This window comes from Acomys minous, assembly GCF_964271855.1.
Source record: "Acomys minous genome assembly, chromosome: 2".
NCBI lineage: Eukaryota > Metazoa > Chordata > Mammalia > Rodentia > Muridae > Acomys > Acomys minous.
Genome location: NC_140484.1, coordinates 122,435,266 through 122,557,161, shown reverse-complemented (window position 1 = coordinate 122,557,161; position 121,896 = coordinate 122,435,266). Strand labels below are relative to the sequence as shown.

Below are 121,896 nucleotides of genomic sequence, written 5' to 3'. Positions count from 1 at the left end.
GACTGAGTCTGCTCCAGCTCCTGGCTGCTGCACACCACCCTGCTGACTCTACTAGGCAACAACAATTTCTCCATGGACCGCAGCTCTCTCTCACACCTGTCACAGTTCTCTGTCTTTAGATCTGCCTTTCTCCACCGTGTATGCACGATCTGTTCTTCCATCTTTGCCATATCTACATCACATCATCCTTTGTCCTGGTGACATTGTATGCCGAGAGTACATTTCTACTATATAGGCAATGTCTGTAAATTCAGGATTTTTTTTTTCATATAATTGTTCACCAGACCCTGAATTCCAATTGCGGGAAAGACCAGACACACACAGGATCCTGAAACACAGTGTCTGTACCATAGCACACTCTGGTTTCCATCACTTGGGGAGCTATGAAATCAGCTCTTCACAGGAGCTTTATAAAAAACAAACAAACAAACAAACAAACAAACAAAAAGAAACTTGCCACATGCCATGTTAGTTTTGAGGCTGGAGGAATTTCCCCCTTGGAATTTTTCCAGCTCAGTAGAATGAAAAGAACAAGTCAATAATTCACTGCCTGGGGCAAAACTGAAGTGGAATAACATTTTTGACACTACATCACAACCCCACTCTCTCAGCACCAGTCTTTCCTGCCCTTGTTCTCTTCACTTGGGTTACCTGTCCCCCTCTGTCACTACCGGTGTCCGGCTCCCGATTTGGCATCTGCTTTCTGGTCTCTCCACATCCTCCATTTCTAACCCTTTAAAATGACCTTTATTTATTTGGTGGTGAGCCTCACACACGTGGGAGGGTAAAGGGCAACTTGCATGAGTCTGTTCTCTCTTTCCATCTGCGGGTTGTCAGGCTTGGTGACAAGCTCTTTTCCTCACTGAGCCATCTCCCCACATCGCTCAGTCAATGTCTCTTCCAGGCTTCCTGAACCCAGGGCTCATCAATCATCAAAGCCACTAAGAAATGAAGTGCTGCCCAGCTGAGCGATGCCATGATGAGTGGAGGATCTTCCTTATCATTCTTGGTTTTGTTAATAAAAAGAAAAAAAGAAAAAGGAAGAGCTGGTCACAGAAGGGAACTCTAAGACAATTTAGAGAGGGGGAAAAAAAAAGCAGGATAGCTTGGCGTCTTGGCAGCTTCCCGGGGAAGGGAGATGAAAAGAAAAGCAAAAAGAATGCTTGAGATTTGTAGGACGTAAGTAAAAAGATACACCTTTTGAGGACAAAGTGGGCACGCAAGATGAAAGAGTCCTGTGATGCCCGTGACCTGTTTTTATTGATGGGTTCAAAAGTGCCCGCCTCCTCCTGTGTTGTGGGCTTCAGGACTACATGCGGTGCTCTGTTCTTTCAGATCAAAGGAGGAAATATTTAACCATAATGTTATTTGGTTTAGCTTTGTACTCAGCTCGAACTCCGCTTATAGCTAAGACAGAAACAATCAGCTGATTTACTGTTCTTTACCTTTGTGGTCAGTTTAAAGCCCCTATACCAGCTCATGTTTAACCTTTCTGTTGGTCCCCAGACATCTGGTGGATCTTTGTCATTTATTGAAAGGATGGCACTGGTTTGTTTTTTTCTCTATTATTGAAAATGGATTTTTCTATCACATAATATATCCTGACTATGATTTCCCCTCCCCTCTACTTCCACCTCCCCTCCCATCCAGATCCATCCCTTTCTATCTCTCAGTAGAAAACAAAGAGGCTTCTGTGAAATAATAATAAAATATAACAAAATATAATATAATAAGATTATAAACAAGATTATAATAAGATTATAAAACAAAAACTATCACATCAGAGTTGGAGGAAACAAACAGAAGGAAAGGCAAATAGAGTAGACGGTTATGGATGGATAGGAGTCTGGAATGGGGGGATAAAATTGGGAGGGTGATGGGAGAAGGAGGTGAGGGAGGGAATATGAGACAGCTAAAGTTAAGGGTCATTTGAGGGTTAGTGTGGAAACCTAATACAGTAGAAGCTTCCTAAAATGTATACATCTATGAAGGTGATCTAAATAAAATTGCCAAGTAAATGGGCAGACAGAGTCCCAATCAGCATTTCTCGTCACCAAATGAAACTTCCAGTACTGAGATTAAGTTCCATCTAATTGAGTTGTTGGCCAAAAAGATCCCATGGGAACCCACAAACAACCCAGGCTGTTGGCAAGGCTATCGGCAATTAAAAATATGGTTTATTTTTAAGCTGTTAATGAAAGGGTAGCACTTGACAATGTGTTAGGAAGCAGCTTGGAGATTTTCCATTACAGTGCTTGATGTATAGCCCCCTTTCCATTGTTTGATTCCCCACCTACCATGGGATGGCTGATCATGGACTACACACTTGTCACATCTGATATTCATGGTGCCTGGGAAATAAATAGCTATGGAGGTATTTCATTTCTTATTATCCTGTTGAATGTTCTCTATCAACAAGGTTATGCCCTGTGAAGACATAGACACAAAAGAACCCAAGTAATTGACTTCCCATGTGAGAGTGTCAGGATTCCAGGATAAGGAAGGGTGAATAGGTTCGGATGAAACCCTACAGGAGTCAGGATACAACAAGAGAGATGTCCTTGCGAGCACACTGGAGACTGACAGAGTTGGAGTGGGGGGAAACTCCTCAGTAACTTAACATTCTCTTTTGTACTAAAATAAAACAAACAAACAAAACATTTGCAGTAAATAGCTTTAACTTATCACATTTTCTATTTGTCATATAATAAACATTCTCTCCACATGAAATTAATCCAGAGAACTTCTTTTGGTTTCCTGCTGGTTTGTGTTCACTTAAGCACACTCAGTGCAGTTTACACTTTCACCCTGTGTGTGTGTGTGTGCTTTTGTGTGCATGTACATGAGTGTATGTGCACAGATGTGTTTGTATAGGGCCAGAGGATGAAGTCAATTATCTTCCCCAGCCACTTTGCAACTTGACCAGTTAGCCAGTGAGTCTCAGACACCCTCCAATCTACACCTCCAAATGCTGATATTATAATGTGTGCCACCGTGTCCAGATTTTTTTTATGTGTGTTCTAGGGATGCTTGCATGACAAGCACTTCACCAACTGAGTCACCTCCCCGGATTTCAACTCCCTTATTGAAACAATTAGTAATTCTGTAGTGATCGGAAAGAGAATGGATGAGACCTCAAGCCATGTCACATTCGTTATGCTGTGTGGTCATTTGAATATTTATCTGTCCAAAGCCTAAAACCAGGGAGACAGTGTTACAAGAGTGATTATTTGAAAATGACGTCCAATTAAGTATGACCCAGAGAAGCCTCACTAGTTTATAACGTGTGTCAGAGGCCACTGTGGTTTATTTATATGTTTTAAACATATTATTGAAACTCAACAGTAACTGTGCAGCATTGCTTTGAAATGCTTAGACCAAACAAAGATACTTGAAAGAGGAGTATTTGAAATTGTTTTCAATTCTCTAGGCTTAACAATAATAAAAAGTAGGCCAACATTTATTTAGCTTTATTGTAATTTTATTTTATTTTTTTAACTGTATATACCTTTCTTGCCAGCACCCAGAACCAATCATTTTGTCACCAGGTCCCCAATATGGTATTTTTCTGTGTTCCTAGAACAAAACTGAATAGTTTTTTTTAAAAAGTGTGTGTGTGCGTGTGTGTGTGCATGTGTGTGTGTATGTGTGTGTGTGTGTGTGTGTGTGTGTGTGTGTGTGTGTGTAAGTACACATCAGTACAGTTGCCTTTGGAGGGGATAAATAGCATCAGGCCCCTTGGGTGGGTGGTTGTGAGCCACCCGACTTGAGTACTGGTAATTGAAGTTGAGGTCTTGGTACTCTAACTGCTGAGTCATCCCCTAGCCCTCAAATTATGAAGATTTACAAGTAAAGTTCTACCCTCATTGATATCTATCAATCACAAGTACTTATGACATACCGTGCCCATGTTGAAGCTTTGCACACACACCTTGTCTAATCCTCATGAGTCTATTCTCTTTAGGCTGGTTGCAGGCAAGTGAACGGGACTCCAAGAACTTATGTGACCTGTCCCCTCAACAGCTTACAGACCTCAGTCTAGAGCTCCCTATTTTGAGTGGTAGGTACTCAGTCTCACCTCTTCAATCCTCACCTCCTCCACCCCTGCATGGGTTAAGAATGTCTGCCTCCCACACGCCTCTGTTACGTGCCTCCTTTCCTCTCTTCAGTTTTATTTTGAGATCATCCCCAGCTCTGGGGTGACCGTTCTGCTACCGTGCCTTTAATTCCCCAGACTCATTGGACTCTCCTGCTTACTCTTTAAGAACACTATAGGCATTCCCAGGAAGTGTTTTAACTCATTTCTTCACCCAAACCCACGCTACCACTAAGCAACTCCTCCACTGTGATCCCATAATGCCCTGATTTAATTTTTATCTAGAATCTAATATGCTCAATTGAAGAGGTCTTTCTATGTGTGTGTTTCCGCCCCCTCTCCCTACCCAGACCATCCTGGGTGTATTTGGAGGGATATTGTTTTCATTCTTATGCCCATAATAGCCAACACCCTGCCTGAAACACAGACTGGAGGCTCATAATATATTTCGGAACAATGTTGAGAAACCGAATCTCCGAGCTGGCATGATACCTGAGACTTTAAGAAGCTCACTGCCTCATTCATCATAGGCGTGGCTCCCTCTACCCTGAGTTCCCAGCCCTTTCCTGAGGTGGGTTTCTCCTCTAGGCAGACTACTGGTCAGCAGTAGAAAGCGCAGCAGGTGTGATCTTCACCTTGCTTCTCTGCTTCCTAGCCGTTTGTATTCATGACCCCACTGGTGTGATGGTCGTTGTCAACATCTCCAGCCTTGCCCACAAATGTATTTTATAAATTCATGGACAATGCCATTTTATACACCAACAAACAAAAATATCAGGCTGCTCGAGGGTCCTGTCTCAGTGAATAGCCAACTGCACTCAATATTTTAGTCCTAATTAACAATCTGTGAAGATGCCATCTGCACATGGTGACAGTACTTAGTTTGGTTGAGTGCAAAGGTCTTGGAGGAGGTGTGTGTGAGTGGGTGGGTGGGTTTCCCCATGCCCTTGGAGCCCCTGACTTGAGGTAGTCTATCTAGAGAGCCACCTTTAACAAGTGGCACTGTGAAAAATGTCATGAGCAAAGGATACCTGAGTTTTTATTAGTCCAGATTTTATCTGAGTTTTGTGGGTTCATAGCCAGCCACTCTGATACTTGCTTTTTTGTTTTTAATTCATCTGGGACAAGTGCCTACATCCAAGAAGTTCTCCCCCCCCCCCCAAATGTGGTATAGCCAAGTAAGGCACCCTCCAAAAGCTTTTGCTGCTCAAATTGTTAGGTGAAGTGGGTTTGGCAACTACCTGAAGGCAGCATCTCTGGGCCAATTGGGTTCCTCTCTGTCCCTAAGCCTGTAATAGATTGTGATCGACTCGTGGGAATTTGCAGACTTCCTGTAGCCATGGCTCTTCCTTGCACTAATTGTCATGTTCGCTCTGTTGTGCTTGCTATTGGAACTCTGTGCACCGAGCAAAGTCTAGCTTGGGTGCGCATGTGGATGTGTTCGCCTTCTTCTGTTTCAGGGAGAAGGGCTATTTATAGTCTAGCCTTCATCATGTCTGGGGGACTAGAAATAGACGTGAGCCCCGGGGACTCTGGGCAGCACAGGCTGCTGCTTCCTGTGTTGAAAATATAGAAATTCTTACAGTTTGAGCCAGAAAGAGAGGTCTCAGAACCCATATATTTGTAGTATGCTCCCCTCCCAGACAGTGAGGAGTCCTGTGACACGGGCAGGGAACAGTTTTCCAGATAAACGTAATGACTGGCCTCCATGAATCCAAAGCAAAATCTGTTTGTCACCCTGTCGTCAACCCAAGCTTCTGCTTCTGCCACTTGCTTGCTGTGGTTCCTAGGAAGTTTCTGTGCTCCAATTTTTCCATCTCTAATGAGGCCAATAATACACTGGGGGTCAATGCAACTGGTAAATAAGCAGGTAAAGATAAATACTCAGCAGGATGCTGGCACATAGTGAGAGTACTTAGCAAAATATAGTCTGTTGCTGGTTATTTCTGGTGTCAAATTTCTCTTTTGCAGCTATTTTCTCTCTTTCCAATGTTTTTGACATGATATTAATGAGCTGGCTATTATTAGTTATAAAAAATAACGCTCATATATTGACCATGAGTTAGTACTTTTAGACAAAAACAAAAACCCGTCATATACCAAATTGTCGGAAATCATATTCATATTGTAATATGTGGAAAATGCAAGCTTAATAATTTTAACATTCCCCCCTTGCATCAAAAATATTTGTGCTTGACCTATAGTCTTGCACTTTTATTTAGGTTCAGCTGTATGTATTGACCCTGATCTTTCTATTTAAGAAGGGAGAATGTAAAGTGATGTTGTCTCAGCTTTTATACATGCAATAGATGTCTAAGTTTTTACCCATAGGTGAATTTTAAGGAAAACAAAATGCTTATCAAGTTGCTGGCATCAAGCATACATCATTATTAATGATTTTTTCCCTTTGGCCAGTTGACTAGACTTGGTTTTACTTCTTAGGTTTACACTATTGATGTATTGGAAATGTTCTTGAGTTTTTCTGGGTCCTCTTTATGTACTTCCTTGTTAATTCATTAGGACTGAGCTTATGGTTTGTGTGGGAATCAGACAAGGGAGAATAAACCTTCAAAATCAAAAGGTTGAAGCAAACTGCAGAAGGGAGAGTGACAGAAGGAAATGGACTTGACTGTTCAGGAATCTACTTCCTTCCAGGGATGCATACTTCGTATCCGATCCGCCACTAATCTCTGCTTATAGCATCCTAGGCTTCTAGTCTACTTCAAACTTCTCCACATTCTTTTTCCAAACAACTTCCAAAGGTGCAAGCACCGTAGTGTTAGGTATAGGTACAGTGGCAACCTCATACTGTGGTGCACGTTTTTTTCACGTCAAGCCATCTTCCATCATGTTGACAAAAATCTGACAGAAATAACTTAAAGGAAGGAAAGCTTTGTGTTGCCTCTTGGGTTCCCATGTTGCAGTGGTGGAGGGTACAGTAAAGCGCGGCAGTTCACATGGCGATTATCAGGAAACAGATACAAAAATGCCTATGCTACTGGGCCTCCAATGTGCGGGATAGTGTAGCTTCTTTTCAGAACAGTTCTTCCCTTAGTCTACCCTTCTAGAAATATCAGAGATGTGCTTTAGTTATCTTTTGGTACTTCTCTATCTACTCATGTTGACAGTCAAGATTCAACAACACAAATTTGATGAAGAATGGATAGTCTAAAATGCTAAGAGCTGCTAATGACAGGGGGTGCAGAAAGTCCTATTCATTTAGTCTATTCTTAGCCTCCCTACAACAGTCTTTTCCTCAGGTATAAACCAAGATATCTATTACGTGAAGGTATTCAGAGAAAAATGAGTCTGTAGTGAATGGCGTTTCTAAATTTATGACTTGCTTGGAAGGTAAGGAATTCCAGTTTCTGTTTCCTATTTCTGGGAGGGAAATGCCAGAGGGAAAGTGGAGAGCAGGAGGGAAGACCATACCAGAGATATTTCCTAGCTTCTGAACCCCTGGGTCTCCTTTAGTTCAAAGTACTCAAAATGCCAAAGCATCACACTTTAGGATATCATATACTGAACTCACACACTGAATAAGGGAATCTGATTAAATATTGATTCCCTGGTGAGCTTGTAAATCATTTAACTGGTTTGATTCCTCATTTTCCATTTGTGTATAAATAAGAGACAGGATAAGCTGAAAGTGAACAGTATATAGTTGAGTGAAATATAGTAACTGGTAAGGCATTTATATGCCAGCTTTCCTCATTCTAAAAGTATCATTGAAAGACGTAAATAAGATGATTAAAATTCACAACAGAATCACTAAAATATTATGGGAACATTTAACACTTTCTGTAACCCAAATGCCCCCTAGTCACATCAACCTAAGGGAATGAATACAGTCTCGCTAATGCTCACAATCTTGTCTCTGAAGGCCTCACCTACAGGAATGTCTTCTCAAAGGTCTTCTCAGTCGTTTGGCAGAACTCTTGTCTCATTATCACTCAGACACAAGTCTGACGTCTCCTACTCCTCTGCCTGCTTGTTAATCTCCACTGCCGCAGGCACATTCTGTTCCTCCACTCCTAATGCCTTCATGCCAAGTCTGTTTTACTGTCTGATTCTCTGTCTCTAAGCCCCAAATCCATGCAGCCTCAATGTCTTCCTGTACCAGGACCACATCCATCATTGTGACTCACATGATCAGAGAGAGAACCTTCGTAATCACACTTCTTCATCCTGTGTTCATTCTGTGGAAGACATTAAAGATAGACATTTAAAAAGAGCTTCACACAAGACTAAATAGATCACTGAATCCTGAACTAACCTTTGTTCTACCTGCTGCCACTCTATCTCTGCTTATACACCCATCCCCCACCCACCCACCCACCCATCCATCCATCCATCCATCCATCCATCCATCTTCATAGTCTCCCAAGACTACATCCTGGTTTTCAACCACATACACAAAAATTCCTTCTCCCCTTGCCCCCATTTCCATGTGTTTCTTTAGCCCTTGTAAATCCTCTACAACTCAAAAAGCTCTTAATATTAAACATGTTTAAGGTGTTTTCCCCATATTTTAGATATGTTTTTCTCTTATAACTTTATAACCATCTAAGGCAAGTGCTATGTTAAGAATCATGGGACGACTGGGAAGTAGACACTTTGATGGGCGAGCATTTGCTCATGTCAGAATTGGTGATTGATGACAGAGCCAAGATTTGGACCTGGATTTCATGTGTATCTCTGTAAGTCTAGAGCCCTTAATTTCTACATAAACTTGCTTCTTTAAGAAAAGGAATCTATTGAATTGTAGAATAACTACAGTTCTGTGATATCTATTTCATAGGCATTTATTAAGTACTCTTGCGCTCTCATCTTCTCTTTTTAAGGCAGCATCTGATTGTTAGCCTTCTTCACAGCCCCAGATCCCACCAGTGCCTAAAACTTATAATGTCTTGTCTATGGAAAAGTCATTAGATACATTAACACCGATCAGAAATCAAGGAAGAGGAAAGAAATTAAAGAGATGTGAAAATACTAAGTAAATCACTATCCCCCTGACAATTGTCCCCTGCCAGCCATCCTCAGTTCTTTTTCATAAGAGTCCATGCTGTGTTCTTAAGTAGGGGAGAGAAACATGCTTTTTGCTTATCATTTTTGTGTTGTCGTTTTAAATTCAGCAGGGTGTTGGATTCCAAGCTGCCTGCAAGCACCAACAGCACCGGCTGGTTCCCATGAATCACTGCTTTTAATCCTGAACTCGAGTTGATCAATGCACCAGTGCTTGTGGGGACATGCTTGACATCCTGAGCAAAACAGCTTACTCTGTACAGAAGAGTGACCTCAGAGACTGCCCTTCTAATTCACAGGACTCACGGGCTGCGGAAGCAATGGCAATACTTGTTCGTCTGAAGACCTGTAGCCATCTCCAAGAAGAGACTCCCTCCCAAGGTCCCTGCCATGCTCCACAGACACACCCTCCCTTGTTACTTGCATAAATTCAGGATCTAATTTAACTCTCAACGGAGTTGAATAGAAGTGAATGTTAAAGGATGTAACATGAAGGTCCTTGGGGGGGCTGTAAGCACATGTAGTGTTTTTTATGGCAAACACAGAACTTAGGGAGAGGCCTATGTTTCTCTCTGTCCCCCAAAGAAGCTATGGCCATAGAATAACCAGGAAGCTCCTGACAGTTTTAAAGCCTCTTAATTCTGTGGTTCCCTTCCAAGGCTCTGTTGTTACTTTTACCCTTGTAATTCTATATTCATTTTTCCTAAGGAGCTCTTTCCTCCTAAATTGTCTAGCCAATGGGATGCAAAGAACGTGGATCCTTTCCAGCTCTAGGCAGATTTCTCTGCAATATTTGGCCTAACTGTTCCGGATGACTCAGGAGTTAATGATTTGACTTATGCCCTTGTCTCTGGCTCTTTCACCCTTTTTAGTGCTTCTGACACAGATTTCAGGAGCTCTCCACCAGGATCCCTTGGGGAGGGGGCAGGGGGAGGGAGAACTCTTTCCCACACTGAAGGGTCAACTAAGGAATACATTTCCTGCAATTTCCGTAGCAGAATCTTTGCCGAACTCTGTGTCATCAAGTAGTACCCCAAAGCCATCCCAGGCACGCTAGAAATGAGCCACAGAGGTGAGAAAGGATTCTACACATTCCTTTTACTGAGCCCAGGTTTTTTGCTCCCGAATTCCTATGGTTCATACTTTTAAAAACAGCTCTTATGAGTAGCTAGGAGAAAAAGAAATAATTGCACTCATCCCCAAACCAGTATAGGCCATTCATCGATTTTAACCACATAAATGGGCAAATAAATTCATCTTTGAAATATAAAACATTAGGAGAGGAAAAGGAGACAGTTGTAAGTAGAGAAGAAAAGGAGGGGCCAGGCATACAAATATGGCTTTGAGCTGTGTGACCAAATTTAATGCAAATAGCAAGTAGCTGTGATTCCTGACTTTTTTTTTTTTTTTTTTTTTGAGTTACAAGAAATTAGAGATTTCTCAGAAGGGTTCATGGAACTCTGGGGGGACGTCCCCACCTTATCTTGCAGTTTTCAACAGTTCAGGGGGCTCCAGTGCACAAAGGAAAATTGCCAAGTAAGGAAAGGTCAATATTGACCTAGAAATATGTCTGTTTTTTCTTCTGCCTGGCCATTGGTCCAATCGCATTTCATTTGTGGGTTAGCATAAAGCTTTGAGAATTAGTTCAAACAAACTGTGTAAATAGAACCATGCCTACCTTAGTGCAAATACCAGCAGGTTTATAAAAGTAGCTTTGTTTCTTTCTGTCTTTAACTCCTCTACTCCTGCAGCACCAGGGACAGCAGATCAAGTCCATCTTCATTTTGTATTTTACAAGCACCGTCTCTAAAATTAGTACCGACACGATCACATTTCTTAGGCTCTACACAGAGAACTGAGTGCTATGCTGTTCTTCAAGCTTCTGATTCCTTCCTCCGCAGTGTTCTAATGTGCCCTGAATTAACTCCTAAAATCTCTTCTTGCTCATACACTGTTCAGCACAACTCTAGACAGTACAGGTGGAGCTGTGTATTGTGAGGTGTGAATCCAGCGAGGATGGGAGACCAGATGCTGGGTTTTTATGACACCGAAAGTGGCTGGATGCTACCACAAGTACCACGGGGCTTGGAGGGCCGTGGCATAGCTGAGGATGTGTTCATGGAACAATGAGACATGTGATGAAGGTCAGGTAATGAGACCAGAAAGGCAGCAGGAGCTTCGGTAAACAGATGAGGTCCACGTACTCCGTCATGAATTCCTGTTCCCCTAACTTTGCTCCGTCGTCATTTTGGTTGCCTCTGTCATGTTGTTTTAAGCATGGTGTCACTACACTACAGCTGGGAGCACAGATTTATGTTTCAGCTTGGTTACTGTTTAGCAACATGAACAGGAAGAAACTAACTGCCTTTTTGCCTCTGCCCATTCACCCAATGCAGCCATGGATCATAGAATAAGTGTAAGGATTCAATGGATTCTTCTATGTCAAATTCTTACAGTGCTACCTGGCATCTGGAAAGAAAAAGCTGTTAACTAGCTGTATGTCTGTGAGCTACCAGGAGTGACATGTGGACATACGTCTTAAAGAGTTACATACATGTAAATTAAGGATGTGTAGAATCAGTCATCCTGGCTATCTACCCCAAGGCTTCCAAACTGTAGGAGTAGAGCTTCTGTTACCAATAGTCTGTCTGTGTTTGTCTCTTTTGTTTATATATGCTTGTGTGTGTGCCCACATGTGTGTGGAGGCCAGATATTAACATTAGGTAACTTTATTAATCACTTCTCTATCTTATTTTTGAGACAAGTTCACTCCTAGAACTTGGCCTCACTGATTCTTCTTCGCTGGCTACAGGGTTCCTTGTGTCGTTGTTGTCCCCCCAGCACTGTAGCTACTGATGTGGCCATCTTTTCTATGGGTATTGGAGATCTGAACTCATGTCCTCATTTATGTGTGCCAAGCATTTCATTTTCTGAGTCATGCCTTCAGACCCAGTGGCTTATATGTTAAGAGATAGCTGGACGTAGTTAGAAAATGAATCTGTAATTTATATCAGCTTTGTAAGGTGCATATACACAGTCAAAAATGCTTAAGCATCACACTAAGAAATAGTGTGTGTGAAATCCCAGCATGATGGCTCATACCTATGATTCCAGAATGAGGAAGAAGGCTGAGATGGAAGGATTTCCCTAAGTTCTAGCCCAGCCTCAAGGCTTTGTCTCATGCCTCCCCAGTTTAAAAAAAAAAAAAAAGACAAAAACCAGACAATGGGAAATCCCATTACTGTGGCATGATTTCTATTGCACACAAGAAAATGTACATTTAAATTTTAAATAATTCCACTCTTAGCTTCCTAAAAGAAGATATTCATGGAGAAAAGCCTTGTAAACAATGAAGAGACAGAGAAATCTTTGAGGACTGACATGCACAAACATATCTTTAAAGGTTCATGGTAAGATCATTAGGAGGTACCTGCTAAGTAAAAAGATGGAGAAACCAGGCCTGGAAGAACCTGGCTTCACTGGCCTTCTCACCCACTGCTGCTTGCTTCCTGCCCAACTGTGTGATATGCCATACTGTTCTTGACTGCAATATTTTTAATAGTGTTAAGGCCACCACAAGACATTTTCTATCTGGATATTCATTAATCACTCTTCTCTAAAGGTCTGTTTTACTTTAGACTACAGTGGAGCAGTGTTTGCTGAAGAGATTGCCTTATTGTTAACACATCATGATATGGGTGTGCCTTTCACAAGTTATCATAATTGTCATTTTACATTTATTTTTGTGACCACTTAGTTGATATTTATCACCCTAAACTGTAAGAAATGTGAGAAAAGGGACTATGCCTAATTTTTTCCCCTGTTGCCATCAATACCTTATGCAATACTTGTCACATGAGAGGCTCTGGAAATGTTACTTGAATGCATGAGTGAATAATTGAAACATTTTACATTATTAATGTTTTCTCATTGTATGTGTAGGGTGTTTTCCTTACATCTTTGTCTAGGCATTATATGTGTGCTTGTTACTGACAGCCAATGCTCTTAACTACTGAGCCATCTCTCCAGCTGCAGATTGAAACATTTTCTAAATTAAAAAAAAAAATTTATTCTCACAGTTGGCTGTGGCAGTGCTCACCTGTAATCTCAGCACTCAGGGAAGCAGAGGAAGGCTGATCGATGTGAGTTCGAGGCCAGCCTGGTCTACAAAATGAATCCAGGACAGCCAAGGCAACATAGAGAAATCCTGTCTTGAAAATAAAATAAAATGAAAATTCCTCTTTTATATATTACACCCCAGTTGCAGTTCCCCTCCTGCCTGTTCCTCCCCTCCCTCTTTTCCCCCAGCCTCCCCTCTGTGTCTCCTCTCTAGCCCAGATACATCCCCACCTCACCCTCTCCTTTCCTCAGGGAAGAACAGGCCTCCCAGGGACATGAACCAAGCACTGCATAACAAGCTACAGTAAGACCAGGCACACACTATCACATGAAGGCTGGACAAAGCAGCCCAGTAGGAGGAAAAGGGTCCCCACAAGTAGGCAAAAGAGTCAGGGGGAGTCCCTGCTCCCACTTGTAGGATTTCCACAAGAACACCAAGCTACACAGCCATAACATATATGCAGAGGACCTGGTTAGACCACTACAGTCTCTCTGCAAGCCCCCAGGAGTCCTGGCCAGTTGATTCTGTGGGCAGAGTGATACATTTGAAGTACTCTGTCTCCTCTGCACTGTGGCTGTAACTAGGCAGAAGAGAAAGCCTGTCATTTAGAGCTGGGCATTATGTTTTGTGTTTATTATGTTTCTCTTAGTAACACTGACTTGGGCATACACTAACACTGGGGTCCATAGCTATCACTAATCTATAGGATTTTGGTGATAACAAAATAACACGACAGATGATAAAAGGCAGCTGGCAAACTCTATGACAGTCACCAATGTTAAACCATTTACTGTTTGTTGTGAGTTCAGCAGACAACGTCACAGAAAACTTTCCTCAAGAAATAAGTTTTTCTTTGAGCCTTTGAAGCGCATACATACAGATCACATCCATGCACACGTTAGTTGCAATGACTACAACAGTGTGGTTTTTGAAATGTGGGTTTTACAGTTCTCTCAGAGTGTAGCTTAGTATTTGTAAGCAATGTGGCAGTAACAAAATGTGACGGGTTTGAACTCCATCCACTCGTTTTCCACTTACAGGGTTGATAATAAAATTCCAACCTTACAATTGGCTGGCTCAATGACCTTAGATAAACCGTTTATTCTCCACAATTTCTATGTTGAAAAAAGAAGTGATTCTATCCTCCTACAATGTTGTTGCAAAAATTCATGAAGGTTGTAAATTCCTACATTAAAACAGGAGTGTAAAGGCATGAGATCAACAGCCTGAGAAAATAAAGACCTCGAGGTCAAGAGCAAATTAAAGCCAAAGCAGACACGAGGAAGGAAATAATAAAGAACAGCATGGAAACAAATTAAGGACAGAATATAAAATCAGTAGAGAAAAGTAAAAAAAAAAAAAAAAAAAAAAAAGAATAGCTTCTCTGAAATGGTCAACAAAATTAAGAAGCCTGTTACTGTGAAATGAAGAGGAGAAGGAGGATGTGGTGAGGGAGGAAGAGGAGGAGGGGAAGAAAAGAAGGAGGGGAGTGGTGAGGAAGAGGAAGAAGAAGAGGGGGGAAGAAGGTGCGAGAGACCCTAAATTAAAACCATTAGGGATGAAAGGCAGGAGAAAATCTGAGTAGCTAAACAAGTAAAGAGATTATTAGTGTGTCCTTCAAAGAAAGTTCCTAAGCTAAGCGGATTCTCTTGCTACCTAGGCATCTTTGAAGGAGAAATTACACAAACTCTTTACAAGTTTTTCCCAAAAAGTAGAGAATATTTTCCAACTGATTTTTGAGACTGTCATACCCTGTTAGTGAAGCCAGGAAAAAGGTAACATAAAAAGACAACAATTAAAATACCTACATAATTTAGTCCAGCAACACGTAAGGAGAGCCATATACCAGGACAACTTGAGATTTATCCAGGAAATGCAAATTTTGTTTAACATACAAAACCAAAACAATATAATATGTCATATTGATAGATTTATGGTCAAAAGCCACAGGACCATTTAATAGATGCAGAAAACCTGTTTAGCAAAATCTGACATTTCTCATGAAATGATTAAAATAAACTGGGAACAGACGGGAACTTCCCTGACTCTGCGAAGGTCATCCATGGAAAGCTGTAGGTATCGTCACGTTTAGTTCCTTCTAAGGTCAGGGACAAGGCAAGGGTGACCTCTCTTGCCACCTCCAGTTAACAGTCTGCTGGAGGGTCTAGCCATGAGAATCAGGGGAGAAAGGCATCTAGATAATAAAGATAGAAGGGAAGTCATCTTATTCTCAGATTAAATGAAAGTATGTATACAGAACCCCAGGAAATGTCAAAAATCAAGTACTAGGGCCAAAAAACAAGTACAAAAAAAAAGGTTTCAGAATTCCATATAAGCATAAAATCAGCCATATTCTTGTATGCTGAAACGAACTACTTTAAAATTAAGACGACAACTTCATGTATAAGAGCACTAAAAAGAGTGAAACAAATAGAAATGGATTCGACCCAGAAGAGTGAGAACCATGTGTTAAACATTTATAAAAGCTTTGTTGAAAGGATTTACTGAATATCCAAGTGGATCGGGGAGCATTTTATACTCATTGACTGGAATGTTTAATGTTAAGATAGCAATATTCTCCAGGAATTCTACACAGTGCAGACAATCTGAACAAAAACCTGGCTGCCTTTGTTCAGCACAGCGTAAAAAGCTGATCCTCAATTTCAACGGTAATTGCATAGACCCAGAAAACAAAGCTGAGGAGACAAGGAGAACATGGTCCCCAGGATCAATCAAGCATCGCTCATGGGGACCACAGAGGCTGAGTCGGCAGCCATAGAGCCTCACGGGTCTGTGGTAGGTCCTCTGCACACATGTTGTGGTGGTTGGCTTGGTGTTTTGGGAGAACCTCCTGACAGTGGGAGTGTGGGCGTCCCTGACTCTGTTACCTCCTCTTGGGGATCCTTTTCTTCCTATTGTGTTTCCTCCCCAAGCCTTGATGAGAGGGTTTGTTCCTAGTTCCATTGTATTTTGTTGTACTACGTTTGGTCGATGTCCCTGGGAGGCCTGCTGTATTCTGAGGGGAGATGGTGATCTGAGGGAGAGGGAATACGGTGAGGAAGAGAAGCTGTGGTCGGGATGTAGTGTATGAGAGAAGAATAAGTTAAAATTTTTTGTTAAGAGAATAAAATAAAATATCTTCTGATTTTGAAACTATTTACTAAAAAGGAAAAAAAAATCATCACAAGGCAACTGAAATCAAGACATGTAATGTGGTAGGCCCATAATGATAGACATTAAGCAAATAGAATAGATTTAGGAGCCCAGAAATAAACCTTGCTCAAATGATTTGAGTAGGATGCTAGATTAGTAAATAAAGAACAGTTACTACAAAAAAATGTTGTAGAGACATTGACTATCCACATTCAAACTTGATGTGGGCTCTTATTATATACTACATGTAAAGTTAACCCCAAATGACTTGAAGGACAAAATGTGAGCTCTAGAGCTATGGAACTTTTAGAACAAAACACAGTTGTAAATCCTTAGGACCTTGAATTTGCCAATGGCATTGATAGACACAATGCCAACAACACAACCAATAAGGGAAAAAGCGAGAAAATTGGATTTCATACATTAAGAAGGTTTGTGTTTCCAGAGAACACTGTCGAGTAGGCAAGCAACAGCCAACAAAATTGGAGAAGATATATGCAAAGCACACACGTGGAATGGGATTGGTAACCAGAGTAAATACAGAAGGAAACCCCAAAATAAATGTGCGAAGAAACAGAATTAGCATTTCTTAAAAGAAGGCACCACACATCATTTTCACTTACATCCTGAGAGTCCATGGCCATTCCTGGACCACGCATCATTTCTACTTGAATCCTGAGGGTCCATGCCCATTCCTGGACATAATTTCCACTTACATCCTGAGGGTTCATGCCCATTCCTAGACCACCTTCATTTTTACTTGCATCCTAAAAGTCCATGGCCATTTCTTTTTTTAATTTATTTTATTTTTTTATTAATTTATTCTTGTTACATCTCAATGGTTATCCCATCCCTTGTATCCTCCCATTCTTCCCTCCCTCCCATTTTCCCCTTATTCCCCTCTCCTATGACTGTTCCTGAGGGGGATTACCTCCCCCTCTATATGCTCATAGGGTATCAAGTCTCTTCTTGGTAACCTGCTGTCCTTCCTCTGAGTGCCACCAGGCCTCCCCCTCCAGGGGACATGGTCAAATATGAGGCACCAGAGACCACACATCATTTCCACTTGTATCCTGAGGGTCCATACATGTGCCTGGACGTAGTCCTGGAAGATTGACTGGGAAACATAACTCAGTGCAACAGGAGAAGCACAGAGTTTGGTTGGTGACTAGCAGAGTCTGCCTCCAGGTGACTATCAGCCCTATCATATGACCATCTTCAAAGCAGAAAACCTGCACTGCGAAGCCTGAAGAATCCGGCCAACCTCAGGGTCTCTTCTGTTTGCTTAGGCTTGCTTTGGGGTTCTCTGCAGCCACAGTTATTCCACCGTGGAAGAGCAGAAATCTCATGCGGAGCACTTGGCATACTGGTGGTGTTTCTTCCTTTTATCCCATATGGAATATTCAAACTTAGATTAAAAAAATATGTGTGTGTGTGTGTGTGTGTTTTATGTCATGTGTACATAAGTCATTTCCTCTCTTGGCATCTCTGGGGCTAATGAATGGCACTGTTTTTCTCCTTAAGTACTTTCCATGCTTCTTCTCGTGCTGCAGGGAAAAGAACCATCTTGTCTTGTCACTAATTATGCTTCTTGATTCGTGGTAACATGTGGTGACAGTATTTCTCCTTTATGCTCAGAAGCGAAGCCTGGGTGGCTGAGGGAAGGAATACAAATGCCAAGCCCAGTTTGGTTACACTGGGATTAGTTAGCTATGTGAAGATAACAGGAACAAAGGATTGACCCAAATTCCCGAACGGTCAACTGCTCGGAATGTTATTGTATTTTTAGGATGAGGGACCCCAAGCACATTTAACCCCTAGTCTCCCCAGGCAATAAATATGCTTTTTTTAGGTCATCAACAACAATAAAAAGATTATTGTAGTTGCAAACCTATTTGCAGCCTTGAAAATATCTTTCTCATCCCTGGCTACAGAGTGGCAAGACGCAGCTTCATTCACTCAGTTAATGTGTACAAGGCACTTGCTTAGGCAATGTGTTTATTTCTGTTTCTCATGCGGAATTTGAGGTTGAGGGATGTAATTTGCCCATGATCAAGGGTGGTAAGATTGAGAGGTGAGTGTGCATGCATGCGTGTGTGTGTGTGTGTGTGTGTGTGTGTGTGTGTGTGTGTGTGTGTATGTGTGTGTGTGCATGTGTGTGTTTACATGTACATTGTGCATTCATTTGCATGTATGTACATGTGTGTGCATGCAAGGATTTGCACAGATGTGTTTAGATCAGAGGACAATCTTGTGTGTTGCTGTTTAGGTACCTTTCTCTTATTGGCCAGTGCCCTCAAAGTTGGCTAGGTTGGCTTGCCAATAAGCCCAGAAATGCACTTGCCCCACCCCTCCACTGTGAGGATTATGGGCTGTGTCTCAATGCTTGGCTTTTTATATGGGGGCTCTAGGGCTCCAACTCAGGTTCTCATGCTTTCATGGCAAGCAGTGAGCTATTGCCACACCCCCAGTGCATACTCCTCTTAACTCTAGTTCTCTTAAATCAATAAGAGTCACAAGAGAAATGTAAGTATTCGTATGCATCAGGCAACGTGGTAGGAACTGTGTGTACTAGTCCTCATTTAAACATCAGCCTTGTGAATAGATGTTTCCCTCTTTCATAGATGGAGCTAAGGCTCAGAGAAGTCAGGATTCTTAACTCCTAGCACCTGTGTATGGCGGCGCTAAAACCGATGCTCAGTTCTATGTAGGGTCACCTCCCCATCTTCACTGCATGGTGACTATTCTTTGGGCAGTGCTGTTTGGCTGTGTCTAGAAGACTCTGCCTCCCCTTGAGGTCCCAGAAGATTCAATCATTGACACGTGTTACAAGAGCCCCCTCTCCAACAGGGCTCTACCCCATGGAGCGCATCACCCTGAGTGCCCTTCAGCCCACAGCCCTCCCAGTGAGTTATTTACCCACTCCTTGCCCATTAGCAATGGGTCACTGACCTCTGTCTGATTCTTTTTGGTTCTAATGTCTCTGGGTGGCTTCTCCCACTTTTCTTTTTTCATTACCAGGAGGGATCTGTTCACCTTCATCTCTTCAATCTTCCTTCTGGCTTTAATTAAGTCTTTGGTTAAATTCTCCTCAGTCATTACCACTAATATGATTTCTAAAACCCAGTGAAAAATCAAAATGTAGTTTCTTACTGAAAAAGTGGTTAAGCATTCCGAAGTGGCAAGAGTAAAACATTATAAGAGCATGAGAGTTTTTCTGATTGTGTGATCCTAGAGAACAATCCCCCAAAACCAGACTTACGCCTGGCATTATTTTGGCTGAAATTTTGGAATGAGCATATTTTTCCTGATGAATTTTCCTGTTTCATGCAGTGCCTCCCTACTCTACCCTGGAGCAGGCTAGTCTTCACCATAGTTCTCTTAGGACTTGGGCTCTGTTTGTTGATGCCTGGCCCCTTTGCAGCTGTTTCTTGACACCCAGAGGCTGAAACAGTCTCCTTCCCCCAGATCAGTGCTTGTAGACTGTCAGACATCCTATCCACTACGTTCTCCACCCAGAGACCTTGCAATGAACGCAGATGGGTGTGTTTGGCAAGGCATTCATTTATAACAATTTCTGGCATCTGGAGTGATTTTTGCTTTTTATTAAATATGTATCTGCATTTTTTTTAGTTGGCTTTCAACTTATCCTGTGCTTCTTAAGGGAAATTTCAGGATTCCTCCCACCTGCCAAATAATACCACAGAAGTCTATATTGATGGTATAAAAGCATCATCATCATAGCCCACTTCCTTTGCTGGAGCAATTTTACAAAGCACACATCACAGGACTGATCAGTGTAGTTCGCCACACCCTCCTCTTTCCTCCTTTCGTGTAATTGATAACAGCAGAGTGAAGCATGTAAGTCACTTGCAAATGGAAAACAGTGACTGTAATGGATGTTATTGTGAAATCTTGGGGCATGGTCATGGGGTTACAGTGATAATAGCAAGAAAGAAATTAAGAAATACCAAGAGGAGAGGAAAGTTTTTCCCAGTGAAGACATCAGAGAGAAGTTCAAAGGGTCAAAGGTCAGAAGAGATTATAAATGCCTGACATTTGGATTCTCCTGAAAGGATACTAGTTGATGATAATACTAATTTGTTAGGCCTTTGCCATCAATTCGCCTGCTATGTACTTACCATGAGATTTCATCCATCTCATGAAGTTGGTATCACTGTCTCATTTTACAGACAAGGGATACAGTGCACAGAGGTGTAAGAAACAGAAACCAAATCCTAAGTCTTGTAAGTCAAAGTGGTGTCTCCTCCCTCCAGACTGGCTGTGGCCTAGACTTTGTATGCCTGTGGTCACAGAGGATAAGTCTTGGGCACCTGTTACAGAGAGGCTAACCCATTGGGTGGGTAGCAGAGTAATTTACGTGGAAAGGCTCTCAAATGTTATTTGAGCCAAATTTGGTCCTTTCTCATAGTTAATCTATCTGGGACATTTGTGCTCTGTCAGCTTCCTTCAGAAGCTGAGCTGAGGTTGGGTAAGATAAACTTGATACGGAACAATCACTGAGTCACGTGTAAAAGAAAATAAGAAAGAATGAAGGTAGGAATACTGGAACTTAGAATATAGGGAGGTCAAGAGAAAGTAGGTGAGGAATTAAAAAGACACAGAGAAACACGAGAGATGTAGAAGGAGGGCAAGGTCCGTGACAAAGAGTGACAAAGACACAGACCTCAAGAGAACAGGGTGGAGAGCCAGCAGCCACTGCCTCTTCTACCAGGATTCAGGGTACATCGTGGCACATACCCTTGGATAATATCTCTGTCTCTCACAACAAGCCTTTCCACTCAGAAGTGAATGGGCCTCCATGCAACCCCTTACATTTTGACCGTTGAATGCCAAGTTCATCTTTCCTCCTGACCATATGACACCCCTTCATTTGTAACAGTGATGGCACTTCCTATGTGTACCAAAGATGACTGATAGGCCACAGTGTGCAGGGCCAAGTGCCTCATCTGTCACTTTGATACTCTGCTGCTGCCACATCGTCACATCTCCAACACAGACAGCATGCCCATCTACAGCCTTTCCCTACCGTCTGTGCCCTACCCTCTCTCTCATGCTGCCTTCTGCCTTCGTAGCTCCAGTAGCCACGTTCTAACACCACAGGCCTTGAGTTCAAGGGATACCAAGATACAGGTATCCCGATCATATATGTGTAGGTGAAATATGACCATAGACATCCCCTGTCGCTCATTCCTGCTCTCCAACTTTCCCCACATCTTTCCCAACATCCCTTGAACACGATTTCCTGAACACTGCCTGCATTTCCATTCTACACGTTCCCAAACAATGGCTTCCATTTTCTAAGATTCAGATGTAATTTTGATAGATGGTTGAGATTAATACAGACATATAATAAGTAATGATAGAGGCAGTTTAGTCAAGATTAAGATGTGAGAAGGAAAAAAATTAAATTAAATTTAAAAAAAAAGATGTGAAAAGATCCTGACTTCCTGGTCTACTTTTTCTTCTTGATTTTGCCATGTTGCCTTTTAAAAGTTGGTTGCTGTCTCTGAGTCTTGGGTTTCTTATCTATATGGTGATAGGGATGGTTGGGAACATGAATTAAGATACTTTCGGCTCTTACACGCCATTTTCTTTCATTGACATTTAGAAAAGAGAACCTTGGATGCCTTCTCAAATGTGTGCTTTATTATCGTCATATCTGTTCTGGCTGCACATGTGGAAAAAAAAACCCCTTCCAACGGAGCATATTGCATGCGGGGAAGGAGCTAAACAACAGAAAGGATATGGCAAATCAAAGTGCCTTCTAAATATTTCTATTATTTCTCTCCGTAGACCCTGGCCTCTCTCCATCTTGGTCAGGGCAGCTTCTTTCTGAAGTGGACAAGAGTCGACATAGAGACTCGTAATCAGTGGTCAGCATGCAGAGAAGATGGAAGCTGAACACCATGTCAAGGCTTGGAGAACATCACAGAAGAGGAAGTGGAGCCATCATAGGCTGCATGACGGGGACGAGTGCTGTGAAATGCTGTCTTCTGTACACGCCATGGCTAACTGAATTCATGAGCTCATACGAGCTGCGCCTACCTGCACAAGACCTGTGCAAGACTGAACTAGTCAAAATTCCCAAATAGGTAGTAGAGAAGATATCGAGGTCTCACTCCTTTCTGAGAAGCTACTGGCAGTTGATGACTTCTGGGAAAGGGGGAAATTATTCTTCTTGGGCCATTCAATGTGACCACTAGTTGGTATCCAATACTCCAGTGGATGCCTCTGACCCATACACATATGAACACACTAATTGGACTCAGTGTATTATTTTTTTTTTATAAGACAGGAAATCATGTTCAAGGGATGTTGGGAAAGAGGTGGGGAAAGTTGGAGAGAAGGAATGAGGGACAGGGGATGTCTATGACCATATTTCACTTACACATATATGATAGTCCCAAAGAATAAAAGACAAATAAAAATGAGAAAATGATGGTTTAAAAAAAAACCCAACAAACTGAAGGTTTGGAGGAAAAAAAAAAAACCAGACAGGGGACTCACATCTAAGAGAAGACTTGTCCCACAGCCCCAAGAACTTGTGGAATGGGTGCAGACAACAGAGGTGCAAGGGCGTGGGCTCTGCTGAATTAGCGAATTCTAATGCGTGTCCCACAGCAGGCTGGGCTTGTCGGCTCTATTTAGGTAATGCTCCCATCGAGCTCTGGCTCCCAGGGCCCTGCGTTATTCAGAGCTTCAGAATGTTGGCCTGCAGTCCTGTGAGTCATGCTGAAGAAATTTCGAGAGACAAGGACATTCTTAAAATTAGCTTGGAGACAGCAACTGGCTCTCCCTTGGCCCAGCAGGCACCTTTTTTGAGGTTATTTGCGTCGGACTTCTCCTTTAAGGGAACCAGGAATGGCTGAGTCTTGCTAGTCCTCTGGCCAGTGACCCCCTTCAGACTCCCACAGATCCAGAGCCTCTCTGAACTTGCAGGAAGCAATCAAATATTGGGGCACTCAACTTCAGGCCTGATTGGACTGCAATTCTTCTACAGTCCTTGTGATTCCAGGAGGAGATGGGGGGTGCTCTAAGCAGCCCCAAGGCTAGGCATGCACTGGGTTGGGTTGACCACTAGACAAAGATGAAGTGTGACCAACTTAGTTCTCTGACTGCACAGACCCGATGTGTGCCTTTTGACCAAGCCTCCTCTGGGGCAGGAAATCAAAGCTGACACTGACTTTGCAGTCAGAAGATTTCCATCAAAATGAGATTTCGTGTAGATGAACAATTTCCCCACTGTTCTCTATATAACAGTGGGGTCTGTTAAAATCTGCAGATATGGCTCAGCTCTCCCTTTTTTTTTTTTAATTTCTCTGATGGAAAGCTTGTTGCCATCAGTGTCTCCATTCCGTCTCCATAAGGACATGCTGTGTCTTGGTATATTTGGGATTCCCTTGAACAAAGCTAAATGAGCTACCAAGGGCCAGGGAGGATGACTGATGGTTTAAGTAGGATTGTAAGCACACAGCAGATGAGATGCAAGATGCCCCAAAGGATCGAAACACCCCTTGTTGACTTCCCAATATGGCTATATTCATTGCTAGTCATTTACGATTTGGTGACATGCAAATCAAATGCCTCACTATGACGGGTGCAGAGAATATTACTATGACTAGTAGGTGTTGTCACTGAGAATCCATCTTTTTGTAATGGAACAGTGATAGACCACCAGTTATAAATAGGTAGTGTGATATTAGAATCAAAGGCAAAGTATGAATCACAGAACAGAGGCATGGTAATACAGGGATGTGGTCAGGAGGCTCCAAGCAGAAGGTAATGGTGTCTGTTAGTAACTAGGAAAGTAAAGCAAACTCTAGCCTGGCTTCTGTAAATAGTAACTTACAGTAACTTTGAAAAAGTGTAACTTATGTCGAGGCAGAAATGCAATTTGCCACTGACTCCACCTCTCTCTCTCTCTCTCTCTCTCTCTCTCTCTCTCTCTCTCTCTCTCTCTCCCTCCCTCCTTCCCTCCCTCCCTCCCTCTGTCTCTCTCTCTCTCTCTCTCTATGCTACTTCAGATGCATTGTGATTAAATCCATGGGTAACCAGAGAGGTAAGGGAGCTGTCTGGACAGCTTTAACTTGTTCTTAGCCTTTGGCTAAAGAAAGCATCCCCTAGAGGCCCAGAGTAGCCCAGAGCAGGACCCTCCTCTTGGGGACGTGCCTGGGTTACCTCCAACATCCCTTTTTAGGACCTTGGTCGCATAGTTCCCTTCACGCTGACAGATGTGTTCCTATTCCTGGTGCCACTTGTAGCACTGAGAAGCAGCTCCTCTCCAGCCTTCCTGTCAGAATTGTCCACCCCTTACACAGGCACTTGCAGACAAGATCTAAGATAACCCTGGCAAGTTTTTTTCCTGCTGTTTTGTAGTTCTAGTGCATGGTAAATGACTGCATCCCTGCTGGTGACAAGTTCTAAGATGTGCTGTCGTCCAAACCCACCCAGCACACTACCCTGGCTCTTTCATCTTCTCATTGTCTCTTAGGAACAGGAGCCAGAACTCAGTGCTGCTCTACATTCAAAGGTGAGAGTCAAGCACCTGTTGTTGGTGCTCTCAGCTATAGGGTACCTCACCTCTCCTCTCTAGGGAAAGAGCAGTAACAGCTCCAATCCGTATTTTCTATTCTTGATCTGGCTGAAGGCCAGAGCTGAAGATGTATAAGGCCCTTTCCAGCATCTGAGGGTATGCTGTTGCATCTAATTTTGAATCTTAATATTGGTTATGTTGGAGTCTGAGATTAAACCAGGGACAAAAATAATCCCATTTTAAACATCTTACTATTCGCTATTGAGGTGGGACCTCAGACTGAGAACAGGGTGTCCCAGGAGATGGTCAAATGAACTGTGTCCTGCAAGCAAGCCTGAAACTGGGGATGCCTTAAAAACCAAATTAGTCTCTAGATAACATCTACAGTACTTATTAAGTAAGCTTCTGGGCTTAGTGCTCACATTCCTGGTGGACTCTGTACCCCATAGCTTACTGTAGTGCGATCAACACTTGAACTAGGAATGTGAAGTTGTTTTCATTTTCTTAGTATGGCTGAGAACTAACAGGTTCAGGGAGGAGCCATGTTTCTTCACGCAGGATTTTTTCACCTATGTACACTAACACAGAGACTATGCACACTGGATTCGGGCTGCATCACTTGAAATGATGAGGATGTTGGTGAGTCTAATGCAGTTTTTTCTTTTTAAACCCTGGACCACAGGTGGACCTGATTGGCAAGCTGAAAGATGCTTTAACAAGTCAAAGAAGAAAAGTGTAATTCAGGGTTCCTAGCCCTGCAGGACATCATTGGTCATTTGTTACCACCATATAAAGCCATGCCCAGGATCCCAGCAGTCGGGTTCTGAGCCCTGCGTGGGAGGTAAAAGCTGAGTCACATGCTGGTGACTCACTAGCTCGAGACCACACAATGAGTCAGACAAGAAAAGCCCAGGGACACTCTTTTTAAAGTCTAAGTTGCCCAGACTGTCTCTAGGAGAACCACCTTTGAAGGAGAGAAAGCCCCACGATGAATAGGTGGGAAGACTTGTCAAGACTCCTGTCTCACGTCCTAGAGTGATGACATGCATGTGAAATCTTGGCGTTCCCTGCAATAGATTCTAATGTTGTTTTGTAATCCTTGATCCTGCTTACTGATAACAAATTCATTATTCCCTCATATCCACTGGTGGTGGTCCCTACTGACTGACTGAGTCCTGCTCGTTGCCGTTCACCATTTAATTGTGCTTCACTGCAAGCAGAGTCTGGCTCGGGGGTACAGCAGAGGCAACACAGCAAGGACAGGATACAGCCTTGGTTATTAGAGTTGCATTTGATAAGGTCTTAAGCATATTTCTCCCAAATAAAACCAGAAATAACAGCATACCTAAAAGATTGCATGGAACATAAGTAAGCCATTATCTATAAAGCTTATGGCATTGTGGGATTGTTGAATACATGCAGCATCCATTAAAGACTATGTGATGCTTGGAAAGAGAACACTCACCCACTAGAGACATGCTGAGGATCATGTGTCTTCATCAGCTACAGCCTGGGGGAAGAGGAGTATGGGCTTTGAGGACCTCTAGGTACGAAAAAGATGAGACAGGAGAAAGCTGAGCTTCTGTTGCTAATGTATTTTATGGCCTGGGTCTAATCCCTTCTACCCCTGAACTCGATTCCCTCCCCCAATGAGTGCCAGGTAGAGATCCCCTAGTTCTGAATGCATTTTACAACCTTTCCTGAAGTGCAGAGTTAAAGTTTTGCAAATTTTATGAATATGATGGTGCATTTTTTTTGGTCCACTAATTTTAAGACACCTCTACGTGAATGTTGATGCACTTTATGTTGTTTGAAAAATCGATCGAACTGAAAACTACTGATGAATGAGGTAAAAATTGAAATGCATTTATGACTTACCAATTTCACCATACACAGTACTAAACCCTATCTGACCGTGTCCATACTCCATTAATTTCAGAAAAGTATAGGTTTGAGAAATGGTGTTACAGATTAGGTAGGGCACCTTAGTGTTTATTAACCACCTAGCCAGTGGTTGACATCCCTTGCATTTATGCGTCACAACACACCGCTCCTGGATATGTAGCTCACAATGTGTCTGTAAATTCCTACCTCATGACTAATAACTTGTCATTCTAGTTGGAGATTTCCTAGCCAGTTGGCTAGACACTGGGCCCTTTGCTTGTACTTTAAATCTAAAAGGGAGTCTAGGCTGGGCTTCAGGAAACTCTGGCTCTGCTTCTGCCCCTCAAAGGGGACATTGCATCCACTGCTTTGTAGGAAGGAATTTAAACATAATATACACAGACTGTGGGTAAGAGGCAACGTTGTGAAAGGGTTTTGGATTCTTCTATGACCCAATTACACACCGGAGGAAAAGAATCCTACCAGCTGCCAGGCACACACAGGTCAGGGCTACAGGGCAGGTGACATGCCCAGGTCTACTTCAGTACAAGACAAGAGGCCATAGCCTGTGCCAGATGCAATACACAGCTGGGAGGGAAATGTGTGTCAACCTAAATAGGTTTTTAAAGCATACCAACACTAAGATTGAAAACTGTGGGCCTGTGGCTGAGGGTGGCATGCAGGAAAACACACACAGTCTCTCCCTCTTTCCTTTTTCTCCATCTCTCTGTCTCTGTCTCTGTCTCTGCCTCTCTCTCTCTCTCTCTCTCTCTCTCTCTCTCTCTCTCTCTCTCTGTGTGTGTGTGTGTGTGTGTGTGTGTGTGTGTGTTTATCTGTCTGTCTGTCTGTCTCTCCCTCCATTAACATACGCATAAGGAATCACCCAGCCTTCAGCAGCAGCTACACCGTCCTGACTGTTGAATGTGGGATGTGGGTAAGCATTCCTGGGACTTCCATTAAATGGCTGGCACGGGGTTCTATTGGCTGTGTTCTCTACCTTCCAATCAGAGCAGATTCAGTCCCACAGAGATTTGGGTTATGCATGTTAACAAGGTTGCCTTTGCAATGCCTGTGATGTTAAGAGAGCAGAATATAAGCCAGAGAACAAAAGTGACTGGACAGCTCATCATCAGGTGTGGTTTTGATTTTAGACTTCTTCGGGTTCACACTTGTTGACTCTGGTGGTAGCTGACCGGAAAACAAGAGCACCCATGAAGCTCTCACAACTGCCAGCTCTTTACGTCATTCAATCGCATCTCGTGGTAGTGGAGCACATCTCATGGAGCCTTCCTTCCACAGTGTCCCTCGCTTCCACAGAAGCCTCTTCGTGCTTCCTGGGCAACAGCTGAAGTTTACCTTAGAGTTGAGGGAAGACTCTGGGGGATCCTGGGATTGGCTCCAGGGAACTCCTCTCAGGGAATTCCTCCACGCTCAGAGGCGTTCTTTTATTATTCTGTCAACCGGGCCCCAGCCAGGTTTGTGGAGAGGTCAGCTGCAAAGTGGGTAGCATGGCTACAGAGTGTTCTTAGCCTGTCATGGTAGCAGTGCAGAATTGCAATAATGGGCATTATGGAACACAAAGAGTGGGTTTGCATCCTAACTCTGTATCTGACCAGCCATGTAGCTCTGCGCAAATCACTTGACCCCTCTGAGCTTCTCATGTGTGAAGAAGACTTGAAATCCCTACAGTCATAGGAGAGGGGAATAAGGGGAAAATGGGAGGGAGGGAAGAATGGGAGGATACAAGGGATGGAATAGCCATTGAGATGTAACAAGAAAAAATTAATAAAAAAATAGAAATACATACTTATGTATATATATATGTATATATACATAAAACTAATAAAAAAAAGAAAAGAAGAAAAAAGAAATCCCTACATCATGGGGTTGTTAAAGGAGTAGCGCTAGGGTATGCAAGGTGCCTGGAAGTTGTTGCTCAGGGGAGCCAGTGCTGCTACAAGAAGGGAAGTGAATTTCAGGCCTGCTTCACAGGTCTGCCCATACTCCTCCATGCTGGCCTGCCAAGCACTGCCCTCGTCACTTGATTACAAAGATGACCAAAAGGCGTCCACTTCTACTAGCACATAAGACCTCAGCCCAGGGACCACTTGGTTTCCTTCTCGGTGGCACAGATGGTATGGATTTCTTACTGTCTCTGTGCAGAGGCCCATTCTGGGTGTTCAGACTTAGATTATGATGGGAACAAAGGAAGCCGGAAATCTGTCAGTGGGAACGTGAAAATGCAATGTTGCCTGAATCTCTCTGGCAAATATTCCCAGAACATTCCTCCTCTGCTCTTGGGGTGAGGAGGAAGAGCATTCACCCTAGATTGTGGGGGTGGGAAATCTGCTCTTCATTAGGGGGTATTGTGTGCAGTGGGATCAGCCCTTCCAAGCAGCAGTGTTCATAGCTTGGGTGCTAACTAGCTGAGGCCAGCCCTTCCCAGCATTCAGACCCAGGCTCCAGAGCCCAGGACGGTGAATTGTAATAGCAACTCTTAGATCTTTCTGCCATTCTTTCCTACTGAAAAGCATGTTTCCTATTACAGTATTTATGATGAATACTGTAAGAGGAACAATCCTCTCTGTCAGGGACATGAGTTATTGAAAATTCGTTCACCAGCTATTAAGTTGAGAAACCCAGTAACCCTAATGGGCCTTGCTAGCCAGTCTTTGCTGCAAGCTGCTGATCATGACCCATTTTCTTTTGCTTCATTATTCACTGATAATAAAAAATATATTGGGAAAAAAAGAAAAATATATTGCGTAAGGCAGCAGCACTTCACTCACTGACATTCAAGGTGAGACAGTAAAAGAATCTTTAAGGATTTAAAAAAGAGAGAGAACATTATACTAGAAAAATGAGCTCCCACCCCCCCCCAAAAGATAGAAGTTAGGAGAAACCAAACAGCCCAAATTTAACCTCAGCAAGATGCTCCAGGACCTGAGGCTGAAGAGAGAAAGAGAGGACTGGTGTTCTCCAACTGAGGTACTGGGCTCCTTTGCTGAAACCAGACTGTGGACGATGTGATTGCAGGCGCCAAGGCCCACAGAGGAGAAATGGCACCTGCTTGGAGCAGGAAACTACAGGAGCATCCCTGTTCTTCCTTCTTCCCATCCTACCCTCTCCTCCTGCACCTCCCACTGATTAGCCCAGATGGAAGCCAGGTGACACAGGAAATACAGCCTGTAGTGTGCTCCACCCCTTCCCCACCATTCAGAATATAGCAGCAGAGCATGGGGGGTGTTTCTAAGGCAAGCCCATTCACACATTTGTCTACCCACAATTCAATTCTTAAATAGAATAGATTTTGCATCTCTTTTTCTTTTAAATGAAGAGACTGGGGCTTGGGAGACAGACAGACAGACAGACAGACAGACAGACAGACAGACACACACACACACACACACACACACACACACACACACACAGACAATTTGATAACCTTCTGGCAGCAGAGTTGGGAAGCTTTGAGTTAAGCAAGATCAGTTTTGGAATAGAATCAAAGGGTTTTAATTTGACTTTTGAAAGCCACCATTAATAGGAAGCATGTTTGATGGAAAGAGCTAAACAGAGCAGCCATCTGGCTTACTGGAGCTTGACAGCCAATCGACTTTGGAAAATGAGCAAGGAGACCCTCTGGGTACCTGCTGCGGCTTGTCAGTATGGACAGGGTGCCTATAGGGTCAGCTCTGTGTCTGGGTAAGGATGCCTGCAGTCCTGTGGAGGCATGCATAGTTTTCCAAGTGTTCCTGTCTGGCAACCCTGCTCTGAAGTTCTTCCAAATATACCAGTGGTCATGCAACCACCAGGAGCTCTTGTGTCAGGGAAGCCTTCTGTGACCTCCCCAGGGGGTTATCTGCAGTCTCACTTTGCCATTCCCACAGAATTCTGTATTGCATTTCTCATAGACTTACTTGTCCATGAGGGAAGGGTTACAGAGGAACTCGGCATATTCTTAACCGTATATCCTGCAGTGGAAAGAGTGTGCGGTCATGTATCTACTGGACTTAGAATTGTACCTAGCGTCCTTCTCACATGATGTGTAAACTGAAACAATCTCCTGAGACCCAAGCTTCCGGTTTTTTGTTTTGTTTTGTTTTCTTCTTGATGAAACAGGAATCAGTTCCCTTCCTGGAAGGGTTATTGTACTTCTGAAAGAAATAGCATTGCTTACCAGCTAGCATTTCCTTTCCCCTGTTTGAAAGGCGATCGCCTAAGATGCTGGAGATAACCGACAGGATTAAACATTATGGTTGGTATACCATGGCTTTGAAGGAAGGTGATAATATGAATTAAAATTCAGTATACAAAGCAGAAGTCAGGTTAGGTGACTGAAGGTTAAAGGAATTTAACACAAGTAAACAGAAAAGGAAAGAAAAACTGCTAAAATGTCTGAACAACTGGCTTTTCAGGGACATCACCAGTCTTTTGAGGCCAAGCATTTTATTTCCCTGCCGCTGCCAGACCATGTGCGGAAGCTGCCACTGCTGCAGCCGTTGTGTTTCCAAATACTACCTCAAAGCCTTCAGCCTCGGTAGTGCTGAGTGTTCAGTCGGCCTCGAGTCTTCGCGTGTAATAGGTGATGTAGCAATAGTGACTACAGCGTAGCACGCCTTCCAAGAAGCTGGCTCTTGTCAAAGCCTGCATCTCATTGCTGCTGTGGCCGAACTTCCAGAGGTATTAGCATATAAGGTCTTCATCTAAATCTACTGCCTTATGTAGTAGTTATTGTTAGCATCCCCATTTTACACACAAGGAAACCAAGTCTCAGAAAAGTTGCACAACTCCTCAGATATTAGTGAAGTTAGTACAGTTGGTCCAGTTCCCTTGGTCCCTAAATGACCAGAATCACTTTTGTTCATCCCAGTGACAGAAATACTAATCTCTTAAGATTATGTGGAACTTTGTTTTAAAGAAGATTTTTCTCATCTGAGCCTCCCAAGAGAATACTATACTGTATGTGTTCTTCAGCATTTGAGACTATCTAACTGTGCCACAGAAGAAAGAAAATTGGATGTACAGCATGTATAAGAATAGATTGGAAACTATGACATATGTTTTAATGTATATATAAAACCATGTAGACGCATTACGAATGGCTAAACGATACATGGTATTCATCAAGTAGTTGCACACCACACTTAAATGGTTTATAAAACACACGAGATATGAGACACTACATGATTAAGAAGCACTAACTGTCTAAACCATGAATAAGCAACATTCAGGAAGCCCGAATCAACCCAAATCAATAACATCCTTGCTGCTTCCATGTCTTCTGCACAGCAAAATAAATGAAGCCCCTGGCTACCCAGTGGGATGACTGACAAGCTATAGCTGTTTCCTCAGCTGTTGTTCAGATGGACTTGGCTTATCAAGCGAGAAAGCATGTGCTCTGGGCCAGCCTCTTCCCTTCTATGTGGTCCCTTTGTTTCAACCTAAACTCTAGTCCCATAACAAAACCATCAATGAGGAAGGCCAGCCCAGCAGATGGGGGCGTATGAGGGCCCCTATCCTAGTATGGCTTTTCCTCTTTAACCACACCTTGGCTCAGTGTGCTAGTGTACCCCATATAGTTCCTCCTTTAATCTCATTACATTTCTTTAAAGTCATCTTTGTGGTACTAATGTGCCAACGCAGACCTTGTGCACATCAAGTAAGTACTCTAATACTGACTCTTTCCCTGTGCTTCTAGAACTCCTACTATACTTTAATAACAATCCATTTGAGGCAGGCTTTGTGCTGTCCACCTACAATTTACACATTTGAGGGGTAGAGGCAGGAGGATCAGGAGTTCCTGGCCATCCTTGGCTAAGTAGGCAGCCTTTTGAAGCCAGCCTACATTACTACTACTGGTGCTGCTGCTACTACTACTACTACTACTACTACTACTACTACTACTACTACTAATAATAATAATAATAATAATAATAATAATTAATAATAATAATAATATGACTTGACCATTTTAATTTGGCTAGTGAATTTTTGTTGTTATTGTTTCATGGCTTTTGTGGGAATTACTAATTGTCTGGTAGTGACTCTAGTGGTTCCAATTGTATCAAAATAATTTTATACTTGACAAATGGATACGGGTGGGTAGAAACCTTGAGCTCATTTTTAAAGGTGAGGAAATTTAAAGATGTAAAGGGTGTCTGCTTTACCACAAGTCACACAGCTCTTAAGTGCAGTAAGTGAGATGAGCATAGTTTCTCCTACTCAAAGCCCAGTTGTCCCCTACCCCCCAACAAGATCCTTATGGCAACTATATCAGGGAGAATTATGCTATGCTAAGTTGGATGTTTATTGTGAGTCTCTGAAGACAGGTTACAAAGGAGGATCCAAAGATGCTCTGAGCAGCCATTCCTTTGTTTTGATGGAACCATAGTCATTTGGCATGCCCATGCTAGGCACATTCCCACTCAGATGACAGCCACCTTTGTCTGTTTCTCACCAGTTATGTGAACACATGCTTCTATGGACAAGGACCCCCACTGGCCAGTAAACTGAAGCTCAGGCAAAAGGAGTTAGGTCCAGGAAAGAATCTGAGCAGAGAAAGGCTAGGTTGTGCCTTTCCCCCTCCCCAGTGCTGGACTCCCCGCCAGACATTAGCCTCACAGATTAGCCTGAATGTTTGCTCTGGCTCTTTCAGCTGTTAACTTTTGGATCAACTATAGATTGGCTTCAGTCTGCAGATTGCTTTCTCCACGTTAATAGTTAACTTACATACGTGCTTCTTACTCTCCCATGCTACCTTTGAAAGCACGAGCAAATAAGTGCTCCTGCCTAGAAAGATTTTCAGGCTATAGGCAGAAAGGCCACTGTAGAGAAAGCAGGTTCTCTGTTGATGGGAAAACTGCAACTCTCCGTTCATTTGTGTCTCTTCAGCTCTTGTGGAAAATATCAGACTTCTCGGAAGAGGAAATGGGTAACACTCAGAGTATCTTGCAAATAGCCTTCATAAATGTTTAGTTTTTCTGCAGATTTTTCACTGAGTTTGCTCTTATTTCCATTTTATCCACCAAGACTACGTTCTTTGACTTCACACCAAGCCACCAGGCTAGAAAACCATCACAATGACCACAACTCATGCTTATGAACCTCAGAGCTGATTAACATGCAAATTGAGCACAGTTCAATCCTATATTTGTCTTTCCTAGTATTGTGGGGTTTTGTTCTACGTGGCTGTTTGTGCATGGATAGATACAAATAGAGCCAAGAAGACTCTCTTTAGTGGCTTCTCTTTAGTACCTTGCATTGTTAAAGTTATTATTTCAACAGCTATTTTATCAACTGTGGGATGATAGAGACTTTAGCTGGCCTTGCCTGGTCTCACAGGGGTAGTTGCAGGCAGAAAGGCTTGAATGAATTTAAGACATCCAAGATGGTTTTACTCAAGAGCTATGTGCTGCTGACTATTGACTAGAGAGCCCCAGTTCTGTTCCCTGTGGCCTCTCGTCTTCCGGGAGAACAGGCTGTACTTATTCACGATGGGTATAAGATCTGAAAAGGTCTAGGCTCCCAAGCTTGCACTATATCACTTTGTCTGTATCCTATTAGGCAAAGAAGTCACAGGAGCAGCACCTTAGATCATGTCTTGATGAGGTCAACGATGATACATTGCAAGGAGTCATGGGAACAGGGAAGTGTGATTCGTGGCCGGTAATTATCACTGTGTTCCTCCATGTTATTTCTGCCTGGAGATGTTTTTAATCTATCAATAAGGAGTTCAGTCTTTGGATTCTGTTGACATCAGATTCTACCACTGACATTTACCAGCCCAGTGGCATTTGGGCCAAGAAGTCAAATCATCCTGTGACTTTTCCAATAGGTAATTTGAAGAGGATATTAATGTGGGTGCAATAATTAAATGTGGTCATGTCTGCAAAGCTCTAAACAACTTCAAATGTGTCCTAAAACTCTGCTTTTACCACAAAGCTAGCTTCCCTGAAGGAGGTGAGAAAGCTGCTTCATTCCTCAACTAAAGGCATCAACCTGTCTCTGTCCTTCCCAACATCAACACCAGTTAAACTAACTAGGCTCTCATAAAGGTTTGAATATGGAGCCTTTTAAAAAATATATCCTGTTGTAAACATTAAGTGTGAAAATTCTATTCTAGAGACTCTTATTTCTCCCCCCCTCTCTCCATCTCTCTCTCTCTCTCTCTCTCTCTCTCTCTCTCTCTCTCTCTCTCTCTCTCTCTCTCACACACACACACACACACACACACACACACACACACACGTACCCATCGAAAGGCTCAGTTTGGAACATTGATCTTACAATGAGGAACGTAACTTGTGGCTTCGGTGACAATAGCGAATGTCCAGCATAAGTGGCTGCTATTGTTGCACGTCAGGACTTGGGTCCTGACTGCCTGGCTGAGTGTAGTTCTGGATGAGAGCAACCTTCTGTCCCATGGGAACCTCAGTCTCATTTGCACACAACAGACCTTAGGGACATGGGTGATTGAGGGTGGAAGGGAACTTCAGATCACTAGTAGGGTCCAATAGGCGGCTAAGTGCCTGATGTAGATTCCCCTCCATTAAGATATATTTATAACTTGCTATCTAGAGTGTGTAACCTAAGCTTTTCTGGGGTCATTAATCTATGCCCTGCTGTCTGATGGAGGGTATCGGGGGTAGGTCAGCATCATGACACAGGGTAATCGGGCAAGCTTGCAGAACTTCAGTTATACTCCCTACAAAACGAGGCTGTCCTGTTTACTTTGCAAGTGTGCTGTAATGGTTAAGAAGTAAGAACAGAAAGTACTCAGGACAGAGCATGAATATCAGGAGAATTAAACTGTAATTTGGGCAAAGTGCCCAAGAGTGTCCTGCACACGATAGGTTTTAAAAATCTCATTCCTAAAATAAAATAAAATAAAATAAAATAAAATAAAAATTTCCTCAAGTTTTGTCTTCATGAAACTTGGCTGGATTCAGATTTACCATCAAACAAACCATCCTCAGAGTGTGTGTGTGTATAAGGCTGATTCCAGGAAGCCTGAACTGAGGGAGGATGAGTTGAGGTTTGAATATGAGTAACAATGAGAAAGCGAAGGGAGCACCCACCGGCGTCCATCTCTCTCTCATCCCCGACTGTTGAAACCATATGACCTGCACCCCACATTCCCCCTGCTGCGGCTTCACTGTTTTGATGAACTGTACCCTCAAACCATGAGGCAAATACATCCTTCCTTCCTGAAATTGTTTTCGACAGATATTTCACCCCTGCAACAATAAAAGGAAATCCTTCCTAGCACCAAGGAGAATGTAAGCTTGGGGCTTTTCGTTTAGGTTTGTACAAACTAAATGTATTTGACTCCACTGGTACAATCAGGCAGAAATTACGTCACGAAATATTTAAGATGATGCCATTTTAAGCATATGAATCAAAGTGGAATCATTTTATGACCATTTTCAGCAGTAATTATGTTTTTATTTCATTTTTATTTGTGTGGGTGCGTGGGCCACAGAGCAGGTGGGGAGGTCAGAGAACCAGCAGCCAGAGTCCGTTCTTTTCTTTCACCATGTGAACCTCAGGGCTGAGCTCAGGCAGCCAGGGTTTGGCTGTGAGCACTACCGTGACCCTCATCAGCTCTCAACAAGAATTATGTCTTATAGTACAGCTACTTTTCATCTAAGAATAATTTTCAAAAGCTGGGGCCTTGGCTCAATGGGTAAAAAGTGTTTGTTGTATATGCCTAATGAGGTGAGTTTAAATCCCCTCCCACTCAAAGAGTGAGTGTGTTGGCATGCACATGTCACCCCAGTTCTAGGGGGGAGGAGTGGAGGGAGTGGAGACACTCCAATCCCAATGGCTTGCTAGGACAAGTGTGACCGAAATGAAAAGTTGAGTGAGTGACTGTCTCAAAATAGGAAGTTAATTAATAAAGCGGAGAACAATGGAAAGGCATTGACATCTGGCCTGCACACACATGCATGGCTAACACGCGCACACTCATGCAAGCATGCACGCACCCACCCAATCACACTGTTTAAAAATATATCTTCCCAGTCAAGTACCCTGGCAAACGACTGTAATCTCATCACTTAGGGAGGCAGAGGAAGGTGGATCTATGTGAGTTCAAGGCCAGCCTGGTCTACAAAGTGAGTCTAGGACAGCCAAGGTGGCACAGAGACACCCTGTCTTGAAAACAAACAAAGACACAAACGAATCTTCCCAAATCTTCTGGCACTTGAATATTTAGACTGATTCTAAATTGAGTTAATGCTCTTCACTGAGTCATTTATATATTTACTTCTGAACTTTACAGCACTCTTGGTTCAGTCCCTAGAAGTTAAAAAAAAAAGTCCCTAGAAGTGAGAAAAAGTCCCTAGAAATAAGAAAAAATATGAGGTATAAACTTTAAATTATACCTGGTAATATCTTTTCACTAGAGACTGAACGAAGGCTAAGCAGGCAATACCACCAAGATATAGTCCCAGTCTCCTGTTTTTGCAAAAGAGTTGCACTACACAGTCCAGCTCGCCCTAGAATCAAAATCCTCCTGGCTCAGCCTCCCAAGAGCTGAGGTTATATGTGTGAGTCATCATACCTGGCTGCTTCATATATGTGTATATGTGTACATACACATATATAGTTCACTAATAAATGTGGGATTTTGCCACTTTGAGAAGTTTTGCTATTTAAAGAAATGTATAGTGGGTATTCAAATTTTAAGTTATTTTGCAGTTCTTTGTAATTATGGGTGATGGATATGCAAACTGCCTTGTCTGATAAATAATTTGACTTATTACTTACTTGAGGAAAAATGTAGTTTGCTTATTTATCTGTGAATTGAGCTAAATCCTGTCATCGTGCCCAAATTATCACTTCTTCCCAACTTTTCAGTTCTTTCAGATTTCTTCAATATTTGACTACAACATGCCAAACTGCTTTTTACAATTTACCGTCCATGTCCAAGGATTGTTTCTGGCGACAGAAAAACCCCAGTAGAAGAGCCTTATAAGGTCTATCTCCTATGCATGTGAGCTAGAGCCAGACCAAGGCTCGTGTGACTAAGCATGCCACAGGCATGGAGTACACTGTCCATGCCTCTCCATGCATCCCTTACCAACTCTTCACCATTCTCCCTTAGGAGGAAAAGATACTGCTGACCAGAATATTAAACCGAGGCCTTAGGTAATAAGAGAGGATGGCTGGGTCTCTAGTCTAGAGAACAGCCACTGGAAGATTAATGCTGGAGAAGGAACCAGGAGATCATGAAAAACGCCCTTGGAGACCCTGACTTCTGCATGGTGACCTGGAGGAGGGAAAGAAGGAAGGGGTGATTTCCTTCACCCAACCTTACAGAAGGACTTAGGCCTACAACAAAATGCTTCATTCAACCACATTAGAGGCCAGTGAAAGGCAAAAAAACAAAAACAAAAACAACCCCTCCCAAACCCAAAACCCTCATCCAGACATCTTGAGATCATTTACTTACTTTCCTACAATCCCAGAAACTCAAACCCCTAATGGCCTTTCCCCAAGCCTCTGATCTTGCCTCTGAAATTTATGTCAGATAACCAAACGGAGTCCAGGCTTGTGAGGAGAGGGTTTCGGGTGGTTATTTGGTATGGAGGCCTTCACGCTGAGGGTCTTCAAGTCTCTCAAGAGGAAATGTTCAGCCTCCACATGGGTAAGAGAGGGGCCAAAAGAGATGGATGGACTTCTGGTCACTAGTCCTAACTCATGTAGAACTATCTAGTTTTATCTAGTTTCGTTGTTGTTTGCTTCCTTACTTTTGCAGATGAAATTCTATTTGCCAAAAAGATTGCAATGCTAGGAAATCTATTCTTAAACATCTGAGCTGGTATCTATCTATCTATCTATCTATCTATCTATCTATCTATCTATCTATGACATATATATCATATATACATTAGTTTCTCTCTCCCTTCTCTGTGCCCAGGTACCTGGTAGATGCTAAAAGTGGATATGAGGCACATCAATTCATGGTTCCTTGCTAACACAAAAGACTGCTTACTAAAAAACCAGAAGCAGGGGAAAGCTTGTACCCATTTAAAACAACAACCATGTTTTTTATGAAGAAATTTACTGTTAACTTGGCCTATATGATGGCCCTCTCAAGGAGTATGGGAGCTAGAAACCCCCTTCCTCTGGGTTCTGAGTGCCTCCCTCCTCTTCTGATTTCCTTGGTTCTTTTTTTTTTCATCCATTGGACAATACCACCTGCGGATCCTGATTCCAGCAGAATGAACTGTTCTCTTGGGCTTTTACCTTAGTATTTTATATGGATCCCACAAGTGACTATGAGCTAAGGATGCAGAGGGCAGGCGTGACTTCCTAGAGCCTTTGCTCCTATCCTCTCAACACAACCGATGCCTAGAACATTTTCTTAAACATTTTGATTCTTTCCATTGCAAGTCTGAAAAACAGTGCCCTCGCTTATTGACCTAAGTTTGCTTTTTGAGACAAATTTCTCCCCAGGGATTAATGAAAATAACCTTATTCTTTAAAATAGAATTATTTTGAGTCTGAATATGACTTTTTTCTTTTATATTTAAAGAGGCTCTTGTTATCATAACCCTTTTATAATGATATGAGGGGTTTATACCAGGATTTCCATAATAAAAATATATTTGACCTCATTTGTAGGAAGAGAAGCCATAACATTTTTACAACTTATTAGAAGATGGGATTTATCTTGATTACTGACCCATAGATGAGTCCTGTTCCTGGGCTGGACAATTAGTGTGATTTTGCCTAATAAAAGAAAGATTTGAAGTTCTAATAACTAGCCTAGGGGACAGGACAGGATCCTTGGGGTGCGCTATGTGCAGGAAGAATTTGGAATCTAAAAGTAGACCACATGACTGTTGCAGATATTTCATCCAACCTCTCCACAAAATCTTGATGACCTATTCGTTGTCCAATCACACTTTCATGCCAGGGAACTCTTTTGGGTGCTGACATTCATATCTGGTTCAATCCTCATTGATGCAGACCCGGAAGAAAACAAAAGCTGGGGTGGGGATGGGCCTGATATTTCTAGTCTTCAGAAATAAAATATCATTGAGAAATGGAATAAGGCTCCTCCGGACTGAGACATTAGAGTTGAGTTAGGTTTATTTGGACCTTGTAGGGCAAACGAACCTTAGCTAACTATAGAATTGCAGCGTGATAAATCTTATTTGCCAAACCTTTGCCTAGACGGCATACTCCTTGGTGAAGGGGCACTGCTTTAGTGAAGATTCTCCTTGAACATCTTTTCATTTTCCTCCTAAAATGGCAACAGAGCCCTTTCACAGACTTGGTAGATTGACTGGATTTTTTTTGAAACAACTAAGCATTAAGGGAATAAAAGGGAAAAGAGGACTGACACTAGTAAAGCACAGAGTTCCATGTCTGCATGCAGATGGAACACCGAGATTTTTAAAGTCTGACCTTTCTGGCTCTCCACTGCACTCCTTGAAAATCCCAGTCCCTCTACCAAGTTTGTGAAAGGGATCTGTTGCCATTTTAGGAGGAAAATGATTACTTTCTATTTGCTGGTAAAGTGCTGTGGGATCTATGTTAGTTATCTCATCTGATCCTCTAGAAAGCCCTGGGAATAGCTACAGAGATTATTCATATTTTACTAGTGAGGACACGGGGTGATATGATATGCCAAGGTGGCAATTTTAGTCAGGGGTAGCTAACATCAAAGGCAATCAGTATATTTCAACAGACAGGAGAGCTTCAGTACTATGCCATGTACAAAAGGATGATGATGATGATGATTGATTGATTGATTGATTGATTGATTAACACACTGCTGCACCTAGTAGTTTGAAAAATCAGAGCTATGCCAATAAAACTCACGGCAACCTTTCTTTTTGTTGAGTACTTATTAGAATGGTGACCCAACATTTATTCAGACAGTGGAGAAAAGATAAGGACCATTTGAGATAGAAGTGGCTGCTAAACTGATCCCAACAGTAGAACTGTTTCACTCCTGTCTCGAGGTACAGCATGCCTTCACCTTCAGCAGTTCAGTCATCATTTTCACAAGGTTACTTCTCCCTGGGACAGCTGAGTTGGCCACTAACAGCAGAGTCTGAGTTGGAAATTGTTCCTACGTGGGAACTAAAATTGTAGCCCCTTTGTAATGTATTCTTAGTTTTCAAAACTGCCTCTTTGCTTTCCAAATTCTAACACCCAGAAAGAACTTAGAGAGCAATGTCCAAACTATTAAATCTTTTCTGAGATTTGCCTGGGGGAAAAAATCTGTATATATCTGGTCTTTGTGGTCTTCACTGCACTTATCCAGGGTCCTTTGGATGGTAATTAAGGCCTGAATATATTCAAAGCTACCTTCAACAGGAGTCATTGCCATCATGGGATGCCCAATGTACATATGAAGGTCAGAGAACAAGCGTGGGTGTCAGTCCTCAAATGCCACCTGGTTGGGGGATCTCTTGTCATTCACTGTTAGCTGAGTTATCTGACCCATGAACTTCTCAGACTCCTCGTGTCTCTGCCACACTTCTTGCTATGAGACCACTGGGACTTACAGATGCCCACAGATTAGTGTGGCTTTGGGGAATCTGAATTTCGGGGAGTCCTCCTGCCAGCACAATGAATGTTTTCCCTTTGCTTTCCCTCCCCCCCCCACCCCCCCGCCACCCTTGTCTTTGATTTTTATCCCCAACCCTTTCAGTGTCACTGGGAAAAGTCACGTAACAGCTGTGACTAGTTTGGCTACAAAAATCCCCTTTATCTAATCTCTGAAGGGTTCCCACTGCCGCCGAGAAATCCTTGCTAATCCTGGTTGCCTTCCATCACATTTCACAGGGCACCTTTCTTAAGCTCTCAACCCACGTCAGCACTGTGGCCTGTTTCTCCTTTCCTGGAGGACTCAGGCTACAGACTTACTTCCTCCACCATGAAAGGCACTTCCTGAGCCTTTTCCCCCTGCATATGCTCCTTCTCCAGAACTTGTGGGGGATGCTTCTCCCACTCGCCCCTGGAAACACACAATTGGGGTGTGATCTCGGGATCTCTGACTTCGAAACCACCTCAGCATTCTTCCCACCACACCTCAATTTGTTCCTATCTGTGTGGACAAATGAGCTGTTGTGTAGCATTGATTTGGTGCGGTTCCTTCCCTCTCTCCCCTAAAATTACTGCCATGTGGTATTTTGAACATCTCTGAGTCAGATGTTTTGTTCTTGATTGTGTGTGCCACACCTCTCAAGGATGGGTCAGCTGCATATTACGTCTGTGCCACGCTGATTTCTTTTTCAGATTACACACCCAGACAGGAAAAAGAAGCAGATCTGAGACCAGCCCCACCACAGATAAGCCAGCTCAACCTCCTCTACTTGTTTAGATATCCTAGTTAATTTCTAATCAGTCTTTTAAAATTTATGGTAAAAAAAATTAAAAAAAAAAAACCTTTATCGTTTTGAATATGCAGCTTAGTAACGATGCTAAAACACACTCATGTTGTACCACGGTCAACCCTATCCAAACCCTGTACAACCCTCACTGTACTTCCCAGCCCCCCCAAATTCGGACCCTCTAAGCACTGAGTGTTAAGTGGGATGCAGTACGAGTCCTTCTATGCTTAGCTCGTTTCACTTGGCTTTCTTCATGGTTCATGCATGCTGTTAAAGGTATCCGAATTTAATTCATTTCTAAAGCTGAATGAAAAGCCTCATATTTGTAGACCACTCATCTGCCCATAGATATGTGGGCTGCCTCTGCCTTCTGGATTTTGTGAATAGTGCTATAAAGTTGAATTTAAAACTATCTATGGGAGTCCCTGCTTGGTTAATTTAGGCATGCTCAGAAGCGGAACTGCTTTACCACATGGCAAGTGCATGTTTAGATTGGGGGCAGGGCCTAGCTACCACACTGTTTTCTGTGCTGGTTTACCTTGCTTCCAGCAATTTATAATGCTTCTAACTTCTTCAGTCCACCCAACAGGTTAGCGTTTGTTCGGCTGACCAGAGCCATCCTGATAACAGAATCTTACCGCGGTCTTGATGTATCTCTCTGACAATTAGTGGTGTTGCTCGCTAGGCACCTGAGTACTCTTTTGGAAATATAACTACCTATGAAAGCAAGCCCTTTGCCCATTCCCCGCCCCCACACCCCAAAACGGGTTTTCTTGGCTGTCCTGGACTCATTTTGCAGACCAGGCTGGCCTCAGACTCACAGAGATCCACCTGCCTCTGCCTTTGCCCATTATTTTAACCAAGACAGTTGAGATCTTTATTGTCATGGTTGGTCTTATTGCCATTGTCACTTTAAGTAAACTTTTATTTCCTTTTTAAAATTTCAAAATTAATATATCAATTATTTTAAGAATTCAAAAATCACCTTTAATCCTACCATCTGGGAAAACAAAAGATGTCACTTTTAAAGTGTTCCTATAAGTAGTTGGAGGATTCTATGTGTAAAAGTGACACCTGTAAGGGCACAGCAATGTTATCTTTGTTGGGTTTAGGGTTCTAGTATGTGAAAAGCAATTTCTTTGGTTTGCTACATTTCTCTTGTAAGTAGCATCATATTGTAGCTGACTCACTATGTTTCTTTTTTCTTTAACATCAACGCAAGCTACTTGCTCACCTTCATGTGCATCTCATTGCTGTTTTTGCCAGATGAAACAGGATCACTATCTCTCCTCCCCTGCTCCCCCCCCCCCCTGCACTCCTTCTCCCCTGCCTAGCCCCATGGATATAAATCAGTGTTGGAAGGACCCTGCTGTGTTTGAGGTTGCAGTCCTCCAAGTTGAGTCAGGATAGTCTTCTTGAGCTCAGCCCTAGGCACAGGACTCCCACTGCCCAACAGGGCCTCCTGCTCTCTTCATCTGTAGAGAGTCTTCAGACACAGATGCCCCTAACAACACTTGACACATAGCCCTTGACACAGCTCCCTGTTAGTTCTTCCCTCCCTGTGCCTATAGGATAATTAGCTACTGTGCTCCCGTCCCTATGATGGGAATGTGCTGCCAAATAATTAACATTTATGATCCAGCTTGGTGACTTATGTATTATTTAGTAAAATATTTCATGAGTATTTCATGTATAATAATGATAATAAAACCCTTCTAGAGTCTCCCAGAGCTAGACCTATAATCAATAAACTGCCTTTCACCCCTATGGCTCTGGTTGTTCCATATCCTGGCCTGGCTGAAACCTGGCTTTCTTCCTGAGGCCATTTTCCCTCTAAAACCTCTTACAGCTGTGTTCTAGCTCACACCGAGCATGTCTCCCAGTTAGGAAGTAGGGTGAATACTTCAAATATCTTTATTACTGTTTGAAACTGTTTGTCCCCTGATCTCAAATACAACTCTTGTCTCCAGTTGTCACAGATGTCTCGTGGCTGCCAGGATCTGTCCCTCCAACCCACACTCATTCATCCTTTCTCTCGTGTTGAAGGCTTTGCTTGGGATCCCTAAGTTGTCTCCCTACTTTCATAATCTGTGGGTAGCTTCACCATACAAGTGAAGAGCAGACTCTCTAAACCCACGGCCTCTCTGCTCTTTATCCTCTTCACCTCTTGCCTCTACAAATGTCAACTCCAAGGGTCACAATGCAGACGCTGTCACTGACAGGGACTCCACCCTCATCTCAAACACTCCACTCCCCGAAGGGCACCTCATTATAACTTCCAGTCCGTGGACCTCATCACTTTTCTACTTACCGTGCCTCACCTCTGGCCTCACATCCTTCCTCAAACATTTTAAACCTTTCACTGCAATTATCTCTGACTCTTATCTCCCTGTTCCATCCCCACCCCCTCCCCCATTGTTAATACCAGAAGGTCAGCATTCCTTGAAGCAACTCGCTGCCCTTTCTGGTCTACGTTCAAGCAGTGGATGACTCCTGGGATGATGGAGGGAGCACAAAGCTAAGAGGAATGGTTTCTCTTTAAATATGTACCCACAAGCCTCAGTCCAACACTGCCTAGGAAACCACCAAACTTCCTCAGAAAATTCATTTCTCACTCAACTACCAATTTTTTTTCCCACCTTAAACATCCCACATCTCACCTTATTTCTTCTTTCCATCCAGGCACATCCTCCTGCATGCTTTAATCCTTCCCCTTCCCCTCCCCCTCCCTCCCTCTCTCCTTCTCTGTCATATTTGTGATAGTTAATATAATAAAAATTCTGTGTAAATTGTTTCTATACTGGTTTTGGGGAAATAACAAGAAAACATCTTTACATTCTTCAGGAAAAATGTAAGTATTAAGATTTTCCCCACCTCTGCCCACTTGGGTTGGATTTGGAATTTGCAGATTTGGAAGGATGATCATTCGGCATGCATGCAGGAGAACCATAGTTTCTAAGGAACATGAAGGTATCAACATGTAGGTGGTGATTACAATATTCGCTTGTTGCTCTTGTATTTAGGCTACTTTCAGCTGTCCATTGATTGATCAGAAGCAGACAAATTCCATTCCTGTGAACGTCCAAACAGAGTGGTGTAGGGATGGCTTCTTGGCCAAGGCTCCTCCTCATCAGCCTATGCTTTTCTCCCCTTCTATGACACTCATGGTCTGCATTGGAACACTGAAGTCAGCAATCTCCTCCAGGGCCAACGAGTTCTTCTAGGGCAGGGCTATTGTCAGGTCAGCTGACCACCCCAGTGTAAGTCAGCTGTCCACTAGAAAGACCACTACTAGGAAAGTCAACTTGAAGAAGGCAGGTCGCTCCTCCTCCTCCTCCTCCTTCTCCTCTTCCTCAGACGTTTCAGCCCATGGCCCTTTAGCTCCATTGGTTGTGGACTTGTGGTAAGTTGGAACACTATAGTACTGAGTACAGTGAAGCAGAGCAGCACCTGCAAGGCACCAGAGGTGACTTTGTGTTTGGCTGGTGGTGACAGAGAAGCAGAGCTTAACTCTCAGCAGCAGTGGGAGAAAGTCTGTGGTGACCTGGGCGGGCCTGTGGGTTATTCAGTTTCTAAAGCAAATGAGTTGCCAGTGCAGATTGGGGACCGCGGTCTTAGTCATTGGGTCACCTGTTTCCTAAAGGAGAAGTCTCCTCCTATAGTTGCTATCTGACCTAGACTGGGTCAAAGCTTTCAGAGATCCCTTCTTTCCCCCTCTCCCTCTCCTTCTCACCATTTCCTTCCCTTCCACTTTCACACACTCCTCACCCAAGATTTCCGTCAGCGTGTCCTTTCTCACACTCTGATTAAAGTCTATGGGTCACACTTCCTTTGATTCTTGAATTGCCTTTGTCCTTTCCTCCTGTTTTTTGTTTTTGTTTTTGTTTTTTTTTTTTCAAGTCAGGGTTTCTCTCTGTATAGCCCTAGCTGTTCTGGAACTTACTTTGTAGACCAGGCTGGCCTCGAACTCACAGACATCCCCCTGCCTCTACCTCCCAAATGCTGAGATTAAAAGCATGTGTCACCATGCCCTGCTTCCTGTTTTCTTTTTAAATGAGTCTTGGTAATCAGAATGAAGGGGTGGGGGTGGGGCAAATAGAAAATTTGAACTTGAGCCTATATAGAAATTAAAATAGAGTAGTGGGGAGAAGAAACCGCGTTGTCCTGATTATCTCTCAGTCCACATAACCATCAAAGCAGTAGAGTGTCAGCCTTGATGCTCCAAGCCACCTCTATATCTGTCCTTTCAAGCCAACTCTGCTGGAACTGAAGATTCTGACAGGCACAGACACGGGAAGGGAGGTGCCGCTTTGGCACCGGACCGTAAGTGCTTTCTATGATTTTTTCTAATGTTAACCATTATCAGTCCATCCAGTTTTCAATTTTTTTTGAGTGCTGCATATTCAACAGAGGATTGGAATTTTTAATGTACTGGGTTTGGCTCCTAAATTCTCTGCCCAGATTTATTTTCTCCTGTGAAAAGAGAGTTGGAAACATTTCAAAGTAAGGTTTGGGGGAATTGTTTGAGCTCTCTAAAGATCTGGAGTGAGTAAATGAGCAACCTTTCTGCATAGCTGCTTCTCTCTCATTCCATCAGTAACCAAATGAATGGTCTCCTCCTGTGGACCTACAGAGAACTCACACATTGCCCATTCCAGAAAAATCACACTGAGGGACCGCCTCACACTCTACCACGCCTTCCTTCCCTCCATTTCTCCCACTTTCCCTCCCTTCCTAACTCGTTCATGCAGTCTCTTGCTCAAAAAAATAAAATTGTTTCTGAGTCTGTCTACCCATCAGGCATGAGAGTGCCCATGGGTCATCACATTCAGGCTCCCCTCCTTGGCCTCCCCTTTTTAATCACTCAACAGAAACAGTGTAATAAAGAAATGGAGAACAGATCTCAAAAGCATCTTTCTCTTGCCCGTGACCCCAGGCTTTCCAGAGCCTAATTAGGGAGCTGCATAATTGAGTGATAAGCGGCTCCCTCTCTACCATTTATCAGGATGGCCACTGATGTCTGTGCTTGTTTTAGGGCTCTTCTGAAGGTAATGAAGGTCATGATGCTTCCAGGCTTTGCAGATCCAGCCACTATATTGCAGCTAGCTGCAGCCTCCTAGGAGATGTGATTATAGGACCTGCTTACTCTAGGGAGACACCCAGCCCTGGCTAAACTGGTGAGAATGAATGCACACCCAGGCAATCAAGAACAAGAGAATGATTTTTTTTTTTAATAACCAAAGAAAATTTCACAGTCTTCTTGGTAACAGGTAGGAGTCCCTGGTATATTTACACACTTTGTGGAGTGCTAATACAGCGCTTAGGTATTCTGTGCAGTGTTTGAAGAGTAGACTGCTCAGATCGGGCAGATGGCTCATGCTATGACTTGAGCCATTACCCCATTTCAAACGGAATCCATTTCAGAAATGATTTAAAGGAGGAAAGGCTTATTTTGGCTCATGGCTTCAAAGGGCTGCAGTCCATTGTAGGAGGAGTGACAGAGAGGAGTGGTCCAAGCCGAGATGGTAGGGACCTGTGGCAGTTCCCATTCATCTGTGACAGTGAAAAGGGGAGCAGGAAGTAGCAGGAACTTAGGGGCAGGGCCAAAACAAAAACTAAACAAGACAAAACTGCCCACACTGCTCCTGGTTCATAATGTGCATGCAGAGGTCAAAAGACAGGTTTGGGTGCTGGTCCTCAGGTGTTTTCCTATAGCTTTTGCTGAGGCAGAGTATCTCACTGGCCTGGAACATTTCTATGTAAGCCAGGCCAGCTGGTCTGTTAGCTTCCAGGGATATTTCAGTCTCTGGTCTCCAATCACTCCGTTGCCTGTGCCTCGCTATTCACATGGGTTCTGCAAGTCTGAAGTCAAGTCCAGGATGCTTTGTGAGGGCGAGTGCTTTGCTGGCTGAACTATGTCCCCACCCCTAAGAATTCCCAGTCTTTAATATGTTGTTTGAATCCTGGCATCCAACAGTTCTGAGGCTATTGTGAAATTACATGAGTAATTGAAGTTACCTCTTTGGGGAGAGCAAGTCTGGATTGAGTTTTTATTCATCCCCACAGCAAGATCTTTGACTTCTTCCTTCTACCAAATGGTTTCAACATCAGTTACCAAAAGCTATGGTTTCTCCCTCCAAGACATCTCAAACCAAACATGTCATCTTCTTCTCAGTCCAGTTAAGGTTCTGCAAAGCACTTGTTTGAGTGTTCAAAATCTAAGTATCGCAGCTTCCTCTTCCTTTGCTCCTAGCTCAGGGAGCAGAGGTATCATAATGAAGCCACTTCTACGTCACCTACAGTGTTTCACAAGCTCACCATTCCCTATGGAATCCCCTTAGCTCCTTGGCCTGACCTTCCACGCCCTCTATAGGCTAGCGGTGCTCTCTCCTTTCTTCTACTTTCTGCTACTGCAGTTTGTTCTTGAGGGTTATGGGTTCTTATCAGGCATTCAAATCCTTGGAGCAAGCTTGATGTACATCTCAAGGGCGCTTCCTGTCACCCAGCCCCAGATCGCCCACTTTCCAGATCAAGTGACATCTTGTCCAGTTGACCTTGAAGTTTTCCCTAACTCGTTACTAGAAGCCGTGTCTGCACGCTGTGGGCACTTCCACAGCTGCCTTGCTTCACGCTGATGACTTGACACTTTGCTTCCTCTTCTCTTCAGATGTTGTGATAGGTTTAGGTGCACGCTGTAGCTAGTCACTTTCTAGAAATCTTCCCTATTAGACAGCCACTCTTCTGCCATAGCTCTATTTTAGATTCACATTGTACGTATTCCTTCTCTTCCTAACGTTTTATACACATTTATCTAGTTAGTATAAATGAAAGAAAAAGTGAAGAGGCTGTTCAATGGTTTTTGTTGTTGTTTTAGTCAAGGTTATTTTATACAACCCAGGCTGACTTTAAGGTTATGGTCCTCTTACTTTTAGACTCCTAAATGTTGGGGTTATAGGCATGTACAACCATACCTAGTTTATTAATTTTTTTAAACTTAAAATTTGAACAACACTGCCAGGTGTGGTGGTGCACACCTTTAATCCCAGAATGTGAGAGGCAGAGGCAGGTGGATCTCTGTGAGTTCAAGGCCAACCTGATCTACAGAGTTAGTCTGGGACAGCCCAGGGCTGTTACACAGAGAAACCCTATCTCAGAAGAACAATGCAAAACAAACAAACAAAAAAGTAAGAACACCAATAACTAAGCAAATAAGTAAATAAACAAACCGTTCCTACTCATCTCCTCTAACTTTAAATAAACCTTCTACTGAAGCTCATGAGGATGCCAGAAAATTGGCATTCTCAGGCACTCTTATAAATCTCATGTTTCCCACACTTTGCAGTTAGGCAACTCTGACAAGTCTCTTACAAATCATAAATTATTGTTGCTAAGCTCAGAAAGCACATATAGGTGTAATTAAAAAGCTGTCTGAGTCGTGTCAGCAGGAGGAAGACCATGCAGTGAAGCAGTGAGCTGTGCGTTAACAACTATTTCCACAGAGATGACTTCACCGCTCTCTCACAACAGCTTTCTGAGATCATCAGAGTAGGCCTCATAAGCCCTGCTCAACCAAGGTGCAAACCACGGAAGAGGGGCTAGGAAGTTTCCATATCTAAATATTGGACAGAACTGGTACTACAACTCAGTACTTCTGGCCCTACTCCAGGGCCTTCCAGCTGCCCTCTACACTTGCTACCTTGGCCTGACACTAGTGACTTCATTTCCTCGCCAGTCATTGATTTACGAAGGGTCTCGTGACTATTGGGTTCCAGCCATTGTAGGGTAAGGAGTGGAATAAAGAATACTTTTCTTATTTCTAACTAGCCTTCCTTTCCATTATGCTTAGATATAATTGTATAAAGTCTTTGTTTTTTGTTTCTGTTCCCATCTCACCCCAGGACTGTGGGTAGAACCAAAAGACATGAGAGACAAGTCCAGCAAAGCAAAACCAAAGACTTGAGTTCCTCTTACCTGGAGTCACCCTGTTCTTGAATTTCTTGATATGAGAGATAATTCATTTCCACATGACTGTTTGGCCTTCACGTCTCTTGTGCGTGGAGCCATAACAACAGAAACAGCATTGAATTGTGGTATGTATATTTGGGGTAGAGATTCTTGAATCTCAATCTTTTTTTAACACTCCAAACTGGCAATCTTACTGTTTGGGGTTTGAAATTCTTCCCAACAAAAAGAAGGGCATGGGTTTGATCATGCTCAGTGTATCTGGCAAATGCAGCAAGGAGCAAGAATCACATGATGCGTGGTGGATTACACGTGCCCATCACTAGTACCCCAACTGTATCAATGCTACAAACACTTTTGCAAAGTACTCTGTAGACTATAACTTTACACAAAACATTCTTTAATTGTTCCCTCACCCTTCCTTCTCTTGTCAGAGAGGAACTGGGTAAATCAAAGGTAAATTCTTAGATCAAAAATACAAACCTTTGAGTGAACTGCATTTCCCTAAAGCTCAGAGATCCTTTGGGCATGGCTGGGCAGGGGATAAAAGGCTTAATAATAAAACTCTGGATTGGAGGTGGGTCTGGCGGGCTCCTACCAAGATGGGAATTTGCCTTGAAGTCAGCAATGAATTCTTCAAAGAATAGTCTAGCAAATCAAAAACTTGTCATTTATTTGTTTTTAATTTTCCTGCAGAAAGGGTTTTAAGGATTTAGTAGTGCAATTTTACTGCATTATAAAGAAGACAGACGGGGAGGAGAGGCTGCCATCTCTTTGTCTTGAAAGACAGGCTAGTTGAGATAATCCAGAGTGCTCTATCCTTAGGGAATGAGTTCCAAGTCACCTACCTAGTAAATGCCAGAAAAACCAGGTACTACCAAATCCCTCATGTATCTCTCTCTCTCTCTCTCTCTCTCTCTCTCTCTCTCTCTCTCTCTCTCTCTCTCTCTCTCTCTCTTCTCCTGTACATACATACCTACAGGAAGATAACAATCAAGATGTAATATAAATGATGATGATGATGATGATGATGATAATAATAATAATAATAATAATAATAATAATAAATTTATTTTATAAATTAGACACAGTAAAAGAATGGTAATGGTTAATAATAATAATAATTTATATGAATAAGGCTCTCATTTTCTTTCAAAATATCTTTTTGTAGGCTCACTTTTTCATTTCAAGAGAGCCTTTTACAGCTTCTCTTCATTATATCTAAATTTACAGCTTACTTTTCTTGCATTTTGGCACCAGAACATTTTTCTTTGTTTGCTTGTTTGTTGAGGACCACCAATGAATTAAGTGAGATTTACTTGAATACAATACTGCTAGGATACCGAAACAGTTGCCTTGATAACTGAGATGGATACTAAGTGATTTGAGGATGGGTAAGATGCATGACATAGATACTCTGGACAAAGGAGCCATGTCTGAGACAAGGTGGAGTGGTCCAGCACAAGCTTTCATCAGGCTACTTTAAAATAGCAAGCAATTTAAAATGTGTGTGTTGCTTATTACTAGTTTTCCAATTAATATTCTCAGACTTTAGTCAGCTATGAATAACTGAAACCCCAGAGAATGATGGCATGTCTAGGTAGAAGCCATTGTACCCAGTGATGTTATCAAAGTAGCCGAGGCAGTTTAGACTTCACAGTCTTCCTGTACTGGAATTGAGTGAATTTCATCTTTACATACAAGAAAAACAACAAAATCATATCACCAAGGGTAGTAGGTACCACATTGCTAGAAAAAAACCATTATATATACATATATATGGATATACATATACCTATTGATAGATAGATAGATGTAGATATAGATAAATCTAGATATTACATCCTGACCATAGCTTCCTCTCCCTTTTCTCCTCCCAGTTCCTCAACTGACCTCCCCTCTTCCTCATCCCCACCCCCATCCACTCCTCCTCCTCTCTCTTCAGAAAGGGGCAGGCCTCCCATGGATGTCAACCAGTCCTGACATAACAAGTTGCAATAAGACTAGGCACCTCCTCTCCTAAAAAGGCTAGAAGAGGCAACCCAGTAAGAGGAAAGTGTCCTAAAGGCAGACAACAGAGTCAGAGACAGCCCTGCTCCCACTGTTCATAGTCCCACAGGAAGACAACGCCACAGAACTGTAACGCATGCGCCTTAGAAGGCTTAGGTTAGTCCCAAGCAGGCTCCCCGGTTGTTCCTTCAGTCTCTGTGAGTTCGAATGAGCCAAGTTAGTTGCTTCTGTGGGTTTTCTTGTGGTGTCCTTGACCTCTCTGGCTCCTACAATCCTTCTTTCTCAAAAACCCATTATTATTATCACTATAAGCCGCAAAACCCCACAGCTGCCTGTGGTAGAGGATGCCTCATTTTGAGCATGCGCAGTTGCTCAACCATAGCTCCTGGCTTGAGTAAAGAAACAAAATGCTTGATTATTGCAGGAAAAGCAAGAAAACCCAGCATCCGGGCCACCAGGAGAGCATGAGGCTTGTGCCCACAGTGACCATGGAGTTACATGTTAACAGGTGTGGTTTTTGCCGTGATTTCCTGACGGGCAAGGACAGTAACGCGAGTAACTGCTTCCAGACCTCACCGATTCTAGGGGATAAATGGCCTCACTAAATTTAGTATGCTGTTAACCCGGATAAGAAAGTTACCCCTCCTTGAAGGAAGTTCCTACCTGCAGCTGCTGGTGTCAGTACTAGAATGTCCTGGCAGTGTGACCTTCAGTGACACGGTTCTCAGAACTATCACCCTCCTGGAGCCCAGGGACAGAGGTGCAGCAGTGCCCAGTCGGCCTTCTTATGGTAAGTCCAGGCTCCATGAAGGGCCTTCCCCTCCCGCGCCCACCCCCCGCACCCACCCCTACCCCCACAGCAGCTCCAGCAGAGCCTCTTTCCTGTTAGCCTGAGAGCTCTTCCAGTGTTCTTCAGGGCTTTGCCACTAAACTATTATGCTGATTTTTCCTGCAATTTCCCTAATCCATGTGTGCAGGGCAGCAGGAACCAGGTAGTGGGGAGTTGAAATAAAGCAGGTTATTTTTTTCTGAGCAAGAAGCACGTTGCTCCTTGGAGATAGGAATCCTCCACCTAGCCTCTGGTAGGCCATCTTTAACACACTTTCAAAGTGGGACCTACTACTCCCCGGCATGCAGCAGACACACTCTAACTACAAAGATACTGGCACAACCATGTTTGTTGTTTGTCTATTCAAAATGACAAAGAAACGGAGCCAGTCCAGGTGTCCATCAACAGACGCAAGGAGAAGAAACTGTGGCACATGTAAACAACACAATTGTATGCATCTGTGAAGAAAAATGAAATTATAAAATTTGCAGAAAAATAGATGGATCCGAAATGATTATATTAAGGTGATTCAGACTCAGAAAATAATGTGTATTCTCTCTCCTATGTAGATCCTAGCTTGTAATGCTTCTTGTATGGCACTATATATTATGTAACATATACATATAAAATATATAAATATATAAGAGTGGTTGTGGTTATTGGTCATGAATCTAGAAAAAAGGCTGCAGGGGGGTGAAATGAGGTTTTGAAGTATGTGAGTGGTAAAGGGACACAAGTGACACAAAAGCAGAAAGGCAGCTGGGGGTTGGGGTGCGGCTGGGGGTTGGGGTGCAGCTGGGGTATTGGGGAAGGAGATATTAAGATGGCGGAGGAAGATCAACAATCAACAGCAGTGTTCACAATGCCACCGAGGAGCCTAATACTTGTTGTGTAAACACACACACAAAGTCCAACACAGGCTTTAGCACAGGTTGAACACAAAACGAAACAGTGACATTTGTAGAATTGGCAGGGAAGCTCAAAAGTGTAACTCATGGCTGCCACTTCCCTTCATGGCTCTGGGTGCTCAGAGCAAGCCAGCTTTTCAGCAACTTTCACCTCTACAGAAACAAAGGAAAACCCAAGGCCTTGGATTATCTAAAAAAAAGGGCAGGGATAGTTTGTCCAAGCAAGAGCTGCCTCAAGTTCAGTTTGTTGCTGTCTATGCCAAGGTCAGATTGACTAAAAACTTCAGACAAAATAGCCAAACATTCCCTGCCGCCTCTCCTTAAAATGTCTCCCTGTCCCCTGCTCTATGACCTCCATCACCAGTGACACCAATTATTTGTCTCTATGCTGGGTGTACAAGTGTAAACACTAAGACACGATGTCTTCTCTGTTAGCTCTTAGGTAATAATTATTCATAGAGGTTTTTTTGTGATAATAAGAATAATGAGTAGTTAAAATGGAGAATCAGTCGTTCAATACGTTAATGTTTTATGTGTTGCCTAATTTAATCAATACGGTTCTATGAGGTAGGTACCGGCCATAACCTTGTTTGGCTCTTAGCGTGCTGGTTACTCAGTTGGCGTCTCTCTCGTGTGTTATCCACCATTCACTGCCCCTGCTCCATGTCCAGGATGTAGAAACTTAGAGACAGCTGGCCTGGCTGCCTTGCAAGCTCATGCTGGTAGATCCAGGATATCAGAGAACAACGAAGGAGCTCTCTGCTGGGGCACTCCTCCCATGCTCCTCCCTTCTTTCCTGGGGACCAGTTTCTCTGAGCAGCCGCATCTTTCTGTGGACTTGGCAATAACTCCAGGCAGGCTTGGTAAGCCTGCTCACCTGGGGTTTTGTCCCTTCTCCCCCTCCCCCAGCCTACTGATGACATAGCACCACTGCTGTATTCCGGGGGTGGGGGTGGGGGTAGGGTTTCCTGTTTCACTCCTCAACCCTCTCCTCGCCTCTACCAGTAGGCACTTTGTTAGAATCTCTTCATTTGAACCCATCTCGGATGAACTGTGTTCCTGCCAAGTCGCTTACTGATATGCCTAGTGTAAAGTAGTGTGTGGGAGAGATTGAAATCTTAGGCGAAAACCCACTATTTAACATCCGGGGAATGGGAAACTAAAATGATAATAAAAGAGAGAAAAAATTTTTTTAAAAATTAGAAAGTTGTAGAAAATCAGTACAGGAAATCACGGGCTGATAAAAATATTTTCTAGAGAATGGACACTGGGTTAGGCCTTTAAAAATGGTTAGAACACAGACACGAGGGGTTGAAATAGTGTTTCAAATACGAGCAGAAACAGTATGGGGGGTGCAGACCACATTTTAGAACAGAAGTGGCTCAGTCTCTGGAGTGGAGTACACTTAGAGGTGGTGTTTCCCAAATTGCCTTCTTTAGAACCTTATTGGCCTGTAAAACATTATTATCATATTGGAAAAAGTTATAAGCTCCTCGTCATGTAAGAGTGGGTACCTCTGTGTAAATGAACTGAACAAGATTAGTTTATTCAGAACTTCTCAGAGCATTTAGGATGCTTATGAACACATTGAATTAACCTTTATTTTCGAAGATAACCTGTTAATACCTACAAGAAGGTGTGGGAGGTGTGATATTTAAAGAATACATATTGTCCAATAGGATTGATTCTATGACACTGTTCATCTTGGTAGAGCAATGCAGAACACAATGGGGCACCCGAATTCAGCTCCTCCTTGGAAAAGAGTCCATTGGGAAGTCTCAAGTCATGGACAAATGCCACTTAGAATTCAACAGTAGAAGAAATGAAGTTGAATTTATCATCTCTATATGACTTGTAAGGAAATAATGGTGACCAGAATTTAAACAGGGGTTTGGACTTATTTACATATTGGACAGTATTAAAACTCCAACATTAAAATTTCACATATGTTATGTCCTGCTCTTTATGGCTAGCTATTCAGATTATTTTAGCTGTAACATTTTTAGCTAATTAAAATGCTATCTATTAATTCATCAATTGTTGTTTGTATACAAATCAATTAAACCTTTACTAGGAGTTCTTGGCTCTACTATAAAGGAGGAGGTTTCAGACTACACAAGGAAACAATACGGAATCCCTGTTCATGAGGTGCTCTGGACCACGTGAACATCAACGTGAAAATACACACGATCAGAAGATGCTATTTTCATACAGTTCCCTGACAGTAAAGAATGATCTTAAACATCCATCCCCCGAGGGCTTGGGAGCCTTCAGAGACAAGCTGATGGCTGAGCTTGAAGGGTGAGTAGAATTTTCCAGACAGAAAAGCAGTCCCATGAAAGACACTGAATCCAAGCATTCAGACTCTGTACTTAACCACATAAAAGCTTGTTTTCTTGTAAGAGAGAAGAGAGAGACGCCAGTATTTGTGGATAAATATAATCATAAATTGGAAACAAAGTAATTTTTTAAAAATGCTTTCTAATTTGAGAGAAACTTTTGTAATGTAAAAAATCTTTGCTTTCTCTTTTGTTCTTAATCATGAGACTCTTTATAGAGTTAGGATACACCAAAGAAACCCAGTGTTGGCCTCTGGAGACTTTTCAAATTTGACCAAAGAAAATGAGAAACATGTATTTATTTTAAAGTGTTTCTAATTTTTGCCCACAGAACACAGGAGATCACCAGCACCCAAATCTGCTCTATTTCTAGGCAGTTTAGCTCAATCTGGTCTTCACAGTAGGGTTAGAATGAAGAAAACTTCATTCCTTAGCCTTGCAGCTTCTTCTTGTCACTGAGTCCCACTTTGAATATTTAATATTTAATAGTACATGTATGTTACATTTATATTTCACACTTTCATGTGTCTGTATTCGGTGAGATATAGCATTTATTTTTAAACACTTGTAATGCATAATCTCTAACAAAACTAGGAATTTTTAAAGTTTTAATATATTTGCTTTGTTTTACTGGATACTTGAAAGATTTTTATATTGTTAGTGGTTCACCTTGTTCATTTTCTTTATTTAATTATGCTCTTTTAAAAAACTGCATAAGGTTTTAAGTATAGCATTGTAAGAAAAATTTCAATTTCTGCCCTTATGACACTAATAAATATAAGGATAAAGACATGTTAGCTTTAGTGGTTTAATAGATATTTGTTGACTAGATAAGTTGATGATGTCATAGAGAATATTAGAAGGGGAGCCACGAATGTAAAACCCAAATCTGTAATTATTTCCTAAATTAAATATTAAAAGAAGCATTCTCACTTGTAGATCACATCAATAAAAGTATCTGAGGATGGACCAGGGACTTGAATTAATTTACTCTTAGACATTTTGGGTGAAATGTTTAGGATTGATAACTTTAGAAACATTTAATGGACACTCATGATAGCAATGATGAGGCTTATTCCCCATAGCCACAGCTGATATAAATGTGGAGCGTGTCTCAGGCTGGGTATTGTGTTGAGCGCTTTGTATCGACGAGCTCCTTAAGCAGTCCTTGGTTAGGACAGGTGAGAGAAGTGAGACATAGGGCGTTGCACCCTTCACTGATGTCACCCAACAGGCAATTGAGTTCTAACTTGTCAGCCTGACTCTAGCACTCCACACTCTTCTATGGTTTAGGTCTCCACACAGCAAACCCTGTGGATGGATAAAGTTGTTTTTTTTTTTAACGGTGTGCTTTCCCCCAACCCGCTTCCGAATGTCTCAGACTCTGAGACTCTGAGACTCTGAGAGGGCATCACTAGGAGCTCTAATTGCAGATGAGAGACCAAGAACAGTGAGCAAGGGAAGTCCAAGCAAGGTGATTTACTTGAGAACACAACTCCTTCGTGGTTTTGAAGACCTCCCTCCCCTCCACCCCCCGCCCCCCCTGTACCCCACCCCCACCCCCCCATCTGCTTATCTCTCATTCTAGCCTTCTTCTCATTCACTATGTGGAGCTCACAACACCCACTTACTGAGCAAACTAACGCTGTGTGCAAGTCACCAAAGTAGTAAGAAAACATGTGGAAGTGATTTTCACTTAAATTATGTTTAAATGTTACATTAATACATAAACATTGTACGGGTTTGTGGGTAGTGTGTGGTGCTTCTATATATACATATACTGTAGAGTGTTTTGGTCATGAAATAGAGCTCCTCTGGTGTGACCTGGTTGATAATTTACAACTGACTGACTTGCTGAGGCTGTGGATGGATCCTGGCCTCCTCATACAAAATAATCCCTAAATTGAGCCTCGAGGTTTAGAGCTAGTGTTGGGTCTCTCGTGGTCCCGTGGCTCTAGTTTCCAATTGTCAATTGGTTCCATTTCATCAGCTAATGCGAGGCCATTTAACAAGATGATGAGCAGCTACACAACTAGGGAAAGGTGCTTGCAAGAGGACACTGAGAGTTGGAGAGGCAGCAGCAGCAGCAGCAGCAGCAGCAGCAGCAGCAGCAGCAGCAGCAGCCACCTCAGCTCCTTATTGGAAGCACTAGAAAAAGAGGGTCGTGGGGGCAGTACAGACTCTCAGCTAAGGTATGAGACAGCCCAGCAGAAGTCTCCGCCATGAGCAGAGCTCAGGCTCCTAACTGAATGCTCTAAACTTCAGTGTCTGTCTTGCCTGCAAAATGGAGAAAACCGTGGTCCCTGAATCTCTGAATTCTCAGTGTAATTAGTGGGACCACTATGAGGTGGATGCCTCAGGAAGTGAACTAATATAATGGAGGAAATAGGATTTTTGTTGTGAGGCTTCATTTGCTATGGGAGCGAGCCAGCCATGTTTGTTCTTATCTCGACACACGATGCCCAGTGCCTCATAGGAGCAGTGACACCTCCATCTTAGATTTCTCAGCCACTAGACGCATAAGCCAAGCGAGTTTCTATTCATTATAAGTTACCCAGTCTATGGTGCTCTTTTGCGAGGTCATATGACAGACTAACATTCCTCTCTTTCTCTGTTTATCTTGAAGATTACAGGTAATAAAATGTACTCCACACCCCAAGCAGATTGTGTGCGTTTAAGGGACACACCCATAATCTTTACAGGCGAGTCCTAGCTCTGCTCCCTCCATCCTCCAGAATTCTCATTTATACTGTGGAGATCCTCTTCTCATCCTATTGCAGTGTGGTTCTCTAGATGCAGTAAGATGATGCATATTAACACTTTGCCTGGAACGTGAGGATGTATCACATTGGTAAAGCTTTAAGCCAGTGTGAGCTGTATCCAATCTCCATCACGTCAAAGTGGGGAAAAAATAAAATAAAATGAAACTCCCAGGTCCCATACCTTTTGAGCTTCAGCTCAAATTCCATAGCTTAGGGGAAGCCTTCGACCTGGCATAAAAGAACCAATGATTCTCTCTGTCACATTTTCTAGCTCATGTTTGTTCCTTGCTCTAGACTATATTTCCCCTTTTCCTTGCGTTGCACTTTGTTTTATGTCCATAGCATTTAATGTCCTACACCAAAAAGGTTGGGGGCATTTGCTTACTGTGCCCCACATCCCCAGAAATTTTAAACAGAATGGACAGACAGTAAACTTTAAGTTTACCCTGAGTGCACTTTTAACTCCTCAATTGCAGTGCACATAAAAAGGTTTGAAAATGCAGTGAGGGGGGTTGGGGTTTTTTCCCCCTGGGGGGAAGATGGACATGTACAGAAAAAGAAAAAAGCAAACATCTATGCTCAGAATAAGAACACCTGCTGTTTACCCAGCACGTTTCTCTCAAAGGTCAAGGTACTCTACAAATCCATCATGTTGCTGTCCATATGGCCATCATAGAGATGATCGAAGAGCCAACTATTTTTCTATAACAAACCTAGGAAACATCTAAAGCCAGTGAGTCATAGGTACGCCCTGGACCCTCTGTATGTCCATCAGAACTGAGAACTCTTGTTTGTTTGTTAGCTGTTTGGGGAGAAGGCAATAGCACCTAGAACTGCCTGAGAGAGGGATGTGTTCTTAGGTCTTCTGTGACTCGGCTTCTCTTTATGATTGATGGGAGTAATATTTGTTCTCTGTGGCTCTACTTTGAAAATTATCACCGTTAAGAAAAATGGATGTCAACATGGGCTGAGGTAGTGCTGGAAGATAATGCTTCAAACCACTGACTTTTTGCACAGTGGAATAGTCACAGCTAATGTTTATTAGCTAGTCTCTGCATGTACAAAACTGTTCTAAAGCACTTTCTGTACACTGATCTGTTCAACCTTTAAAATGACCCCAGAAGCTCTGGTTGTGTAAAAGAGGCTACTACAGTGGAGAAAGGTTATGACAAACGCCACATAGCTAGTAAGTAGCAGGGTCTGGCATCATACCCACACATAGCTGTGGGACCTTGTGACATAGAAACAGCAGCACTGAGTTATTGGGATAACAAAGGAGTTGATCAATCTGCTCCACTCAACAGAGGAAGCAACAAGCTTTTCTTTAATTTTGGGAAAGAATAGGCTAAAGTTTGAAAATTGTGCATTAGTCAAAAGAGCTTTTCTTTCTTTCTTTCTCTCTCTCTCTCTCTCTCTCTCTCTCTCTCTCTCTCTCTCTCTCTCTGTGTGTGTGTGTGTGTGTGTGTGTGTAGCCTTGGCTGTTTTGGAAGTCATTCTGTAGACCAGGCTGGCCTTGAACTCAGAGATCCTCCTGCCTCTGTCTCCAGAAAGCTAAGACTAAAGGTGTATGCCACCACCTCTTGGCTTAAGACTTTGCTTACATTAAGACTGACTGAGTCCCTTCTGTTGGTCCTGTCATCATCTTGCTTGAACACTCTGCTTTCCATGGTTTGATCTGAGCCTCAAGGTGACGAGAAAGGCTTGAGGTTGTGAGAAAGTACAAGGGCGGGGTAAAAGAACCCCTATCAGCTCCACAGGCAAGTAGGTCAAGTTAACCCTGCATTGCAGTGTTGGGCAAAATAGTTCTCAGTGTGTTTACATGTAGAGCTGAGTAGCCCACAATTCCAAGGCTGGGGATACTCCTGATATAAAAACAGAGAGGCCAAGACTTTCATCTCATTATAGTCCTCAGCTTATGCCCAGCGCCTGCATGTTTCTGTAAAGTGCTATAGCCAATAACTCTGTCTGCCTACATATCATAAGAGCTTCGGCATTGAAGCAGGTAGCAAGCAGCTAACAACACGTCATATGGCTATGTGACCTCTAGAGTTAATATTTAAGTTAGCCAAGAGCAAATGAAGCTGGAGGGTTTGTTTGTTTGTTTGTTGTTTTGGTAGTAATTCTCTTGACTTGGTCATTTGTGTGCCCAAATTGAACCCTACTACGTTTTACTTGGTTTAGCCATAAGGAGTTCCAAGTCCATAAATATAGCTCCATTGGGAACTATAAATCCTTGGAGATGCATAATTTAACTTGTTTTATGTTTATGATTGAAAAATTAACATAGGCACATTCTGGATCATTGAGATAACATCAGTATTAAGTTACCTTCCTTTTGCTGTGACAACGCGGCAGAGCCAAGGCAACTTATAGAAAAAAGAGTTTCTTTGGGCTAATGGTTCAAAGAGAGTTAGAGTCCATGATGGCAAAGCAAGTCAACAGGAACAGGAAGCTGAGAGCTCATATCTTAAATCCCAAAGCAGAGAAGGTGAATTGGAAACGGTGCCAGACTTTGAAACCCCAAAGGCCACCCCCGGTGACACACTGGCTCAGGCAAGGCCACACCTCCCAAGCCTACCAAAACACCACCACCACCCTGAGGAGGAGAGGAGCAAGTATTTTAAATGCCAGAGGCTATGGAGGCTTCCCATTCAAACCACCACAAACCTCCAGGAAGGGATCTGGCTTTCCATGTCTGTGTGTGCTATCCTTTGGCCCTTGGGGGATCACCCCTTTCATTGTTATGGTAATAAAAAAGAGACCTAGGGAGAACAAAGGTAATTTAGTGGGCAGACAACAGAAGTAAGAAAACAGAGTCCTTAAGGTACCTCACACACCACAAGAGTGGTAGCTCTACGGAACACTGAAGGGAACCCCTCTGACAGTCAACAGCCATATGCTGTCAATAGTTGAGGAAGCAGTATTAGCCTAAATTGTACTTTTTTGGAAGATAAGTTTTCAATTCAAATTAAAAATCAGTTTTGGTTTTGTCCTTCAGTTGTTCAAACTTGTTTTATATATATATTCACATTAACGGATTGCTTTAAAAGAAAATTTAAGACAAAACTGAGTGACCTAAGAAAATATTTTTGCCTTTAAAGTAAGGGACAACACTAGTTTCTTTTATGTTTGGGAAACCACTCACTCACTGATGTGCATTTGCTCTGGTCTTTTCTGTTTAGAGGCAAAGGCAAACACTAGCTCACTGGGCCTGTCTGTCATTAACATCCTGGTATGGAATAGGATGTTAGCCCCTCCCTTTCTGAGGGCAGGCTTTGACAGGAAAAAGGAAAGCTCCTCTGTGATTGACAGGGGGAAAAAGTAACCTTTATGCAAAATCTTGTCCTGGTATTCAGTAGCGGTCTGACTGCGAGCAAGGACTCTCCGCCCTTAGGGGAAAGCCACAGCAGCCTCGCCCTTTTCATCTTCAGGACCTGCGTGGAAGATTGGCTCACAGAACATGATGTGTGTGAGAGACTACCGAGGCTTTAAGATTAGATGCTTAAATAGTGAGGTCACCAAGCTGGCCTGAAGGAAGACCCCCAGCTGTGGACTCCTCAGAGTGATTTAGGGACGCGGGCTCCACAGGCTAGGAGGTGGCTCCACCAGCTGGTGCCCTGGTGCCCTAATGAAGACCAGGCCAGGGACTTCACCAGCCAGCTCCTGGGAAGCTGCCAAGCCCTCAATCCCCTGCTGTGCTCCGGGCCCCGCACGCAAGTGCTTGAACTGCAGGGCCTGCAACTTTGGTAGTCCAGCCTCTGTTTTACAAACTGCTCTTCTCCAGAACTGCTCTTGAAGCAGCGGTAAGATGGGAACGAGCGCTGCCATCACTATTTAAGGTGCTGCACAGAGACTGTGCGTGGGTGAAGAGCTCACAAGTTGAAGGCAAGTTCCCAAACTTTCTCAGAAGCTCCCCGTGCACCCGCTGTGCTGGAGGGCTGAAGGGGACAGCCCTTGCTGGAGCACCTCTCTTTTGTAGACTCAGGCAGTGCAGACCCCTAGAACCCGGTGTGCTTTGTCGAGAACCAGAGGGTGCACGCGTCCCTAGCAGGACCAGGTGTAGCTACATCAAGAGGCACGAACCGGCTGGTGGTGATCGGTTGCAGAGACCCACCTGCGCGCCTGGCCGCAGGGTACACAGGAGATCGCTGAATAATAGCAGGCTGAAGCTAGTAGCAGGCTGCTAGGGGAAGGGGCGGCGACAGCAGGGGCGGGGCGGGGGGCGGGGAGACGGGCGGCGGGGTGTGTGGGGGGGGTGCTGCTGGAGGGGGAGTGCGGACCCGGCGCTGCGGGCGCTGCTGGCTAGCTAGCTCGCACTCGGTCGCGCAGCGGAGCAGGCATGGGAGCCGCGCGTGATCTCCGGGCGCCCACACCTGTCTGAGCAACGAAAGGCCGCGGCCCGGACGGGCTGCTCCACGCGGGTGAGTGCAGTGCCATCCAGCTTGTTACCGGGGACTCAGACCTGTGCCGAGGCGGGACAAAGGGCTGGGTGCGCTTAGGGTAGGGTGGTTATGGCTGCATGGGGCATCGGAAATTTCGTCTGTGCCTCCACACGGACTCCAGGCTGGGACTGGAGCGTGAGAGAGCCCCCACACCCGGGGCACGCACGCTGTGAGGCATTTGGATTCACTCAGTGTCATTTGTAAAGTTGATGGGACTAGAAGGCTTTGAAACTGCTGTCTTGGATGCAGGGTGCTGTGTAGGAGTCAAGTAGTGTCTGGCAAACTGTCCAGCTCCTCCAAGTCCCCTGCCTTCTCCTGAGGAACATACACACCACCACCACCACCACCACCACCACCACCACCACCACCACCACCACCACCACCACCACCTCTATCACTTGCTTTCCTTGAGTTTTGCACATACTGTATCTGATTCCATCACGCTCTGAGAATTAATTTTTAACCTGACACGTGATTATGAGCACACCTTAACAAGCAAGAAAAAGTCAGCAAACACAGGTTGGGAACTGGCTCTGTTCTGGGTGATGACTTCCCCCCGCAGCTTGCTAAACCTAAACAAATTACTGCCTGAACTATCAACGTTTGTTGGAAGCAAATAGTTCTTCAGCCTGTAGCCATTTATCATAAATTGTTAACCTTGGAATAAAAGATTTTTCCTCTGCCAGAACATGTGTGTGTGTGTGTGTGTGTGTGTGTGTGTGTGTGTGTGTGTGTGTGTGTTGTTTTGTTTTATTTTTGCGAGACAGGGTTTCTGGACAGCCAGCTTTGACTGTCCTGGACTCACTTTGTAGACCAGGCTGGCCTAAAACTCACAGCACCACCGTGTACTGTACCACAGTGCCTGGCTCTCCCCTAGAACCTTTAAAAGAGGAAGTCTTGTTTAGATGGAGCAACACCACCCCCTTCCTGAAGTGGGGCCGGCTCTCCCTCCCACCTCCTTCAAAGCATCTCTTGAGAGAAGCCTCTGATAAAAATCCCGGTTGGTTTATTGCCCATTGGGTGACACTTATGAGAATTCAGAAACAGCCTGTGGGTGGTGGAAAGCTCCAGGTTATTCAGTATCCCTGCTAAAATAGGATTTCTTTCTCCCAGCTCTTTTTTTTAGGGGTCCTAGCAAACTCCTTAGGGACAGGTAGGCCAATGCTAGAATTGCCTCATCCAGCCTTGGGGGAAGAACTGAATTTACAGTTGAACTTTGCTGTAGCCAAAAACACTACTGCAAGTTAGTATCAGGATATTGTTTCAAGAGTATTCTTGGGCAGGAGAGCATTTAGAAGAACTATTAACTGTCTTCCTAGGAGTCTCTTAGGAGTGAAGTACATGCATAATACTGCATGCCTCTGAATCCCAGCACATGTATGGCTGAGGAAGAGGGATGGTGAACCTGAGGACAGAGGACAGAGGATAGATGAAAGAATCTCTTAGGACTGGATTGGACGTGGGTTGAAGGGACTGTAGATTCCACAGAAGGTACTATATTCATTTCCCTCTGAGTGTTTGTGCCCACATGCACACCATGTGCATATGAGTAAATCCTTCACTTATATTTTCCCATTATTATAAACAGTCAGTAGGTAGCTTGTCGTGCTGTATCTGAACTGGGAAAGAAGCTATTTTCTAAGGTAATTAATATGGTTTTCATTTCTGCCTCACTGACGACTATTCAGGCAGACAGTGAATGTAGGTGTGCTTTTCTGCCTGTGGCATCAGTGCCAAAGCACCCATTAGTGTGCCTGAGAACACTGTTGGCCTGGGCCTGCAGTTTAATAGTCTCGGGTTCTGAGCATCCCTTCAATGGATGGCTGCTTTAAGAGCAAGTGCACCAGGCATTATTCAGGCCTAATTCCAAATGGCTCCAGGGAATTTGTTTCCCATGGTCTACCATTGACAGTTTATGCACTCTGTTCTTGCTCTGCTGCAAGGTTGCCTTGGGATCACGAGGGTGGTTCATTTTGCCTGATAGAGATGAAGTTAAATGCTGTGTGACCGCGAGGTCGTCTTTGAATTGCTGGGCTTCTTAAGTCCCCTCCAGTTTCCTTACAAGACCATCATTCTTAAGCTACCATGTGATTAGGTCTGTTTTTGCTTTAATGGGTTATGTGACTCTGGAAAATGAGAGCAAGCCAGGCTTCCATGGATTTGCAGAGCTTTGCTCATTTTCAGGCATTTGCTTTGGGAATTAGCAGGGCCTCATTGTTCAGTATCCCTGGCTACAGATCTCATGGAGGACCCTTTGTCATCCTTCCAAATGGTGTCTAGATTAAGCACCTTCATGTACGCTCTTCCTTTTATTGTGGTCACAGGAAGTCATACCTTGTATAGTAGAGAATGGATGTCTGAAAAATTAGGCGTTCCCTCATAGCACTTGTTTGCTTATAGGACTTATCTCATTCTCTCAAACACTGCTCCCCTTGAGGAGAATGACTGGTTGCAGCTTTGAAGTCTCTCTTGTAGAGAATCAGAAAAGGCAATCCCAGTGCCCCAGTTCCCAGAAAGATTACTGTGCAAAGTCCCTCTGCCATAAAACTATTGTTGGGCTTATGGTGTATATTATTTTTATATTATATATAAAGTATATATGATATATAATATATTAGCTATTATATAACAATATATGATATAGATAATGATATATTATATAGTATATATTATATATAATTTATTTTATATTATGGTGTATAAATATTTTGAAACACTGGACAGGTAGACAGTGGCTAGTACCAGCGTGGAGCAGGGAGTGTGTAGTCCTCTTGATAATCAGATAATCAGATAATCAGAGCTGGAAAAAGAAGTGCAGTTTGTGTATTACTGAGCCTGGTGGGGGAAAAAATAGCTGCTCACCTTGCCTTTCCATTCTGCTTTGCCATTAGGTGAAGTAATGCATGAAAACATTTAGTTTGGTAGCTTAGAAGATAATTCATTGTATGAAGAATCTGTATCCTGCAAAGTTTCATTCCTAGAAATGGAATGTGAGAGACTTAACATTTTTTTTCCTCCAGATTTAGCTATATGGAAGATAAGGTTTGAAAATCTTCATTCCTTTAAAAAGATGTTGGTTTTTCCAAACAGCTCTGTGAGCACAAGATGATCCACTTTTAAGCATTAGAGGATTTAAAGTTAAGTGGCACATGTATCATGTTCCCAGCTATGGGACTAGAATTTGTATGTTACATCTGTTTACATCCCTGAATGTCTGTGTGTAAATCACCTTAAGTAGGATGACGAAGCACATGCCTTTGGATGTGTGTGACCTTAATAACCAGATGCCTGTGTAAGTCCATGTGACTTTACATCCAGCTTTACATCTCAGTTGCTCACCAGATATTCCAAATCAATTTGGAAAAATGACCCATGTTAGTTTCTTCAAGTCTGTATCCCTTTCTCTGTTTGAAGTTTTAACTTTCAGAGGCACCATTCAAACCTTAAGGAAAATGAAGATCATTCGTGCGAGGTCTTATCACAGCAGTGACTATAATTCAACCACACTGGGAACTTAAAAGCCTTGTTTCAAGCTAACAGAAAACAGTGCTTTCAAAGTACCCCCAAATCTGATCTTCTATGAAGAAAGCTGCGTTCTTCCCCTGAGTGGATATAGCATGGTCTTTGCCACAGATGGCCAGCTTCTCCCTGATTCCTGGCCACGTGATCAGAATTTCAGTTTAGGCATCTGAATTGGTAATAGCCTATCATTTAGTAGACCCTCAGCATCCTTTCATCTGTAAGTGATCTCCAAAGTCCTTGGCACGTAGTCACCTACCATTTTGCCAAGGAGTGAATTTGAGCCTCTATACTGAGAGGCTATCAGGACATGAGCCAAGCTGACTGACAACCCAGCACCCCCAATCCGGGGAAACTGGGTACCCCTCCATGCAGTACTGTTCACTTGACTGGTTTCTAAACACGTTCATTCTTTTTCAAACACCGATTAAGGGGAGATGTCGTGTTGGCACTTGTGAAACAGGCTGTACTTTGGGACCTTAGAAAGTATTCTTTAAATAAATAGGGATTTGCTGTGTAGACAAAGCACTTGGGAAAAGGGTTTAATTTTGCCTGGGAGACAGATTCATTGAAGCAAAGTTCCTAGTCAGATTTTTTTTTAAAATAAATGTGTTTGCAGTAGTTTGCATGTGTTTCAGGGCTTTTCTGCCGTTCTTTCCCCTGACACCCTTGTAAATAAACTATTTCATATTTTTATGTAAGTGTATTCAGCTGTAGACAATTAGCTGTGCAGTTTTAGTACAGGTGATAATTCAGACTATCTAATTATCTTTTAGAATCGGAATTCAAAGTTTCGTGCTCTGGTATTAGCACATCTTAACTTTCATGTCCTCGTGTCCACTGAAAGTATTTTATGTATCTTATAATGAGTGTGGCATAGTGTTGTCTCATCGCCTACTCTCCCCCACATGGTCATATCTTAAAAACAGGGACACTTGACAACTTGGACCTCTGGATTCTGTGTCTCCTTAAGTGAAATTTGGTGCATCGGGCTTAGCAGAATTAACGCTCTCCACATTAGTCAAGGGAAAGAGAGGATAGTTATGTTGCACTCTACGAGGGAGACACCTGGTTTCTTTAGTAGATTACACTTGGCAGAGGTTCTGGTGTGAGTGGAGTGGCAAGGCAGGAACTGCCACAGAGCACAGACCGAAGAGTGCTCCAGAGTTGCATCCTCAGCCAGGAAGGGGTGTAGTCAGGCAGAGGCCATGCCCCACAGATCTCCCACCACATTGCTTAGCTGTCCATTGCAGAGTGGACTCTGTTAGCATCAACACACCTTCCCTGGTCGCTTTGGAGCATCAGTCCTGATGTTATTGTCCCCAACAAGCACATATTCATGTTCTCCATGATTTCAAGGATATAAGGAAACAGCTTAATGCATGTCCTCCCCCGAGTACCTAAGTACAAGATTCCTAAAGTAATCTTTACTATTTAGAAAGATGGGTAGAAGTAGAATTTTAAGAAGTTAGGAAACCCTGAGAAAACAGATTTTTTTAAAAAGGGCCTCATTCCTTCATTTCTCCATTTCAATTATCCCTGGAAGAAGTAGACTTCAAGGGAGCGAGGCAAAAGACATTGCACAGGATGGGGAACACACATTTAGTGTGTATATTGGGGATGTGGCTTGACTTGCTCAGATAGGCTAAGTCAGATCATGGAGTTTTGAGCCTTATGTAAAGCAAGCACTGGCACCCAGAAGTTGCCGATATGTCAGTACCTTATAAGAGAAAGGGAGTGAAAAATAAGGAAATTACTATTTCCTCTTGTTCCTGCTTTGTTCCCTTAGCTGGCCTCTTAAGAAATACCCCTCCCATCCCATTATGCGATGCCTGATTGTGAATGAATTATCCTACCCGCTGAGTCAGCTGAACCAGAAGATTGGGAGCCAGTCAGAGCGCACTGATGCTTGAGCAGTGATGAAAGCCCTTCCAACCCTCTTTGTTATTGCCTTTCTCCGGGCATGGTTGGTCACGGCTTTAATATATCTTTCAGGAGAAAATGTGTACCCTTGCGTTTAGTCCACATAGTGTTCCTCAATGGGATCCTCACCTGCTGCCTCTGCTGTCTTCTCTGTCCAGCCCTGCTGAGCTGAACCTGATTTCTGAAATGACTCACACTGTTGCACACCTCTCCACTCCCGCATGTTGTTCCTTCTCAGTGTCCCTTCCTATGTCTCTTGATTTATGTGATGCCCTTTCACTTCCATGCCTCCCTCCAGTAGAGCACCTCTCCTGCTCCTCTTACATCCGGCTTCATACCCTTTGTCTAAGCGACTGTATCATCTATGCACGTCTGTCACTGGAAGTCACTATACATCATTCAAGGAATATATTTCCTGACCCCCAACATTAATTTACTCTTCCAACAACACAAGCCCTTACCCAATGGCTCTTTCAAATGCTAGCGTAGGTCCAAGTTGAAGGCACTAGGCAGCTGAAAACACAGATACAGACAGCTGAATAAATAATCAACACCAATAGTCATAAAGTTATTAGGTACAGTGTTAAACTTGGTATCTTTGACAACGATCCATTTACTTTGCAGCATAATCCAAATGTCTACAATTATTTATTTGTGTGCAAGTATAAAGATGGAGATTCAGGAGCCAGCAGCTGCTTCAGCCGTGCCCTAGAATATGAAACTTCAGTGCTTTGGGTGAAATGTACCCCCCTGTTCCCAAGGGCTGGATCAATAGCAATGCCTAACATTTTTTTTCCAAATTCAAAGCAAAAATCTGCAAAAATCCTCATGCCATCTTTCAAATGTAGAAAAGATAAGATTCCTAGTATGACTCCACCTCTCCCAGATGCCTTTGCTGCCCAGTAAAGTGCGTGGTTTAGATTTACTCTCTAAATGAGCATGTTGTCCAGAAAATTCTGTAAGAACTTATTGTAATCAGAATGAGAGATGCGAAAGAAGAAAAAAGGCCAGGGTTCGGTGGGTAGGACCCACTCTAGATAGAAGACATGGTGTATAATCAAGTAGAAAGAATGTTTAAAATCACATAAAAAAAGAGAGTTGGCCATACGTTCACAGAGTACTGGTAACTTGTGGACACGTGGCCCTGTAACGTGGCATGGCCATTACTTCTTAAGCATGAAGGCAAAAACCAGCCAGTTTCCTTTGGGGCTCAGATGTGGGATGATCCCAAGGTCAAGTGCTTGCATGCGAGACCATTACCTGGGGAATTCTCTCCCTGGAAACCTGAGGAAGGCTCACAGCCTCAGAAACATGACCAGTGTGCTGCTGTGCTTGGCTGGGCTGCCGTTAATGAACTATAATGTATATACCCTTTGTCCAACTGACTTCTTGTCTTTGTTTCTACAGAAGCGCTCAGCATGGCCGGGATCCCAGGGCTCTTCGTCCTCCCCTTGCTCTGTGTATTCAGGCAGGTGAGTCCCTACAGTGTTCCATGGAAACCCACTTGGCCTGCTTACCGTCTCCCTGTAGTCTTGCCCCAGTCTACCCTCAACTTAGCAAAGCCAGACTTCGATGCCAAAGCCAAACTGGAGGTGTCCTCCTCATGTGGACCCCAGTGTCACAAGGGGACACCGCTGCCCACCTACGAAGAGGCCAAGCAGTACCTTTCCTATGAAACCCTTTATGCCAACGGCAGCCGCACAGAGACTCGGGTTGGCATCTACATCCTCAGCAATGGTGAAGGAAGGGCACAAGGCAGAGACTCGGAGGCCACGGGAAAATCTCGAAGGAAGAGGCAGATCTATGGCTATGATGGCAGGTTTAGCATTTTTGGGAAGGACTTTCTCCTCAACTACCCTTTTTCAACATCGGTGAAGTTATCTACGGGCTGCACAGGCACCCTGGTGGCAGAGAAGCATGTCCTCACTGCTGCCCACTGCATACACGATGGGAAAACCTATGTGAAAGGGACGCAGAAACTCCGAGTGGGCTTCCTAAAGCCCAAATACAAAGATGGTGGTGGAGGGGACAACAGCTCGAGCTCAGCCATGCCAGACAAGATGAAATTTCAGTGGATCCGGGTGAAACGTACCCATGTGCCCAAGGGGTGGATCAAGGGCAATGCCAATGACATCGGCATGGATTATGACTACGCCCTTCTGGAACTCAAGAAACCCCACAAAAGAAAGTTCATGAAGATTGGGGTCAGCCCTCCAGCCAAGCAGCTCCCAGGGGGCAGGATCCACTTCTCCGGTTATGACAACGACCGGCCAGGCAACTTGGTGTACCGCTTCTGTGATGTCAAAGATGAGACCTATGACCTTCTCTATCAGCAGTGTGATGCCCAGCCCGGGGCCAGTGGTTCAGGGGTCTACGTGAGGATGTGGAAGAGGCCACAGCAGAAATGGGAGAGGAAAATTATTGGCATCTTTTCTGGCCACCAGTGGGTGGACATGAATGGCTCCCCACAGGACTTCAATGTGGCAGTTCGAATCACTCCTCTTAAGTACGCCCAGATTTGCTATTGGATTAAAGGAAACTACCTGGACTGCAGGGAGGGGTGACGCGCTTCTTCCGGGCAGCACTTGATGGCCTTTTTGCACTCATTGTGGGAGAGGCCAGCTTCTTATCGTTGACTCTTGTGGGTGTGTGTCACATAGTATCTTTTACCTAATATTATTCAAATGACAAAATTATTGACTTTATTATTTGAAAACTGTTGTGTGCGTTATAGCATTTAAGCAGTCTGAGAGAGAGCATACTTTTGCATAGAGATTTGAAAAAATATTGATGTTTGGGGCTGCAGGGTCTATTTGGCAATTAAGTTAAACTTTTGGTTTTCTGAAAACTCTCAGTTTTTTGTCTTACCCAAACTTGCTTCAAAGGTTTATATCAAATATGTAGCATATGGGGAATAGGAATCCTTATGTTTGTATATGTATGTGTTTTCTTTTGAGAGTCATATATTGATATTTTTATAATGTGTGGTTATAATGTTTCTGGATGGTGAGATCAAAGCACTTCAATGGGCAGTTATAATGTTTTAGATTCAGACATTTACTTAGTAGTCCTTGAAGAGAAAGAATAATTTATTGGCTAAATTGACACACATATAAAAACTGTATTTTACAGTACACAGAATTCCCATGCTGCTTTTAGTTTTGAAAATAAAACTTTTTCTTCCAAAACCCATTGCTCTACTTTGTGGGAAGTCTGTATATGCCTCTGCAAACCCTGCCATTACACCATGGTAGGCAAAAGTCATTTACCCCAATCCTCCCATTTAGCAAGATTCTACTCACATATCTGAAGCTAAGCATTTCTCAGGAGACAGTGAGTGGAGCCTAATTAGGGTAGGCTGAATTGCTTCCCAGCTGACAGTTGTGGCTGCGGTAAAAACAGTTGCATTTTATGCCCAGAGTGTGGCACATCTCACAGTTTATCCTTTGGATGAGTGATTTAAAATGAATTAAATTCCAGAGAACAATGGATGCATTGCTCTGTAGATGTCTCAGCAGAAATAACCACTTGTTTGAAGCCTAGCATAGCCACACAGCCTAGTCCAAAATTATTTTGCTTGGTTTTCAATGTGTTTCCAGAGAATATTTATTTAATTTGCAAATTTCTCTCTCTCTTTCTCTCTCTCTCTTTCTCTTTCTCCCTCCCTCCCTCTCTCTCTCTCTCTCTCCTTCCCTCTTTATTTTATAATTTTAAAAAATGCTTGGAAGTTGCTTTATACAAAACCTGTATAACTATTTTTTCAGCTTAAAAGGGAATCTCTTGCTAGGCTGTAGGCACAGCAGTCAAAAAAAAAAAAAATGAGGATGGTTGGTGAGATGACATAGCAGAAAAGGTATTTGCTGGCATGCCTGACAGCTTGAGTTCGATTCCTCTGACCAACATGAAAGAAGAAAACTGACTCACACATGTTGACCTTTTGATCTCCAGAGATGTACATCAGTGCATTCCTCCATCAACAGACAAATATAATTTAAAAATGGGGGGGGGTGAGGCAGATGGACAAGTAAGTAGTTAGGAATGTTTGTTTGCTGGGAAGCAAGTGAACCCAGATTCAAATCCCAGCACTCACATAAAAAGTGGGACACGGCTGCACACACCTGTAGTTCCAGTGCTGGTGGGAATCTGCTGAGTTCGGTACAATTTGTTTTGCTACCTAGCAGGAGTCTCATCCAACTTGAGAACGAAGAGGCACGTCCACTTCTGTGACTGGTACTAGGGAGTTTCGTTTGCTTTCAAACATGTGCCCAAGAGATGGGGGTGGGAACCTTTGAAAATAGATACCCCTTTTATGAATCTCTTTGAGTTTTAGATTTTGGTTTTTTTTTTTAAATACAATTAGAGAATAGCACAAGCCAAAAATCATATCAGTTTCTAGCGTACAAGTAGATGCAAAATACCAAAGAAGAGTACCAACATAGAGGGAATGGTAGAGCTGCGGAGAGGGCTCAGTGGACACAGTACCTGGTGTGCAAGTGTAAGGACCAGAGTTCAGATCCCCGGGACCCACAGAAGAGCTGGGCAGCTTACAGTCCCACTTAGGCTAGATTAGCCAGAACCAAGTCCCACATTCAGCAAGTATTCTTACCTCAACAGATAAAGGATAGAGTGATGGAGGAAGATACCTGGAGTTGATTTCATAACCTACATATGCACATTCCCTGGCACATACATTTTCCAGAAAACATAACAAACATGCACATACATGCAACCACAGCAAACACAGAGCACAGCAAAGAAAAGTGTCACAGTAGAAAGAATGAGCTTCTGGTAGCAATGTGATTAATATCATACCTGTATTAGTTGTAGACACTGTCACAGTAGTAGAAATATGGTTCCTAAAGCATATCCCTTAAACACATGTTATTTTAATTTATTATATAAATTTTTAAAATAAAAATTATTTAAATTTTCTGTCAGAATTGAAAAGGGTCCTGCCATCAAGTGGGAGGGAGATGCCTCTTAATGCTCTGTCACATACCTGTTCTCATACTAAAAACTATAGAAAGAGACCTGTTAGTATTTTTAAATCTGCATTTTAGTAAGAGTAAGTATCTCTGTGTTGGGGGTTGGTCTGGTGTGCTGTGTATTCATATGCTGAATTCTGTGCCCTGAGATCAGGTTGCAGTCCAGACGTGGGTGATGTCATGTTCACTGATCAATGTTGTGTAAACTTTGCTCCCCAAATGTCTCTGATTGGTTAATAAAGAAGCTAAACAGCCAATTACTAGGCAGAAGAGATAGGCTGGATTTCCCATCCAGTGAGGAGGATATCAGGTAAGGACCATGAGGTGGAGGAGAGAAAAGAGAAAGAAGAAAGAAGAAGAGGTGAATAAAAGACATGGTGAGGAGGGCTGATCTGATGGAGCAGAAACATCCCAGGTAGGACCAATATGGCGTGTGGCTGGGAAGTAGCCAGTCTAGCATGGAGGATTAGGATAGATCACATCTGCCCAGCTCTAGTGCCTTAAAGCTTATTAATAAATCTATAGGTCTTTGTCATTTATTTGGGATTTAGAAAGGTGATTATAAAGCCCCCCACTCCAGTTATAACATATCTTTACATCTCTGGTCACAGAGCCTTTGCTTTCTCCCTTACTGCCTCCGAGAATTTTACCCTTGTAATATATTTTAGGTGTCTCTGTACAAACCGTTTAGTCCAGGAGATAGAGTAGAAACTGTAATGTGCTAAGAATTGAGTTAGGTATCTGTGCCTTTGGGGCTTACTTAGACCTTGTAACTAGGATTTGGAAATGTTCAGAGCATAAAATGGAAGAATAAACCTGAAAACCATTTTGTCTCTAAGGATCAGATGGTTGTGAAAACAATTTAGGACATAACTGTTAGCATTTTTACACCCCTTTAGGATGAAACATGTAAAAAACTGTTGAAGCAACACTCAGAAGACACAGAATGTGAATCAGTAAGTGTCAGGGCTGCGCATGAATTTCTGCCTGACCTGTTGGGATGAGGAAGGAGTTATAATGCAGAGTCCACACTCATATTTCCCTGTTCTTTGTGGAAGCTTGAGCCACATACTTCCATGGTAATTTTTCTGAACCCTTACAAGGTTTTCAACACGGAATGTGTGAGGATGTTGGAGTGTACTGGAGGGGCTGGCTTGATACCTACCACCTGTCAACTGGAGACTAATGATGGTCACAGAAGCACACAGAAGAATTCCAACAGCTGCCCTCAGTACCCTCTCACCCAGGACTAGTGAGGGCCAGCGGACGATCCCTACACTAGATTGGATTCTTGCTTTACCTGGCATATGCTACTGCTCACGTCTGCTTTTTCTTCATTCTTGTCATGAGCCATCTCAACGGTGCTTTGAAGTGGTCTCCATCAATTGGGCTCTGTGGATGTTTATAAGGTCGTCCTTTATCATCCAGAAAGGGGCTACTCTGAGGCTGGCTCCAAGGGGGTGCTAAGGCCACAGCACATTTCACTTGCCCTAAGCAAAACAGCATGTTTGGTCTTCGTTCTAGTTTAATTCTGGTGCCCAAACACTGTCCAACAGCAGATTAGGGGAAGAAAGGATTTATTTGGCTTACATGGCAAGGTCTCAGTCCATCACTGAGGGAAGTCAGGGCAGGAACCCAAGGCAGGACTGCTTGCTTTTCCATACAGTGCTACCTGCAACAAGGAACGTATAGCCAGGAAGGTGCTGCAGAAAACATGGAGGAACACTGCCTTCTGGCTTGCTCAGAGGCTCATGTTTACCTGACTTTCTTAGTACAGTTCAAAACCACATGCCTGGGGATGGTGCTGCTCATAGTGGGCTTGGCCCTTCTGCATTCATTAACAGTCAGGACAATTCCTGCAGACATGTCCACAGGCCAAGCTGAAATAGGTAATTCCTCCACTGAGGCTTTTCTTCTCAAATGACTCTAAGCTGTGCCAAGTTGAAAAGTAAGGTTCAGCAGGACAGTCTGGCTGGCTGCTAACTCCTTGAGGTATTAGATATTATGTAGACTGGGGGCGTTGCTAACATAGAACCATGTGGGGATGAATTCCCCTCCAGTTCTCAGCTCAGACTTTCCTGTGGTTCTGGCGACATTCTTTCTGTGCCTTGCATCAGGATTCTGAGGTCCTCCCATTGCTGGGGGGGGGGGGGGGGGAGGAAGCATTCCAAAGACATCTTAGGTGCTGGGGAGATAATTCAGTAAATAAGACCAAGAGCATGGAGACCTAGAGTCCAATCCCAGGTGGTGTGGTAGTGCACACATGTAATGCTAGTGCTGGGTAAGCAGATATACGTAGGTAGGTCCTTGGAGCATACTGGCCAATCAGCTTAGCTGAGACCATGTCTCAAAAAGCGAAGTGTATAAACATTTTTAGAAATGACTGACACCCAAGGTTGATCTTTGACCTTTACAAGCATGTGCACACATATGCATATCCACATGAACACACACACACACACACACACACACACACACACACACACACACACAGGCATACACAGAGTTCTTTGAAGCTAGAGACATTGGTAGTACCCAGGCCAATATCCAGGGCTTTAAGTTGCTCCACTTTAACATCTACCCCATCAATGAACTGCTGGAATGGATCCTAAAGATCTGAAGCTACAGGACCTCCATGACACAGGACAAGAACAGGATACCCAAGAGCAGTCCCAGTGAGGATCCAGTGTTGATAGTGTAGCAGAATCCAGAGGCCTCAAACCAAACCAATGACTCATCAATGAACACTTGCAAGCAAGCTGTCTAGGCTCACACAGTCCGGCTTTCAGTCAACCTCCACAGAATACACATGTGCTCTTCAGCTTCTGCTCTCCTTCCCCACCTCTCTAATTATTTAATGTCCTATCCAGCAAATTCAACAGTGGGTACCAGCCCCACGCCCATGCTCATCCCAGAACTTCAGAGAGGATGTTGCACATCTGTACGTTCAAGATGCTTCTGCATCACCGTAGCAAAGGCATGGACCCCAATTCCCAGAGGCTCAGTAGTCACCCTCTCTACAGAATTATCTTGGCATCAGTGAAATGGAATCAGCACCTTGTGAGTTAAACTAGTTGAGTATTTCCCATGTGTTTTAATTAATTTCCCAGTTAGTGTCTAGCCTCGATAGTGCATTTCCTTTCTTGGATTTATGCATGCCGATTCCATATCCAGTTCCCTGATGGGAAAAAAAATTGCCATGTTTGGCAAACCAGTGTGACCCAAGTGCGACTAATATTCTCTGTGGATAAGCCTTTCTGGGACACAGAACATTCTCCTTTAAAAATGACATGCTTTGCTACTCCAGATAATTGCCAGAGTAGTCAAATGCAAAGGTAGGGAATTCCACAAAAAATATCACATTTTGCTATCCCATTGCCGAAAAGATGTTCATGATCAACTACAGTACAATATCAGGAAGAATTATTTTTTACTGATCAATTTGTTATGATTTATTTCTTTCTTTAAAGTCTCTAATTCCCATGGCATCTTCTTTTGGGGGTTCTTAAGTATAGTAAAAATACCATAAAGACTTATTGGGAAGAAAAGGGAATTTGACTTGAAAGTCTAATTTTTTTTTATGAGACTCTTGGAAAAAGATAAAACATTGTGACCACATTTGAATCTATAAACCTGGGCATTAGCATGTGTAATCAGATTTCTTTTCAGTATATCTTTTACCAAACAGCCCATGTTGGGTAGTAAGGCAAACCATGTGTATAAGCACTACCTGTGTATAAACTCTAGGCAAGTGTGCTCAGATTTTCTTTACTCTCTGGTCACATTATATGTATTGTTATTTTTTTTTCAGACGTTTCCCACTGCTCAGGAGAAGGGATTTATTTTTTTTACTTTTTATTAAATATTTGTTACATATGTGTGTGTATACACACACACACACACACACACACACACATATATATATGTATAAAATTACCTACAGCAAGAAGAACCATGAAACAATCAGGAATTATATATATGTTACAGTCTTAATCCCTAAACAACTAAGTTTTGCTTAATTGCAAAACTGAACTATCTGGTCTTCAACCCCCATCAGAGACTTGAATTCGTCAGATGCATACTGTCTTAGCCCTGTGGCTTTCATTTCACGATAGCACAATTCTGTTCAGAGAGTGCTGTTGCGGAAAAGTTTCCAAGTCAAGAGTAACTTCGGGTAAAACTCAACACTTTGAAAGAGCACCTTGTTCTTCTTACTAAATGATCTCAGATTTCTTTGAGTGTCATAAAAAAAAAAAAAAAACCTTTCTTGGCTGCTGCTGATTTTTTCCCATTCTTGGATTGCCCCCTAGTGGCTTAGTTAGTTTATGAACGTATCTCGGAACCTAAAAGGGGGTTTCTAAGCCTTTGATTTTAACTTTGTCTTTTCCACACTCGTTTTACAAAGGGGACATCCAAACAGGGCACCCTTGAAGGGAAAGTACGCACTGTGCGAAGAAGTCCAGACACTTTGTGACAAGCAATGCATTTTACTAACCACACTGAAATCCTTCGTAGAATTTTCCATTCTGGTTTTCCCTCCGCGCTGTTTCCCACTTGACTGGCATTCACTTTCTCTGTCAATATTGGAGTGGTACCAGGTAATCTAGGGGTGCAGGATGACTTACAGGCTGGGTTGCACTTTGAAAACGCCAATTACATTTGCAGAATACAGCTAAGCAGGAGTCCCATACTCTCGTCCATAGTAAACAAGTCAGCACTCTTTGGGGCCGCAGTTGGTTCCAGACTTCTTGGCTCCATCCTGGTAGTTGGAGCTGTGACTCGTCCGCACCCAACCACTTGAGCTTCACCCAAATGCCTTGGGAAAACTTTGAGATGCTGTAGAAAACGAAGGAGATGCCTGGTTAGCGTCATACCTGGCATTCTCCAGGATGTCCGGTCCTGGATGTCTGTACCAGGAAACTTGATGCAACAGACATTGCTAATCTAAAGCTTTATCTGCTTATTAAAGAGTATCAAGAAGTTCAAAACTCACAGTGGCTTTATTCGAAGATCTTAAAGAAGAAAGCCTGTTCTTATTAAAATAAGAATTGTTGGTATCACAAACTGCTGGTGATTAGGGAACAGATCTTTCTTCTCCAGCAACAATGTCTGCAGAATTGAATTAGAAACTTCTTCCCAAGTAGGTTTGAATATGGGGCGTGGAGAGATGGCTATGTGGTTAGGAGCACCTTCTGCCTTCGACGAGGACACTGGTCCAATTCCCAATGCTCACATCAGGTGGATCACAATCACCCATGGGATCCAACACTCTCTTCTGGCCTCTATGGGCATATAAATGTGCATAGTGCACATAAACACACTCAGACAAACACATAAGCACACCAAAATTTTTTAAAATGTAGCGAGTCTACAAGAGAGAACAGGTCTAGATCTGTCCAGGCTGAAGGTAGGAAAGATTCTAACAGGCACTCTCTTCTAAGCATCAAGAGCTTGTGCAGAGGAATTTTAATCCAGCAATATGGCTACTCTGGTGAGGGATCACATCCAAAGACCTAGGTCTGTGTGATCCTGCAGGAATATAGACACATCCTCAGTATACACCTTTAATCCGTCTAGCTGGAATATAGACACACCTTTAGTGTATACCTTTAATCCCAAACACTGACATCTAATTAAGGGACAGACAAAGTAACAAATCAGAGAACGATTTGACAGGATGAGTGAGAGACAGGCTACACCCTACTCCCACAAGAATAGACAGAAAGAGACATTTCTTAAGGGCAGTGCAGAGAGAGATAGTTAGTTCCTGGAGACAGTACATTAAAGTTCAGGAGTACAGTGCAGTTTGGTGCAGTTCAGCTGAGTGTAGTTAAGTTCATGTGGTTCAGTTCCTGGAGTTAAAAGGCAGTTTTTCCAAGCAGAGCAATTCAATCAGAAGCTGAGAGAAGCCAGTTGGAATTAGTCAGCTTGGAGATGAGTTCTGAGCCAGAACAGCTGAGGTAAGCCAGCCACTCAGAGTTCAGAAAGAACTAGAAAGGTGAGCTTACTCATCAATAAGTCTTGGAGGCTGAAAACTTTCTAGGCCTAGGTTAGCAGATGGAGGCTGGAAGCTGAAGCCTTCAAGGTCTGGCCTTACAGAAGATTAGATTGCATGGAGGGTAGAAACTTCCAAGCCTAGGCCTAGGGATAGAAACTCCCTGGGCTTAGGCCAAGCCGTGTGTTCATAAAGCTTGGGTACAGCTCTTATCTTATCCCATAGTCTTAGGAAATAAACAACATTTACATGCTTGTATATAGTAACCAGGCATAAACATGAGGTGGTGGGGGTGATAATGAATATTAAGTATGATTCATGTAGCTCTTCACTTTCTTGCTTTAGTATTTCCAATCAGAAAAAAAAAAGGAAAATTAAACATAGTTAATTCTATTTTCTAGAAGAGTATACTGAGGAGCTGAGAAATGAGCTAACTAACCTAATGCTGTACAGCTAATTTAGTAGTAAAGATAGAACTTAAACCCTCTGTCTGTGTGCTTCCTCCATTCCAGGCACCTCTGGCTCAGGCACAGTGGGGAAAAATGAACACTGGACTGCGACAGGTGAGCTGTGTCCCTCTCCCACCCGGAATCTTTGCCCTCATCTGTGAAGGTAAAGAGGAGTGGGCACAGCAATTTCTATCCCAGTTCAAAGCCTTCATTTCCTCACCCAAACTCTGTGTTCCTACAGCTGGGTAGAAGCAGAAATACTTGGATAAATGAGACCATGGTTTGCCCTGGTGGGGTTCACAAAAGTGGAAGAGAAGTATGTTCATAGAAAGGCGGCAAAGCAAGATGCCTAGTGTTGCGACAATGATCTCATGCTTGCACACTTCCACTCCTTCCAATGGAACCAAGCGAGTTCTCATTGCTTCCATTAAGTACTGAGAACAGGAGGATTGGATAAGAGATGTTAATGATTTCAAAGAAAAGCCAGCCACCCAGGAGACGAGGGCATTGAAGAGAATGTTCTGTGTGGCCCAAGGGTCTGAGATTGTGGTGAAATGTACTAGTTCCTCAGTGACATAACCGAAACCCAGAAAGACACACATACTATATAATCACTTATAAGTGGATATTAGCTCAACATATATGTCCTCTGGGAGACGCCACCCAGCAGGGTATGAGGACAGATGCTAAGACTCACTGCTGGACTCCAGGTGAGAGTGGATGGAAGAATGAGGGGTCCGAAGGACCCAGAGAGTTCAGGAGCCCCACAAGGAGACCATCAAGGCTGGTGGATCTGTACTTAGGGGGGACTGCACAAACTGTTGCACCAACCAAGGACAATGTGTACAGTAAACATAGACCCTCCTGTTCAGATCTAGCCAATGGACAGCTCATTCCCCCATGGTTGTGGGGAGAGCAGGGACTGCCTCTGACATGAACTCTGGTGTCTCTGATTTGATCACTTGCCCTTGGTAGGGAGGCCAGGCGGCACACAGGGGAAGGGGAAGCAGGCTATCTGGATGACACATAATAAGCTGTGGTCATGTGGTGGGGGAGGAGGTCCCCTTCTGTCAGTGGTCTAGGGGTGAGGAATAGGGCAGAAGAGGGAGGGAGGGTGGGAATGGGAAGATACAAGTGAGGTGATAACAAGTGGGATGTAACTGAATAAATTATAATAAACTATTTTTTTTAATTCACTAGTTCCTTTGGAATTCTTAGATGCATAAACCCTGGTGAATAGTAAAAATGGCCCCTGTTAGCTCTCTGAACTCTCTTTGGGACTGGCTAGAATATTGTACCTTTTTTTCTGCTACATCTCTTCTCACAAAACTTTATTGAATCCTGACCTAGAGTAAGTGTTATGTATGAGCAATGGACTGAGATGTAAACTTGGTTTCCAACCGTGGAAGGGTGAGGACTTGATTATGGCTCCTTGACCATGTCTGCAATAGAAAATATTGCCACGTCAACGAGCCCATCTTTCGGAGCCTTTGCAGAGTAGAATGATGTGATGCCGTCACTTCTGTTAACTCAGTAGATGGAGCCGAGAGTACGGCTAGATGTCTGTACCAACAAAACAGCTCTGAAGACAGGTTGGCATACCTAGTGACTTCCTAAAACAGATGAAAGAGCAAGTCAACCGTCAGCTTTGTGGACTGTGACCCAGAGTCTTCCATAGCGTAACAGCTCCATCGAATCATGGAACCTGGGATCTCGGTGTTTGCTTTGGAAGATTGTTCTGACTGATCAATCAATGACATTTATTAAAAGAGAGGAGGTACTGCGTCTCCTTCCTCTTGAAGATGTTTCATTCATGTAAGTTAGTCCCCATGATGGGGGGCAGTATAGAAATTCCTCAGAAAACTAAAAATAGATTTATCTGGGCCTGGGGAGATGGCTTTGTTGGTAAAGTGTTTGCTGCACAAGCATGGGGACCCTAGTTTGATCCCAGAACCCACACGGACAAGCTGGGCATGTTAGTGGATACTTGTAATCCTGTGTTGTAGAGCTGGGGACAGGTGGAGCCCTTGAGCTCACTGGCCAGTCATTGGCCAGATTAGCCTAACCGGTGATTTCCTGGCCAATGACAGACCTTGCCTTAAAAAAAAAGATGGACAGCTCCTGAGAAACACCTGAAGTTGACTTTTAGCTTCCATATGCATGTATGTGTGTGTGTGTGTGTATGTATATCCACATGTTTGTGCATGTATACGCACATGAGTGTGCATGTATCTGAACATGAAAAACATCCATGAGTGTATGTATGTCTGTATGTATGCGTGCATGTACAAATACAAATTTATCTACTTCCACAGAGACCTGTGTATTTAGTCTGTGTATGATTGGGAAGTATTGAAACCCTTAAGAGGTGAGTCTAGAGGAAAGAGGTTGGAGGAGCTTGCTCTTCAGTGGAATGCTGTGACACACCCCTAGCTTCTTCTTCTATCTTTCAGTTTCCTGACTGCTCTGAACAGAGCAGGGTGTGTCAAGATGTACCACATACAGAGATGATCTGCATCACCATAGGCCCAAGGGAATACCGTAGATGACTGTAGAGTGGAGCTACTGAAATTGTAAGCCACAGTAAACATCCCTCCTAAGTGTTATCTTTTATTTTTTCCATACAGTAGTAGCAAGCAAGCAAGTGGGTATTATGTCCAAAGGTAATACCAAAGACATATGTCAACATCTATGTTTATTGTGGTTTATTCACAATCTCAAAGACAGGGAAGAAACATGGATAGCCACCCACGAATGAATGGATAAGGCAAAATTCTCTTATAAGTGACAGATATATAATAGATAGATAGATAATAGGTAGATAACAGACTGATGATAGAATATTTTTCATCCATGAAGAATATACAGTCTGGTTGTTGGCAGCAAAATGGATGGAACAGGAAGACATTGTGTCAAATGAAATAATCTCAACACAGAAAACACATACTCCATGTTCTCTTTCATATATCAGAAATAAATAACAGACCTGGGTATAGAATAATGAGTGGAGGATGGAAAGAAAAAGGGACCATAAAGGGAGACTGGATTTGCTTAATGTCTATATGGAAATGTCCCACTGAATCAGACTTGTATGTATGACTAGTAAATTTGTATGAAAAGTTTTCTTTTGCTTGTCTCTGGGGCTGACAAGGTGGCTCAGTGTTGGCTCAGTTTATTAACAATTAAACTTTATTATACAACCCAACTAGCATATACAAGAAGGAAAAAAAAAAGGTTAAAGGGACAGAAGATTAAAACCTCCTGGAATCCGTTCGGCAGGACGGGTCCTTAGGTGTCTCAGTCCCACGAGCTGGTCCGGTCCTTCCTCTCTCTCCGCGCCCTCTCCTTCTCTCCTTTTACCTCTTCCCAGTCATATGCAAAGGGCGGTCCCTTCTCCCTTCGAGGGTCAATTAGGAAAACAATAGCCACGGTGGGGTTCCTAGGTAGGCTTCCTGAATTCCAAGCCCAGGAAGGCTCCAAACAGTCTCTCACAAGGTATTCATGGTGTGCCCTAAGGGTAAAGCCCGCCAAGACTGCTTCCACCTGCGACAAAGCTTAATCTATCCCACAGCTCAGTCAGTAAAAGTGCTTGCTATGCAAGCCTGATGACCTGTCTGGTCCACTGTGTTCACACAAGGGTGGAAGGAGAGAACTGACTCCATAGGGCTGCCATAGACACCCACTTGTGTGACATGATGGCATGTGGGTGTCAGCCCCTACACACCACAAACACACACACACACACACACACACACACACACACAGAGAGAGAGAGAGAGAGAGAGAGAGAGATTATAACTAAAATCTAAGAATGTTTCTTTTTTTTTTTTTTTTTTTTTTTTTTTTTTTTTTTTTTTTGGTTTTTTCGAGACAGGGTTTCTCTGTGTAGCCTTGGCTGTCCTAGACTCGCTTTGTAGTCCAGGCTGGCCTCGAACTCACAGCGATCCGCCTGCCTCTGCCTCCCGAGTGCTAGGATTAAAGGCGTGCGCCACCACGCCCGGCAAATGTTTCTTTTTTAAAAATACATTTATTTTATTATACTTGTATAAAACAAACTACATACAGCAGGGAGAACCATGTGACAATCATGAGTTCTATAAATGTTACATTCATAGTGGTTTGGCTATTTGTATTTGTCCAGCTTGAAGTAAATGTCTTTAGGTCTAAGTTTCTGAATGAAATTCAATATCTATCCTATCTCAACTCTAATAACTTAACTTCTTTATCTTTATCTAAAAAGATCTTATCCCCTAACCAATGAAACATGATTGTAAAACTTTACTATCTGGCCTTCAATGCCCCTCAGAGACTTGAGAAGGAATAAAACCTAAATTCCTGAGTGAACCAGCAGTGTGCGTTAGCAACTCCCAAAATGTACAAATTGACTTGGGCGCTTTATTGCTTGAACAGTTACCCAATACTCTTTATAATGTTGGAGCCTCATCTTTGGCTTTCTGACCTAATATCTCTGCCAGACATATTCTTGAGGCAGAAGCTATTGAGGACTTGCTTACCCTGTCTTGGCAGAGTGCGGCCATTGACTTTGCCTGCATCTAAACTGCCCAATTTTATGCAGAATTCTGTTTGTGGCAGGAATGAGGACATTTTGTCCAGTGGTTGGTTTGCCACATTTGAAGCCATGTCTATAAGGAGGCTCTTTGATGCTCATCATCTTCTTTGAGGTTGGCTGGGTGTTGTCAGGAATTAACTTGTCTTGTTGTCAAGGAAATTTAGGATTATAAAAACAACTTTAAATGCCATATTTTGTGTGTCTCTGAGGCTTTTGAAGACCTTATTCAACTATTTTACCTCATATATTGAGTCATATCTATCTGTTAGACTTAGGATGTATATTCTTGTGCTAAGATCTGACGAGTATTTGACATGCCTATGTTTTGTATCAATATACTAAATTCTATACCAATGACTTAGACATAACCTTCATTATGAATAACAATTAAGGCCTTGAGTTAAGGAGTAGGTTCAATCATCTAGCTTTGTTCTATCCTCCCTCTATCTTCCTATGTCTCCCTTCTTTCTTTTCAGCTCCTATCTCCTTACCTATGTATGCAAGATAAAGGAAAAGAGAGACATCCCTGAGTTTCACCTAGTTTTTTTCTCAGCATAAGACCAATAATGACTTATGACCACCTCCCGATAAGAATAAGCATTTGTAGACCAAGAGAGCAAAGAGAAACCTATATGATCCCCTAAGAATGATTCTTAAAGAATTTTATCTATACCAATCCACAAACAAAGCATGTTTCTTCCATCTTTCACTTTCCTGGTGTGCGTTTTATCATTTTTCTTAACTTGGTTAATTGAATTTTATAAATATCTTTTCTGCTCCCCTTCCTTAACGGCCTTTTAAAAATCACATTTTCTCAATATTATGTGATGCTCTTCACAGTTCATAAAACACAAATTCATGAGATCACGAATCCGGCCAAAGCCCATGAGGCTGTAAAGCAAGCATTATGCACATTTCAGAGCTGACAGAGCTCCAGGGTAGAATATTAAGTCATTTTCTCCTGGCTGCTCAGCTCTGTAGGTAAGCTTGAACTCAACAGGTGCCATGCTGAATGCTCTGCCTTTAGTTACTATCCCTCATCCACAAGCCACACATATGAGATGTGACAGACCTTGTTTAGCACATAGATTTCCCCTTTCATATGATTCTTACGATTCCAAAGGCTGAAGAACCTGGTGTCATAAAATATGAGCAAATCAGTGATGTAATATAGAAGAGCAAATCTGTGAATCAAAAGAAATGTACATGCTTGGATGCTAAGTAAACAATTTGTGATAGAAAATGACCCTTCTCTGACACCTCTAAGACTGTCACCACTAGACACACTCAATCTACATGGAGAAGATACATATAGAGAGAGAGCTGGGTAAGTGGGTATGATAGTGATACTCTAGGCCCTGGAGATACAGCAGTGACCAAGACTCTAGTCTGGAGGCCAGTGTGTGCCTCTGTGAGAAAACACTGTTTACTTTGAGACCGAAGGCTGAGAAGGATTTGTCTAGTGGGAGGTAGTGGGGAGGTGGCTAGAGAATGTCTAAGCATAGAGAACACCATATGCAATAGGCACAAAGCTCCAGGCCTGAGCGTTTAGGAAGGTAGAGAATTCCAACATATAAGTCCAGGGTAGCAGGGATGGATCATGACGCCAGATGGACCCAGAAGGCAGGTGGGGCCTGAAAGATAAGGGTCTGGACCTGTAGACCAAAGAGCCTGAGATAGAGAACTGTTCGTGTTTTGAAGTTAACATCATGGATGGCAGATCCAACACAGACAGGAAAGGCTGGGAAACTTCAAGAACTACATAGCCACCTCGAATGAAAGCAAGGGCATTGGTAAAAGCAGACGTGGAATATGGGGTCCTGGGGAGGGTGCCCAGGGCTAGAAGAGCAGCGTAAGCAAAGGCCGAGGGTCTTCCAGAAATGGGCATGAGTTCATACTGATCAAAAGAAAGGGCCTGGGACTAGGGAGATGGCTCCCTGGTTAAGGACACTTACTGGCTGTTCAAGCATGAGTTCCAGCCTCCAGCACCCATTTGAAAAGATGCACATGGCCACGTGTGCCTGTAACTCCTGCTTTCTCAGTGGGTAGACACTAGCAGATCCTAGGAGCCCAATGGCTAAGCATTCTTCCTCCTCAGCGAGCTTCGGGTTCACTGTCTTAAAGAAGTAAGGAGAAGAGCAATAGAGGAAGATGTCCTCTTCTGTGTGCGCTTAAACAGGGAAGATACTCAATGTCCTCTTCTATGTACATGTACACGGGGTGCGCACCTGAGTGTCTGCGTGCTTGTGCCATGGACACACACACATTGATGAACAGGGCGGTAAGGCATGAGGCTAGAGTGTTCATGTGGATCGCATCAGAAAAGGTCTTGAGTGCTGTAGGGGGCTTGTTTAGGCTTCATTCCATAGAAAATGAGGATCTGGGAAAGCTGTTCAACTAACCCTGAGGGCGGAACCCGTGGCAGTTTTCACTGCAGGTTGCAGTCTCTCACTTTCATATACTTAGCTTTAATGGCCCACAGTGTGACCCTATATTGATATCTTTTGAAGTTATTAACAATGGCCACTATTTACTGAATGCCTAATATTTTTCTTGCGCGGAGTTAGATAGAATCATTACAGACATCATTTTAGGTAATTCTCACATTTTTCTTCACAATACTTTCCCATAATTTTAGATGAGAAAACTAAAACAGGGGATGCTAAAAGAGTCATCCAGGAACAAGTGGGTACCAAAACTGGTATGGATTCAGACTAGGTATGTTCTCTATCCATGGACACAGAGCCTGAGTTCCCAAGCCTTTCAGAGGACTGTAGGAAATATTTGAAATATGACTCTATAAACAGGAAAGTCGAGGGGCTGGAGAGATGACCCTGTGGTTAAAAGTGCACACTGCCTTTGCAGAGGACCCAAATCCAGTTCCCAGCACAACAGCTTATTGTAATTCTAATACCAGGGGATCCAACACCCTCTTTTTAACTTCTGTGGGCATTTTTTTTTTTTTTTTTTTGGTTTTTCGAGACAGGGTTTCTCTGTGTAGCCCTGGCTGTCCTGGACTCACTTTGTAGACCAGGATGGCCTCGAACTCACATTGATCCACCTGTCTCTGCCTCCCGAGTGCTGGAATTAAAGGCGTGCGCCACCACCGCCCAGCATTTCATTCATCTGCACATACCCATACACAAGGCACACATAAATACACACAATTTTAATGTAAAAATAAAATCTAAAATAAAGATAGGAAAGAAAACCAAAATCGAATCATCTCTAACTTTAGATAGTTTGATCCTATACTTCAAAGGCTTCAGAGACTTTACCAGAAAACTCTTCTATCCGATTAACAGTTCCACCAAATTAACTGGATAAAAATATTAACATACAAAACCCCAAAACCTTGTTATATACCAATAACAAAAAAATAAGGAAAGTAATTATATTCACAATAGCCTCAAAATTATATAAGTGTAAGCTTAACCAAGGAGAAGAATTTCTAAAATGAACATTTTTAAACATAAAAAAAAAAAGTTGGAAGGACAGCTCCATGATTAAGAACACCAGCTCCTCTTCCAGAGGCCCTCGGTTCAATTTTCAGCACCTACATGGCACTACACACCCATCTGTGACTCTAGTTCCAGTGGATCGACCACCCTTTTCTGGCCTCCATAGGCACTGCATGCACATAATACATCTATTCAGGTAGAATGTTCATGCGCATAAAATGAAAATAAAAGTTTAAAATAATTTTATATAAATAAAAGGCACGCAAAACGGGACCGAAGACGATAATAGAATGTTGAAGGACACCCCCACACGGTCATGGATCGGAGAATGAATATTATAAAAATGGGTATATTACCTACATTGATCAGTAGATTCACTATGAATTCCATTAAATTCCATTTACATTAATCATAAACAGAAAAAAGTGCTAACATTTATAGAGATTTACAAAGCACTGCAAATGCCTAGCACAGTCCTAAGAAGAAAGAATGCTGAATAAAGATGCTGTAGGCATCACAATATCTTATCTCAAATTGTACTACAGAACCAGAAGAACAAAAACAGTGTGGTTCTGTAAGCAAGGATGACACATAGAACAGTGTAATAGAGTTGAGAACACAAAAAATAAACACACGGTTACAGCACTAAGAAATTGAATTCTCATGTGTAGAATGGAACTATATCCACATCTCACACCCTAGACAAAACCAATTAAAATGTATCAAAGACCTTACTTATGATCCGAAAACATTTCAAAATATAAGTACAGACAAAGAGTTTCTGAAAAGGACTCCTAAAGCTCAGGAAATAATAGCAAACGTTGATAATCAAGATTACATGGCATTAAAAAGTTACACAGAAAAATAAGCAGGAGAGTGAAGACATATTGCTTGCAGAATGGGAAAGAATCTTTGACAGGTCTGTGCCTCAGAAGGGATTCACATCCAGAATCTGTGAAATACTGAAAAATTAAACTTCAAAATAATCAACAATCTGGCAGATGGATATGGTTCAAGAGTGCTTGAAAAGAGTGCAAATGGCAAAACAAAATGTAAAATACCGTGCAGAAAAATGCAAATCAAATCTATATCCTTGTTCCTGTGTCATGTAGATTTATTATAAGTGTGTGTGTCTGTGTGCGCGCGCGCGCGCGCGCCATTAAAGTAGAAGAACCTGAAAGGGGTTGTGGGGTGAGAGATTTAATGCAGGGAAGGAATGAGAGAGTATAATTGAGGGAGACTGCATATCACATTTCTTTCATATGAATAATGTAGATTTAAATATAGGCATTTGCATACATGTGTGCAGGTGTATGTGCAGCTGTGTCTGTGTGTCTGTTTGACATGAGGCATAATGTGGATGGGAGAAGGGGACCAGTGGGAAGGGACGAGGAGAGATGAGGAAACAGGTTAGTACTGTTGCTCTCACCAGGTACAACGATACACATGTATCATACTGAAATCCACCATTTTGTGTGCCAAGTAAAATATTAAACCTGAGAGCTCATGGTACCTGAAAGAAGGGCTATCATCTGGAAACAAGCAACAAATCCTGGTGAGGATTTGGAGGGAAAAGAAGCTTCTACGATGCTGAAGAAAATGTAACTAACTTAGAGCAGCTGCTGGACAGCAGCAGGGATGTTCTTCAAAGGACTAAAACAGAAATCACCAGGCACGTGATCCGTGCCACCCAGCAAGACCACTTCTGTGTGTACACAAGGAATCGAGGCCAAAATACCAGAGACACTTGCACATCTATGTTTACTGAATGGTTATTTACAACAGACAAGAAGTGGAACCAGCTAGGATGCAAATGAAGTTCTATGAAGCCATTTAAAAAGGATGAAATGATGCTGTTTTCAGGCACGTACATGATGCCACAGAGCGCTGTGTTACCCAAGCAAGCTAAACTGAAAAAGACAAATATCATCCATTTTCTCTCTTCTGTTGACCTAGTCTTAGACACACATTCACTTAATATTAAATATGTAAACACACACATGCTATGAAAGCAGAAGAGAGATGACTTAAGGTGATAAACAGGATTAGTGAGAGGGAGAAAGTAGGAAAGAGAAGAATTAATTTGAAATTAATTTTAAAAATAATTTGTTAGACATTAGTAAAATCAAAGATGGATAAAAGCTACTTATTTGGAAATTATTGAATCTTTGGCAATTAAATTAGTATCAATGGCACTATATAATCTGAGGTTTTGGGAGCATTAACTAATGGTATACAAACTAAACAACTGAACAGATAAAGCTGGTGTGGTCATTCAACTTGACCTATGTACTGATATTGCTAATAGCAATTTTAATGTACATACATATATGATGTTATTAAAAACATTTATACAGAAAATCTTTCTTTTTTTCTGGTCTTTTTAAAAAATTTTTTTTCTCCTTTATTAATTTATTCTTGTTACATCTCAATGGTTATCCCATCCCTTGTATCCTCCCATTCTTCCCTCCCTCCCATTTTCCCCTTATTCTCCTCCCCTATGATTGTTCCTGAGGGGGATTACCTCCCCCTGTATATGTTCATAGGGTATCAAGTCTCTTCTTGGTAACCTGCTGTCTTTCCTCTGAGTGCCACCAGGTCTTCCCCTCCAGGGGACATGGTCAAAGGTGAGGCACCAGTGCATGTGAGAAAGTAATATCCCACTCTCCACTCTACTGTGGAGAATGTTCTGTCCATTGGCTAGATCTGGGTAACCTTCACTTACCAGGAAACTGAGACAGAGGGGAGGACATTCTAGTGGGACTCTAGATGAGAGAAGCATGGGAGAATGGCAAAGTAGAAGGATCCAGAGGGTCCTAGAAGCCCAGAAGTAGAACATTATGATAGGCAGATTTGGGCACAGGGGTCTCGCTCATACTAAGGCACCAGCCAAGGACAATACAGGCGGTAAACCTTAAACCAGAAAATCTTTCAAGTATACTTACAATATGTTTGATTGCAGCTACCAAAGGTGAGAGGGCCTAGAACCTGTGATAAAGGAGACAGCTCTGGCTGGTCCCCAGTCACAGTAGGATTTCGATTTCAGAGAACCACCTCTTCCTGTATTTGTGCTCCAAAGGTTTAACTTTGGTAGGATTGCAGTTCTCAGGGGCAGCACATCTCTTTGCCAATTAGAAATAAGTGAGCTTCGGAGAAAGGAGTTTGTTCTCAGATCAGTTTGCAAATATAAGATTCACTCTCCTTGCCTTTAGTTCATGAAACACTGGCCACTTAGATACTTCATTGGCAGGGGTATTAACCATGAACCTCCTCTTCAGTGCCTGGGAAAGTTTTGCTGGTGGCCATTGCTCTACCTGAGCTCTCTTCCCTTCTGAGAACAAGGAGTAGGGATGATGTAGAAAGAACATCAGCATTGGTCGTTAGTTCTGTGATGCCTTCAGAGTAAAAGAATTAAAGATCTGACAGCTCCGTACCTTGTATAATCCCACATAGGCCCTCACGTGAGGAAAACAATACTAATGGACAATGGGCAAATCTTGAACATAGACTAATTTGTAGTACTAGAGCAAAGCTAATTTAGTTGTTGTTATTGTTGTTTTAATAGAGTACATCCTTATCAAAAGAAACAAACCCTGAAGTATTGATGGGTGACTTGTTACTATGGTGATAACAATACTCCTTATAGGAAATCAGACCCCTTCTTGTTGGAGGCTGGGGGCACGGTGCGTGATGCTCTTTGTGGTGCTAACCCCACATTATTTCTACCTTCAGAGCCTGCCACACCCACTCAGCAAGTCCCCATTCCTGCCATGACCTGACACACTGAGGAGTTCAGTGCATGGAGGTGTTCCAGTATTGCTTGTTTATTTGCTTTTGTTTATAAAGCAAGCTTATTTCTGCAGAGGAGGTGACCTACATTTCCATCTAGGGAAGGAGCAACAAGGAACTCCCTCTCTCAGAGCTGAGTCTCTGAGTCCTCAGCAGCAATATGCTGTGTTTCAACCATCTTTACTGGGGACCAAAGAGGTTGAGGTCATGGAGAATCAAACTAGTCACCAGTTCAACGTGACCCACACTTCAAGGTGAGCATGACAGATTTTCAGGGCTGGGAGACCTCCTGTTAGATAGGGGCTGATTGAAGGCAAGCAAGAAGCAAGGCCTGATGCAGGGTGACATTCTTTGTTTGCTACCTGCTGGTTTTCTTTAGCGACCTGCTGTTTGCCAGAAAGGATCCAGGCATCTTGACAGCAGCCCCCCAGCCCCCCCCCCGGGATAAGTCCTCCAGAGAGGCTGCACAGATAGCACATGCACGGCCCTAGCCCCCTGCACCCTGCCAACGTCCTAAAAATGGTACCACGCAGCCCCTTCGCCTCGCACGTGGACCTATAGCTCCAGGATTTTCACAGACTCTCATCAGTCACGGGAGGGCAGAAAACTTCTTGGTTATCTGGGACCAGTCGGAGGTCACTCACATCAACCAGCCCAGGAGGGAGGATGGTGGAGAAGGAGCCTCCAAATAGTGGACAGTTTCTGGTGGGCGCCATAGATCTAGGATTTGAGTCTGGACATTAGCAAGGTTTTAAAGAAACCTACACGGAAACTGGGGTGGTGGTGCACGCCTTTAATCCCAGCAGTTCGTAGGCAGATCGCTGTGAGTTCAAGGCCAGCCTGGTCTACAAATCGAGTCCAGGACAGCCAAGGCTACACAGAGAAACCTTGTCTCGGAAAACAAACCAACCAACAAACAAACACCTACATGGGACATGGAAACATCACTTGTCCTGGCGTCCTGGAGCAGCTATCACCTCCTCCAGGCCTAGTACGCTGTGTTCCAGAATTTAAGAGGTAGTAGCCAGAAATTCAGACACTCAGGATGGTAAAATTAAGTCACTTGGTTCTAGTGGGTAGGTTTTCAACAGCGGGACTTTGCTGTGGGCAGAGGTCCAAGGCAAGTGGGTTTAGCGAGCAGGTTTTGTAAGGAGGAAACGGTTCAGCATCATGGACACTTAACTTTAGAAAGTACCATGAATGTGCCTTGCTGGGACACATGTTGGCAATGGATGCTGACCAGTGGGGCATCATGTCAACTACTCTACACAGATGAGGAAACAGGAACCCATAGGAGCTCCTCAGTCACTCACCCATGTCCATAGCGAGAGTGGGGGGCAGAATGTATCTCAGTCCAGCTGTCTCACTGCAGATCGTATTGTCAGACTTTGTTTTCAGTGGAAAGGAAACAGTCAGACGTGTAGTTGAGAATCACCATTCAAGTATCCTGGCAGGGATCCAAACACTAGGGAAAGAGAAACCTAGCTAGAACTTCTCCTGACATTTCATAGACTTCCTAGAACTGAAACCAGTCAGCTGAATTCAGAGTGACTGTGTTCCACAGGGAAGACACCAAGCCCAGACTCTGGCTGGGAGGGACTCCTGCATAGTCATGCATAGATAACTTTCAAGCCAATGGATAAACAAGAGCTTTGGCGAGTGAGTCCTTTAGCTGTGAAAATAAGGATGTGCTTTGTCAAAGGCATGAGGGCACGGCCTCTACCCACCCATTCTCTGGGGCTGGTGAGGCTGAGCCTTCTGCAGGCCCCTGTCAGAGGGCCAAGCATGTCAGCCTAGAGGAGGCTACCCATGGTCAGTGCCATGGCCAGCCCCCAACTTTCACACTTATATATTCCCCAACATATTCAACAAGTACTTATGGCATACCCATTGTGTGCTAGACAATGAGACACATGTGGACATGAATGCCAAAATTCCAAGATAGGGCTTTCATGAATGTTTGGGAAAGGGAGTTTCTAATTGCAGAGCCCCTAAGTGAAAGATTTAGTTGTGATGCAGCAGCAATGGCCAGTCTGCATGGAGGGCGCATCGTTGCCAAGCATTGTTTTTTTTTTAAGCCCCTCCACATAAGTTAAGTTAGCCCTAACTTAATGATTGAAACTTGACATTCAGTAAGTGACCTAAGTTATTGTCCAAGGTCAGCTTGACTTCTGGAGGAAAACTCACTGGCACAAATGTCAGCTTTGCTACAGCTTCCACGTGGTCGTGGGCAAACTGCCGACCTCCCAGCACCTCCATTTCCTCTGTAAAATGAGACTGCTGGTTAATTTGGGGGTGCCGGGGCCTTACCAGGGTGAGGATGCCTACAGATAGGATGCACCCTTGCTTCTGGGTGCATCTGTGTTTGCAGAGCAGTTGGGTGTTAGGTCAGGCAGTGGAGTGGAGGTGACTCATCTCAGTGTGGGGCTGCCCTATTCACAGTCTAGGACCTGGGGTGGGAAAGGGAGGGAGAAGACAGTGGGCACTTCGCTTGCTTCTCAGTGAGAGGACATAGTCCTGTGGCTGCTGTCAGAGCTCAGGCTTTAGTTCTTCAGCCTTTGGACTCAAGAGCTTGCACTTGTGGCCCTCAGCACCCTCAGGGCCCTCAGCCTGTGGCCTTACACTGGGAGCTGTGTGTCTGTTCCCCTTGTTTGGAAGCACTAGGCTTCTTAGAATGAGACAGCCAATGAGATTGCATGAACTCATCTCTATATGTGTGTATGAATGTGAGGTGTGTGTGTGTGTGTGTGTGTGTGTGTGTGTGTGTGTGTGTGTATCTCTTGGGGACCCTTACTAATATTTGATATAAGATATAATACTGATATCTAACACCAATATAAGATTGAAATGAGTTGATCAACGTAAGGTACTTAAAAGTACACATAAATGTATGTCATATGTAAACAATGTAACATCTGAACAGGAGATCACACAAACCAAACAGGACAAGAAGCAGGATTAAAAGAGACATTGGGGTTAGAAGTGCCAGGCAAACAGCAGGGAAGAGGAACATGGGTGACAAATATTGGGCAGTTCAGCATCTTATCAGGAGGACAAGGCAGGAAGGGATTAGGGGGGCTGGGCTAAGACTGGACTTAAAGTGATGGACTACATTAAAGTCCCAGAGAACTAGTGCAGATTAACCTTTCCTAGTGTTCTATAAATATGAAATTTATGAGAGCCTTTGGAAGAAGAGTCCCATTTGGCTAAGCAAAAGTGAACTCCTTCCTTCTTGGGAGTACCCTCCTGGTGGATTAACTCGACCTCTCATCACAGCCAACTGCATACTGTGTGTGTGTGCAAATAGTATGCTCCGAATAATACACTATGGGCATCATAAACACGTGACTCCACTGCTGCCTAGTCCAGTGTGCTGCACAGGAGAACCCCAGCACAAGGGGCCAGTCTGTCAAGATGAAAAAACTGATCCCTGGAAGCTGAAGATGAAACCTTTGAAGTGAAAGAGCCATGGAAGTTTTATATAAGCTGGCAAGGCCGTTTCTAGGATATATTAAATTAAAAAAAAAAAAAAAAGCAAGGGGCAGAATAGCATGAGATTCCTGTATAAGAAGGGGAAGTTAAATGTGCCAATATAATTTGGGGGAAGGAGGTGGGGGAAATCACAAGGAAAAGCACCAGAAATCCTTGTGACTCTGTAGCTCACCAATAAGGAATGCATGTACAGGCCAGGACCGTGAAGCAAGCAAGCTCCAGAACTGGCAGAGCTGTATCTGAGTTCCATTCAGTCAGAGTGGGAAAGTCCCACTGCACACGAGGAGGTTCAGCGGGGCCCATGGAAGGGCGTGGTCCAGTAAGAGTACTAAATTGGCCCTAGTGTAGAGGATAAAAACACTCTGCCAATTGTTTCATAACAAGTACCAAAAGAGATGAGTTTATCAAGCAGATTACCTGTCCACCGTGGAGGTGGGGGAACTGCTTTAAAAGGGAGGTGAGGTACAAAGTACATCACAAAGCCAAGCATAACAAATATAGGTACCCCAGGGAGGTGACCTGACTCCCAGAAGGTGGCAGATGCCCTTAATCCCAGAACTTGGGAGGCAGATCTCTGTGAGTTCGAGGTCACCCTGGTCTACAAGGCAAGGTCCAGTACAGCCTAGGCTACACAGAGAAACCTCATCTGGGTTGGGGAATAGTGATTCACAAGAGGCTGCTGGTAGAGATGCAAAAACAGCCAGCTAAAAATTTTAATACTTTGATTTTGGAGGACTGTCAATTCTTTGCCTACTAGAAATGAAATTCAATTATTAAAGCAATAAGAACAGAAAAATACCAAGACAAAGTGCAAACAAAAGCAAACGGTATTTAACTTTCTCACAGTGTACAAAAGGAGATCCTATCAAAGTCATGTTTGATACAGAACACTAGCTATGCCATCTAGATCTAGGGGAAAGAACTATGAACAAACATTTGTGTCTTCCTAGCAGGATGCAGACCTGAAATTATGTTGTGTGTATTGAGAGACTGGGCAACTGTATAAATACCTGACATTGGTGGGATTCTCTTTGCTTCAGAGGGAATATACCAACACAGTATGGGCCGGTCACAAAGAAGCCTCTTGAGGCTTGATTGGAAATGAAGCTTCATGAAAATCTCTCTCTCTCTCTCTCTCTCCCTCCCTCTCTCTCTCTCTCTCTCTCTCTCTCTCTCTCTCTCTCTCTCTCTCTCTCTCACACACACACACACACACACACACTCTATCTATCTCTTCCTCCCTCCATCCCTCCTTCCCTCCGCCTCTCTTAAAGTAGCACTGTGTTTGTATGTGTGTTATAAAGACAGAGTCAGGGAAAACAAGAAACAGAGAAAAATGTTTCAATGTTTCAATGTGGTGGTGGTTGAAGAGTATATGACAATTATCTTGCTATTCTTGCAAGTTTTCTATACATTTGAAAAATCCAACTGGAAAATGAAGAATAATAAATGTGTGCCTCTTGCCTTTCGAGGGAAGCAGTCTGTGGGGCAACTGATGCTCCAGAGCCCACCTGTGCCTCCTGATGGAACCAGAAAGGTGACCACACCCTGTTTGTCCATTGTCCTCCTGTTCTTTTTCACTCCCTCTTATATAAGGTTGGCCTGAAATACACCAAATGCACCCAGACCCCTGTCTAGGGCTCTCAGTGTGCAGTATCTGTCTGACCGTTCCCATCCCATGTCTGACTGGTCCCATCCCCCTTTCGTTTTGAATCCCCACTACTCCCGTGATAGGCTAAACAGCATCCACCATCACAGTGGGTCCACATCCTTACTCCCATATAGCAGAACCCTGTACATATGGAGGATCTGGAGGTGGAAGGATTACTGTGGGCTATCTGGTTGTGCCTGGTATGATGTTTGGGGCATTATAAGGAGGAAAACAGGAAATCAGAATGAGAAAGTAATGGGGTGATGGAATCAGAGACTAGAATGATGAGCTTTGGGGATGAAGTAAGAGGCCATCAGCCAGGTGACAACTTTGGCCAGGTGGCAATGCAATGAGAAGATAAAAATGGCAAGGGCACCAAAGTCTTAGTAAGAACGTCCACCAACGCCTGGACTATAGACCACTAAACTTGTATCTAATCTAGTGTCTGGTACATGGTATGAGCACAGAATGGAAAAATCCAGCAAGCTGGTCCAAGATCCTAGCTCCCTCACTTACTCGTTGTAATGTATGGATACGGGGTGAGCATTGGGGCAATAGATAGTAGGGCTGAAATGCCAGACACCTGAGAATATTCTGTGGACTTTTAGTTCCTAAGGGAGTGCCTGATGATATTGCAAATAACACGTTTTCTTTTGCTGCTCTTGAATTCTGCTGCTGCCACATAATGACTTTGTTTTTTTCTGTTGGTAGATCAAGAGCTCTCCAAAGACCTCAACTTCAAACATCCCAAGTGCCTCACAGGATGCAGTGGGGTACTGAAAAGGCACCATGTACTCGTATGTGCTTTCCAAAGACTACCTGCATCGAAGCAAAGGGAAGTTAGAGGTATCTGGGCATCTCAGTACACCACAGGCCCTGCCTCTGTGAGGGGACCCCTGTGCAGCTCTGAATACTTACATGGGGACACAGAACATGTCTTAACACAGAATCCCAACCTTCAGAAACTCAAAGCCACAAGCACCTCAAATGCTGGAACACTAAACCAAGCATTTCCCCATTCTCCACTGGCCAGCGACTAACCTGCTTTCTCTAACACAAAATGACTTCACTCACTTCGAACTCTTTAGCAACCTCTCAAGACACTTTCGTATGTTGATGTTCTCAAGGTTAACACAGAAAGAAGAAAAAGCCACACACTTTAGGCACAACTAAAATCCAAATTGACGTCTGAATTATAGAGCAAAGTTCTTATAATTGTGTAATCCTACACTGCAGTACAGTGCCTGACACAAACGAAGTGGCTTCCTTGCAAATATTTGCATACCTATTAAGCCTGAGGTTACTTGCAGCCCAGGGCCATGACAAACATTTATGTGGCACAGTCACAACAGTAATAGCATTGTTTATGAGGGGGACTGGCATTGAGCCTCATACTACAAAGGGTATTCTGCATTTTCCGTCTTATTTTCTCCTGACAACTCCATGAACTTTGTGGGTTTTTTTTTCTTCTTCTCATTTTACAGAACAGATCTCCAAAGCTGAGATATAAGGAATCTGGCCCTGACTGTGAGACTGTAGCCTTTGCACAAACCACACAGCCTATGATGGTGATCTGTGTAATATCATTTTTCCAGTCAAAGATAGCTGATGCTGGCCTCACATGGGACTAAGCCAGAGGCTAAAGACATGAAGTGATGGGGCCAGTACTGGCTGGGAATTTGACAGCTGCAGCAGACTCATTTCCTGAGGGGGAGGGGAGGAGCCAGTGAAACACCTGCAAGGTGCTGAGAGAGGAGCCGCAGAGGGGCTGAAAGTGGACGATGGCATAGGCATCATGCAGCTGCCTCTGTGAATTAAGGCCAGTAGTGTCACCAGTTCTGCCAATGACACCAGTCTCTCTGCCTTGAAGAATCCCAGCTCTATGGTGACCCGACCATTGGCTTATCAGTATTGCTTTTCAGGCTAGCTGCTATAACAAATGATCATAAATTTAGTGGTCCTTACAACACAAATACCATCTTCTTGAGCTGTAGGTCAAAAGTTCCAAAATTGGTCTGGCAGACTGAGGGTCTGCCCTAGTCTAAGGACTAGAAGGATAAGAATGTGGCCATCTTCGGTAGCAGCCTTATTCTGCCTACCACAAAGGAAGAGCAGAAGCTTGGTGGAAAGCTGTACTTAGCACATAGCACCTAGCACCTAGCCCCAGCACCTAGCACTATTCCCACGCTCTGTAAAAGCATACGGTGTACAGGCTTTGCAACCAGGCAGATGTAAAATTCAGTTTCCAGATCTGTTATTTACTGTGATCTTGGACAATTACTTAGCTACTTAGTTTCTCTGAGTTTGAGTGCCCTCTTGTGGAAATGACTGTAGTATGGCTATCTTTATTATGTCAGTCAGTGTATTAGAGGGCAAGCAGAGACAGTGCATGCAAAGTGCCTAGTACATACTTACTACATGAGCCGCTATGGTTGCTGTCATGCTCATGTTGTTTAAGCAAGTTTTGTAAACATAGTGATGGAAATGCTATGCTAGAAGGCTCTTGGGCAGAATGGCTCCCTGCTGGGCCTTAGTGGATGCCAGATGAGCCTCCTCTCTAAGACAGTTAGCAGGCCTGAGCTCATCCTCCTATTGGCTGTTTCTACTCAGCCGATTCCTGGCGTTAGTCCTACTGATTGCTCAGTGGATAGCGCCTCCTGGTTAGACCCCCTCTGCTCACTTACCTAACCCCGCCAAGGTGTTCTCAGAGTCGGTGGAAATGGCAAAGCCAGGATAAGAGGATGGCTTGCTGAAAATGGATTTTCTGTATGTGGAACAACAGCTTACACATGGTCCTTTGCACTGAAGTTGCCAAATGTTTCTCATAGGATTAAATACTCACACCTGGGAAAGTCGTCATTCATCCCTTCTTAAAACAGCGGTGCCTGGGAGTCAGGCTCCCTGTCGCTGGGACAGGGGAGAGGCTTACTTTCCTGCCTCTATACAGAATAGAGATGTTTTGAGAACATTGAGAACGCGCCTAAAGTTTTTTTTAAGCTGTGTTTTTTCTTCTTGCATCTACAAAAACAGGGGTGTAACTAGCTTCTCAAGGCAGCAATTCTCTTTTAAAGCCCAGCTTGATAGTGCGGTACAAGCCTGCAGAGTAAACCTGACCCCTCAGAGAAGCACATAGCCAGGGAAATGAGTGTCCTCAGTGCTGAGTACAGGTCGAGGAGGTGCGGACAGTAAGAACAATGGGATGTCGGGGTGGGGATATGGCTACTGAGAGCAAGCTGGGTAGCCAGACCAGCTGGATCAATGAGCTTTAGGTTCAAGGCACGCACCCTGGCTCAAGTAATAAGGTGGAAGAGTGACTGAGGAAGATTTCTCACATCAACTTCCGGCTCTACATAAATGTTCACGTGCATGCACATGTGAACATGAGGACACCATACACCCACATACACATTAACAGAAGGAGAAAAGAGCTGAGGTTCAAGAGTAAGGTCAGTTTATACAGGGATGACAGTAGGAGATGATTGCCTTTCCTGCATATTTAAGCAATGTCACTTTGCAATTCAATTAACTTTCTTAAGTTCTTTTCATTACTAAGGAGGTTTTTCAGCTCAGTCTGACTCAATAGCTCGCCAGCGGCTCCTGCTGATCTAACATCTACCTTTTTGCAAAGAAGACTGTAGCTGGCACTCCCGCCCATGGAGACCACTTGAGGTTAGCGGTTCCATCACTACACATTCAGAATTAGCTCCTGCGCTAGGCATTACACTGGATTCTGCTAGTTTGGAAATACCAGACCCAGTATTCCAATGCAGGGTAAAGACAGGCTGCCTAATTTATGCTTGTAGCACAGCAGAGTATATATTTAAAAAAATTTTAATTTTATTAATTTATTCAGATTACAACTCAATTGTTATCCCATCACTTGTATCCTCCCGTTCCTTCCTCCCTCCCGCTTTCACTCTATTCCCTTCCCCCAGGTCTAAGACCGAGGGAGACTTCCTCCCCCACTATATGGCCATAGAGGGGAGGTGGTCAAATATGGGGCACCAGAGTTCATGTCAGAGTCAGTCCTTGCTCTCCACATAACTGTGGAGAATGTCCTGTCCATTGGGTAGATCAGAGTAGAGGTTTGATGTTTACTACTTGTATTGTCCTTGGTTAGTGCAACAGTTTGAGCAGACCCCCCTGGGCCACGATCCACCCATCAAGATGTTCTTTTTGTAGGTTTCTAGGACTCTATTGGTCCTTCTATTTCCCCATCTCCTGTATTTCCTTTACCTAGAGTCTCAGTAGGATGTCCTCACCTCTATCCCAATCTCCTGGTAAGTGAAGACTTTTGTGGGACATGCCTTTTGGGCTAGTGCCCAATTGTAAGTACGTATATACAATGTGAGTCTTTCACAGCAGAGTATCTTTATGTGCGCACACAACACAGGTTTTGTACCTTTGTTTATCTCATTCTTTTCACGTGGAGTACCCTTCTCAACAGTATCTCTGTGATAAAATCATGTCGTTCTTTAAGACTTAGACAAGGCCCCTCCTAACATGCTTCAAAACTACTTTGGGGAGCTGGATATACAGCTTAGTGGTAGAACACTTGTCTGGCACACAAGAGGCCCTGGGTTTGTATTCCAGTATAGAAAACAACAGGGAAAACACTATTCTTCTTCCATGCTCCTACAACACCTCACACCTGATGACCATGGAAACAAGTTTGCACGTTTCCTAAATTAAAGCCAATGCTGTACGCACTGAGCTTGCTCATCATCATCTCTGCAGAGTGTGTTTGGAAAGAAAGGTTAAGATAGGTGTCAGCGGGCCTCAATTCCTCCCTTTCAGGAGTATTGCACATATCCATTCTTCTTATAAGAGGTGTACAGCAAGCTAAGGAAGCACAGGGCTGGTTTCTGTAATACAATGCCAGGCAAAGAAGCAGAAATCCTTCCAACAAGGTGCTCGGGAGTTATGGTAAGTCATCACCCCCTTTGCCTCAGAACGCCTCTAATAGCTCCAGGGTATGTGATGAATCACAACTTGACCCAAAGGCCCAAACTGGGATACAAGGATAATAGGTAAAGATGGCAGAGAGGATGACAGAGAATAGAGTATAACGGAGAAGGTTGAGACTGAAGGAGGCTATGGGAGAGGTTAGGAGAAGCTCCCATGAGACACTCAGGGCATCCATGAGCACAAAGAATTAGGTTCTCCGAGCTTAAATCTGAGTAGTTTAAGGTCAATTGGCTTCATTAAGTACAGTGGGCCTAGGACAGATCCAAGACGTTGACTCTGGACAGGCTTTTTCCTCTAACACTGGGCAAAGGAAAAATGAGCTCATCCTGCTGCTTCTCTCTCTCTCTCTCTCTTTCTCCCCCCCCTCTCTCTCACACACACATACACACACACACACACACACACACACACACACACACACACACACTTGTCTGTCTCTGCCTTTGTCTCTCTTTCCCTCCCTCTCTCCATCTTACTCTTCTGTGCCATCAAGTTACCATGACATTAAAAATACATAAAGCAAAAGACTTAAATATTTTTCTCTTATTGTTTTCAGGGATGATGGAAGAGTGCAACATCTCTCTGACCAGCAGAGGGCAGGCTTGGACAGACTCAGCATTCCCAACCCCTCCAACTCATCTTCCCCAGAAGAGATGCTTTTAACAAGAAGAGTTAAAAAGCTACCAGAACTAAAAGCGTCTTCTCAATTATCCACCTGAATTAGCACCACTTATCCTGTTTCTTGGACGGCTGCTCATACTGTAGTCACTCTTCAATGTGTGAGTAGTGGACAAGAATTTTAATATATTGAATTCTATTTTCTGCAGGTGGACCATAAAGCCTAAAGCCTAAACAGTGATAGATGATAATAAAGAAAAAAAATCTTTAATTTCATAAACATGAAATGGCAGGAACATTAAAATATATCACCTCCACCTCCCATCTCTTGCTTCTTGTGTCAGTCAGGAGAGCTAGCCCCAGGGTCATAAGAACATGTGAGCTGGGCTTATTGCAGCACTCAGGAGAGCAGGCCATGCCCCTTGCCCGGGCAAGTAAAGCAGGCCCTGTGTAGAGAAGGGGATGTGAGTGAGCCAGCCCAAGGCTGTGAGAAACTATCCTAAGAGCTGAACCAAGAGCGATGCTCCACTCCCAACCTCCACCCCACACCTGGTAGATGGGAGAGCTGGCCCCAAGGTTATGAGAGCAGGAGAGCTATCCCTGCCCCTCACTGGCTGTAGCACTTGGAAAAGTGGGCCCCGTGCCTCTACAATGGAGCTGGCTCTGGAAGCTTGGGTGTAGGTGAGCTGGCCCTGATGGCATAACACCAGGAGCACTGACCCTACCCTCTTACCTATGGTGGCATTGGGTGGCCTAGCCAGAACAGTGCTGGAGAGCTCTCCCAGGCTGACCAGCTCAGCAACCACCCAGGTCCAGATCCAGGACTTTGAGTTTTCCCACCCCAAAATCTACATTATCTATCAACAGTTAGAACATGTGAAAGGAGCAGTCCTGCTAACCCAAAGCTGCAGTATCTCCATGACACAGGGCAACAACAGGGTAACCAAGAGGAGTCCCAGTGAGGATCCAATATTGATGGTGCCACAGAAGCCAGAGATCTTGAATCAGGCCAATGGCTCATTGCAATGAGCATTTGCAAGTGAAGATGTGTGGACAGAGGGGTATACTGTGGGACACACTGTGACACACTACAGCTTCCATGATATCTATGCTTTGTTTTGTTTATTTTTTGTTTCTTTGTTTTTATTTTCTTTGTGGGGGGAGGTATAAGGGCAGATGTGAGGGGATAGGAAGATGAGTGGGACTGGGGGAATGGTGTTAAACTCACAGAGAATCAATAAAAAGCTTATATATGTATGTACATATACATACATACATATGTATATATACATACATACATATGTGTGTGTATATATATATATAATTTTTTTTAACTGAAGACAATTGTTTCTGTTTAGGAGTCATATTTTTAGGTAGAAGAATAGGTTGAAGACAATAGGTGTGCAGAAATGCCCTTCAAGCAATATAAAATTCAACCCAGTGACTGTTCAGAAAAGAAAAAGTTAGTGGTTTCCTACTTGCTTCAGATTTAAATTTTTACTCTGTGTGTGTGTGTGTATGTGTGTGTGTGTGTGTGTGTGTGTGTGTGAGAGAGAGAGAGAGAGAGAGAGAGAGAGAGAGAGAGAGAGAGGGGTGGGGTGGGGTGGGGTGGGGTGGGGGTGAGGGTTGTTTCTCAGTGTATCTTTGTCTGTCCTGAAGCTCACTCCGTAAACCAGGCTAGCCTCAAACTCACAAAGATTGGTCTGCCTCTGCTCTGCCTCTGCCTCTGCCTCTGCCTCTGCCTCTGCCTCTACTGGGATTAAAGGTGTGCACCACCACTGCCCAGCTCAGATTTAAACTTTTAAATTCAGGATTTTTTTTACCTGCCCCTTCCTTGAGGGTATATGCACATAGCTGATGTTTCACTCATTCATTTCTTTGATAGTTTCCTTTATCTTATCTTTGAGTTCCTCTTACTCTCTTCTCCAGTAGTTAGTCACCTCTTACATCTACTCAGTAAGATTTTCTTTCAGGTGTTATAGTTTCTGTTCCTGGCTGAGTTGAATACTTTTTATAATACACTGGACCTACGATTTTCCTTTTAAAATTGTGGGGTTTTTGTTTTGGTAGATAAGTTACTAGATTAACTTGACCTTGTTGGACTTGTCTATGCACATTGTTAGAGTTGGTCCAGGGTTATCTTTATTTCAAGTCATGATCCCTAATCTGAAATGTGCATTTTGTAATGTTTTATCCCATTCTTAGCACTTTCCAATGAGATGACATCACTCCTAGGGTTTACAACTCCAACATCTCCAAGTTCTTTGAGTTCTCTGGAACCTGTCTGTTCAGCTCTCCGCTCCCTGTGAGTTCCTGCCACAAGAGAGGTTATTTATGCAGCAAATGTGAGTGTAGTATCCAGCCTCTTTGAGAATCTCAAGTTCATTCCTTTCTGTCCCACAATGCCCTCCCCCGACACTTCCCCCAGCAGCCCCAGCCTTCACTGTTTACTTCTTCCCCTCTGCAAGACTTCTGCTTTCTGTTTAGGTCCGTCTTCCAAACTCATTCTGTGAGTTGCTTTCTTGGTAAGCTGCACAGGCTTGCAGTTTTTAATGTAAATGACTTTCAATAGTTGTCACGTGTAGCTTGTCATTACTAGCAGGAGAAGTCTGCGCTCTCTACTCTTGGCGAGAGCAGAGAGAAACAGAAGTGGCGTGTAGGCAGATGATGACGGGGAAGACTTGAGATCCTGGCTCTCAGTTTATCCATAGCTCTCCCTCTGCTTCGGTTAGTCAACATTATTTCATTCATGTGTGTGTATGGGGGGGGTCCTTGGTTATTGCTATAACATGTAAGTTCCACTGATGTTGGGAGGGAAAATATAGAGGGGGAAAGACAGGAGTCAAGGAAAGTCATGAAGGCAACTTGAGGGTTAATTTTTTTTTTTTTTTTTTTTTTTTTTTAAGAATAACGAGGAAGGAAGGTTGGGTGAAAGAACCTCAGACTACAGTGCAGTTCAGAGAATGTTCAACAGATTCAGTGGAGCATCACTGAACCAAAGTAAGCCTTCCGAGGAGTGCCCCATCTACAAAGAACAGCCCAGTGTAGAACCCTGACACATCTAGTCATTGTTTGGGAGTAGCAGACGTGCAGTGGCCAGGGTATATATAAGACACCCAGTTTAGACTTGAACTTGAATTCAGATAATAACTTTTAGTATAAGTTAAGTCCTAATAGGTCATGTGCAGCTGGGTGCCTCTAAGCTTGCGGGGCTCTTGGGTGCACGTATACATAGCCATGGATGCACTGAAGCAGGTGGCACCGTTACTCACTTTGGTCTCACAATGGCAGAACTTCAAGGCAGTGTCTCTGGGATGACCTTGGTGCTTCTTCCAAATGTATCTTCCAGGAGATTCTCTCTTATCTTAAGCTACTGTGAATTCTGTTTTCATGAGTGGTAGCCCAGTGAGTTATGACTGACTACTATTAATGCAAACAAACTACCCAAAACTCTAAAGTGTAAAATAAAAACCATGGAATTATGCCTGTGAATCCAGCAGATGATGATTTAGGACAGATTACAGTGCAGATGGCTTATATCTGCCCCACAGTGGCTTAGGCCTTAACATGCATGCAGATAACAGGTGTCCCTGGGACTGGAGCACCTGGAGCATCTTCACTCACATCTGGTATCTGGATTAGTGTGACTTGAAGCTTGAGTAAAACTGTGATATTAACCAGAACACCCTCATATGTCCCCTCCTTCTGGATGGGAATTCCTCCAAGATGGCTGCCCCAGGGTAGCTGGACTTTTCTACGCGGTAGTTCAGGACCTCAAGCACACCATTTTCAATAAACAAGGCAGAAACGGCATGGCTTGAGCTTAACCTCCCTTCTGCAACATCCTACTGGATAAAGTAATCCCACGCCACCTACATCCAAGGAGAAGTGACTGAGATGTTTTCGTCTGATCTGAAAGATCTTAAAGGTATGTTGTTAAAATGTCATCCTACTGTATCGACCAGGCTAAGAGCATTTTTGCTAAAAACTCATTGTGCCTTTTGATGTCACTGAAAGACTCTCCGTTGGCAAGAAGTGCCTCTCTCACAAAGAACAAAGTGGGTGTGAGTTCACAGCATAGAGTTTTCCCCTATATTCTTTCAGGCCACCCCCCCCCCCAAGAACTCAATAAGACCATTAACTTTTCCTGCACTATGTCTTGACAAAATCTTTGATTAAAAATTTAAGCAACTGCATAGCATAGCAGGAACATCAGACCAAGTTTATTTGCTTTGTAGACAGAGCCCTCCAGTTTCATCAATTATTCTCTGTTATTTGGTGTAAAGTCATGGATAGCACTTGCAACAGCTGGGAGGATGTGTAAACGGAAGATGAGATCATCCCTTTTTATCTTCAGAGATCTTGGGGAGATCAATTTTCATTCTCACGGTCAAGTTTCTAAAGATTTCTGACAACTTAGATGCCAGTAATAAAGACTTTATTGACATTCACCCCTTCACTGGAGGAAGTATAAAGATCTCTGTAATTTAAAAGTAAGTGAAAACAGAATTCTTCCAAAAGACAAAAGTAGATTTACATTTTAGTCTCCCTTTTCATTTTTATTTAGGTAGCCTTGTACAAGTAGCCCTTCCTATAGTTTCCTCATCATGGGGGTCTCTGTGGGAGTTGGCACTTTGAGTCTTAGCTACAGATGTAAGATGATGCACAGTAGCATTGGGCCTAAAAATGAAACTCTCAATAAACCTTCTTCCGGTGCTTTTCATACACCACACACTGTTCTCGAAGCTTCTGTGGGCACTGTGGTGATCAAGTATGGTTCCCGATATCAGAGGTAGCATGGCTGAGTAAGACAGCACCACATCTGCTCTCAAGTAGTCAAGCACCCTGAAGCTGAGCACTAGCTACAGCATTTCCTGATTTCCTCCAGCTGGCCGGTGTGTACCTCAGTGTCTTCCTCTGTCATCATGAAAATAAGGACATGACCACCTTACCTACCTGTCAAGATTTTTAAATGCATAGATTGTAAATATTAAAATCCTTGATAGATACTAAAATATTAAAGATATAATCTTGCCTTTCTAGTCAAAATGACACATGAACCATGAGAATTGATGTCGCCTGGCAGTTTGTTAGAAATACCACCTTGTCATCTCACTTCACTCAGACCCCTAGAATCTGAATTTATAGCTTAACAAGACTGCCAGTGATTCAGTGATCTATATAAAAGTATAATATTCCAGTAGTGGCAAAAGAGCAATTTCAGATCTATTATAGAGTGATCTATTGGCCAATGCAAAATAACCTAATAAAATTAAAAGTCTAAGAATGATAGAAATTAAAAACAAGCAGAGCTAGGGCTCAGAAGATGGTTCAGTCAGTGAAGTTCTACCTTGCAAACAGAAGGACCTGAGTTTGATCCCCAGAACTCATATTAAAACAACAATAAAACCCAAGCATGCTGGCTTCTAGTCCCAGTGTGTGGGGAGGCAGATGGACCCATGGCGTTGAGTGGCCAGCAGCCAATCTGGTCTACTTGGTGGTCTTCATGCCAGTGAGACCCTCACCTGAGGTATAACAACTGAGGTGGTCTCAAAGACATTTGGATTTGCATTTCCCTGATGACTAAGAACATTGAGCATGTCTTAAAGTGTTTCTCAGGCATTCGATACTCCTCTGTTGAAGATTCTCTGTTTAGCTCTGTACCCCATTTTAAAATTGGATTATTTGTTTTAATGCTGTTTAATTTCTTGAGCTCTTTATATATTTTGGATATTAGCCATTTGTCAGATGTAGGGTTGGTGAAGATCTTTTCCCAGTCTGTAGGCTGTCACTTTGTTCTGTTGACAGTGTCCTTTGCCTTATAAAAGCTTTTCAGTTTCAAAAACTCCCATTTATTAATGGTTCATCTTAGGGCCTGAGAGATTGGCATTCTGTTCAGGAAGTTGTCTCCTATGCCAATGAGTTCAAGGATCATCCCCACTTTTTCTTTGAACACATTTAGTGTGTCTGGTTTTATGTTCAGGTCTTTAATCCACTTCGACATGAGTTTTGTGCAGGGTGATAAATAAGGACCTACTTGCATTTTTCGACATATAGACATCCAATGAGACCAATACCATTTGTTGAAGATGCTATCTTCTTTTCCATTGTATGGTTTTGGCTTCTCTGTCAAAAATCAAGGGACCATAGGTGTGTGGGTTTATTTCTAGGATTTTTATTTGATTCAATTGATAAACCAGCCTGTTTCTATGTCAGCACCATGACGTTTTTGTTATTATTGCTCTATAATACAGCTTGAGATCCAGGCTGGAAATTCCTCTGGAAGATCTTTTATTGTAGAGAATTGTTTTAGCTATTTTGGTGTTTTTTTCATATGAAGTTAAGAATTGATCTTTCTCGGTCTGTAAAGAATTGTGTAGGTATTCTGATAGGGATTGCATTGAGTCTGTAGACTGTTTTCAGTAACATGGCAATTTTTACTATGTTGATCCTCCCAATCCACATCCATCAGAATGGCTAAGAACAAAAACTCAAGTCACAGCACATGCTGGTAAGGATGTGGAGAAAGAGGAACACTCCTCCGTTGCTGGTGGGAGTGCAAACTCTTACAACCACTTTGGAAATCAATTTGGCACTTTGTCAGAAAAATTGGAATAGTGTTTCCTCAAGACCTATATATACCAGTCCTGGGCATATACCCAAAAGGCTATGTTGTATGGCTCCACCATACAACAAGGACCATTTGCTCAACTATGTTTATAGAAGCCTTATTCATAATAGCCAGAATATGGAAACAATCTAGGTGTTCCTCAACTGAATGGAGAAAGAAACTGTGGTTCACTTACATGATGGAATACTATTCAGCTATTAAAAATGAGGAAATCTCAAAATTTGCAGGGAAATGGATGGAACTAGAAACTATCATCTTGAGTGAGGTAACCCATACCCAGAAAGACATGCATGGTATATACTCACTTATAAGTGGATATTAGCCCAACATAGATGTCATCTGAGAGACTCCACCCAGTGGGGGAGGATCAGGACAGATGCTGGGACTTGCTGCTGGGTGGGGCAATGAGAGTAGTAAGGAAGAATGGAGGGATGGAAAAGCCCAGGAGCCTCACAAATAGACCATCAATGCCAGAGGATCTGGACTCAGGGGGGCCTGCACAAATTGTTGTACCAACTGAGGATAATACGTGCAATAAGCCTAGACTACTTGTTCAGATCTAGCCAATGGACAGCTCATTCTCCATAATTGTGGGGAGAGTGTGAACTGCCTCTGAACATGAACTCTACTGCCCCCAATTTGATCACTTTCCCTTGGTGGGGAGGCCTGGGGTACACACAAAGGAAGGGGAAGCAGGCTATCTGGATGAGACCTGATAGGCTGAGGTCATATGGTGGGGGAGGAGGTCCCCTTCTGTCTGAGGTCTAGGGGAACGAGAACAGAGTGGAAGAGGGAGGGAGGGTGGGAAAGGGAAGATACAAGGGAGGGGATAACATTCGGAATATAATCTGAATAAATTAAAATTTAAAAATAAAAAACAAAAAGAATTGAGGCTTCCTCTAACCACTGCATGCACATACAGAGATAAAGACAGAGGCAGACAGAGACACAGAGAAAAAGATAGACACAAAGAGAGATGGAGAAAACATAGTAACAGAGTATATGTCCTATTCTTATAATCTCCCAACTAATGGCAGAGGAGACACACTACAACCACAAGGCCATTGCATTCTTGATGCACTATCCCCTGCCATTTCCTAAATGTAGGAATCTGGATTTCATAATTTTCAGTAGAGGTGGGGGTGCATTTGTTTGCAAATGAAGGAAGGGAGGGGGAAGATGTAAAAGTGTGCCCCTAAATAAACTAGTCTAGGTATGAATTCCCAGAAACTGTGGGGTGTGGAACACTTGCTTCAGTCTCATTACTAGTGTTGCCTAGTGAAGAGTCTCTGTTATCAGTCTGAGAAGATTGACCTCTCCTCTTCCTCAGGGCTGAGCCCAAACTGAGCCCTAGCCAAGTAAGTCGTTTTAGTCACCTCAATAAACAAGATGCTTCATGCTGTACTGGGTCACTGTGGTAAACACCATGAAACCAAGATGAGCAGTATGTAGGATGGGTAACTAGCACTTACCTCGCTTTACTCCCTCTTTGGCCATCATGTCCTGGTTTCTGTTCATGCTTGTCTCCTACACTGTACTGTAAAACTCTCGGAGTAAAGGTAAATGTGCGAATCTTCTCTGCAAGTCCTAAGTCCTCAGCACTGAGCCACTGGGAATTGGATGGGGTTTGTCTGTTTCATCCAGAGTGGAGCCTTTTCTGCTCTTTGGAAGTTGTAGCACTTCTATATCCCCTCTGCATGCATACCCATCTCAGAAATTCTTATCCTTTACATATGCAAAAGTTCTAGATTTTAATTGATTGATTGATTATGACTGGTTAACTAAGTGATTATTTGCAGTAATTGGGACCAAGCCCAGCACCTTGTGTATTTTAGGCAAGTTCTCAGTCCTTGAGTTAAACTCCCCACCATGTAACTACATGCTGAATACACTTTTTTTAATGAACATTCTTTTATGAAGGTTTCTTCATATCAAAATGCCCTGTGAAAAAAACATGGTCTCATAATTTCTGTCAACCACTAAAGTTGAAATAAATAATCAAAGCTCTCTAGATATTTAAATAAGAAACAGACATTGCATTTAGGTTTTACAAAATTGTGTAAATATTGGGTAAATGTAAGAGGGGAAGATTATGTAATTTGGATGAAGAACGGTGAAAAAACACGACCGTCTCCAGTGGCTACTAATTCTTAGCACCTTTTGATATGTTTGCCATTTGTAGATTGTTGACAAATGTCTGTTCAAACTCTTTGCTATGTATGGATTGTCTCTACAGAATTTTGTATGTGTTTTCCATACAGTCTGGATTCCCATATTTTCTGGGTTATGGATATGGACTTGTACTGCATGCATGGTTTGCAAGTATTTTCTTCCAGTCTCTATGTTGTATTTTAACTTTCTCCAACATATCATCTGAAACACTGACATTGATGTTTATTAGATATCTTTTTTGTTGTTGTTTATGTTTTAATATTATATTCAAATACTGTTGCTGATCTAGTAAGGATGAGCACTTATCTTAACCTCTATTTTCTTTTATGTGTTTATGGTGTTACATCTTACATTTAGATGTTTGACCAATTTCAAATTCTATTGACAATGGGGAATATAAGAAGTGTTCAACTACCTAAAATATTTATTTGTCCTGGTACCATTTTCTAAAAAGACCATTCTTTGCTCCCACTGAATTGATGATTTACCACAATCATCAATCCTCACCACCCCCCCCGCCAAAAAAAAAGAATTTATCATAAACATAACTGTCTGTCTCATCTGGGTCAATCCTAATGCCACTATCATACAGTCTTGATTACTGTAACTCTGTTCTGCATTGCAATCAGAAAGTATGAGTACATGTTTTAATTTACACATTTTATGAATTCCAATCAACTCCTTGATCCGCAGCCACCTCGAATAGGACTCCCAATCATGATTAACTTTATTTTACCTCCCATTTCTAGGTCAGGTTGCTGCTTCTGCTCTAATCCTTAACATTGTAAGTGAATCATTATCTAGCTAACTTCTCAAAGCAGAAATCCGAAAACAGCAGGTACTATTTACTTCTCTCTTGTTACTATAAACAAAAGTCACCTGTACTTATTGCCTTTATCCTACTCTCTCTCTCTCTCTCTCTCTCTCTCTCTCTCTCTCTCTCTCTCTCTCTCTCTCTCTCTCTCTCTCTCTCTCTCATACACACACACACACACACACACACACACACACACACACACACAAATTTTTTCATGGATACCAGCCTTGGTTTTAATCTCTATCATTGTTCTAGAACAGACCCCATCATCATTTCTCCTCTTATAGTCTGAACTATCACCCCTTCTCTACCATGAGTCAGTTCTTCCAATTCATCTTCCACACTTCCCCCAAATGAAATCCACATACCCATAGTTTATTATACCATTTTCCTGCTCAAAACCTCATTACCCATTATCTTGGCTAGGTTTCTGTTGTTGTGATAAGACACTGTGACAAAGACAACCTAGAAAAGAACGACTTGCTTAATTGAGCTTACAGTTCCAGAGGGTTAGAGTCTATAATGTTGGAGTGAAAACATGGAGACAGGTGGCTGGAGCAGTAACCGAGAGCTCACATCTTGATCCACAAGCACAAGGAAGAGAGTACACTGGGAATGAGAGGTCTTTTGAAACCTCAAAGCCCTCCCCCACTGACATACCTCCTCCAACAAGACTATACTTCTTAATCCTTCCAAAACAGTTCCACCAACTGTGGACCAAATATTCAACCATATGTACTTGTGGGGACATTCTCACTGAAAGTATCACACTTATGAAAAAGTCTCTGGACTCCTTTTCATGATATACGCCTCCAAGATGCTGTCACTGTCTCCTTAGCCAGTATCATGTTTCGTCATTGCACCTGCACTGTCACATCATACCCTAGTCATATGGAACATGTACAAATGTTTTAACACATCTGTGTCTTCCATGCTTCCATGGTCTTGAGTGATGCTACCTCTCCTTCCAGTCAGCATCTTTGAAGTTGCCACTTAGAGTCTGCTTCTCCAGAAATCATTTTCCATATCCCAGACACACTTGAGGTGCTTTTCCTGTGCTTGAAATATACTATGTCTGTATCCCCAATAAAGCAATTCTTTTATTATACTGTCTTGTTGATTTTTTATTATAAAATGTTTTCTGGAAGCAGAATGTGCATTTGACTATTCTTTGAATTCCAGTGCTAGAAAAAAATCTACAGTCTCACTGTTTAATACTATACCATATACTATATTACAACATGGACTTTCTCTCACAAGCAGTAGCTCAAAAATGTTCCTAATTTGGCTATTATACATCTGAAGCACTTTATAGACAGAACATCCCAGCCCCTACCCACTGTGTCCCTGCTTTCTGAAACTGCACAGGAACAGGCTCTGGGTAATTGAAGGGGGATAGGATGAGTATTGGGGGCACAATTTGGATTCAGCCACACTCAGGTTGGGAATCCACCTTGGATCCTACTACAGATGGCTCAGTTAATTTAACCTTCTTGGGGAAAAAAAATTCAGCATCAGCCTGGATGAGTAGTGAGCTATAATCAAGTGCCAGTTGTGCCATGAGACATGAGACTGTCCTTGTGAAAGCCAGAGAGGGTCACGAGAACATGCAGGAAGAAGTAAATATTTAAGTCTTAGGCGAAAAGCCAAGCGTGTCACTGGAGGACTTCCACAGCCACAGTGGAGAGCACTGGGAAGTAGATGAGAAGACCCAGAAAGCATTCCTTGTAAACAATTGAAGCATGGCTTTATCGAAGCATCTTAAACCATCCAAATGTTCACCATAAAAATACATCTGTCCCAGTAACCACATTCAATCACGTACATGCAATATTTACTTTGTACCTATTTGATCCCTGGTTTCCGAAGCTTGAAGTCCAGTGTATGGAAATGGAGACTAGGTTCAGGAGATAAAGATACATGTACTGAATAACCAAACAGCATACACACAAGGGGCTGGGAGATGGGTTTGTGTAAATGCTTTGCTGTACAAGCAAGAAGACATGAATCTGATTCCTGGTACCACGCTTACGTGTATAGTATGTATAACAGTGTGTGCCTCTAATCCCAGCTCTGGGTGGGTGGAGAAATGGGGCTCTACTGGCCAACATTTTTGTCAAAATGGTGAGCTCCAGGTTCAGTGAAAGACCCTATTTCAAAAGTTAAGGTGAAAAAAAAATGATAGCAGAAGACACCCTGACCACGACACAAGTGTGCACAGGTGGACAGACCCATATACAAGTGCACACACGTACATACACACAGATGCTGCAACACATATACTCACACAACAAACAAACAAAGGAAAACTCAGAGCACAATAAAAAACAGCGTACAGTGTTACTGAACATCAGGTTAGTACAATGAGTAAATGGACAATGAAGGCATGCTGGTGCAACAGGAAACCAGAGGGCTTTAAGTGGAGGTGAGATTTGCACAAGTCTTTGGGGTGGGGAGGTAAAAGGATTGTCTGAAATTAAGGCACTCATTTTTTTCTGCATAGAAGAAAGGACCCACATTATCATGTGCTTTTCTCCAGAGGCAGAACACACAGAGTCTTCCCTTCATTGTCTTACAATAGATGATGAACACTTGTTATTTTCCATATTTCAACAACTGGGAGGAAAATCCTCCGGGAGAATTGCTGTAAATCCAAGCACTTCACCCTTTGAAAGGTTTGTCAGGAAGCAAAAGAAATGGCCCTTTGAATTCACATGTTATAAAAACCTTGCAGGACAGCACGTGTGAGGGGAAGGCAGTCTCATTGGCGGAGCCACATGCAGGAAGCAGATGGTCTTCTGTGCTCTGAGAGATTGTTGATCATTCCTGAGACTCTGTTGAAAGGTAGCTCAGTCCTTTCTGAGCTACAACCCTCAATACTTAATGGCGAGCCCATCTGAAGCCCTTGTAGTGGGCTTTTGTGTCTAGACCACAGGAATTCTATCCTGTGTCTCCATCACTGGGGTGTTTGAAATTGAGAAGGTAGCTTCATGCTGACAGCGTAGCTACCAGCCAGATGCTTCAAAGCAGGAGGACCCAACCGAAAGACTTCAGAAGAAAAAAGTGTATTTAACTCCACATACTGCCTAGCAGATGGCAAGTTTGCACTCGGGGACCATTTGCTGCCAGGATGAAGTCATGTCTTTTGCAGTTACTACCTCATTATTTTTAATGGATGTTGACGCAGCACACCTTACGAAAACCTGGGGATGGGCCTGGCCCAAATCCTTCAGAGGGGATGTTTTGAAGAGTTAAAGGAAGTGGAAATGATGCTCTCTGCCCATCTCTGTTAGTAGCTAGTAGAAGTTAAGAGGCTTCTGACAGTGCTTCTGTTACTCACACTTCCTGTCTAGTTAGTGAACGGCAGAAGATGGGCACAGCAAGCACACCCCTTGCCCTGCAGATCAGGGACCTCTGAAACCCAGAGAAGATTCAGGCCCTGTCTTAAAATTACCAGTGTCAAAGAAAACGGCAGAATCACTAAAATGAAAGAACTCATTATAGCGAGGGTTCTGTTCCCGTTCTTAATAACAAAAGATCAGCAGCACTGGACAATTTATACCGAACAGAATTTTTAATTCCCACAGTTCCAGTGTGGAAGGCCTGGACCACGGTTGCCCAGCAGGATTGCTGTCTGCTGACAGTCTGGTCTCTGCCAGCTGCTGCATCATCCGGAGGAGACAGGTGGCTTCACATGACAGGAGGGGGTGGGCACAAGAGGCAGGAGACAGGGTTGAGCTCACCTGCTCAAAGACTCATGAGTCTTATATCCAGACTGTGAGGGAGCCCTGAAGGCCTAATAGCTCTTTAAAGGGCAATGCTTCCTGATACCACTGTGCTGGAGAATAAAACTCAACGTAAAGTTTGGAGGGACACACACATTCAGTTTAGGCATCCAGAGCTGAGCAGGTCCTTCCTGCCTGCAACTCTTAGAGGAAAAAAAAAAAAACTGAGCAGACTGATAGCTTTATATGTCAGCCGGTAAGCCAAACCTCAGAAAATACCCCTGAATAGTAGGAACACACCTCCCCATTCAGTGTCCTTTTCTTCTGTGTAGTGGCCCTGTCCCCCTAGATAAGGCAAATTGCTTTTTAGCAACACCAATATCCAGGCTTGGGAGATGGCTACTGGTTAAGGGAGCTTGCCGCTCTTCCACAGAAACCAAGTTCCATTCTTAGTTGTGGGCTGCTTACAACTGCCTGTAAGGCCAGCTCCAGGAGACCCCACACCCACCTCACCACAGGCACCTGTGTGCATGCATGCTCACACACACACACACACACACACACACACACACACACACACACAGAGAGAGAGAGAGAGAGAGAGAGAGAGAGAGAGAGAGAGAGGGAAATAAATCTTCTTCTAAGATGCCAATTTCAGGGTTGTGAGTGTACTCATTTGGTAGTATTTGCTATGTAATTATGAGGAGCTGAGTTTGATTCTCCGGAATCCACACAGAAAAGCTGAGTGTGAAGGCGTCTACTTATATCCATCCGATGGCAAGGAGTTAGAGGTGGGCTATGCCCAGGGCTCAAGGAGCAACAAGCCGAGTCTAATAAGTGTGCCTCGGGTCCCAGTCACTTTCCTGTCTCAAAAACAAGACAGGAAGCTCCTAAGGAACAACACTTAAGGTTGTGAAGGCTCCCTGGCCTTTATACATACATGCATATACTTACACGAATACTCATAAACACATGTGTGTATTGTCATGCGCACACACACACGACAAATACTAATGTTACAGCAAGTACTATAATCAAAATGAGAGTACCCATTTTTAGTCAGAATTATATCGTCTAAAATACAGAATTGAGGACTACACTCCAGAGGTTTAAATTTATTTGGTCTGGAGCCTGGGAAAGTCTCAATTTTTTTTTAAAGCTCTCCAGAGGAATCAGTGTTGGAGCTAACGTCAAGAAACATGGTGATGGAATTTCACAGCTCAATACAAAGCATGCATGTTTGTACCAAGCCGTATGCCAGAACAAAAACTATGTCAGTTGTTGATAATGTGAGTGGAAGCAAGATCCTGTTCATAATTGTCACTTACATTGCCCAGGCCGTTGCCCTGTGACGCACTGAGGCAGAATGGCTCAGCAGGAATAAGCAGAAAGCACATGGATGAGCCCAATCTAAAATGCCCAGGCTCCGGCTGTTGGGGTGGAACTTGCATATTTCACCCTGGCTCCTCAATTACCACGCCTGTTTTCAGTTATCACACGGAGGCCCCTGAGACGTCGGCAGCTGGCTCTGGACGGTCCTGGAACATGGATGTGATTATCTGAGTAAGTCAGGCCATGGCAGTTTATTTTTTCTGAATTACCTGGATAATTATCTCAAGTCTAATAAGTTGGAATGAAACCAAAGCCACATTCTTATGGTTCTATTGCTCCCCTCAACAATGCATTCTTATTTAGAGGTCCTGGTTTCGAGAAATGAGCAGCTATCTTCCTCTTTCCCAAAGGGAACCCTCTTACTCATCTGGGAAAAGATAACAGTCTATAATTGTCTAGCTCCTGTGGCTGTTGACACCTCCTCTGAGCCTAGGAATACAACTGCCCTCAATTCCCTGTGCCTCTTGAAGTCCTCAGCTTAGCTAATAGGGTGACAAAGAAGGAAGGATTCTAAAAGTTGGCTTCTTCTCTTTGTTGTGCTTTCTTGTGGTCTTAAGCTAAGAAACCAAACATTTTTACTCTCCCTTGTATGATCTCGCTCTGACTAGGCCCTGTCCAAACAACAACACATATTGTCCATGTGACACATAGCATCATCTCAAGGCTCATGGCCAAAACAGGTAACCTGAGCCAAACAAAGGGAGAGGGGCCCGGACTCTGCTGCTGTTACTATTTGCTTTGTTAAAAAAGCACTAAATGCCTTTGTGTGTGTGTGTGTGTGTGTGTGTGTGTGTGTGTGTGTGTGTATGTGTTCTTTCTAAGGAGAGCTCTTATAGTGAACCTTGAGTCATCTCTCTAGAGTCTTGCTGTATTAAACACTTGCTCACCTTCATCTCTTCACTGATCCCTGTCTGTTATATCTTTTCATTTTGCACATAGATAAAATATGGTCTTTTTTTTTTCCTTCCTTGTAAGTAGGAAGCAAAGGAGTAAATAAAATTGGAAGGCCAAGGCTACCAGAAGGAAAATAGGAGATAGGAAGAAAATGAAAGCCCCAAAATAAAGGCAGGTAAAAGATGCCCAAATCAATGCAGTAACGTGTTACAGGATTAAAGAAAATTGTTGTATGCAAAATTATTTGGAGAAATTATGTACTGGTTATCAATGCAGCCAAAGGAAAACTGGCCTGTTTCTTTGGAATCTTAGTTTAAAAGGTGGTAGGGCGTCTCCTAAAAATTTGAAATATTGAGCTGGGCCGTGGTGGTGCACGCCTTTAATCCCAGGCTCGGGAGGCAGAGGCAGGCAGATCACTGTGAGTTCGAGGCCAGCCTAGTCTACAAAGTGAGTCCAGGACAGTCAAAGCTACACAGAGAAACCCTGTCTTGAAAAACCAAAAATAAATAAATAAATAAATTAATTAATTAATTAAAAAATTGAAATGTCTTACAGTTAAAAAGAAAAAGAAAAACAAAACTTTCTTGCAAAGTTGCCAAGAAAGTAAGTGTGTGTGTGTGTGTGTGTGTGTGTGTGTGTGTGTGTGTGTGTGTGTGTGTGCGCATGTGTGGGTATTCCATGCTCGAGAGAACACAATAACCTCCCGCTGTCAAACTCCCTTAATCTTTGTTCTTCCAATCATTTGGTATTCCTTTACACAGACCAGGATCAATGCAACAACCACATTGCTTTCAACAGGAATAACACTTCACTCTAGCGATATCACCCAGGAGTTGTGCAATTACTCATTTCTACTGAGCACAATTAGAATACATCTATAACTTGCTGTAGAAGAGGTTGACAAACATGGAACATTCCATGCAACTGTGTGACCAGATAAAGAGGAAGACATCTCTTCCTAAAGATCACAGAGAAAGCAGGCCTTAGAAGACAATTAGCAAGCTGTAGGTTTAAAGAATTAATGACTAATGTGGAAAAGAAGGCAGAACAACCATTATTTCTTTAAGAAATTGGTAGTGATGGAAGGTTCTCTGATCCTTGGGGTTAAGCATAGAAAGGACAAATCAGTCTGAAAGAAGAAGAAAAATTAACCCTTCTTGGACATCTTAACCCCAGAGCTCACAGTGCAAAATCTGTCTCCTCTGAGAAGCCTGGTCCATCACCATAGCTAAGAACTCTCTTTATTCTAACCTCTCCCACTCCTTGTTATCTGGCTTTCTGTCTCACCATACACTGTTTATTCACGTCTTGGTTTTGTCTCGCCTGTAAGCTCTAAGTATCTTGGTTACCTTGTCAGGCTGCCCAGCTTCTGCTGTGCCACTGTCTTGGTTACTGTACTTGTACTCACTTATTGCTTTGCTGCCCATCATCAGATCCCCTTCAATGCAAAGCAAGCAGAGGCTTGTGTTTCTCCTCTCCTTCAGCCGCACAGAGTTAACAGCTCTCTTTGAACAGCACTGAAGCGAGCTGCTGTGGAGCTTGAGAATCATGGCTTTACATCAGACTCTATTCTATATAGTAACCCATGAAGATTTAATCATAGAGTTAAATATCTGTTTAAATCACAGTGGTTTGACGTGTTAGAAATTAAAGGAAGTTCGAGTTTCCCATACCAAGGGAACCAACCCGATACTCCTATTTAATCACATGTGTGACTTTGGGTGAGTCTCTAAACTTCTCTAGGGTAGCTTCTGGCAGAAGCTTTCTTATGCACTGAATAGCAATGATAAATTCATCTCCCAGGTTATTGTGACATGTGATGTTATTGTATATGTGAGTCTCTACCATAAACTCAATGGTATTTATCATTGTTTTATTACTAACATATCATCTGACTTTATTACTGGATTTATATACTTAAATCAGATGTTTGGTGTCACTACATAGACTAGTAGGGGTTAACAAAAGACCATATTTGTATTATAATTGATCTTTAAACAAAGGTGAGCAAGCAAATGCTTCTGATCAATCTATGGCTTGCTTAAAGCAAATTATCGGCAAGACCACAATCATTTGTAAAATAAAGCTAACAAATCATCTTTCTGTGAAATGGGTAAAAAAAGAAAATTCAATCTACACACACACAGACACACAGACACACACACACACACACATACACACACACACACACACACACACACACACACACTCACCCTTAATTGTCTAGCCTCCTAAAAATTTTAAATAAAGGGCTGAAAAATGATTAAATAGGTAAAATGTTGGTTATATGACCTTAGGCACATGAGTATAAGCCCCTCCAGGTGGGTGTGACAAATATGCAGATCCCTAAAAACACATCTGCCAGCCAACCTAGCTGAATTTGTGAACGTCAAGTATGGTGAGAGATCTCTTCTCAAAAAAAAAAAAAAGAAAGAAAGAAAGAAAGAAAGAAAAAGAAAAAAAAAGAAAGAAAAAAGAAAAGAAATGGAGAGGGATAAAAGAAAACATTGAACTCAGACACATGCCTGAACACACGTGTGCATTCACACCTGCACACACTACATCTATACACAAACCACACACATTTTAAAAATAAGTCTCAAATACTGTAGTTAAGACTACAAACTTAGTTTGCCCAGAAAGCCTCTTTTCCAAATGTAATTGGAAAGCAGCTACTTCAGGAAGTATATAAGGAATGGCATTTTGATAATTTTATTACATTTTAAGGCATGGTGCCATTTACTGCCTGCCCGCTCTTCCTGTTTGGGGTGGCTGGGTGGGGGTGAGAAAGTGAGAAGTGGAGAGTGGGTTGGCTTGCTCAGCTTTCCCATTCCTTAATAGGGCACTGACCCTTGTCAAAGAAACATATACACACACATGCAAACAAGGACTCCCATTTACCTTATTTTTAAATTTAAATTATAGCATCCGGCCATTCATCTTTGTCACAACCCACCAAACAGTTTTGTAAGAACGTGTTTCACAAACAAGCGCTCCTTTCAGCAACAGCCAGGAAGGTTAAGGTTGAGATCCTGTGTGATAGAAACCCTTTTTGTAATTCTCCCCCCAAACATCTGTTCAGTCGCTCAGCATAAACATCTGTCACCCATTTCTGAGCTCAACCCAGACAAAGCTATGTTTTTCTAACAAACTCCATCCCAAATTGTTACCAAGCGACTGCTATGCAGACTAATCATGCAGGAGGACCAGGAAGATGCCTTAGTGCATCAAATCCATCTTCCCAGAATGCAACATCTATCCTGCAGCTCTGGCAAAAACCGCGTGGTGCGGAGGAAGGGGAATTCCTAAGACTTTCCTGCCTTGAATTGCAATGTTGAACACTTCCAAGTCTGTTTAACCCTTCAGGGTAAGTTAAACATCCTTCACTACCTATACATATAT

At 43.0% G+C, this 121,896-nt stretch overlaps 2 protein-coding genes, 1 long non-coding RNA gene and 1 pseudogene across 6 annotated transcripts; 2 read left to right on the top strand and 2 right to left on the bottom strand.

Annotated features, from left to right (window-relative positions):
- Window positions 1–885: 885 nt before the first annotated feature.
- On the bottom strand, window positions 886–70,263 carry LOC311584969 (uncharacterized protein). 2 transcript variants are annotated; one of them, XM_084759745.1, is made up of 5 exons: window positions 69,347–70,263; window positions 26,417–26,461; window positions 10,800–10,927; window positions 8,245–8,295; window positions 886–1,005 (listed from the first exon to the last, which is right to left on the bottom strand). In XM_084759745.1, the coding sequence occupies exons 2-5, from the start codon at window positions 26,439–26,441 to the stop codon at window positions 889–891; spliced, it is 321 nt and encodes a 106-aa protein (XP_084615871.1). In that variant the 5' UTR covers window positions 26,442–26,461; window positions 69,347–70,263; the 3' UTR covers window positions 886–888. The 2 variants fall into 2 exon arrangements, 1 of the variants encoding a protein (XP_084615871.1); XR_014775058.1 differs by lacking the exons at window positions 886–1,005; window positions 26,417–26,461 and having other exon boundaries at window positions 7,965–8,295.
- LOC311588546 lies at window positions 49,780–52,947 on the top strand. The gene is made up of 3 exons (XR_014776251.1): window positions 49,780–49,973; window positions 50,090–50,281; window positions 52,588–52,947. It is a non-coding gene; the product is annotated as an uncharacterized lncRNA (long non-coding RNA).
- On the top strand, window positions 62,375–72,073 carry PRSS23 (serine protease 23). Of its 2 annotated transcripts, none has more exons than XM_084759700.1 (2): window positions 62,375–62,886; window positions 70,293–72,073. In XM_084759700.1, the coding sequence occupies exon 2, from the start codon at window positions 70,304–70,306 to the stop codon at window positions 71,447–71,449; it is 1,146 nt and encodes a 381-aa protein (XP_084615826.1). In that variant the 5' UTR covers window positions 62,375–62,886; window positions 70,293–70,303; the 3' UTR covers window positions 71,450–72,073. The 2 variants fall into 2 exon arrangements, with proteins under 2 accessions (XP_084615826.1, XP_084615825.1); XM_084759699.1 differs by lacking the exon at window positions 62,375–62,886 and adding an exon at window positions 63,254–63,422.
- A 20,241-nt stretch (window positions 72,074–92,314) lies between these two features.
- LOC311584964 (ran guanine nucleotide release factor-like) lies at window positions 92,315–92,850 on the bottom strand (annotated as a pseudogene). The gene has a single exon. The product of its transcript is annotated as a ran guanine nucleotide release factor-like (transcript).
- Window positions 92,851–121,896: the final 29,046 nt, after the last annotated feature.

Excerpts from the sequence above, each read along its gene's own strand:
- LOC311584969 (XM_084759745.1), bottom strand. The coding sequence starts at position 26,441 with ATGATCCTCAGCATGTCTCTAGTGG. Across the intron at positions 10,928-26,416 it reads CCTCAGCATGTCTCTAGTGG|AGACGGTGCTTGTAAAATAC; the intron begins GTGAGTGTTCTC and ends TACTAATTTTAG. Across the intron at positions 8,296-10,799 it reads CTGCTGGTATTTGCACTAAG|AATGAACACAGGATGAAGAA; the intron begins GTAGGCATGGTT and ends TGTCTTCCACAG.
- PRSS23 (XM_084759700.1), top strand. The coding sequence starts at position 70,304 with ATGGCCGGGATCCCAGGGCTCTTCGTCCTCCCCTTGCTCTGTGTATTC.